The sequence below is a fragment of the Oncorhynchus mykiss genome, chromosome 7 (assembly GCF_057628025.1).
Source record: "Oncorhynchus mykiss isolate SJ-2025 chromosome 7, ASM5762802v1, whole genome shotgun sequence".
NCBI lineage: Eukaryota > Metazoa > Chordata > Actinopteri > Salmoniformes > Salmonidae > Oncorhynchus > Oncorhynchus mykiss.
This window is the reverse complement of record NC_143028.1, coordinates 39,778,135-39,922,313: the sequence shown is the minus strand read 5'-3', so window position 1 is coordinate 39,922,313 and position 144,179 is coordinate 39,778,135. Positions and strand designations below refer to the sequence as shown.

General features: G+C 41.8%; 1 protein-coding gene across 2 annotated transcripts; it reads right to left on the bottom strand.

Moving 5' to 3' along the window:
* Positions 1-34,202: 34,202 nt before the first annotated feature.
* On the bottom strand, positions 34,203-103,655 carry LOC110528956 (contactin-3). Of its 2 annotated transcripts, none has more exons than XR_016497528.1 (23): positions 102,893-103,655; positions 86,043-86,179; positions 75,659-75,794; positions 70,198-70,373; positions 66,448-66,546; positions 64,101-64,304; positions 63,496-63,598; positions 54,443-54,627; positions 53,986-54,122; positions 53,308-53,437; positions 52,551-52,701; positions 51,993-52,120; positions 50,746-50,921; positions 48,396-48,513; positions 44,357-44,515; positions 44,112-44,261; positions 43,546-43,616; positions 42,926-43,179; positions 42,407-42,516; positions 39,391-39,577; positions 39,120-39,232; positions 38,491-38,656; positions 34,203-37,947 (listed from the first exon to the last, which is right to left on the bottom strand). XR_016497528.1 is itself a non-coding variant. In XM_036983344.2 (23 exons), the coding sequence occupies exons 2-23, from the start codon at positions 86,095-86,097 to the stop codon at positions 37,841-37,843; spliced, it is 3,096 nt and encodes a 1,031-aa protein (XP_036839239.1). In that variant the 5' UTR covers positions 86,098-86,179; positions 102,893-103,655; the 3' UTR covers positions 34,203-37,840. The 2 variants fall into 2 exon arrangements, 1 of the variants encoding a protein (XP_036839239.1); XM_036983344.2 differs by having other exon boundaries at positions 42,926-43,160.
* Between the last annotated feature and the right edge of the window lie 40,524 nt (positions 103,656-144,179).

The following is a 144,179-nucleotide window of genomic DNA, read 5'->3' as shown; positions in this document are numbered from 1 at the left end:
ATTGTGATGGCAGTGAGACAACTTTCTCTCTCTCTCTCTCTCTCTCTCTCTCACACACACACACACACACACACACACACACACACACACACACACACACACACACACACACACACACACACAGAAGGATAACATACTGTGTTGCCTGTTCATTTCCCTGCTGGTTGGTGCCTTGGGGGCGCAGCAGCAGCATTTGTGCAGCCTGCTCTAAAGTCATGACCTGGGGCCCAGCTGAGCACTTGGCCAGAGCAGGATTGGGCAGGCTAAACAGCCTCTGCATGCCAAGACAGATACAGTACATCACCATTCTGACTACAGCAGGGAGCCTCATAATAGCAAGTCTGCTGGTCTCCCACCCCCCCCCTCCCCCCCGCGCTCCTCTGTTGACTTTTTCTTGAGCACCTGCTGTCTCTCAGCCTGTAAATTAGGTGGCAAGGCCGTGGTGCCACACCGGAGGAGCCGGGATTATGTGGGAGCACGGCACGCAAGGATTCTTGGACAGGATTGTGATACCGGATCCAACTCTCTCTGTATCCTTTCTGCATGCCATACCAGCAACACTTCACACGTCCCTCCCCCCTGTTCCTGTCCACTCACCATGTGAAAGCAGGCCCTTAAAATAGCTGAGCAGGCACGTGCGACGGCGGTACCAAAGCTCAGGTCTTCATTCTGTCTTCTTTATTTAGTTTATCTATCAATTGGACATCTGCTCACTAATTTCACACAAAGAGCAAAAAGGCTGATGAACTGAGGATGGGATGGCTACAGGGGGATGGAGGAAAGATGGATAAACACATGGATATCTCCTTTGTGAAGACTTGTCATCATCCACTCCTAGGGGGATTGAACAGTCAAGCCTTTGTTTGCTTAAGTTCATCACTCACCAAACCACCAAAACATCAAAATGGTGATTCCTCAGATGCACACACATTATGAATAATTGGGAGATCATTACTGAGGGAAACAAAGAAGAGCAATCTGTAGCTCTGACGTTTCAAGTCGAACAATAGGGTATTCCTATTCAGTCATATTTCTCAGACTGAACTCAACATCACCCCCTAGCCAATCTGTCTTTGTATTTCATTAGACAATCATTCGGTGAAGGGATATCACAATCTTTCAGAGAATTGTCAGTCAAAAGCCTCCCTCTACTCACCTCCCTCGAGCAGGGCCGGGCATCCCTTCTGTTTGTTGCCACTTAATATGAATGGAGTCACTCAGCCTGAAAATGTGTACCAGGACTAATATTTACAAAACACCAGTTATCTGTAACGCATACTGCAGCTAGCAACATAATGCATGAACATTTGGGCTTATGACTTTCTCTGCATTACAAATACTGGATGCCTCTGTGTTTCACATGCGTTTTAGCATACACAGCTGTGCCTACCAGTCTTAATGGAGATACAATGCTTGGGAATGTGCACTCAAGCATGTCTGACAGTAATCAAATAAAGCTGTAATAATTGTGTAATCGAAGCCATTATTTCTACCTATGGGATCCATTCCAATATAACGTCAAATATACCTAACAGGTCATGGCCACCCAATACTAATACTTTGGTGGAATTATTATTTGGCTACAGTTTGCATCAATGTGGTTATGAGCCAGCAATGACTGCACATACATACGTGATCGACCGGCTCAAATCGGTCTTGTGTAGCAAACTTTTAAATTGTATTTTTTACATTGGATAAAAGTAGAGACTCAGAGCTAGAAAATGGTATATCATACACTACAGTTGAGGAACACTGGGAAAGTAATTCTAGAGCCCTTCTTCGTTTAGACCCATTTAGCATCGTTCACCCCCTCTTAAGCTTTAGCTTTAGTATTATTGACTGTATGTTTTGTTTATTCCATGTGTAACTCTGTGTTGTTGTATGTGTCGAATTGCTACGCTTTATCTTGGCCAGGTCGCAGTTGCAAATGAGAACTTGTTCTCAACTAGCCTACCTGGTTAAATAAAGGTGAAATAAATAAATAAATAAAAAGCCCCACCCATCTCTTTAAGGGTTGATCCGAGCGTTCTGTCCTAACAACAACAGCAGTCAAACACCCAAGCTAACTGGCTAACGCTGGCTAGCTTGCTAGCTACTTCCAGACACTAATGAGAGATCAGCTCACTGACCATTTTACTCGGCCTAGCAGAGCTGGTTAGGTTGTTTTTACGTTATCCAGAACGTTTGTGATTGCAACTGTGCTGTAGGCAACAATTTCTGCTTTTCTGCCAACGTTTGTAAATTCATCAGTTAATCGTCAGAGTGAATTTACCAGCTACGTCTATCAACAGCTTTCGCAATGACATCATTAACATTCTGTTGAAATGGTTTCTTGCATAGTGGAGTCTTTTGTTAAGACGTGTAACTAGCTAGATAGCTCGCTAAACAATGAACCATAATCCCAACTCATGATGTTACAGTACTACCCTGCATTAATCCTCAGGTAGCTAATCAACCAGGTTAAATGTTAGCTCGTTAACATTAGGCTATAACTAGCAAAGCATATAGCTCTGAGATATGAATAATATTACTACACAGATCATACACGTCACGTTAGCTAGCGAGCCAGCCAGCTAACGTTAGCTGGCTAGCTAACAGTACACTGTAACTTGAAATGAAAACTACTTTCTGACAAAATTAGAAACGTGTAATATATGAAAATGTGGCTAGCTCGGACGGACGCTTCTTACTCTTTGTCATGATTTCAAAACTCGGTCCTGCAGAAAGTGGAGAGCAACACTTATGCAGTTATACTACATGATATATATTTTTTAAAAACTGTGTTAGACAGGATTACCAACACATACTGACCAACTCATACAGACTCGTGCAACATGGCTGACCAATCCAAACTCATCTCTCGTCATGTCCAGCCCATTCATTATCTCAGCCAATCATGGCTAGCGGGAAGGTTGCTGTCTTTTTCTGTGGCTAAACCAACTAGGCTCATTTTACAGATGGCATACAAGTTTGTTATTAAGTCACATGAAAGTTCACATGTTCCAGAAGGCATTTCTGCCCAAAAAAACACATTTTGATTTAAAAAAGGTTTACGTTCAAATGTCTCTCCTGTGAAGTAGTGACGTGCGATATATGCCTAGTTTCCTAAAATGAGTCACATACTATGTTGTTGCACATCATGTCAAGCGCAAGACTGATATTACTATATCATGTATTTCCAAATAATAAGCAGTAGCAGTTCTTCTGCCATGCAGAAAATGGTCAGGCACGTTTGAGTTCATTGCAACTGAACAAGGACGATAACAAATCATCAGATAATTCAACTTTGCATTTTTCTTTATTATCGTTGCACTTTAATCTGTTGGTGTCCAGAGGACCTTAGTTCCTATACTGTTCAGTAGTACAGTAGCAGTGATTTCTCTGGTGGTAAAGATAGAGACCTGATAGTGACCTGATGCTTATACCATGATGAATTATTTAAAGCCAAAAGCAATCAGGTTTCAAAGGCAGTGGGTGAAATCTATTATCGTTGTCTGCTTTGCTCTTCCAAAAAGTACACTGTCTCCTAATGTTTGTTCAATGTGCTGTGGGAGCCTTTTCAAAGTCATAAATATAAAGGTAGCGATTTGGTGTGGGCTTGTTGACGTGTTTATAGAGATAGATGGCTAGGAACAAAGAGAGGGGTCATGTCTGCAGTGCTTAATTAGAGAGATTTGTCTCCAAACTCCTAACTTTAATTAACCATGAAGAGCAAACGGCTCGGCAATTTGAATGATAACTTATCAGCAAACAGATTTCAGTAGCTAATATCATCAAACCCTCAAGGTGCAATACATACCCCCCAAAAAAATAATTGCGACATGTGTAAAAGAAACTGGCTGTCGCCAATTTATTAATGCGTAATTTGCCTAAATAGGTAATGGAAACACTTCAACTACTACATTTTTATTCAACACTAAGTTTTTGAGAAAAAAGTTTGGTGTGATATCATTATGTACAGCTGTTTTGAACAACAGACAATAACATCGAAAGATTATTGATATACTGACAAGATACTTGTCTCTCTGCCCTAACAACGGGAGTCATTGTCCACAAAGTGGCACAGCGGGCTGTCTAGTTCCTGCCTATCCTTTCCTTAGATTGGTGGATACATCAAATTACTTGAATACTTTTTTGAGTATTTGATGAGGGTTGTTGACGTCAACCTCCTGTATTCAATGGAGAGATGCTATTACATGAATATGCATAGCCATCTTGAGACAATTCAGACATAAAGTGTTTTATTCTCAATGTTTCGTGTGTCCTACTTGTATCACTACACTCGTAACAACCTAAGTAGTATGAAAGTTCTATGCGATAAAATAAACCTCACGTAGAGAATAAGCCATACATTTCTATGGCGACCAAATGTAACACTCTTATTGACCTCCATACAAAAACTCCTTGATTGTTGGGCGAAGTGGGGCCTCTCTCTTTATCTCTTCCTCTCTTTGGAAATGCATCCTGGCAGGAAATTGTTGCATCTATTTTCTGTGGGAACGTTGTAAACATCAACAACAACAAAAATCACTGCACAAGTTAATGGAAACATGGCTACTGTGTCTTGTCTTTATAGTAATACTTTTTCTCTGTAACGTTGGCACATTTTCAATGAGTTGTTCCAAACAAATATCCTCGGTTATAAATGTAGATGAACATGTCATTGATTGTGTCTGCATATGTGTGGGGGAGCCAGGCTCTAATTAATTAACCAAGCTAGTCTCTTAACTCAATGCTTTAATTAGCAGTGAATTACACACTGCAGCCCGATGTGAGTTACATCTAATCAGTGGAATAGATTTCAGCAATTAAAGCGCCCTCCAATCAGGAGGTGAGAGTAAAAGCATGCTTCACATGCCATTATAAATCCTGCTATTGATTTGGAAAGGGGAGCGTGGTGATTCAACAAGGCAGTCCTGGCTCACTCCATTGGCATTGCTTAAACTGAGGACATTTTCAGACTTGGGGGAATTGGGTGGGGGGGAGCATGCCGATGTGTTACTGTTATGTTCAAGAACGTATAAGCCCACACAGAATTAAATGTGCCTAATCTAGCTTTTGTGCTGTATGAGTACAGGGCGATTCCACGCCAGTGGAGCCCAAAAATATTTTCAGTATCTTCGATTGTTCTGGCAATTCTTACATAGTAACTTCAATAGGAGGAAGGATGTTTGACACGCTTTTGACATTTGTATCACAAACAATTCTTTATCAAATCTGGATGAGGTGGCCATTTCAGAACCTTTTTAGACCTACAGTGCATCCAGAAGGCACCCCTTAACCTTTTCCACATTTTGTTGTGATACTGCCAGAATTTAAAATGGTTTAAATTGAGATTTTTGTTTTATGTCACTGGCCTACACACAATGCCCCATAATGTCAAAGTGGAATTATGTTTTTCGATGTCTTGTCTTTTTTGCTTTGTCTCGAGTCAATAAGTATTCAACCCCTTTGTTATGCCAAGCCTAAATAAGTGCAGGAGTAAAGGTGTGCTTAATAAGTCACATAATAAGTTGCATGGATTTACTGTGTGAAATAACAGTGTTTAATATGATTTTTGAATGACTCTGTACACAATTATCTGTAAGGTCCCTCAGTCGAGCAGTGAATTTCAAACGCAGATTCAACCACAAAGAGAATGGAGATTTTCCAATGCCTCGCAAAGAAGGGCACCTATTGGTAGATGGGAGAGGGAAAAAGAAACAGACATTGAATATCCCCTTGAGCATGGTGAAGTTTTTAATTACACTTTGGATGGTGTATCAATACACCCAGTCACTACAAAGATACAGGTGTCCTTGCTAACTCAGATGCTGTAGAGGAAGGAAACCATTCAGATATTCAACAAGAAGGCCCATGGTGACTTTAAAACAGTTACACTGAGGTTGGATCAACAACATTGTATTTGCTCCACAATACGTACCTAAATGAGAGTGAAAAGAAGGAAGCCTGAACAGAATACAAATATTCCAAAACATTAATCCTGTTTGCAACAAGGCACTAAAGTAGTACTGCAAAAAATGTGGCAAAGCAATTAACATTTTGTGCTGAATGCAAAGTGTTATGTTTGAGGCAAATCCAATACAACACATTACTGAGTACTACTCTCCATATTTTCAAGCATAGTGATGGATGCATCATGTAATGGGTATGCTTGTAATTGTTAAGGATTGGGGAGTTTTCCAGGGTAAAAAATAAACTGATTTGAGCTAAGCACAGACAAAATCCTAAAGGAAAACCTGGTTCAATCAGCTTTCCACCAGACACTGAGAGATCAATTCAGCTTTCAGCAGGATAAAAAACCTAAAACACAAGGCCAAATCTACACTGGATTTGTTTACCAAGAAGACAGTGAATGTGGCCAAGTTACAGTTTTGACATAAATCTACTTGAAAATCTATGGCAAGACCTGAAAATGGTTGCCTAGCAATGAACAACAACCAATAGAGCTTGAAGAATGTTGAAAAGAATCATGGGCAAATTTTGCGCAATCCAGGTGTGGAAAGCTCTTAGAGACTTACGCAGAAAGATTCACAGCTGTAATCGCTTCCAAAGGTGATTCTGCAAAGTATTGATCTATTTCATTTTCAATACATTTGAATACAAAGATGTATAAAAACATGTTTTCACTTTGTCATTATGGTATTATGTGTAGATGGGTGAGAAGAAAACTTCAATTTAATAAATGTTGTATTCAGGCTGTAACACAATAAAATGTAGGTTAAGTCAAGGGTTATGACTACTTTTTGAAGGCACTGTAAATGCCTCCTGTAAAGACCCTATGATCTGTGAACTGTACATGATACAGACATAACACATCTTGGTACATTATACTCCTCATAGTGTTCTATCAAATATGGAGTATGTCTACATTCTGAAATACAAATGTTCACATTCATGTATTAAACATAAAACATATTCATATTAATATCTCAAAAGTACTCTTTTTGATTTAGCTTATTTTTAGATACTCTTCAAACACGTCACATTTCCAGCATCGGCTCTCTGGTACCTTAGAGTATATGACCCGTTTTATACATATAAATTGACATTATAGGTAAATAAACAATCACACCCCTCCCATTATTATTATTTTTTTTTAAAGCTATGTTTCTTATGGAGTATTACATATATATATATATTTTGTTTAACAATAGGTATTGGAACAATATGTATTGGACATGGGAGAGGGTGTGGTTTAAAGTGATTCTCTGCTGTCCATTCAGCACCAGTGCTTCGAGGATGTCAGGACCATAGACAGAGTCAATCCAGTCCATTGCTCCGTTAACACTGTGTTGTCTCTATCTGTAGTAACCCTTTTAGTGAGCTGAGCTAAAATAAACCTAGCTCCTTTAAAACGGTGCCAGCTTGCCTGGCCAAATTCCAGACAGTGGGTTGTTAGGGGGATGTGTAACTTTCCACCTGGAAAATTTGCTGGCCACCTCTGTAGCTCACCAGCCACATGCCATTTAATGCATAATTTGCAACATAATTTGACAACCTCCACTTCAGTCTGTTTTGCCTTCAGGGACTCAAACTGGGGAAAAAGCGTTGGATGCATCCCATGCTGTTTTGATCAAAGTGCACATTTCCTGCTGATGGAGAATTTGTTTAATTCGAAGCCTTCCCCTGGAAGCTGACAGAGCCTATTGTTTTAGGCATTGCGTGGGCATTGTCTGATATTAAGATATACTGTATGTAGTATCTCTGTACATGTGATGCTTGCTGGTAGTAGTTGAGTTTAAATTTGAGGTCATTATTGTGTTATTCTTTTAAAATATTGAGAATAGGGTCAAATACGATGGAGTGAAACGACTAAATGTAGGTTGTGCCACAGAATTCTGGAGCTGTAGTTCACTCAAACATTCACTTACATAAAATGGGAAAATGCTAGAATGTTCAGAGTAATCCTTTGTAAGCTGTTCTTACAAAAAAGTCTGTCTCTTGAGAGTAACCTTCCTTGAAGGAAATACTCTTCTATCTTATTTGAAAAAGACTAGTTGTGCTGGCTAAATACTAAACCCTAGAATTAGCATCTAAAAAATAACTTTCTCTTTGCAGTCAACACAATGCTTTCATATCTGCTTCTAATAAAATGAAATTGACTGCCTCGCAGTATTCCTCCTGTTCTTCAGTTATACTGTAGCTAGCACTCAGGAGGTTGACTCTCTGTCCATACCCACCGTGGTGAGCCTTATATCAGCAAACAATGATTCTGTGCTCTGTGGTCTACCACAAGCTGCCCTTCTAACATGTCAAGTGGAGTGATATTAGAGACTGGGGGGTTGGGGAGTGCTTGGGAGAGGGGGAATTGTGCTGACCGAGCCCTTTCGATAGACAGGCCCTGTCTCTGGTCAGACCTCAGGGAGGCTCAGGAACCCCATGTGACAGCAGTAGTGTTGGCCACAGCAAAACAAACACACTGCCTTAATGCCTGACTTACTCCCTTACCATAACAACCTGTGAACAATCCCTGAATGGAGACGACGTACCCTTGATCAAATCTCACATTCTAAGCTCCGTCTGGTGCAAGTGAGGTAAGGTGAAATACGGCTTGGCTGAAGAAAGTATGAAAGTGTATGGGCAATGGACCACACTGAATAATGCTATGTTTCAGGACAACTTTCTCTTTGCCCCATTTGTACTTTCGTTTAATCTGTCTGGTAGGCTGACGCTGTATTATTGACACCAGCGTTTAAGCATGAAATATGAAATAGATTGGAAACCTTTGAAGTCCCTTTCAGACAGACAGACACACATCACATTGCTTACAAAGAGTGCAGTGACATTTGACTTTGGGCATATAGACTCATCTCTGGTGAAAAGTGACATTTTGCCAGGAGACAAAAAAAAGCCCACTCTTCCTCTCTGGCCTATTTCCCGAGAATAACTTGTCGGTGACCTGTCTGACTTTCAATCAAAACCCTCAATACAGCATGTCATCGAACTAAATTTCACAATGCCATATTTCGCCTTTGAATGTGGAAAATAATGAAAATGAGTAGGCTTTCAAATCTCCACCCTCAGAAGACTCAAAGTCAGTCTTGTAACGTCCCTTACAGGAAGTACCCAGACAGCATTATGCACAACTATATATTGTTCATATGTATCTAATCTGCAGGTCATTCGCTGACTGCACTGTACTGCTCCAAAGGAGAGTGTTCACCAAACTTCCTAGATTTGGTCCACGTTTAGACCTACATCTCTCAGAGGAGCGGGACAACAAACCGCTTGAACTTTCAGAGCACCTCCCATAGTGTTTTATGTGTATTCATTAAAGATCTCTGACAGCAGTGTAGCCTCATTGTGTCAGTGCACAGCAGCACACTGAACTGAGAAGTTGCTGAGTGAATCAGACAGTTTTCAGTCCTCATTAGAACAAAACGTTTACATTCATACCTTTGTGCATTTGAGTGTCTCCGACAGAAAAAAAAAAATAATGTTTTCAGAAGACTGTGGATGTGTGTCATCGTATGATACAGGTACCTGGTAGATTTAGACGCTCTGCAACACCAGGTCACTGCTCCTCTTGTCGCGTTGTATTGTCTCAGTGATGGTTGGTATTACCTGGGGAAAGAGCACACCCTCTCGGTGAAACAGCACTTACCAACAGCACTCACACTGTTAGTAGACACTGCCATGGGGAATGTTCCCACTCATAGGGTCAATAGCTATTGTATAGAGTCTGTTGAAACATAGTACACGAAAAATGAACAAATTGTTTTCATGCCTCAAGCATTCCTTGACTACCCAAGTGGAAATGCTTAGCATCTCTTTCTGCCCCTGGAGACCCTAGAGGATTTTGTAAGTTTCTCCACATTATTGTCTCACTAAGCATTTCCAAGGAAATGCTTAGTCACTTACTAAACAACTTTCCATTAGTATGACCAAGTAGGCTACAACATGTATTATGTAGTTGTAGGCTAACTAGGCTAGCTCATTCAAACTAGCATGGGTGATATACAGTAGATAGGGTTCATCACATTGTCTTGTATCAAAACAGATATACAATCGTGGCCAAACGTTTTCACAAAGTCTGCTGCCTCAGTGTCTTTAAATGTTTTTGTCAGATGTTACTATGGAATTCTGAAGTATAATTTCAAGCCTTTCGTAAGTGTCAAAGGCTTTTATTGACAATTACATGAAGTTGATGCAAAGAGTCAATATTTGACTCTTACTTTTGCCTTATGGCAAGGTGCTCCATCATTCTGGAAAAAGGCATTGTTCGTCATCAAACTGTTCCTGGATGGTTGGGAGAAGTTGATCTCGGAGGATGTGTTGGTACCATTCTTTATTCATGGCTGTGTTCTTAGGCCAAATTGTGAGTGAGCACACTCCCTTGGCTGAGAAGCAACCCCACACATGAATGGTCTCAGGATGCTTTACTGTTGGCATGACACAGGACTGATGGTAGAGCTCACCTTGTCTTCTCCAGACAAGCTTTTTCCCGAATGCTCCAAACAATCGGAAAGGGGATTCATCAGAGAAAATGACTTTACCCCAGTCCTCACACCTGCCTGCTGCCATTCCTGAGCAAGCTCTGTACTGGTGGTGCCCCGATCCCGCAGCTGAATCAATTTTAGGAGATGGTCCTGGCGCTTGCTGGACATTCTTGGGCGCCCTGAAGCCTTCGTCACAACAATTGAACCGCTCTCCTTAAAGTTCTTGATGATCTGATAAATGGTTGATTTAGGTGCAATCTTACTGGCAGCAATATCCTTGCCTATGAAGCCCTTTTTGTGCAAAGCAATGATGACGGCACGTGTTTCCTTGCAGGAAACCATGGTTGACAGAGGAAGAACAATGATTCCAAGCACCACCCTCCTTTTGAAGCTTCCAGTCTGATATGCAAACTCAATCAGCATGACAGAGTGATCTCTAGCCTTGTCCTCGTCAACACTCACACCTGTGTTAATGAGAGAATCACTGACATGATGTCAGCTGGTCCTTTTGTGGCAGGGCTGAAATGCAGTGGAAATGTTTTTTTGAGATTCAGATCAGTTGCATGGCAAAGAGGAACTTTGTAATTAATTGCAATTCATCTGATCACTCTTCATAATATTCTGGAGTATATGCAAATTGCCATCATACAAACTGAGGCAGCAGACTTTGTGAAAATTCATATTTGTGTCATTCTCAAAACTTTTGGCCACGACTGTATTTGCCTTCTGCTTTTGTGGTCCGCTTTTAAAAATGGGAGACTTTGGGGTTAATATGTAAGACTAAATAAATGTATGTAACAATTCTTTAAATGTATCATGGCATTTCATATTTTCTCCTTCTTTACACAATGACTATACACAGTAGAGAGAGGTCAGGTGTGTGCGTTTGTGTTGGAGTAGCATCTATTTCTGACCATCTCTGCGCTTGACGTTAATAATTCATTGCAGCTCCATGTTTCCACTCCACAGGCCTCAAACTAAAGCCAAGGTACAAAGATCAGGTTTAGTTCTAGAGCCAGTGAATTCTGTGTCAGTGATTCATATGTGGTGGCTAGGGACTGTTTCATATACAGAATGAATGGCTGTGCTATTCAGGACCACTCCTCCTGAATCCCATGGCCCTCTCTGGCTTGGCAGTAGACTTCAGACTTGACAGACATATTGACAGAGATTGAAAAATGAAAGATATTTATGGGGGAAAGTCAAAGTGGTGTGGGTTAATAAGATTTTATGCTGCTGCTGTGTCAAAACAGAACGCTGGTTAGAGGAATAATGTGACTAACTTAAATGAAGTAGCCTAATCTGGTAGATATTTTATCGATTTACTTTTGTGATGGATATCCATCATAGGGGTGAGTTCATTCAATCCATCAGAGATCAAGTCATGACGGTGTAAAATGAAAACGGATAGACAGTCAGGAGGCTGAAGATCTTGTCCTTACTGGCAGCCAAGCAGGAAAGCTTCCAGAGGACAGAACCACACAATGGCCTGAATAAGCCTATAGCTCAGTATCTATCCTGGACATACGACATGTGCAGGAAGGATACTGTATGTCTGCTTGGAACCAACAACACATTGTTTCCACAGCAGCAAACCATAATCATGACATCTGTAAATGCCATGATTGAAAAATAGTGTAAAGTCTGTAGGTGGGTGGCTGGGAGTTGCCACAATGGAGTGTCTGTAAAAGTACAAGGGAGAGGGTATAGCCTTTTATTGAACATAAGTTCTATCTTTGATCTTTGTTGGCTTCAGACGGCGTAACAGGTAACGGATGATGGTTCAAATAAGGTACAAACAGAAACAAGACACTGTTAGTAGAAAGCAGTTACACAGGCTCAATAACGGTACATTTACCAACTGTTACTAAGTGCTACACAAATAGCAGTCTGCACTGCAACAACAATAGGCTTTGAATATAGCCTTCAATTAGCACTCTAAATCACATAGTATTAATAGTTAATAAACAGGGTGAATACAATGGGCTTTGAATACAGCCTTCAATTAGCAGTAAAACACAGTATTAATAGTTAATTTTCCATGGTGAATATAACCAATGTATACACACTAAAGGGATACAATTTAACTGCCACATACCACATGCAGACAATACTCAGTGTCAGTAACAGGTTCCATCTGAGCATATTCATAGAACCATATTCGTAGAACCATATTCGTAGAACCATATTCGTAGAACCATATACATAACTATATTCCCCGAATTCAAATCAAATCAAATCAAATTGTATTGGTCACATACACATGGTTAGCAGTTGTTAAGGCGAGTGTAGCGAAATGCTTCTGCTTCTAGTTCCAACAGTGCAGCAATATCTAACAACTAATCTAACAATTTCCAGCAACTACCTAATACACACAAATCGAACAAGTAATCTAACAATTCCCTAACAACCACCTAATACACACCAATCTAAAGGGGTGAATGAGAATATGTACATAAATATATGGATGAGGATTGGCCGAGCGGCATAGGCAAGGTGCAATAGATGGTATAAAATACAGTATATCCATGTGATGTGAGTAATGTAAGATATGTAAACATTGTTAAAGTGGCATTATTTAAAGTGGCATTGTTTAAAGTGGCATTGTTTAAAGTGACTAGTGATTCATTTATTAAAGTGTCCAGTGACTGGGTCTCAATACAATATATACATGTGATATGAGCAATGTAAGATATGTAGACATTATTACATTATTATTGGCATTGTTTAAAGTTTAGAATTGGGATAACACCAAAATGTTCAAATTTAATGATAGTTACACTGAGGCACAACTAAAAGGCAATGTGGTATTTCTGTGGTTTTAAAAGTGTCCCACAACTCCTTGTAATGTAGAAAAATCTCAGAACATAAAGCCAACTCTAACCTTTATTGGTGTGCAGAAAAGAACTCTGTGCCACTTTCCCAGTAAATGTAGATCACACTATATTGGATTGGAGACGGATAGGAACAGGCTGTGTGGGAGTGTTTGCCTCAGACAACATGCCAATAGTAAAGACTTGTGTTTCTAACTAATGAGATTATAGCCTATCAGCTATAGGCATGCTTCTCTCACCCCTCTACCTCCACGGGGCTCTTAGAGCAATCCTGATTACGTGCAGTAAGATAGATAGGATTCTCCATACCACACATATTCACATTCTCTCGCTCTCCCTCCTCTCCCTCACTTTACAGATCCGTCCCTTGTGTAATGCACACACACTTACACTCATTTATTTGCAGTCAACCCACAGCATTTACAAAATCCGTCAGCAAAGCAACTCGGCCGAGCTCATCACACAGATAACTACTCTTTCAATTGATGTTCCTACATGAGCACCATATAGTGGGCATATGCCTGGCTGGCCCATTTCCATTTGAACAAATAGGCTTGCATGAACACATGTTGTGGAACTGAATCCAAGAAATGACGACCATGACCTGTTTGGAACCAGTTAATGTTTACTGTAAATGGAAGCATATTAAATGCTTTGAACTTCAATGCTAAACAATAACATCCATCCAGGGCACACTGAAATACATGGAGCAAACAGCAACGGAAAGCGAGGAGCCTACACTATCTATCCATACGGATTTGAGCTGGGTCTGTCAAGGACTGGTGCTTCTTTTATATTTCTACCTTTAGTCCTATGTGTCTGGTATATTGTGTGGGGCTCCGTTGGCAGTAGTTTGGTGTCTGTGTGGGCATGTGAACTTGGCAGGGCAGGGGGTGAGAGAATGCACAGCCTGATACCATTGTTTTTTCACTCCCAAGACTGTGCTCGGCGGTTCAGCTTGGGTGGTATGTGTTTCTAAGCTCTGCTGTGTACTTATCATCCAAAGGCAGGATTAGAGAAGAACATGCAACCGGATTTGGATTTCTTTGAATGGCTCATTTTCCTATCTCTTAGACCAAGACATCAGTCCCAGGGTTCATTACAAGGCACAGAGAACAAATATACACATTGATTCCTGGGGACTTGTCTATCCCACAGGGATTGTTTTTGGAATATATATTTATTTGGCACTGTAGCCTATACTGTAGGCTACTTAAGCTTGACAACAATATTTGTCAAAGAAAAGTGTGTTTTCAAGATGCCGATACAGTATGCCCATTGATTTATGTCCTCCCAGAATCATTGCTCAAATGTATTAGCACTTATAGAAATATGAGAGGGGTATAAAACATGCATAGACTAGGAACAACTCCAAAGAAAACTTGGGTTCATTACTCCCATTGTGGGTTTCTTTCAAACGTGTGTGTCAACCAGCCAGGCTACACAGAGGTACTGTAGCCTACGTACTGCACAACAACTCTGGGATAGATCAGGGGCAAGGGGGATGGGGGGGACGGACTGATGTACACGAGGCTCCTTCAGGTCTCCGTAATTCACATTGTCAGCTGAAGAGCCAGTACCCAGCGCCAACCCCTAGCTGTCTCTCATCATCACACACAGTCAAGGGCCTGGCCTGTCGCTGCAGATGAAGCCACCAGCTCACCACTGTCCAGGAACATTGAGCCCTATTTTACATTCTCGTGTAGAGACAGGGCTCACTAAGTCCAGGCCCTGCCACAAAGCACACACACTGGATCAGGGATCCCACATACAAGCCTAGAGACCCAAATAACTAACTTGATTAGCAATGATCAACTGTATTGGCAGTGTTCAAGTGATAATTCAAATGTATGCTCAGATGTTTTTTTGTTGTGTATTCAGTATGCATACATGCATACATTCTCTCCCATATATCCATTGTACATGCATACATTCTCCCATATCCATTGTACATGCATACATTCTCCCATATATATCCATTGTACATGCATACATTTCACACACAAATCCATTGTACATGCATACATTCTCCCATATATATATATATATATATATATATATATATATATATATATACATTGTACATGCATACATTCTCCCACATATATCCATTGCACATGCATACATTCTCCCGCATATATACATTGAGCGTTCCAGAAATGAAGGCATTTCAGTTCAAATGCATGAGTCCAATGCATAGTCTCACTGTAATAAATGGCAGTGACAAATAATGTCCCTTTTATCTGCTCACGCTCATGCAAACTATCTTTAGAAGTCTTTAGGTCATTAAAACAATACGGAGCGTAACACACTGCAGCATATGCTCTATGGTCTACAGTGGCACAAGGTCATGTGACGTACTGTCGCTGAATCTCAGAAAATGATCTACAGCACCAGCTTGAAAAGCCATCAAAGCCCCAAGCCCTTCATACTACCTGAAGTCCTGTGAGTATATTTTATTCCGAATCCCAGTCCACAGCAGTAGTTACACTACCATTCAAAAGTTTGGGGTCACTTAGAAACGTCCTTGTTTTTGAAAAGAAAAGCTATTTTTTTGTCCATCAAAATAACATCAAATTGATCAGAAATACAGTATTCGAACCCACAAATGCTGATGCTCCAGATACTCAACTAGTCTAAAGATGGCCATTTTTACTGCTTCTTTAATCAGAACAACAGTTTTCAGCTGTGCTAGCATAATTGCAAAAGGGTTTTCTAATGATAAACTTGGATTAGCTAACACAACGTGCCGTTGGAACACAAGAGTGATGGTTGCTGATAACGGGCCTCTGTACGCCTATGTAGATATTCCATAAAAATATATGCAGTTTCCAGCTACAATAGTCATTTACAACATTAACAATGTCTACACTGTATTTCTGATCAATTTGATGTTATTTTAATGGACAATAAAAAAGTGCTTTTCTTTCAAAAACAAGGACATTTCTAAGTGACCCCAAACTTTTGAATGGTAGTGTACATCATAGTGATCAGCATTCACTATCCACATTTGCTTTTAATGGCTTAATGAAGCCACAATGAAAGGCAACATCCAGCCCAGGGAGTCATGGTGCCCAGAGCCACAACTCATTCACACCACCGAGCTCCAGCTCCTCCATATGAATGGCACATCACACTGTGCTGTAAGCACAGCTCATCATTACAAAGGCGTGTGACACCACCACCAGACAAAATAAATATAATCTATGATAAATGTTTTATTTCACTCTGTGACACTATGAGCGGAAGAAGGTCCCTAACTACACAACAACTACCGAAAACACATGGAATGGCCCTCTGTCAGATTATGGTAATGTCACTGGACAACATTTTGTGTTGGACATACGTGACCTTTATAGAACTCTGAATGAAATGGGTTCGTGTGGACGCCGACATTATTCTCCTTGAAATGCTGTGGTTGATGACTCCATGTGGCAGTGGGACATGAATGTTAATAACCTCACAATTCATTGCTTTATTTTCCTCCTAATACACATGTATAATTCAAGTGCAAGTTTAATTTGCTTGAGGGTTATGTGCAGAATAGCAGATTAGAGTGTAGCCAAAGAATATATTAACATATGTCATCCCCTAGGCCACAGGTTTTATGCTATTCATTTAAATGTGGTGGCCTAGTATTCCCTTCAATTCACAACAAACACTAATTGTCCTGCCTGTTTACATCCATTGGACACTTTAAATGCATCTGCAGCATTTAACCATGTTTAGCACCTAGGTCCAAAGAACAGTTGAAGGTGGGAGGTTGATTATTTGATTTTGGAGCACGCCACTTGAGCATTTTTAACAGGAAACTGTTATGGGCAAATTCATGAAATTAGCACATTTCCTGTAACACCCCTTCTACCAATGTCTTGGACGGCACCGAGTTCCTTCTAATTCTTAATTATGTGTCAGTAATGCCATAGGGATGTATGAGAATGACTGCAAACTTTTAAATTAAAAAAAGATTTGCTGAAATGTCATTTGCTGAAAAACCTCTCCCCAGTTGCAAAAGCCTAAAATAGGTTGTTAGGAATGGCAGATTTTTTTATTACCCCACTCATTATTAAAGGGAAGAGAACAGCTGCTGTTGCTAACACCCTGAAGTCCTACATAGAAGAGCTGATACTAACTCCACTGGGACTGAAAGAAAAAGGTGGCTTTTTAACAAAATATTTAAATGCTTGTGCTAAGCAATTGAAAATGCAAGTAGCTAAGCCAAACCTGCTTGCTTTAAAATTGAACGCAAGATATTGGGTTGTGGTGTTTGAATGACACGTGTTTGTACATCTGGGGTCTCCAACCCTGGTCCTGGAGATCTATCCTCCTGTAGGTTTTTTGCTCCAACCCCAGTTGTAACCAACCTGGTTCAGCTTATCAACCAGCTAACTACTAGAATCAGGCGCGCTAGATTAGGGTTGGAGTGGAAACCTACAGGACGTTAGCTCTCCAGGAACAGGGTTGGAGAGCCCTGTTGTAGATGATGTCTATTGGTGGAGATTTTACTGGATCAACTCAACTGTTGTTACGCATGGAAAGGATGGCACACTGCTTGCTTAGCGAGTACCGCTTCCTCTTGATTCCGCTCATACTTGGGCTCAAACCCAGGACCTCTGCCTCGCAAAACACACCTGACGCCCCCCTTGAAGCATCTCACCCAGTCGCACAACCAGAAAGCTAGCTATTCGAAAGCGGAAGTGGAGACACTTCAGGCTGAGATCCCAATCTGCTACACAGATAAGGTCATCAGCTGATGTTCGAAACAAAGCCGGTTGGTTGTTTGACAGGAGCTTACAAAGATACTCTATAAAGTCATGTTTTGGGGTATATTCAAATCAAGCTGCATCTATCAGTCAACAAAAGTTTTCAAGGTGGAATATTGAAAGAGTGCACCCGTTGAATAGGTTGGCCTTTGATGCCTCCCCCATGGCAATATCTTTTGTAACACCACATCATTATGAATTGTGTTCAGTGCCGTTATTATTATTGAATGCTCCCAGACACAACACTTCCACAATCACACTTCAAAGCAGCCAGATAAATAGCAACTTCTGTGAAGAAGGTGATACTACCGTCTACTAAATAAACTTCTTCTAAATTCCCGGCAGAACAGCCATATTATATATTCCTAGCCTGCAGTGATGAATCAATAACCCCCAGCATGATGTTTTCGTATTGCTGCACTAATCATATTGTTTATCCTAAAACCATTGCTAACTGGCAGAAGACGTTTGTAATATCGATGATTCAAGAAGTCCTAATATGAACCCACTCACTGATGAAGACATTTTTTTTTTAATGCAAATCACTACTTGTAAAGCAAATAGACCCATCTCACCTTTGGCTTGACGAAGAGAGGGATATTGCTCTTAGCATCGAGAGGGACAGGTGCATTTTTAATAATTCACTGGCAAAAACAAACAGCAAAAAAAAGGGTTAGCAAACTGCTGAGGGCTCTTGAATATACGAGGCTGATCCAATTTGTGACTTATCGATGTGCATATTCCCTCTCTGGCACAATGCTTTCATTTTTTATCGATCCAAGATTTGGATACGTTCCCTTAAGGTCATAGATATGTCAAATTCTGCCATAATTTGACTCGTAGCCTACGACTCAGTGCCAAGGGCTCAATATTCACTGTCAAAAGCTTCTTTGTTCCACATAACATTTCGCTCTTTATTCAAGTTACCATGACATGCAACACCTATCTGTCTGACCACAATGATTTTGTTGAAGAGAAGCAGTAAAAATGTATTACAATGCTAATGCTAGTATAAAGCCAACAGTTCTTCATACAAGTGTTCTTTATTTGTCTTGTCATAGAGGGTCAGAGAAGTCCTTTGTTGTACTGCACCTCAAATGCAGTGTTCTGTTTTGTCCTATGATACTGTAGCTCACATTATAACACAAGCATAATACTATTAGGTGTAGATGTTAAGTGATCCTTATGTTCTACATGGCCCAAAGGCATTTGAACAGTCATGTGCTCAACATGGGATTATTATTTTAAATTTTTTTTTTACAGTTCTATAAAACACATCATTCATGATGACTGATTCAGTTGGAATACCAACTTCATACAATCATTGTTTGTTGAGAATGCTCGTATTTATCAGTTTTGACATGCCCCTCAAGAGCTGGGTTTACCTCATCACCCATATGGGTTCCGGGGCACCTGAGCAATCAAACACATTCATCTTGAGTCGACTAGAAGACCCACAACCCTACCTTAGAGGTGAATGCTACAGCCAACAGTATACAGTGAGTATCATAAGTATTCACCCCCATTGGATTTCTTCATATTTGATTATTTTACAAAATGGGGTTAAACTGTATTTCATTGTGGGTTTTTGTATACACAAAATACTCTGTAAAAAAAACTCACATACCTTAATTAGATAAGTATTCACCCCCCTGAGTCAATACATGTTAGAAACACCTTTGCCAGCGATTACAGTTGTGAGTCTTCTTGAGTTAGTCAGTAACAGCTTTGCACACCTGAATTGTGCAATATTTTCCCAGTATTCATTTAAAAATTATTCAAGCTCTGTGAAAGTGTTGTGTGTCAAGGTTACACAGCAATTTCTAAGTCTTGCCATAGATTTTCGAGATGATTTAAGTCAAAACTGTACCTCGGCCACTCCGGAACATTCACTGTCTCCTTGGTAAGTAACTCTGGTATAGATTTGGCCTTGTGCTTTTGGTTATGGTCCTTCTGGAAGTTGAATTAATCTCCCAGTGTCTGGTGTAAAGCAGACTGTGAAGCAGGTTTTCCTCTAGGATTTTGCCTGTGCTTAGCTCCATCTCATTTATTTTTATAGTGAAAAACTCCCCAGTCTTTGCTGATGTCAAGCATACCAATACCATGATGCAGCCACCACCAAGCTTGATAATAAAGAGGCAGTTATGCAGTGACGTCTTGTGTTGGATTTGCCATAAGGCTTTACATTCAGGCCAAAAAGTGTATTCCTTCTCCGTGTTGTTTTGCAGTGCCTTGTTGCATACAGGATGCACGTTTTGTAGTATTATTATTCTGTATATTTGCGTTCTTATTTTCACTCTGTCATCTAAATCATTACTGTGGAGTAACTACAATATTGCTGAGCCATGTGCTTGATATTCAATACTTGACTGAGGGACTTTGTAGATGTTGTATGTACAGGGGGACAGAAGAAGGGTAGTCATTAAAATATCATGTCCATCCCTATTATTTTACATGTAAGTTATTTACAGTCCATGTGATTTGATTTGTTAAGCCAAATGTTGCTCCTGATCTAGTTTAGGGTTGCCTCAAGGTGGTGAACACTTTTGCAGACTATATTTGAGTTATTACATTTTGTATTACTTTGAAAACTTTGACATTACGGAGTATTTTGTGTAGATCAATGACAACAAAAAAAATCACAATGAAATCCATTTCAATCCAACTTTGTAACGCAACAAAATTTGAAGAAAGAAAATCAAGAGGGGTGAAAGTGTATTTATACCCACTGGATAGGCATCTGTGAGGGTTCCTGTCAAAATGCCACTCAATCTAGTCACAAGGACAAACAGAGAAAAAGCCTGTGCTTACTAAGATCACCGAGCCACAGTTATTGCAAAGAACTACATAAAATGAGCAGTCTGCTAGAATAATTTGGTTCCATCAGGTCTGCAGAGCAATGAGGTATTGAGTACCTTCCACACTTAATCAGCTGAGACATGTCCTTGGACTGTTTTATTGAGTTAGGTCTTTGCATGGCATTGTTAAGGACAAAAACATGTTGCATGCTGTTTAACTGCCCCATTGGCTGTGCCACCAGTAAGTACAGATAGTAGTATAAATCCCCTGGCACAGTCCCCGCAGCCGGACAACTTTCTCACGGTTTCTGGAAGGAAATGCTGTAGGAACGCTCAACCGGTGTCGCTCATTCAGCCGACAGAAACTTTCAACCGGTTTTCCCCATTAAGCAGCGGGTCGGAGTCAGAGGCCGAGTCTTCTCTGGTCTCTACTCCTCCCGTTACGGGGTCTGAGACGCCGAAGCTTCCCACCATTAGCTCTGACAAATTGAAAACTCTAGTCATTGGCGACTCCATTACCCGCAGTATTAGACTTGAGAATCATCCAGCGATCATACACTGTTTACCGGGGGGCAGGGCTACCGACGTTAAGGCTAATCTGAAGATGGTGCTGGCTAAAGCTAAAACTGGCGAGTGTAGAGAGTATAGAGATATTGTTATCCACGTCGGCACCAACGATGTTAGGATGAAACAGTCAGAGATCACCAAGCGCAACATAGCTTCTGCGTGTAAATCAGCTAGAAAGATGTGTCGGCATCGAGTAATTGTCTCTGGCCCCCTCCCAGTTAGGGGGAGTGATGAGCTCTACAGCAGAGTCTCACAACTCAATCGCTGGTTGAAAACTGTTTTCTGCCCCTCCCAAAAGATAGAATTTGTAGATAATTGGCCCTCTTTCTGGGACTCGCCCACAAACAGGACCAAGCCTGACCTGCTGAGGAGTGACGGACTCCATCCTAGCTGGAGGGGTGCTCTCATTTTATCTACCAACATAGACAGGGCTCTAACTCCTCTAGCTCCACAATGAAATAGGGTGCAGGCCAGGCAGCAGGCTGTTAGCCAGCCTGCCAGCATAGTGGAGTCTGCCACTAGCACAGTCAGTGTAGTCAGCTCAGCTATCACCATTGAGACCGTGTCTGTGCCTCGACCTAGGTTGGGCAAAACTAAACATGGCGGTGTTCGCCTTAGCAATCTCACTAGGATAAAGACCACCTCCATTCCTGTCATTATTGAAAGAGATCATGATACCTCACATCTCAAAATAGGGCTACTTAATGTTAGATCCCTTACTTCAAAGGCAATTATAGTCAATGAACTAATCACTGATCATAATCTTGATGTGATTGGCCTGACTGAATCATGGCTTAAGCCTGATGAATTTACTGTGTTAAATGAGGCCTCACCTCCTGGCTACACTAGTGACCATATCCCCCGTGCATCCCGCAAAGGCGGAGGTGTTGCTAACATTTACGATAGCAAATTTCAATTTACAAAAAAAAAAATGACGTTTTCGTCTTTTGAGCTTCTAGTCATGAAATCTATGCAGCCTACTCAATCACTTTTTATAGCTACTGTTTACAGGCCTCCTGGGCCATATACAGCGTTCCTCACTGAGTTCCCTGAATTCCTATCGGACCTTGTAGTCATAGCGGATAATATTCTAATCTTTGGTGACTTTAATATTCACATGGAAAAGTCCACAGACCCACTCCAAAAGGCTTTCGGAGCCATCATCGACTCAGTGGGTTTTGTCCAACATGTCTCTGGACCCACTCACTGTCACAGTCATACGCTGGACCTAGTTTTGTCCCATGGAATAAATGTTGTGGATCTTAATGTTTTTCCTCATAATCCTGGACTATCGGACCACCATTTTATTACGTTTGCAATTGCAACAAATAATCTGCTCAGACCCCAACCAAGGATCATCAAAAGTCGTGCTATAAATTCACAGACAACACAAAGATTCCTTGATGTCCTTCCAGACTCCTTCTGCCTACCCAAGGACGCCAGAGGACAAAAATCAGTTAACCACCTAACTGAGGAACTCAACTTAACCTTGCGCAATACCCTAGATGCAGTTGCACCCCTAAAAACTAAAAACATTTCTCATAAGAAACTAGCTCCCTGGTACACAGAAAATACCCGAGCTCTGAAGCAAGCTTCCAGAAAATTGGAACGGAAATGGCGCCACACCAAACTGGAAGTCTTCCGACTAGCTTGGAAAGACAGTACTGTGCAGTACCGAAGAGCCCTTACTGCTGCTCGATCATCCTATTTTTCTAACTTAATTGAGGAAAATAAGAACAATCCGAAATTCCTTTTTGATACTGTCGCAAAGCTAACTAAAAAGCAGCATTCCCCAAGAGAGGATGACTTTCACTTTAGCAGTGATAAATTCATGAACTTCTTTGAGGAAAAGATTATGATTATTAGAAAGCAAATTACGGACTCTTCCTTAAATCTGCGTATTCCTTCAAAGCTCAGTTGTCCTGAGTCTGCACAACTCTGCCAGGACCTAGGATCAAGAGAGACACTCAAGTGTTTTAGTACTATATCTCTTGACACAATGATGAAAATAATCATGGCCTCTAAACCTTCAAGCTGCATACTGGACCCTATTCCAACTAAACTACTGAAAGAGCTGCTTCCTGTGCTTGGCCCTACTATGTTGAACATAATAAACGGCTCTCTATCCACCGGATGTGTACCAAACTCACTAAAAGTGGCAGTAATAAAGCCTCTCTCGAAAAAGCCAAACCTTGACCCAGAAAATATAAAAAACTATCGGCCTATATCGAATCTTCCATTCTCAAAAATTTTAGAAAAGGCTGTTGCGCAACAACTCACTGCCTTCCTGAAGACAAACAATGTATACGAAATGCTTCAGTCTGGTTTTAGACCCCATCATAGCACTGAGACGGCACTTGTGAAGGTGGTAAATGACATTTTAATGGCATCGGACCGAGGCTCTGCATCTGTCCTCGTGCTCCTAGACCTTAGTGCTGCTTTTGATACCATCGATCACCACATTCTTTTGGAGAGATTGGAAACCCAAATTGGTCTACACGGACAAGTTCTGGCCTGGTTTAGATCTTATCTGTCGGAAAGATATCAGTTTGTCTCTGTGAATGGTCTGTCCTCTGACAAATCAACTGTAAATTTCGGTGTTCCTCAAGGTTCCGTTTTAGGACCACTATTGTTTTCACTATATATTTTACCTCTTGGGGATGTTATTCGAAAACATAATGTTAACTTTCACTGCTATGCAGATGACACACAGCTGTACATTTCAATTAAACATGGTGAAGCCCCAAAATTGCCCTTGCTAGAAGAATGTGTTTCAGACATAAGGAAGTGGATGGCTGCAAACTTTCTACTTTTAAACTCGGACAAAACAGAGATGCTTGTTCTAGGTCCCAAGAAACAAAGAGATCTTCTGTTGAATCTGACAATTAATCTTAATGGTTGTACAGTCGTCTCAAATAAAACTGTGAAGGACCTCGGCGTTACTCTGGACCCTGATCTCTCTTTTGAAGAACATATCAAGACCATTTCAAGGACAGCTTTTTTCCATCTACGTAACATTGCAAAAATTAGGAACTTTCTGTCCAAAAATGATGCAGAAAAATTAATCCATGCTTTTGTCACTTCCAGGTTAGACTACTGCAATGCTCTACTTTCCGGCTACCCGGATAAAGCACTAAATAAACTTCAGTTAGTGCTAAATACGGCTGCTAGAATCTTGACTAGAACCAAAAAATTTGATCATATTACTCCAGTGCTAGCCTCTCTACACTGGCTTCCTGTCAAAGCAAGGGCTGATTTCAAGGTTTTACTGCTAACCTACAAAGCATTACATGGGCTTGCTCCTATCTATCTCTCTGATTTGGTCCTGCCGTACATACCTACACGTACGCTACGGTCACAAGATGCAGGCCTCCTAATTGTCCCTAGAATTTTTAAGCAAACAGCTGGAGGCAGGGCTTTCTCCTATAGAGCTCCATTTTTATGGAACGGTCTGCCTACCCATGTCAGAGACGCAAACTCGGTCTCAACCTTTAAGTCTCTACTGAAGACTCATCTCTTCAGTGGGTCATATGATTGAGTGTAGTCTGGCCCAGGAGTGGGAGGGTGAACGGAAAGGCTCTGGAGCAACGAACCACCCTTGCTGTCTCTGCCTGGCCGGTTCCCCTCTTTCCACTGGGATTCTCTGCCTCTAACCCTATTACAGGGGCTGAGTCACTGGCTTTACTGGGGCTCTCTCATGCCGTCCCTGGAGGAGGTGCGTCACCTGAGTGGGTTGAGTCACTGATGTGGTCATCCTGTCTGGGTTGGCGCCCCCCCCCCCCCCCCCCCCTTAAGTTGTGCCGTGGCGGAGGTCTTTGTGGGCTATACTCAGCCTTGTCTCAGGATGGTAAGTTGGTGGTTGAAGATATCCCTCTAGTGGTGTGGGGGCTGTGCTTTGGCAAAGTGGGTGGGGTTATATCCTTCCTGTTTGGCCCTGTCCGGGGGTGTCCTCGGAGTGGGCCACAGTGTCTCCTGACCCCTCCTGTCTCAGCCTCCAGTATTTATGCTGCAGTAGTTTATGTGTCGGGGGGCTAGGGTCAGTTTGTTATATCTGGAGTACTTCTCCTGTCCTATTCGGTGTCCTGTGTGAATCTAAGTGTGCGTTCTCTAATTCTCTCCTTCTCTCTTTCTCTCTCTCGGAGGACCTGAGCCCTAGGACCATGCCCCAGGACTACCTGACATGATGACTCCTTGCTGTCCCCAGTCCACCTGGCTGTGCTGCTGCTCCAGTTTCAACTGTTCTGCCTTATTATTATTCGACCATGCTGATCATTTATGAACATTTGAACATCTTGGCCATGTTCTGTTATAATCTCCACCCGGCACAGCCAGAAGAGGACTGGCCATCCCACATATGCTCTCTCTAATTCTCTCTTTCTTTCCCTCTCTCGGAGGACCTGAGCCCTAGGACCATGCCCCAGGAATACCTGACATGATGACTCCTTGCTGTCCCCAGTCCACCTGACTGTGCTGCTGCTCCAGTTTCAACTATTCTGCCTTATTATTATTCGACCATGCTGGTCATTTATGAACATTTGAACATCTTGACCATGTTTTGTTATAATCTCCACCCGGCACAGCCAGAAGAGGACTGGCCACCCCACATAGCCTGGTTCCTCTCTAGGTTTCTTCCTAGGTTTTGGCCTTTCTAGGGAGTTTTTCCTAGCCACCGTGCTTCTTCACCTGCATTGCTTGCTGTTTGGGGTTTTAGGCTGGGTTTCTGTACAGCACTTTGAGATATCAGCTGATGTACGAAGGGCTATATAAAATAAATTTGATTGATTGATTGATTGATTGGCTTTATCCATTGAGTATCACACCTGGAACATCACATTTTCAGAACATGAATTTTAAGGACTGGCATATAGCCACATAAAGACACTGTCACAGTTAGGTCATTAAATAATCATTTGAATATCAAATTTGACCCCTGTTTAGATGTAATCTATTTGGAGATGGGTGACATATTAGAATAGTAGAACAATAAAATAAAATAAAAATTGAAAAAACAAAATAGTAAAATAATTTTTCCAGGATTTGTCGACCTCATCGATAGTTATGAGGTCTAGTTATGGTGTAAATTAAATTCATACAGCACTATATTGATTTATTAGTGCCTGGATGCTGTAAGCGGGAAAGGGAATCAGGAGTCTTGTGGAAGGCAGTCTCAGACAAAATTATCCTGGTAGGAAGTGACATTGTTCTCAGTATGTTAAACTGCCTACACACATCAAGATAAATCACAAGCTTATGCACAGAAAAAGTGTCCACTGAAAGAAGATGGAATTCAACTAGGTACACGTGCTCATTGTGTACATCGGAATCAAACTACTGCTTGTGGAACTGTTTTAATTGTTATAATAGTTCATGTTATTGTTCTTAATATGACTCACAGCCTTAATGAGCTGACCACGTACTGTAGACCTTCCCCCCCTCTTAATTAACATAATTGTATTATGATTACCTGCAAGTGCAGCGTGAAGATTGATACCTTCACTTATAAAATGTATGTCTTTCAAATCGACCTCATTGTCTTTAATTATGTACTGTATGTGTTACGTACATACTTCATTGTACTTTATCTGTACTTTATCTATCTTAGGCACACATTGACTCTGTACCGGTACCCTCCTGTATATCGTCTCACTCTTGTTATTTCACTGCTGCTCTTTAATTACTTGTTACTTTTATTTCTTATTCTTATTCGTATTTTCCCTCTTTTTTTTACTGCATTGTTGGTTATTGGGCTCGTAAGTAAGCATTTCACTCTAAGGTTGTATTCGGCGCATGTGACTAATAACATTTGATTTGATTTTGACCTAGTGGGCTCCCGAGTGGTGTCACTACAGTCTCTGGTTCGAAACCGAGCTGTATCACAACCGGCTGTGATTGGCCCAGTGTCGTCCAGGTTTGGTCGGGGTAGGAAATCACTGTAAATAACATATGTTCTTAACTGACTTGCCCAGTAAAATAAAAATAACTGATGCATACCTATTTGAGATCCATAACTGGGTTCAATATTTATTCCATTCTTCAGCTCCCACAAATAAAGATGGTTTCCAAAAGCCGGGCCCAATTGATGTCTACAGTTTAGCCAATGATTGATGGAGCTAGCCTCTGATAGTTCACGTCTCATATTGTTGTCTGGCGATACGGAGCACATTCCCTATTAATAAACCCGAGTGATTAATTGCAAAACCTCCCTCCTGTCTCCCCTCCCTTGTCATGTGTTGAAAAGGTGCCCTCCTAATTAGTCAAGCCTGATGGAGTGTCCATCCTCCCAGGGTCAAAACCAAGGATTCATATTCAGCCTTTTGTGTCAGGAAAATTGTCTATTCAAACGAGAGGGAAATGCAGGGAACTCAAATAAAATCCAATCAAATTTTAGTTGTCACATACACATGGTTAGCAGATGTTAATTGGAGTGTAGCGAAATGCTTGTGATTCTAGTTCCGACAGTGCGGTAATATCTAACAAGTAATCTAACAAATTCCCAACTACCTTATACACACAAATGTTAAGGGATGGGCGACGGCCGTCTGGCAAAGGAAAGATGCAATAAATGGTATGAAATACAGTATATACAGTGCCTTGCGAAAGTATTCGGCCCCCTTGAACTTTGCGACCTTTTGCCACATTTCAGGCTTCAAACATAAAGATATAAAACTGTATTTTTTTGTGAAGAATCAACAACAAGTGGGACACAATCATGAAGTGGAACGACATTTATTGGATATTTCAAACTTTTTTAACAAATCAAAAACTGAAAAATTACAGCCCCTTTACTTTCAGTGCAGCAAACTCTCTCCAGAAGTTCAGTGAGGATCTCTGAATGATCCAATGTTGACCTAAATGACTAATGATGATAAATACAATCCACCTGTGTGTAATCAAGTCTTCGTATCAATGCACATGCACTGTGATAGTCTCAGAGGTCCGTTAAAAGCGCAGAGAGCATCATGAAGAACAAGGAACACACCAGGCAGGTCCGAGATACTTTTGTGAAGAAGTTTAAAGCCGGATTTGGATACAAAAAGATTTCCCAAGCTTTAAACATCCCAAGGAGCACTGTGCAAGCGATAATATTGAAATGGAAGGAGTATCAGACCACTGCAAATCTACCAAGACCTGGCCGTCCCTCTAAACTTTCAGCTCATACAAGGAGAAGACTGATCAGAGATGCAGCCAAGAGGCCCATGATCACTCTGGATGAACTGCAGAGATCTACAGCTGAGGTGGGAGACTCTGTCCATAGGACAACAATCAGTCGTATATTGCACAAATCTGGCCTTTATGGAAGAGTGGCAAGAAGAAAGCCATTTCTTAAAGATATCCATAAAAAGTGTTGTTTAAAGTTTGCCACAAGCCACCTGGGAGACACACCAAACATGTGGAAGAAGGTGCTCTGGTCAGATGAAACCAAAATTGAACTTTTTGGCAACAATGCAAAACGTTATGTTTGGCGTAAAAGCAACACAGCTGAACACACCATCCCCACTGTCAAACATGGTGGTGGCAGCATCATGGTTTGGGCCTGCTTTTCTTCAGCAGGGACAGGGAAGATGGTTAAAATTGATGGGAAGATGGATGGAGCCAAATACAGGACCATTCTGGAAGAAAACCTGATGGAGTCTGCAAAAGACCTGAGACTGGGACGGAGATTTGTCTTCCAACAAGACAATGATCCAAAACATAAAGCAAAATCTACAATGGAATGGTTCAAAAATAAACATATCCAGGTGTTAGAATGGCCAAGTCAAAGTCCAGACCTGAATCCAATCGAGAATCTGTGGAAAGAACTGAAAACTGCTGTTCGCAAATGCTCTCCATCCAACCTCACTGAGCTCGAGCTGTTTTGCAAGGAGGAATGGGAAAAAATGTCAGTCTCTCGATGTGCAAAACTGATAGAGACATACCCCAAGCGACTTACAGCTGTAATCGCAGCAAAAGGTGGCGCTACAAAGTATTAACTTAAGGGGGCTGAATAATTTTGCACGCCCAATTTTTCAGTTTTTGATTTGTTAAAAAAGTTTGAAATATCCAATAAATGTCGTTCCACTTCATGATTGTGTCCCACTTGTTGTTGATTCTTCACAAAAAAATACAGTTTTATATATTTATGTTTGAAGCCTGAAATGTGGCAAAAGGAATACTTTCGCAAGGCACTGTACATATGAGATGAGTAATGTAGGATATGTAAACATTAATAAAGTGGCATAATTTAAAGTGACTAGTGATACCTTTGTTAAATCCATTTATTAAAGTGGCCAGTGATTTGGGTCTATTTGTTGGCAGCATCCTCTCTATGTTAGTGATGGCTGTTTAGCAGTCTGATTGCCTTGAGATAGCTGTTCTTCAGTCTCTTCGTCCTAGCTTTGATGCACCTGTACTGACCTCGCCTTCTGGATGAAAGTGGGGTGAACAGGCAGTGGCTTGGGTGGTTGTTGTCCTTGATGACCTTTTTGGACTTCCTGTGATATCAGGTGCTGTAGTTTGGAGGGCATGTATTTTGCCCAGGTGATGCATTGTGCAGACCGCACTACCCTCTGGAGAGCCTTGCGGTTGAGGGTGGTGCAGTTGATACAGCCCGACAGGATGCTCTTGATTGTGCATCTGTAAAAGTTTGTGAGGGTTTTAGGTTACAAGCCAAATTTCTTCAGCCCCTTCTTCACCACACTGTCTGTGTGGGTGGACCATTTCAGTTGTCCGTGATGTGTACGTCGAGCAACTTAAAACGTTCCACCTTCTCCACTACTGTCCCATCCTTTGTGGATAGGGGGATGCTCCCTCTGCTGTTTCCTGAAGTCCATGATCATCTCCTTTGTTTTGTTGACGTTGAGTGAGAGGTTGTTTTCCTGACACCACACTCCGAGTGCGCTTACCTCCTTCCTGTAGGCTGTTCATCGTTGCTGGTAATCAAGCCTACTACTGTTTTGATGTCTGCAATCTTGATGATTGAGTTGGAGGCGTGCATGGTCACGCAGTCATGGGTGAACAGGGAGCACACACCCTTGTGGAGCCCCAGTGTTGAGGATCAGTGAAGTGGAGATGTTGTTTCATACCTTCACCACCTGGGGGGGGGCGGCCCGTCAGAAAGTCCAGGACCCAATTGTCCCAGGCGGGGTTGAGACCAAGGGCCTTAAGCTTAATGGTGAGCTTGGAGGGTACTATAATGTTGAATGCTGAGCTGTAGTCAGTGAACAGCATTCTTACATAGGTATTCCTCTTGTCCCGATGGAATAAAGCAGTGTGCAGTGTGATTGAGATTGCATCATCTGTGGACCTGTTGCGGCGGCAGCCTTACGAGGGTTAACATGTTTAAATGTCTTACTCACGTCGGCCAAGGAGAAGGAGAGGAGGAGCCTGCAGTCCTTGATAGTGGGCCGCGTCGGTGGAACTGTGTTGTCCTCAAAGCGGGTGTTTAGCTTGTCTGCAAATCACGGATAAACCAGATTTGTAATTTAACTAGTTTAAGTTATAACTAGTATAATACTGCCTAGCTCGTGTTTTAACAACCTATTTACAGTACATGGCAATATGCTGGGAAAGTCCCGCCTATTTCCTGGATCATGTCCTGTATGGTTTTTGAATGGGCTTCAAGATTAAATAATTAAATTGAAAAAACGGTCATTTGAGATGTACAGTATGTGAAATTCTATTCATATTTGTGGATTAATTGACTTCACCTGATGCCTTTCATAAAGGTTTCTGATCGTGTTGTCTTTTTCGTAATCGAAAACCTTCATAAAGGTATCTATGAATACGAATACAATTTTACATATATCTTTTTGTCACGCCCTGACCTTAGAGAGCCTTTTTTATTCCCTATTTGGTTAGGTCAGGGTGTGACTTGGGTGGGAAAATCTATGTGTTTATTTCTTTGTTGGCCGGGTATGGTTCCCAATCAGGAGCAGCTGTCTATCGTTGTCTCTGATTGGGGATCATACTTAGGCAGCCTGTTTTCCACCTGAGTTTGTGGGATCTTGTTTTTGTTAGTTGCTGTATAGCCTGCAGAACTTTACGGTCGTTTTGTCTTTTGGTGTCCATGCAAATAAAGAAAGATGTACGCTTACCACACTGTGCCTTGGTCTCAATCCAACGACTGACGTGACACTTGTAAAAGGACTTTCCCAGCATATTAGTCTTAGATAATGCAAGCAGACATGATCTATGAGAAAATGTTAGCTAGATGCTGCTAAAAATGCTAGCTAGTTAGCTAAGTTCAGTTAGTCAGCTAGATGTGCCTGTATAACTAAAGTTGCCTGTATAACTGCCAAATCAGGAAAAAAAATGTAGTTTTAGCAAGCCAAAACTACTTTATAGTCACTTTCTCAGACAGCTCTCCAATTCTTAGTTCGTTAGTTGTCAGTTCATCCATTGCACGATCATGTCTGTTGGCAACAAAATCAAAACAACCTTTGAAGTTCGAGCCCGCTCACAGCTCCATCGCTATTGGTCGATAGATCAATCAATCAATCAGAAAATAAATAAGCCAAACAATCAAACATGTGCCCTTACAAAGTACCAATCAGTATGATGAGAGATTCCATGTGTACTTCTGAAGGTACATCATTATGTATACCTTTTACATTTTCATACCCAGGGAACAGTCCTGTGTTGACATTAAATTGAGATAAAATAGAATAATTCTAAATAAATTGCTTATGCCATAAGCAAAAGCTAAAGTTAAAGCCGTGAACATGTCTGTGTGAAGAAATGAGAGGCTCACGTAACTTTACTGACCATGTTTACAAATAGAAGCAGTTGTTGGCATTCAGACTCTACGTTGGCCACTGTCTGACGAGCTTGGCATTTCTACTTAATTAGGAAAATGCACTGTGCCTACCTCTAATTACACAATATTGAGAGGAAGCACAGGCTGCCAATATTAATGACCTGATCCCAAGCCCAGTTCAAAATTGTCTGGAATCTCCCAAAGCCCTCGAAATGTCACAGGGAAAACAATGCACCAAATTCTAATTTGCACAATCAAGTGCAAGCATTTTTTGGAACTGTGGTTAAATGTACCGACAGTATGTCAGAACAGCAATGATCAAATGCCTAAATACGTTTGCAGAATGTCAGATCATTTTCTAACCTTTGTACCTTGATTGCATATCTTAGACCAACTTTTAAGAAGCGTTAATTAAATACAATTGTCATCAATGAATACAAAATTCACTCAACGTAAAGGGTTTTGTTCACAGAATATCAACACGTTGTTCTAATCAGGAGAGGAAATATTGCAAATATGTTCAATGTTTTTGGCAATCAGTAAATACCACTGCACAAAATTGCAAATGGCTTTATCAGGTAGAACATAGAGAAAGATCTAGGCAATGTCTTTTTAAATATTTTTTACATTGCTTAGATGTAGAGAATGAAGTTGAATGACTTCTAAGTAACTTTGGTTACTCCTAAATCATCATCTCCCAAATGTTGACTTTCTATTACAGAGCATTGCTATGGCGTCGACTGAAGCCTATAAAGTATATTCATATCAGTTGTGTTCCTCCACTTTACGTATTCACCTTTCCTTATTTCTATTGGGGATTGTGTTTCTGCTTGCCGATGGAAAGTCTACTGATATCTTAGCAGACCAGCCTTTGTGTTGAATATATGGAATTGCATTGTGATGATACTGATGAACGCATCCTGCACACAATACTCTTATTTCCATTTTCTTTTTGATCAGGAATTATATTTGATTTGATGTGTATAAAATTGTCTGGTGACATTTGCATAAAAGCAGAGTGACTTCGCACAATTCTGCACCTTTGATAGTTGTATTCCGTCATAATTTAGTGACTGCTAAGAAAATATATTGATCTACTGGATACATTTTTTTTTTTTAAAGACTAACTTTCTGTTTTGTCGGCTTAGACTGTATGTTTGTATGAATCTTTTTGCAGTGATCTTTTGATGAATGTATTTAGGACATGTTTTAATACATTAAAACGTTTTAAGGGCAAAGAGATTAAAACGTAATGCATATTGCTAGTTTGTACAGATTACATTCCACTTGCTTGTATCTCCACACTACGTCCATTAGGTTAGGACAATCTAAAAATGAAGATGCATACAGTGTCTGGTGAATTGCATTAGTTCACATTTAAATTCAAAGTAATTAAGTGATTAAGCAATATATTGGGCGTGTGTGTGTGTGTGTGTGTGTGTGTGTGTGTTGAGCTACAGTAGTTAATATGGGCAGAAATGAAAGCTATTGAACACTGTACACACTCCCTGATGGTGAACAGTGATTACATGCAGAAGCACTACTTTGTTCTATAATTTGCTATGGCAAAAGTAATCCTATTTGGATCCCACTGACTAAAAAGCCTAGCTTATCATTGATGTGTGAATCCCTGGAGCACAGCTTCCCCAAGATTTATTGAACTTTGCGATCCCTGAATTAGATTACATGAGGGAACTGCCTTCGACCCAATTAGGCATTCATATGCGTTACCAGTGCATGTAAAAAAAAAACACTGCATAATCCAGCACTTACATATCAGTAATTCTATCACCACTCTGAAATTGTGCCAAGATATCAAATTGATTTACAATGGCTATGTTAACAGCACTGAATGGGGCTGCTGAAGACGATCAAACCTCAAATGGGTGCCAAATAATAAATCCCTGCTGTTTTCATACTAAACGTCCCTTATGATGAATATTAAAAGGTCAAATGGTGCTGGAAAACCATTAACTGTCTAATGTGGAAGTGGAAAAGACCACACTGTCACAGATGCAGTGCTTTAAATAAAGAAGGGGATCTTGAACGCAAACAACTTGCCACCGTAAACATTTTAACAGTTTATTAAGTTACAATTTTAGAAAATTCAACACAAACTCACAAAACAATGATTCACATGCACAATTTTAGTATACAAGACAAAACAGTTAGTTTTCAATATGAAAACGCAGTTCTATAGGTCAGTTATCTCATGGAGATCATGGGTTAAATATCAGTATTAAAATCAAGGGCCACAAGTTGTATAAAATATCAGTAGGTTGTCTTTGTAGGCCAGCTTTAAAAATATATATGCAAGCTATTTACATTAGACCAAGTACATTTGTCAGAACTAAAGCGAATATTTGAGTAACCATAATCAGTGTTTATCATATCAAGTTGAATCCTTTAAAATCAAACTCAGTTGACCTGATGGCTAACATAACGGTCTTAGATTGCATTTAGAATTAATTAACAAAGTACAAGGCCAGAAAAGGTACAGCATTTCCCCCTCTATTTTACAGTCAGCAAGGAACAAGTACTTAGAACTATAGCTACGTAGATTATAGGATAGTCTGGCCAAGTTTGATAAAGGACTCATTTGTAAATCCACATACTCTAGCACTGTGTGAGGGATGTGTACTGGTAAGTATACACTATTCTACTAACCAGCATACAGAAATAATGATCAGGTGATGGGTACAGGAATGAGGATAAGGTCTACGAGTTACACTATTTGTATTATACACTGTGTTACAAGGTTTTATCCTTGAAATGAACTGACATTGCACTGTACTTTTTTTTATAGTAGTATTATTACACAGGCTTAATCCACAGACAGTTTGACACCTAAAAAGCCTATTGTTCATCATTTGGAGAAAAAGCAAAGGCTATCACTGCTATATCAATGCAAATCTTCAGCGTAGGATGGACGTTTTTTTCAAAAAAAGGGCTGAAGAGTCAAAAAGACAAAGGAAAATGACTAGCTCCCTTTCTTAACCAACACATGACCTTTAAACCTGGAATCCGTAATGATGAAACTGCCATGTCCATTTGCGATATAACGACAACAAAGTTACTTCAAACAACGAACACCGTTTTCTCATTGCACCTCATTGCACGCACAATAGAACGGCAGAGTATGTGTTTCGATATTTTTTACTACGATGCTGGATGCTCCTCTCCTCCGTTTCAAAAACAAAACAATAACAAATGTGCCGGGGGCGAACAGGGGTGCTGTTTTCCCTTATGCGGATTTCAGCTTAAAAGAGGAACAAAATGCTGTTCATTTTCATATGAAAGTCAGTAAGATCACTTATGAACGTGGAGCCGTTTGAATCCGTTAAAAGTTCTTAGTAGGGGGATGTTACCTAAAACACCAGTTTCTCATAGCAGCTCTTATTTAAAAAAAAAACATGTACTGTATATTACATTGTGTTCTTATGATTTTAACTTTGAGTGAGGAAGGACATCTGCCAACATCTCCAACTGTACCCAACAAAAACATGCGCAACAGGAAGCCTCGGCATCAGTCAATCAAGCATCTGAATTGTGACAGCTGCAATAACGGGGCAGGAAAATCAATATCCTATTGACTGGGCTGCAGCAGTCTAATCAAAGAGCACAGGCCTTTATGAAACCACTGAAGGAGCAGATAGGCTGATTGTGTCCGCTGCTTGGGCTTTACGGGCCTCTAGGGACTGCACACCTGTTCTGGTGGCTGAGCAGGGACACAGTCACACAGTCACCTTGGATCAGTTCCTTGTGCTTTCATTCGACTTTGGGAAATGAGTGCAAACGCAGACGACGGGGACAGTCTCACAACAATGTAATCATAGCTCAGCCAGCCCTAATCAGTCCCAAGTTCAGTGAAGGCACGGTTCTTTATAGCAGTAGTCGAGTGTTTACTGCAAGTCCAAACTTACACCAGTGGCCCCAGAATGATGACTTATGATGGAGGACCCATCAGACAACAACATGAACAGGAACCAGTTTCTCACTCAACATCAGGCTAATCGAAGTACTTTAGCAGTTACTGTGTCTAGTCTAGCAGCTCAGGATGTACTTCATTGTGTGCAGAGAGGGACATTATGACAGCAGCCAACCTTTTTCCTCTATTTCCAGTCAAAGCTCCTTTAACGTTACATCATTTATTTAGAGGCTTTAATAGCTGCTAAATTGTGCTGCAGATCCAATCATAGATGTATTATTCACAGGATCTCACCAGACCATAAACGTAGACCAAACTTCCACACTACATACAGTCGGATCCATCTCTACTTCTATAAAGTTTTCAACCCATTGTTATATCAGGTGTTCCAGTATATAATTAAAATTGGAATCATCAACCCATTTCCATTAATGGGGTTTCACATTCACCCCACTCAGTTACTTCGTTTCTATCCGTCTGATAATTCATTTCCAAAAAACTGATCCAGAAAGAATGGGTATGTCCCTCAATTTGTAATATGAAAGATATGCATGTGCAGTGAAGGCACTAATATGTCCTGTACTCAAACATGTATACTTTATATATATTTTGCAGACCGGTGATCTGAATTCTGGATAATCGGTAAGACTTATTTAGCATTTAGAGGTCATTTGAATGCAGAATATTACAAGTGGCAACACCACATGATTCTATTCCTTCTGGGACTTTAACATTTCACCGAATTCATTGTGATTTGCATCAATTATTTAGAGGAGCTTGAGATACAGACCAAAATGCCAAGTCCCATCAGCTTGTTGTAGAGAGGGGGTCTAAAGCTCAATAGCCAACAGCTCTATAAGATGCCTAATACTATTTCACTATGCAGAGATGAGTGGGCTAGAGGCACAAGTAATCGATCTAGTATCCAGCCCTGGTCCTGATGAGTTAACAAAGCTCAAAACACAAAACATACAAGGTAAGGTTCTAGCTGCAGTTACAAAAATCACTTGATAGAATATTTTTTGATTCGGTTCACCAAGTAAAACTGGTTTTATATGCTATAGTAGCCAATTTACAATAAGTCTGGGCATGTTGTCAGCTGCACAACTTAGTTAGTATATATTTTTTTACCTTTTGAAGTTCTACTTCTTCAACTTCTTATAATAATAATCCAAAATGCCATCTACAGTTAGCTACTATATCAAAGGCCATCTGACCCATATAAACCAAAACACATCTCTCCATTGAGCAGCTAACCCTACAATTACAAATGTATGTGAACATACTGTACCTCCACCTGGTAAAAACCATTTTTTAAAACCTCAGATTACCTCTGAAAGACCAATAAATGAATGAAATAAAGACAATGAAACCTTTTTTTTTCGTCAACTACTTTGGTATCTACATGGATTTAAGGCATTAGTATTCTTCAAGGATCAGTATCAAACATATAGAATGTAGACATCACTACTCCCAAATTGAAGTATATTCCATTGGCAAAAACAAAATAACACTTCCAAAATGTTTTTACAGCATGACGGCACTTATGACATGAGAGGAAATACTGTAAAATATAATGCACACAAATTCACGTTCTCTATCGGTCCGTTATTGAAATCCTCAATGCATGGCCCTTTTAAAAATCCTGTTCTGTCCAGCACTGCCACAGAGAGTTTTCACCCGTTGCCCCTTCCGACTGAGGGTGAATGCAGGAGCAGCCTCCTAGAGGAGAGGGAGAGAGAGGAGGATCGGTAGGAGGGCTGTGACCAGACATCACCAGGAGGAGCTGAGGAGGATGAGAGCACTGACGAGGACTGCAGAGAGATGAGACGGCGACAGCAGACTAAGCCGAGACGCTCCCGAGCCCTGTGCGCCCATGCCTGAAACCACAAACCACCAGTAAGAGAGAAGCTCTTCAAGAACTTAAGATTCCACAATTTTTTTTTTTTTTTTAAAGCAAAAAGCGGGGCATTTTCTGTCTCTATCTGCAAAATTGGCTGACAAGTCGTCATAAATCAAAGAGTAACTGTGAATTATATAGTGCTTCCATATCTCCATTATTAATGACTTTCAACAGGATAGGCCATTAAAGTATACAGAGATGATAAGGCTTATATCACATTAGAGCAGATCTCTTTAGAGAAAACTGAACCCTGTTTCAATTTTGCACAGCGGGAGGGGCATTCAACTATTTTAGACACAGCCGAGCTGTGCAGTCAACAAGGAATAATAACCCAATGGCAGAGATGGATTGCACCGTACATGCATTTTTAAAAAGGTTGCCTTTCTTGCACCCCAAAAAAAGTATATTACACATGGTCGAAGAGGGGTGCAACGAGGCCAAAATAAATGTTCTGTTCGGCTGGTTGAATCATCGCCAAAACTTGATCAATGGACACAGGAAGAGGAGATGGCAAGCGTACTTAATTTGTGGATGTGGATGGGTTCGCTGCCCACACCTTCACCGCCCTCACTCAGGGCCTTGATCTGGATCAGGTAGTTGTCGTTGGAAGACAGCGTCAGCTCCAACCTGGTTTTGTTCGTCATGATGCTGTTTACCTCATTATCCCGGTGTCTTCTCAACAGCACCTAGAAGCAGCAATGCAAAACCCCCAAAATACAAAAATGTAGCAACACACAGTAACTTTGCAAAAACAGACAACCTCAAAATGAAAGACTGGCTAAAATGAGCGGTGAGGAGTGGGGGAATTCAAACTAGGAGAGTGACTAGATTTTGCTGATTGGATGATAAGATGAATCCTGATGCTTTGTGACAGTACAGCGCGGCTGGCTGATTGAAGCTGTGGATGTTCTGTCCCTGTGGACAACCCTACCAATGTGAGCCACTAATTATCAATATGGCTGAGTTGACCAGAGGCGATGGTATTGAATACACTTCTTTCATTACACCCCCGACCAACTACCTGCTCTTTGCTTCTTCCTTTTTTCAAATCAAACAACCCACACAAAGCAGCACTAATTGAAAGATTGCGTTTGAGATGGTTGTGTTGTATTTGACAAAATAATAGAGTTAGAGTGACATGAGACGTACAAGATATCCGATGACCTCTGCCTCCGTCTCCATGGCTATGACAGGATCCCAGTGCAGAGTGAGCAGAGAGCCAATCATGGTCCACTCTACGTTCAGAGGAGGCTGGCCAGGTGCTGCGAGAGGGTAGTGATGAAGAAAGAGAGAAGAAAAGAGAGATGCTCATATACAGCAATGTGTGTATGCTTGGAAAAAACGAAAGAGTTTCAGTTCTGCTTACATTTTGAAGTTGAATGTACAATAGTCACAAAACCCACTGATGAGATTCACTCACGTGGCTTCTTGGTGGTGGCGTTTATGGGTGTAGACTGTGGCCCTGTCCCAGCAGTGTTAAAGGTACACAAAGCCAAGTAATATTGTGTGTTGGCTTTCAGTCCAGTCACGTTGACTGCTGAGTAGTTAGCAGAGATTCTCACTTTGCCTACTGTGTCAGGCTTGGTGTCATCTTCCCAATACACCACCTGTTTACCAATGGAAAGAAAACAACAAGAGGTTGAGACATCAGACAGGAAAAATTCAATCCTAGCCATGGGGACTTTTATTAACTCACACAAGTGATTAATTTCATCACATTATTAGAACTCACTCCTCCTCATCTAATCTGTAATGCCATTTAGTGTGCAGTAGGGGACTAGCTTCCCACTGAATAATACATTTTTCAATATCTAGGTCCTCAATTGCTGATACACCATCCTCTCTACCCTATGGCCATTCTACAAAGGCACCAATAGTAACCCTGAAAGTAGAATATGACAAAGTGCTTGTGTGACAAAGTATAGGGATATTCTGTCAATACTATGTTTTAGATCTCCTCTTTTTGGTAAAAGAAAATATATTCCCCTCACGGGGAATATGTACTTTCAATGATTAAAATACAGTTTCTGTACTTAGAAATGAACACATCCAGCAACAGCATGGATGAATATTGTATTCTCTCTAACACGAGGCACAGTGCTTAATTAGTTCCCTTGAGGGTATTAACTTTCAATTAACGATGCAGGTGAAGAGATTTTTGATTAAGCAAATGAAATAATCCAATGCTAGTTTAGGGTCATATACAATATTCATGTCTCTGGTATTAAGTGACAGAGTTAAGTCAATACATAATTAGAGAGAAAAAGTGAAGTCTACCCGCACTCCTATATTCCTGGTATTGCTATGAAACTAAATGAATCTATTAGATACTATTTTTCACCCCAAAACAACATACTGTTCTGGAGTTAAAAACTAGCTCCATACTGTAGATGATGGGCCTATTATTGTGCAAATCAGTTTAGACCTATCCTGCCTGTTTGGATACTGAAACAAACAACACTAATGCATCTGTCTATGATGTCTTTCAGAATCTTATGACCTCCACTGTACCCAATGGCTAAGGTTTAAGATGCATAACAACAGCTTTCCTCCGTAAAAGCGCCTCTCTCTCAAATCCTTTTTGGTGACATGATAACACTATTGTATCTACACAATATAGCCGTTGCCATGGCAACCATGGGTTTTGTGCCAAGGGGCAGGGGTGAGAGGGATTGAAAGAGCACTGGGAAAAAAATGTGTTCTTAAATGGATGGATGATAGCTATCCTCATCAGGTTTCAGAAGCCTCTGGTGGGTGGTCTTCAGAGCAGCAGTGTATAAAGCGTAAATCATAGTCCGCAGGAAGCTGAGACGCGATAGTCTGGTGTCCCAATGTGACATAGCTAGGCGGCTCTGAGAACACTATCCGAGCGAGACGCACAGCTGAACGGGCACCTCCCCACAATTCCCAACCAACACGGCTTTGGGACGCATCCTCCATTCATTTGAATGTGTTGACACTAGTTGGAGAAATTGCTTGAGTAGTCGAAAAGTATGAAAGCCAACGGTCCAATATTCTCGAACACTGCTGTGTGTTTTGGACTATGATAAACCCTTAAGCAACACCCACTCTCTGAGGGTGTCTCAGGGGGAGTGGGATATACACAGAAAATAACATTTCCAGTTCACCAAACACTGTACAGATTACACACATGTACATTTGTGAAACAAGACAAATATAAGCACCCTTTTTGACCTTTAATCAATGTGATATATATATATATATATATATATATATATATATATATATATATATATATATATATATCTATGTATATGTACAGGCAATTGCCAAAATAAAGGAAACACCAACATAAAGTGGCTTAATAGTATGTTGGACCACCACCAGCCAGAACAGCTTCAATGCACCTTGGCATAGATTCTACAAGTGTCTGGAACTCTATTGGAGCAGTGTGACACCAGAAATTCCATAATTTGGTGTGTTGTCGATGGTGGTGGAAAACGCTGTCTTAGGCGCCGCTCCAGAATCTCAAATAAGCGTTCTATTTGGTTAACATCTGGTGACTGAGATGGCCATGCCCTATGGTTTACATCGTTTTCATGCGCATAAAACCATTCAGTGACTACTCGTGCCCTGTGGATGGGGGCATTGTCATGAGGCATAGCCATGGCGTGCCCAGCATTTTTGACCTTATGCATGATGTGATGTTAATTTCTTAATTAACTTAGGAACCACATCTGTGTGGAAGCACCTGCTGTCAATATTCTCTGTATCCCTAATTTACTCAAGTGTTTCCATTATTTTTGTAGTTACCTACAGGTACAGGTACAGGAGTGAACATACTATACTATTTACAAGCTGTTGTCAACGTTATAGAAGTTCTCATGATATCTTATTCAGTGAAATGTTACATTTACACAGCACTCCAGGGAATATTTCAAGAATCGTCTTAAAATAGTTTAAATAAAGCTACTGATTTGCATATAAATATTAGAAATGGCATCAGAACGTGTCTGGCCGTGTCCGAAATCTGTCTTGCCTACTACTTACTACAACTACATAATGTGTACTATTCATACCATATACTATTCAGAACATACTGTTTAGTCAAAACGGATGCAGTAAGCAACAAATATCAAGCTACTAGGCTCACCCATCCTGAGAATGCGTCATCTAATGCGCAATTGCATTCATTTACGCCATTTGTTCATTTGGTATAGCGGTACTCATCTTATCTCATTATCGGCTGATTATCAGTTTTTGTCAAACACACGTGAGTCTGGAGAGATGATTCTCTTCCTCAAAAGTGTTCAGCAAATTCTACCCGATGAAAAGCCTAAATGAGTAATAACCTGGCATTTAAAGAATACTTGAAATTTCACATACTATAAACCGTTATATTTTCACATGCCTAAAATGTCTACTATTTAGAATGCAAGTATGGTTATTTATTGAGCAAATTGAGAGAATCCTACCTCATAACCCAGCACTCTTTCAGGGGTGGCAGGGAGGGCTTCCCAGATCACTTCAATTTGAGCTGCAGACACACTCCTGCCCCAAACCCTCTTAGGAGCCTCACTGGGGACTGCAGAAATAGAGAGCTGGTGAGCACCACTCACTCAACACCATCAAACACACTAATAGGAAGCAGAAGCAGGCAGAGAATAGACCTGTAGTTTCACTGGAGAGAGCTATATTGCTTGGGCTTGGTTTTTAATGGGATCTGTGACTGACATTAGGGAAGACTATCTTCACGGCAAATTCAATTAACACAGTACCTCACTGACAGCCCAGTGTAGTAAGTGTCAGCTAGGATTTCCTGTAATCTACCTCTGCAATAACAATAACTAATATCAAGTTGAAACTCCCAGCTTGAGAGGGGGAAAAGTGTCTGAACCAACTTATTTCATCATTACTATTCAAGGTCGTGCCTCCAGAATACAAAAGATTAGGAGCAGTTTGAGCGTGGTTCCACTGGCTGCCATTGCCTTTACCTTCCTCTGCTGAAAACACTGTGGCTATGGAACTGAAAGGCCCCTCCCCGCGGTTGTTGTACGCCCCAACCTTCACATCGAACGGAGAGAAGGCCGGGATGGTGTCGTTGCGGAAGACGTATCGGGCGACCCCAGGCGTGGAGATGACCACTCGCGTCCAAGTGACAGCACCCAGTGGCCGGAAGGCGATGATGTAACCGAAGCCCTCTCCATTCTGCAGTTCCTCAGGCACGGGCTGGGAGCGAAACACAAAACTATAGTGATATTAAAACGCATACAGACAAAGACACTGACACCCCTGCCTTTGTCCTCAAGCACCCGCCAAAGAGGGCTTCAATACGAGCTGCAATGATTAGATGCGGCGTTTTCCCCCCTACACCACAACCCACAGATCCTTTTCTCCCTGCATTGGTACATCATTGTGGATGAAGTGGGCTTCAAAGAAACAATCTCTTTCCCGGAGTTGAATCACGTTGGGGGCTGGCACTCCGAGGCCAGACCCCAGAACGGAGGGGCTGGCTCTAGTGCAGGTCATAAAATTGCTCCATTCAATTCTGCACAATTAAGCAAAACCATTACCAGGCTATGGAGAGAGCAGTAAAACCTGACAGATGACTTACCTCCCAAGTTATCACTAATTCAGATTTTGTGCCGCCTCCACCTCCAACATCAGTGGGAGCTGTATCAGGCACTGTAAGGCAAAGCCCAAAGGAAAGCAATTAGAAGGCAGTTAACATAGCTGAACTACAGGTCTATAAGTCTAGCCCCACGACAGTTTTAAAATGCATCCAGAATATTTTTTCATTTTACAAACCACAACTTCTCCCTTGATACGAACGACCCAACATGTTTTGGAGTATATCCTCCTACTCGAATAGCAAGTCTCACAATGAATAAACAACTTCGTTTTTGATTTAGCTGTTAAGTTTAATAGTCAGAAAATGCCATTTTACTTGACAACTGTTTTGTGGATGGCTCTGCACAAAAGATTTGCGGATCACTCATGTGCATCCTGATGTGTATTTACCCAAAGTAAATGGTCCATCACATTTAATCTGTCACATTAGCAACTGGTTCAACCAGCATTTAAAGTCAGATGTCAGGGTTCTGTGTATATCACTTTGTGTGTGTGTGTGTGTGTGTGTCTACATATGTATTTTAAAGAGAGTAGAGGAGTGACACTCACTGGCATCCTCTGTCCTGGTCTTGGCTGAGGCTGGACTAGGCTCTCCCATGCCCACACTGTTGCGGGCCACCACCCGGAACTCATACTCCACCCAGGCATTCAGACCCACTACAGTGGCTGTCAACGTGTTGCCATTGATTTCCTCGGGAACTGGAAGTGGAAAGGAGAGCGTTCAACATTACCATCTACATAAGCATGGCTAAGGTGTGCTCTGTTCTGTACTGTATGCTAGGTGTATTAGCTACCTGTGTCTACAGCTTGCCAGCCCACAGTGAAGGGTGTCCTGGCCTGGATGATGTAGCCGGTGATAGGGCTGCCATTGTCCCTACCAGGTTTCCAGGAGAGCTGGGCTGTGCTATCTGTGATCTCCTCCACCGCTACAGTGTCCGGGGGCCCGGGGGGACCTGACTCAATCAGACAATTAGCAAAGTGAGCCTCCACACCAGGCTCACAACACCACCACCACCCCTCCCATTCCCAACTCATTATGCTCTTGCCTTTACTGCTGACCCTGTTACATATCAAGGCCATCACACTCCATCTAATTAAGGGCTGTGTCCTTGGTCCGGCTTCACAGGGGCCTTTAATTCAGACGTGTGATATGTGAGGCTGAGAAGTGATTATGAACACAGGATCACTAACACCGAACAGGGACATGGGAGGGGTACATTTGTGAAGAGAGAAAGAGCGAGAGAAAGAGTTAGAGATTGAGAGAGAGACAGTGAGTGAGACAGAGACAGTGAGTTAGAGAGAGACAGTGAGTGAGATAGAGATGCAGCAAGATTGAGAAGTACAGCAAATATGTGACCCGCTTCAGGAAGCTAGGCATTTGTCGCACGTCACTACTTCACAGGAGAGGAATTTTGGGTCACTTAGAAATGTCCTTGTTTTTAAAGAAAATGTTTTAAAAAATTGTCCATTAAAATAACATCAAATTGATCAGAAATACAGTGTAGACATTGTTAATGTTGTAAATGACTATCTATTGTAATTGGAAGCGGCTGATTTTTAAGGGAATACCTACATAGGCGTACAGAGGCCCACTATCAGCAACCATCACTCCTGTGTTCCAACCTCACCTTGTGTTAACTAATCCACGTTTATCATTTTGAAAGGTTAATTGATCATATGAAAACCCTTTTGCAATTATGTTTTCCTGTTTTCCTGTTTAAAGAAGCAATAAAACTGGCCTTCTTTAGACTTGTTGAGTATCTGGAGCATCAGCATTTGTGGATTCGATTACAGGCTCGAAATGGCCAGAAACATAGAGCTTTCTTCTGAAACTCGTCAGACTATTTACATCATTAACAATGTCTACACTGTATTTATGATCAATTTGATGTTATTTTAATGGACACAAAAAATATATATTTCGAGAACAAGTACATTTCTCTCTGTGACCCCAAACATTTGAATGGTAGTGTATATTTTTATCAAAGTGCGCTTTTTGGCAGAAATGCCTTCTGTTGCATGTGAACTTTAATGTGCCTCAATAACAAACTTGTATTCCATCTGTAAATATGAATACAATTGCTAAATTACGAGCCTAGTTGGATTAGCCAAGGAAAAAGTGAGAACTGTCCCGCTATCCATGATTGTCTGAGATAATGGAAGGGCTGGACATGCCGGGAGATGAGTTTGGATTGGTCTGCCATGTAGCATGCCTCTGTCTATAACGTGAGCTGCTCAGTACATGTTGATAGTCCTTTCTATCACAGTGTTTTTTAAAGATATTATGTTAGCCATCGAGAATTACAAAAGTTTTGCTACTTTTCTCAACAACATTGATGCCCTGAATTTACCAGGTGCTATCAACAGATCAGTTGGAAAAAGTTGTGATGGACTACTTTCTGCACACGCCATGGTCAGTGTGAACCGGAGTGACTTGACAACGCTGGCCAAACAAGATGTAGCTACAAACAAAACGTAGTTAAAGTTCCAGTTTGCCATGAAGCGTTCATCCATGTACACTGGTAAGAGTTTAGCTACATTTTCAGATATTATACGTGTCTAATTTTGTCAGAAAGTCATTTTCATTGCAAGTTAAAGAGTACTATTATCTAGCTAGCCAACGTTAGCATGCTGGCTTGGTAGCTAGCTAACAGTACGTGTATCATCTGTGTAGTAATATTATTTGAATCAGAAATCCCTTTGCATTGCAAGTTACTGCCTAATGTTAGCTAGCTAACATTGAACCTGGTTGGCTAGCTTTAGCTACTTGCAGATTCATACTACAGCTATGACAATGTTTGTATTGGTAGTAGTATGAGTTGGGATTATGCCGGTTCATTGTTTAGCTGGCTAGCTATCTAGCTATCTAGCTACATGTCTAAATGAAAGGCTACACTTCACCAGATGATTACATGACCCATCAAGTCAGCCAGGTGTGTCGGGGTGACTGCGGCCATCTATTGTATTTCATGAACATGTGTATATGTCTAGACAATAGTGACCCATTCATTTAGCTAGATGTGGCTGGGGGGTGGTTATAGCATTTCTTTCACATGACAATTAATTTATACAAGTGTGTCTGGGTAAGCGTCATCTAATAATTATAACAAATTGATACAATATCTGTATAAATCTGGACACTTCCTGTTTTTGATATTGCTACTATGCAAGTGACCATTTCACTGTATCGTTTACACCTTCTGTATCCTGTGCATGTCACAAATACATTTGATTTGATAAGGTGTGTTTATACCATTGAAGGCAATGTGAAGAACAACATGACCTGCACCAAAGTCAGATTAGGATGTAGGCCAAGGACTAGATAAAGTGTATTTTTACCTGGAGTTTTTACTTATTGTAGGCTACTACTTTTACCACTTTTAGTATTGAAAACGTTGGATATTTACTACACTACTCACTCTGTTTAGCACATGCCCTCACATGTGAATCCTTAAAGAGATGGGTGGGACTAAGGTTTAAGAGGGTGTGAACGCTGTTGAATGGGTGTAGACAAAGAAGAGCTCTCCATTAGGTGTATAAAACAATTCAAGGGCCATTTTCTTAACAGTGTGGTTACAAGTGTATCCACTTTCAAAGCAGAATTCCTTTCACATTGTTCCTTAACTGCAGTTTATGAGATAACATTTTCTTGAGCTGTGTGTCTTTTATCCAATGTAAAAAAACACCATACATTTTTTTTTGCTTCATAGGACCAAATCTAAAAGTGGTTGGTCACACATATGCTCCAAAGATGTTGTTGTTTGCTCCTCTGTTTCATTATTCAGATGCTTCTATGTTTTTTTGTCAATGTGTAAATGAGCCAATTAAAGCAATTCTCTGTAACAAACAATGGCTTTCCAAAACACCGGGACAGCTATTACAGTGTGTTATGGGCATGCAATGCATGCCAATGTAAATCACTAGAGATAAGTTACAATGATGAGATATGATACACTGCGCTTAACAGATATTAACTACTGCTGTGGAAGCTCACATTATGTGCCATTTTTAAATTTTAGCAATGCCAAATATTGTCTTTCAAAAACATGTCATACAAACGTTCTCATTACACCAACATCACACATTGTCACATTTGTATACCATGTCATGTCATGAAAAAAATTGGTGTAAGATAATTATATTTGTCTGCAGAGTTCTCACCAAACCATGAATATATTTATGGTTAAATTTGACATTTTAGTCTTTCAGCAGATGCTCTTATCCAGAGTAATTTACAGGAGCAATTAGGATTAAGTGCCTTGCTCAAGGGCACATTGGCAGATAGTTGGCTCGGGGATTCGCACTAGCGACCTTTCGGTTACTGGCCCAAAGCTCTTAACCGCTAGGCTACCTGCCGCCCCATAGGTAGCTTGGCAGCAAGTTTAATGAACCAATATTATTCATATAGGCCTATAAAATGATAGTCTGGTTGCCAGTCTGTTTAGATCACATTCCACTCCTTGTACTCCATGGCATGTGCCAAATTTTTAGCACATGACATGGAGAACAATGACTGGAATGTAAGCTAAACAGACTGGTACCCAGACTAATAAAATTAAGTATGTCATCTAGATTGCAATTCCAGCACCAATTTATTGCATGAATCAATTTTAATTGTGTCAAAGTGCTCACAAGATTTTACATTGGAAGCTCTATGATCAAACATTCACAGCCGGATCTATATTGTATTTCGACACTCAAACTTTTCTGAAGAAGCTCAAATGTAAATCACTTCTGAGAAATAAGTCTCTGTACACATGTGAATCTCAGAGCCAGAGTGAACATGAATTCCATAGAGGCAGATTTTACAACCTTGACAGTTGGTTCTTTTACCTTTCACAACCAAGATGGCTGAAGCAGACAAGCTCTCCACGTCGGTGTTGATAACACAGACATACTTTCCCCCGTGATTCAACTGGATGTTACGAATCATCAGATCTCCTGAGATGCTCTACAAGGGAAAACAACAGCACACAAGAAAATCTGATGTAAAATCATGAAATCCAAAGGAAATACACTCTGAACTGTTTTATAATTATTTTTGCGCAACTGCCTGTGTGATCCTACTGTAGGTTGATTAATAAATACATGCATCACATCGGAGCAATATCATATGCTGCTATCTTCTTTTTCTTTCCAAGTGTGACTGTAGCTTTAAAATGGAGAAAGCTCTGTGTATGGAGCTGCATGTGGTCCCCTCAGGTCACAGAGTCTTGTGACACACGGAAACCAGCAAGAACGTGAGCTGTGTTCTAAACAAACAGTCCTGTTGGCTACGCTTCAGGCACTGCATGCTCCCCTACTCAGCCTCGCACAGGACCACCAAAACAAACACACAACGGCTAATTGGCAAGATGATCCTAATTATTCAAGAATTACATAAGCAGGGATGGATGAGAAATTAGAACAACTTACAGACTAAGAGCTAATATTGTTCTAAATAAAACAGTATGCTCTTTGACGCCATGGGGAAACTAAAGCTGATAAACTATTGAAAAACCTAAAGAGGAGTGAGATGTGATGAAATAGCTTCAGTTCATCTTCCCATCTGCCATGGAGCCTTAAGTGGAGCTACAGAAGTCAATGTGGAAGAGCTATCAAATTTAAATGTCTTCATATTTTAAAGTGAGTGAAATGGGATCATCTTTATCTGTAGTTAACTATTAGGTACATAGCAATGGTACCCATCACTCTATCTGGGGAGTGGGACTCACATTCTAAAAATTCAGAGCCAATGTTCACTTAGTAGAGTGGTCTGTCACACAGTGGTCTGTCACACATACACAGCATGTCATCCTTCAGGACTCCTTTTAAAATAGAGTGTGCTTGTCTGGAGAGGATTCACCTGAGGGCTAGCCAGGTTAGACACACTCAAGCCACGCCAAATTTCATCAACTCACTGGGTAGTGACCATGGCTCAGCTATGCTCGGTTGCAATTGGGCATGAACGCCCCGAGGATCCTCACCTCTCGGAGGCAAAGACAAAGCGGAGCAGAGTGGCACTTATGTGTGGCTGAGGGACGGCATGGCACTCCTCTCCTCTGAAAGGCTAACATGCTCATGCCATGTCTGCCTCTGACATGCCAGCCAGCAGCTGCCTGACTGGAGAGCGAGGGGTTAAATTCCATGCCTTGGCAGGCAGGAAGCTATGAGGCAGATCTGGTTTAATTATGTTAATTAATTCATCAGACGCTGTTGAGAGGAGCTGGTAATCTCCCTGGGCATGGGGATACGGAATATGTGAAAACTGTATCTCATTATTTGTGTGTCCACATGTCAATGTCATTTGTAATTGCCATTTGTCTATCCACGCAGGCGTGAACTTAGCATGACCACGACGTGGGAGGGGTTCAACTCTGATATCAACTTCAACTTTGATCCATTAATTATTATTTTTTTCAGCTATAGCCATACAATGAACCTTGGGTGAATAATGAATCCATAAAACAGTGATAAATGATTCTCTAAAACAATTTGGCAGAGACGAGCGCAGAACAAATGACAGTGCTCGTCTATCAAAAGGAACACATATTTTCGCCAAAGAGTAGTCAGTCTCTTATCGTTAATTGAAGGCATGAGGAATTCAGATGAACATTTTACTGGTGCGAAGGCTTGCCCTTGGTTAATGCCAGCCAACTCACTACAAATGATTTCAGGGCACAAGATTCATAAATAGGTATGCAAATTAAATTAACGCAAAGAGAGATTATACATTTTTTTTTATCTCCCTTGGGGTGGAGAAATGAGAAGTTTAAGGGATGAAAAGTAAAAACACTTTTAATTCATCAGGCTTCTTCCACCATTGAAACAGCTCTTCACCTTTATGTTGTCTTACGAATAAGATCACAATTCTTATGGGCTGTCTGATAGACAGGGAGTTAAAAGATAAATGGAAGAGTAAACATAACTTGAAGCAATGGAAGTTAAATACAGCCTACTGAGGCATCGCTTCAATGTTAAAACTGCTGCTAAGATTTGATCCCAACAGTACTCTTCTTGAATACACGTTTAATAAAGTAGCCTACAGTGTGAGGGTAGGGCGTTTAGGAGGTAGCTAACCTACTATACAGAGATTATACAGAGTTTCCAAATGAGGCGTATTATTTTGCAGTCTGACACACTGTGTGAAACAATCAATCCTAGAATAGCCTCACAGCAGTTGTCCACTGCTCTGATGACTCACCCCTCCTACTCTGTCGAAATGGTCGGCATCCCCATGGAAGTCTATGAGCTGCCCGTTGAAGGCCCAGGAGAAAGACACATCCAAGGCTGGATCGCTGGCTATCTGGCAGGGCAGCACGATACTTTCGCCAACAATGATCTCCATGTTAGCAGGCCGCTGGGTGATTCTGGTGGGCTCTGTCCAGACAATGACAGCTTAGTATGCATCTTCATACTCTCTGGGTGGGAACCATTACACTCAAACAACTCTAGTGTAACTATATCATACCATCATTCCGACAAGGATCATCATAGCTACGTGTATCTTGGTTCTAGCACTTAACTTTCAAAAACATTTGCATGGTCAATTTGGGGGGAAATGTTTGAAGTAGGATTATGCAAGCAGAATGCATTTCCAATGCTGGCTGTAGAGAATTGGATGCAGTGGAGTATGGGAGTCTTGTAAGGGAAAGGTCAGGATAATTACATTCCATTAGATTAAAGGGATCAGCTGTTGGAGTAAAACTTTAAATAAGCGAGTGAGAAAAACAAGGGAGGTGGAGACAGACGTTTACAACACACATGTACCAGATATCTGCATCTACACGTTAGGTCTCCGCATCCATAAGTAATGACCGTTACTTAATTGCAGTACAATAAATGATTGCCTATTTAAGCACCATTGCAATTGCTTTAATTAGAAAATAACAACTGTGACTGTGTTAAGTTGTACAGACAAAATTATTAGTACATTAGAATTATTAGTACATTTATCAACACAAAGAAGTACATACAAATATCAGACAGTACACTCTAAAAAATGCTGGGTTGTTGGATGACCCAGCTACTGGGTTGCAGGCAGTGGGCCACTGGGTTGTTTTCTTTAAAAAGTGAAAGGTTGGGTTGTTGATGCTGGGTTAATAATGCTGGGTAATTGAGATATGGGGCAGAAAACAGAAGTTGTGGCTTAGTAGGGGCATGGGTTTCAGATGGTTCTTTTTGCCAACTTGTAAAGGTAAATGTCATTCCTGTTCATCCGTTGTGTTGTACTGTTGTCACGTTAAGGTTAAACACTAACAGTTTTGTAGCTTCACTGAAGCTTATTGAAGTGTGGGCTGCAGGGAGCCTAGTTGTTAGAGCGTTAGGCCAGTATCCGAAAAGTCGCTGGTTTGAATACCCGAGCCTGCAAGGTGAAAAATCCGTCGACGCTCCCTAGTTTTGGGGGCGATGCCTCAGGGATTATTGGGAGAATATGTTATGAGAGCTCACCTGTGATAAACAGCCTTCCAGTGGTGCTTGCAGTTCCAAACGGATTCTTAGCGATGCACGTGTAGCTTCCCGCATCCCTCCTGGTTACATTGGCAATCTTCAGTGTCCCGTTGGGGAGCAGAGTAATCCTGGGGGATGAGTAGCAGAGATTCAGAGCTTGTGCTTGGGTAGAGAACAGAAGTGCCGTGTCTAAATCCAGTGCTAGGATGCATCATCGCCTTCCTTTCAACACCATTTACATGTTTCCTTCTATTCCAGAGGAAAGTCCAACTGTCATTTCAGAAAATGGACTTTGCATTTTTCAATTTCCTATGAAGATTGGTGTCCTAATGCCAATCCTTCCACCCAGGCTTGTCATCCAAGAGACTAAATGACTGAAATGTAAGTCTTCGCATATACTAAGCATTCAACATGCACAGATGCTGCATACTACTTTACCGGGCTTTGTTCTCTTCTCATTAGCCTGTACTCCTATTCATCCACACATCTGAAAATATTCTAATCACACATAACCACACTTTGTGAATGGGTGAGAATTCATGCTGAGTTCCACACTACCTCTCGTTTCTCTGCACGATCTCATTGCCTTTCTTCCACAGGCTAATTGCCCGGGGCGAGGCTTGGGGCTTGCACTCCAAAGCCACATCACTGCCTGAGCGAGCTTTTAGCAGGGCCTTCAGTGGATTCTTGGAGAAACTGGGAGGTGATGCTAGAGAAGATGCAGGGGGTGAAAAAAACGCAAAGAAGACAACTTGAACCAACTCCCAGATCAAATGTGCTGAGCTGAGATTGACTCTCATTCCCTCCCTCCTTCCCCTACCCTCTGGCATAAAAGCCATTATTTCCATAGGAACTGCTCCAGGGGTTGAAGCCCCCCCCCCCCCCCCCCACACACAGTATGAGATTCTCTAAACTTTTGGCTTCATCTGTCATCATCATGTTTTGTCAGCCATCATCTGAGACCCCCAGTGTCATTAAATATCAAGACAGAATTGGATTTCTCATCCAGTAGGTCAGATAGAACTCATCAAAGCTCTCCAAATAAATCGATATGTCATCTACATGAGAAAGCCCTCTGACGCCACTATGCAACGTATCTGTAGCATCAAAATCAATATAATGAAATGATTGAAACTAAAATGAGACACTCCATCAGATTCAGATTTTCTTTTCTGGAGCCGAAGTGGCATTAAATGAGGCAGCAGAGTGATTTTTGAAAAGGGTAATCGCAGGATGCTAGTTGTACCTTTAAGAATATGATCAAACACACAGCAAGATAGACACAGATAAAAAACAGAGAGGAAAGCAATCTTACCTAACACCATTAGCTCAGCGCTGGAATAAATAATGCCATGTTTGTTTTCAGCCACACACTGATACATCCCGGTGTCTGACAGGTTTAATGCTGCTATGGAGAGAGCCCCGTTTTCAATTTGTCTCCGGCCCTGTGGATGAGAAAGCAGACAGATCTGTATACGTATTGCTGGAGCAGTCTAATATGTCCACAGGCGCAAATGCAATTACTTGTACACTATGAAGAGACGAAGAAAGCAAGAGAGAAGAAGACTTTTTTTATTTTATATCCCTCTGTTGCAGTATGTATGCTCAGATTGGGGCTAAAAAATGCTGACCTGCAGCTTCAATGAAAAGGAAAAAAAAAGCAATGTTGACAATACCAGTAGAACACTAATAAGCAATTTATTTTCCATGGCCATCCAGTTGGAAAAGCCACTAAGACAGGTCTGATTTTTTTTGCTGATGTCTTACTCAGACTGAATTTTAACCCCATCAGCTGTTCAGAGAGCCTGAACCACGGCACATTATGGTGGAGATGTTGATGTGATGTGTCTGTGGGACAGGTCCCTCAGATCGGATCCATCACAGTGCTGTAAAGGGGGGGGGGGGGGGGGGGGGGGGGTGAAAGGGGAGGGGGGGGTTGGGGGTGAACGATCTGCATGCTCAGAGCTGGTGGTTGCCAGGGCTCCATACATACCTCTGCCATTAGGTTGTCTCCATTCTTCAGCCAGCTGTAAGAGGGCTTGGGCTTCCCATTAGCCTTACACTCCCAGAACAGATTCTCCTCAATGGACAGGGCCCCGTCGATCATTGTCTGGAGCCAATGGGGCTTCGCTATGAAAAGAGGGAATATGCAAATGCCAGGGACATGGATTCAAAAGACATAATGACGATAAAAAGGACAACTGAGTCAAGACTGAAAATGAATTGTTATCACGGACCACTGAAATAATATAAGCATTGAATGAATATTCCATCATTTCACACAATTACTATGCTGATCTCACTGAGCATTCCAAACAGCCAGGTTTTCTATCAGACGTCCAAGGCCACAGCCAGTATTCCGACTGGAAGCCTCCATAAAAAAATGGGGATATCTATTACAACAGCACGTTGACTCATAAGTCTCTCTGGATTTGAAATGGATCACTTACCATGGAAGGAGATACGACCTCGTGCAGCGTTTTTGCCTCTGCTATTTTCTGCCACACACTCATACGTCCCAGTGTCTTCCTGCTGGAAATTTTGAATTTCAAGGACTGCGTTGGAGTTCTTCATCTTCACCTTACTGGGAAACGGGACGCCACTGGTTCTCCTCCAACTTATTTCTGGGACTGGGCTGCAATATTAGGAATGAAAAAAAAAGCCCTAATGACGACGACTGTCTGAGGTGGAAAAAATGTGATTAACTGTACAGAAGCTTCTACTGTGTAATGGAATTCAATTATTCTCTAAGGATGAGGCTGCCAAAACCTTTACAATTACTGTAACCATACAAATCTGTCTCTCATCCATTTTTCACTGTCTCAAATTTCTACGGCTTTGCCTTCCTGGGAGATGTATGAAAGGACATTTGATTTTCACATCCTTACGAAGTGATATTGCTTTCTGTAGCCCCTTGGGAATCTGTGATATTTGTTTGTTTATCCCCATTAGCTTTTGCAGAGGCAGTAGCTATTCTTCCTGGGGTACAAAAAAATTGCACAAAACATGACAAGTAACAAAGTACTGATAAACTGACAGGCAAGAGCAGTCACACACATTTTAAATACAATGATATGCAAACAATTCAAAAATGCCAAACTAAAAAAGACAAATACCACAAAAATGTGTGTTAGATCGTGTCTGTGTGTGCGTGTGTTTGTGTGTCACCTGACAGTCCCCGCTGTTCCATGAGATGTTGTTTAATATATTTTTTAAAGGTAATTTTTCTGTTTTCTTGAATAATTGGAGATAGAAGGGAGTTCCACGCGATCATGGCTCTGTATAATACTGTGTGTTGCCGTGGATTTGTTTTGGATCCCGGGTGGCACATCTTGTGGGTGTCTGAGCTGAATCTTATTTGATTATGCAGAAAATCTGGAATTTTCATTACAGTAATACATCTCATAAAATCTATGAGAAGCAGTTAATCTCTCGTCAACCCTCAACCAGGAAAGACAGGCATACATGTTGCTGATGTTAGTTCTATGTGTGCAGTTAAGGGAAAGCTCTTTTGCGGCTCAGTTTTGAGCCAGCTGCAGCTTTGCTGGTTCTTTATTTGCTGCACTTGACCATATTACCGGACATTAATCAAAATGGAACAAGACCAGAGCCTGAACAACTAGTACAGTTGATTTTCTTCACAACAGCTGATAATTAACAACGGATTATTAACCATCCAATGTTACACCTAGTTCAGCTTCCTCAACTTGCTCAGTGGTCACACCATTTGTACACAACTCCAGTTGAGGTTAAGGTCTTAGAGAACGCTTTGAACCAAATAAAATTGTTTTAGATGTATTTAAGAACAGTTTATTATTAATCACCCATTCTGATACGGACTGTAAATCCTTATTTGGAATTTCAGTGAGCTCACTGGCTTCGGGTGCTGACATGTAAAGTGTGGAATCATCCGCATACATCGTCATTCTAGCTTTGTGTAAGACCAGTGGCAAATCATTTGTAAAAATAGAGAAGAGTAACAGCCTAAGGCAACTGCCTTGAGGGACTCCGTACTGTACATATCTGATGTTAGAGAAGCTTCCATTGAAGAACTCTCTCTGGGTTCTATTGGATACATAACTCTCCAACCATGTCATGGCAGGTGATGTAAAGCCATAGCAAGTCAGTTTCTTCAATAAAAATGTATAATAAAATCACATCCTGCACTGAAATCCATGTATTTTAAACAATCATCTGTCATTGGAGTCAGTGCAGTACAAGTGCATGCCCTTCTCTACAGTCTCTACAGCATGCTGAAAGTCAGTAGCTAACTTGTTCTCAGAAAAATAGCATTGTATTTGGTCATACAAATGATTTCCATTAGTTTACAAAGAGTAGGCAGCAAACTGATTGGGTGTCTGTTAGAGCTGGCAAGGGTGCTTTACTATTTTTAGGCAGTTGAATGACTTTAGCTTCCTCCCACGGCTATGTACACACACCTCTTTAGGTTTTGGTTAAAGATATAGCAAAAAGGGGAGGCAATACAGTCCACTACCATTCTCAATAGTTTCCAATCAAGGTTGTCTATATCTGGTGGCTTATCATTATTGATGGATACCAATAGTTTTTTCCAGCTCTACCACACTAAGTTGACCAAATTCAAAACAGCACTCCTTCTCTTTCATTATTAGATATTTTATACAAAAATATGATGGTTCACTGTTCAATGTTTTCATTTCACTTAAGTTTTTCCACTTTACTAGCGAAATAGCAATTGAAATGATTGGCAATATCAAAAGTTTAAAAAAATAAATAAATGACCCATCAACTTCAATGAACGATGGAGATTAATTGGTTTTTCTGCCCATGATATCACTTAAAGTACGCCGAAGTTTTTACCCATTGTGTTTTATGTCATTTATCTTGGTTTGGTAATATAGTGTAGTCACAAAATGTCTCAATTTAAAGTATGTCAACTAATCAGCTGAGGAGCCTGACTTGTTTGCTACCTCTTTTGCATCATTTCTTTGAACCATAACATTTTTTTCTATTAATCATCAATCCAGAGGGTTCCAACAGCTCTCACAGTTAATTTATTAACAGGTGCATGAATCATGTTACACGTATTTCCAGTGTTGCATCTGGGTTTACTTCCTCATACACATCAGGCCAACAGACATATTATACATCTTCAACAAAAAGAGTCATGAGAAAACATTTGGTATGATCTCTTGTAAATTACTTTAGGCTCAACCTTTGGCACTTAAGCTTTCCTTCTTATTGCCACGATGTTATGGGAACGGATATTGTTTTCGAGCAAAGCTCTGCAGCATGAGTGAAGATCTGATCAATACAAGTGGATGTCACAGATCCAACACTATTGATATGCACTCTAGTTGTTTGAGTGATAACCTGGGTCATATTGCAGGCGTTAGTCACAGTCAGAAAGATTTCTCTTGAGAGGACAGCTAGTTGCTAACCAGTCAATATTCAGGTCAACCAGAAAATAGACCTCTGTTTAACATCACACACATTATCAAGCATTGCACACATATTATCCAAAATACTGACTGTTACGACTTGGTGGCTTATAGCAGCACCCCAAAAGAAGAGGCTTTAGATGAGGCAGGTGAACTTGCAACCACAAAACTTCAACATTTGACTTGAGCTCTCTAAGCTTTATAGGAATATGGCTCTGAATTTACACTGAGTGTACAAAACATTAGGAACTCTTTCCATGACAAGTTTGACCAGGTGAATCCAGGTGAAAGCTATGATCCCTTATTGATGTCACTTGTTAAATCCACTTCAATCAGTGTAGATGAAGAGGAGGAGACAGGGTAAAGAAGGATTTTTAAGCTTTGAGACAATTGAGACATGGATTAAGTATGTGTGCCATTCAGAGGGTGAATGGGCAAGACAAAATAATGCCTTTGAACAGGTTGTGCCAGGCACACCAGTTTGAGTGTGTCAAGAAATGCAACGCTGCTGGGATTTTCACGCTCAACAGTTTCCTGTGTGTATCAAGAATAGTCCAGGCAACTTGACACAACTGTGGGAAACGTTGGAGTCAACATGGGCCAGCATCCCTGTAGAACGCTTCAGAATTTTAAAACTTTGTTTCCATTGAACATTCCATACAAATAAAATCATTTGAGTTAATTATATGAAGAGTGCCTTGGTCGTCCTTTCTTTTTAATGACCAATTTACCCCTTTTACAAGAGCACCTTCTGCCTACCAAAATCTACTATTATCTTTGCAGTGCATTCCCTTCCTCCTTTTTCTACAAGTTAATCACAGCACTTGTGTAGTGCTTAGAGGAAGCAGCTCCACAGTAATGTTTTCTGTGTTTTGGGGACATTTTACAACTCATACTATGGATTTTACCCAAGAGGCTACAAGATTTTCCTATTCCCATGAAGAGGGTCAAAATATTATTACCACTGCCTCTTTGCTAGATGAGATGACAGCCACAGAGAATACTGGAATGGACTTGAACAAGGCTTACAGAGACTTGCAACACATTATGGAGAAAGACACCAAACTTGACCTCAATTCTATGAGCATGTCTGACTATTGGAGAAAAGGCCTAATCCCCAGAGGCCTCCGTATTATGAAGTTTCCAGCTAATGGAGCACAAGGTAAGACTGAATTTAGAGATAAATGGGAGGCTATTCTCAACATGTGTTCTTTTGACCTAATGCTACTTCTAATAGAGGAAGTGATAAAGGACATGTAGTCCAAACAGAAGTTGAAGAAGTAAAAAGGAAAATTACAGAACACAGTGACAATTCTAACAAAGCACGATGTGATGAGATTTTGAAAGAGGAAATAGACACATTCACTCTGACATTGAAGCAAGACAAGCTAAGGACATTTAGAAGAGATGCAGTAGACTATAGAGATGGCAAGGTCTTTTCCTGGAGAAAACCAACCCACAAGTTTATGTTTAATCTGTTTATTTCAACTTTATGAGCAGTGGCGAAGAGGCTCACCCCAGACACTCAGAGGCCGGCTCCTCCAGGAAGAGTAGCCACACAGGATCCCCAACAAGAGAGGGAGAGGACGCGGAAGAGGTCAACACGGAGGGGGAGGAAGAAATCAAGACTATCCAACCACACGGAGCAGGACCAGAACAAGGCTGTGATCAACACTTCTGGAGAACCCCTTTCTGATGATTGTGTAAGGGTCGTCTAAAGGACTGTCCTTTGCCCCCACATACTCAACAAATGAATTAAATACAAAGATAGACATATTTTGATTCTACAGGAATCTAAATTTGAAGGCCTGGTATAAGCAAAACAACTCTCCAACTACAGACACCAGTGTTTCAGGTCAAGCAGTTTCTGTGCCCTCAAAAACATATTTTAAGCCCAAGTCCACCTTTTGTCCCATTGTCCAGAATGCCACACTAAATACACTTGCCACGAAGATGGATTTTGATGTGGAGAATCCGTTTAAGGGTAAAATTGACTCTAATCAAACGCAACATAATCTAAGACAGAGAGGGATGCAGTTGAATCATTGTCCAACAGTGTATGGATTGTGGTTTAAAAAGCAGAGCAAGGTGGCGCTATAGTAGTGTGGAGTAAAGACAAATGTGACAGAAGCCCACCGTCAATTAGACAATGATGAATTCTACCAATCTCTTACCTTGAACCATAAAGATGACCTAAAAACTGAATTGAAAGGGATCCTCACAGAGGCTTAGGATAATGGCTACATTTCAGACACTGAGTTCAAATGTACTTTCCATGGCAGTCGGCGTATGGATTATTTTTTATCTTCTTCCAAAAATCCACACGAATCTTGAAACCCCCTATGCACCCTTTCTTGAGTACCCGGCCTGAGACTGAGATGCCTCCCACATAATTCATTGTCTCACTGACTGAATGGACTCTTAATCATAACATCTTTATCTTTCAGGACCGTATTCTTAAACAAGTCAAAGGATGTGCCAGTGGAGCTTGCTTACAGCCTTTCCTATGCTGGTTTATACAGTGGGGACGCTATATTGATGATGCTTGCCTGTTCTGGTCTGGCTCAGAAGATGAACTTATTTCCTTCCACCAATACCTTAACAGCATTAACCCTAACATCAAACGAACTATGGGTTACAGCAAGGATAACATACATTTTTTTGGACCTTGACATTAGTAAAAAATGACAAAGGTTGTTTGCACACATCAATCTTTAGGAAACCTTCAGATGGGAAAACCATTCTGAGGGCAGACAGCTTTCAAAAAAAGGCTAAAAGAGAATATTCCAATTCCAAAGAGTCAGAATTTGCCATCAGGAAAAAGATTACAGTGTCAAATCTGCTGAATTCGATAATCGCTTCTTGAATCTGGGCTACAGCGCTCAGGTCCTGTAAGATGCAGGTATAAGGGACGTACGACTTGACAGAAATAACTTGTTGCAAAGGGAGTGCCTCCTGATGCATCAGAGAGAGTGTACTTTGTTACAAAATACAGCACTGAAGCAGAGAACAAATCATTCAAAAATAATTGTGGAATCATCCAAAGTGATACGCTACTGTCCTACCCTAAATGACAAATGAGTCCACATCCATCTTCCTGTTGACTCTCAACAAACTTGGCTAGACCACAAACCTATGGGTTCTTTTAAATACAACCAGTGCAACCATTGCAGAAATATTGCACAGAAAAAATATTTTGTTGGAGTATCAAGTCAAGCATTTCACTAACTGCAAAACCACTCATGTCACCTACAGATTGGAATGTCCAATAGTGCAAGGTGTTCTACATTGGATGGACAACGAGACACCTTCAAGACCGCTTAGCGGAACACAAGTACGCCATACGGGTAGGCAATGAAGTCTACCTCATGGCAAGGCACTACAAGTCCCTACACCATGGCAAGGCACTACAAGTCCTTACCCCATGGCAAGGCACTACAAGTCCTTACCCCATGGCAAGGCACTACAAGTCCTTACCCCATGGCAAGGCACTACAAGTCCCTACACCATGGCAACCCTGCCTCCTTACAAGCTATGGGTATTGAACATGTTCCGACCTCAATTAGATAAGGAGACCATCTTAAACAGCTAAACCAAAGGGAACATTTTTGGATTTACAAACTATAGGCTACTAAGTACCCTGGTTTAAATGAGGATATGGATTTTTCACCTTTCAGTATCTGGGGTGACCACCATTTGCCTCATGAAGCGCAACACATCTCATTCGCATAGCGCTGATCAGGCTGTTGATTGTGGCCTGTGGAATGTTGTCCCACTCCTCTTCAATGGCTGTGCTAAGTTGCTGGTTATTGGCGGGAAATGGAACATAATGTTGTACATGTTGATTCAGAGCATCCCAAACATGCTCAATGGGTGACATGTCTGGTGACAGGCCATGGAACAACAGGGACATTTTCAGCTTCCAGGAATTGTGTACAGATCCCTGCGACATGGGGCTGTGCATTATCTTGCTGAAACTTGAGGTGATGGTGGCAGATTAATGGCACGACAGTGGGTATCAGGATCTCGTCATGGTATCTCTGTGCATTCAAATTGCCATCAGCAAACCTCTCGCCCACACGGTGCCACATGGTCTGCGGTTGTGAGGCCAGTTGGACATACTGCCAAATTCTCTAAAACAACGTTGGAGGCGGCTAATGGTAGAGAAATTAACATTAAATTCTCTGGCAACAGCTCATGTGGACATTCCTGCAGGCAGCATGCCAATAGCACGCTCCCTCAAAACTTGAGACGTCTGTGTTATTGTGATGGCCTTTAATTGTCCTCAGCACAAGGTGCACCTGTGTAATGAGCATGCTGTTTAATCAGCTTCTTGATACGCCACACCTGTCAGGTGGATGGATTACCTTGGCAAAGAGTAAATGCTCACTAACAGGGATGGTAACTAACTTGTGCATTTGAGAGAAATACACTTTTTGTGCATATGGAACATTTCTGGGATCTTTAATTTCAGCTCATGAAACCAACACTTTACATGTTGAGTTTATATTTTCAGTATATATAAAACCTTGTGTTTAGCTAACAGTCAATCAATCAGGCGCTTGTGGGTGTCAGTTGGTGTATGTGTGCCTGTGCATATGTGATGTCGGGCTGAAGCTACTGATCCAGAAGCTTGGCTCTCTAACTCCTCCCAGGCTTTTGGGAGGGTGGACAATGAGCTTATGGTAGCTAATGTAAGCAATGCCCCCACGCTCTCTGGCAGCTGTCATAGCTGGGATAAGTTCTTTCCTCTGGCGAACAGCTTCACAGAAGTCCTCGTTGAGGAAGATGTTGGTTTCTCTCGAGTTCTTGGCTCTCTCCTGAACAGCCATCTTGTCATTGAACCTTAGGAACTTGACCATTATTGGCCTGGGTAGGTCACCTGGGCTCGTAACAGGTTTTTCAGACGGTAGAAACGTAGGCTAACACAGGTACTCCACGCAATTCCAGCCTGCACAGCTCACAGGGCCGATGGAAACAGCAAAAAACAGCAGGGATTTAAACAGCCACAAGCATGGGACTATATGCAGCCCCAGCCACAAGGGCTAACTGCGTCTCGGGCTGTGTTCAAACGTTCAAGGAAACCTGGTTAGTTTGAAAGCTGGGCTAGCTGCTTCACCAATCAGCAGCTCTTCAGCCTTTAGGGTTTAGCAGTATCCCGGGACAGATAGTAGCAGTCCCAGCAACTGAGGCTAACTGCGTCGCGGGATCCAAACTAAACAGGTAAACAAAAACGTTCAAACTTTCAAAAACAACAAACCAAATTCTCTACTGTTCCGCTCTCAGCATGAGTCGCGCTCTGTTGACGTCACTGTGTAATGTGAGTTGGTTGCAGGATAAGGTTGTGGTTTGTGATACTTGACTTCAAGACTATAGGTGATATCACTAATATTCCAGCATCCTAAAAACAGCAACCTCATAATTGTCTCTACTACCGCATTGCAGGTGGTACCGGAATGCCAAGTCTAGGAAAAAAATGCTTCTCAACAGTTTTTACCCCTAAGCCATAAGACTCCTGAACAGGTAATCAAATGGCTACCCGGACTATTTGCATTGTGTGCCCCCCCAACCCCTCTTTTTACGCTGCTGCTACTCTCTGTTTATCATATATGCATAGTCACTTTAACTATGCATTCATGTACATACTACCTCAATTGGGCCAACCAACCAGTGCTCCTGCACATTGGCTAAACGGGCTATCTGCATTGTGTCCCACCCGCCAACCCCTCTTTTACGCTACTGCTACTCTCTGTTCATCATATATGCATAGTCACTTTAACCATATCTACATGTACAGTACATACTACCTCAACCAGCCTGACTAACCGGTATTTAACCTCGCTACTTTTATAGCCTCGCTACTATATATAGCCTGTCTTTTTACTGTTGTTTTTATTTCTTTACTTACCTATTGTTCACCTAATACCTTTTTTTGCACTATTGGTTAGAGCCTGTAAATAAGCATTTCACAGTCAGGTCTACATGGTATGTATTCGGCGTAAGTGACAAATAAACTTTGATTTGAATTGATTACAATGATATGGCTGATATATGCACAAACTTGCACATTCACTCCAACTTACTTTCCCAGAGCGAAACATTCCAGTTTCACCGTGGATCCCTTCGCAGCTGGAACAGTGTCAGGGAAATGAACTTCTATTTTGGGTTCATATTCACCCATTGCTCCTATGAAAGGGAGACAATACACAATCCAAATTTTGGCATCAATGATTAATGGCACACTCGCTTTACGCCCTGGAAAACATGGTACAACAATAACATGGGCCCAGAAACACAAAGGTATTTGTGTGTGGAACAGAAGCGATCACTGAGAGGTTGGTAAGATGGAGAGAAACGGAAAAGGTTTGCAAAAGGTTCAAAGAAGGACACACCTGGGTGAAGGCAGGGATTAATCTCCTTTTCAGACTGAATCTTATATTCAAGCTGCTAGGAGGGCAACAGCTTCACCCTTTGACTTTACCTTTTGAGGGGGTAAGATTACTCTTGCTCTTTGACCACTTATAATCAGCATTACAGAATATCTGGATAGAATGGTCTATTGTAGACTGCATAGACTGCCAATGTTTTATAAATTGGGGCTTAATCTGCGCAGTTTTTTAAAAATCGGGGCAGTTTTTTGTGGTTGTGCTGTCTGATCAGTGTGTCTGTTTAAAGGATGGGATCTTACCATCATTCCTCAGGACCAGTGGTGTAGGAGAGCTGAGGACTTTCCCCTTAGTGATGCTGTTGTTGACCACACAGGTATAGTTTCCCACATCAGAAGGCTCCACTTTAGCAATGTACAGACTTCCTGTCTCCTGGGAGATGAATCGACGACTGTCTTGCTGAACAAAGTAGGGGTACTCATTGAAGATCCATGCAAATGTCAGCTCTAGGAGGGAGAGGAATATGACAGTGTTAAATACAGTACAGTAGTATTAATATATTACAACACAGTAATGTGTTTGTAGGCGTAGGAGTCTACATTGAAAATTCCCTTTTGAAAATATAATTTAGCATGTATGCTAAATAGCTCAAAGTGTCTGTATTGCCCATTGATGAAATACTGTATTAGAAAACAAAAAGAAAAGCACACTGTAAGCAGATCATGTTGGCATTCCACACAATTTCCTTTTCCTTTTTCAGTTTCCTTCCAAGAAGATACCAGGGCAAATATATTAGAACAGCTATTGGTGCACAAAAAAAAAGAGTGTCCAAAGGAAAGAGAGCGAAACAAAACGGATTACAGCGCCTCACTGGCACTCTCATGACACATGCCCTGTCCTCTACCCTGAGTAACTGGGGACAGGGCTTTTTTTCCAGGCTTGACTCATGCATGCCACACTTCTCCTCAGCCAACAGGCCTAGCTAAAGAACACAGAGCGCTGCCACACAGCAATACTGGGTCATCTTGAAAAGAGCCAGTGCACAGATTCATAGGAGCGAGGTACCGTAGCGAAAGCCTATCTACCGTGGCGTGGAGGCGAGAGCGCGTACGGAACTACAAAGGTGTGTATGCAGCGTACTGTCGCTCATCTCCTGTCCCCCTGGGAGGAGAACGCCTCGCAAACCTTGGCTCCTGGGATCACATCTTTGCAGTCGGTTCACTGAAGCCGAAACCAATTCATTCTGACGAAGCAAAGCAAGACCGGGGATCCCTGACTCTGAGCTATGTGGCCGTAATGAACAGTGATAGCATTCGTCAAGAAAATACAAATCAAGAGGAAAATGAAAATATAGTGCAACAACCTCTTTTCTCATTGAACACAATGGCTATTTATGTAACAAGCACAACGCTACAAACATGCAATAGCTATGACACAAAAATAAACATAATTGAGCCCTGGAGAATAAACACATATATATGATGGCTCAGAGCCCTAATGCAGTCACTTTAGCTAGCAACAATATTTATTTTGTGGCCATGTCGATGTAACGTGAGATATAATGTGTCATTTGAGAAGAGCCTCTATTCCAGCAGTTGAAGCCGCTGAGGCAGAGTAAAAAACCTGCAGAGATGTCTTACAGTCAGTGGATAGTGATGGGTCCAACGAGTTCCATGTTTGTGTGTGGCATATTCATGCTTCACAGTGCAATGAGCACAGTGCCACACCTACTTGGTCTTATTCACTTGTTCAAATAGGGAAACAAACAAAAAATACTGTTATGGTGACAACAACATGCCTGGCAGAAGCTCATTTCTGAGTGAGAGGCTGTCGCATTGTGTTTCACACTGGCTACCCCAGGCCATTATCGCCTCCTCCAGCTGTACAAGACTGTATACACACACCTACTGTAGGCACACTTTAGGCCAATACATTAGAGAAGAACTAGCCACTCTACAATGTCATGTTAAAAGTGAGTGGTCCTGCAACAGGGTCAGCCTGTATGTAGGCAAAGTCCGTTATTCAATACTAAGCTAACTGGAATTGAGAAGTGTCGAGATCACACACACTTCAAATAGCCGTCTCGCATGTGCCGAGTCACTTCCTCTGTACAAGTTGAAAACAGTATGGAAGATAAATAAGATATTCCAGAAAGTGATTCTGTTTGTTTTCCCTCTATAGGGTGTAGAGTAAATTAGTTTACAAAATCCCTTTGAATTCTGCATTCCATTTAAGTTAGGATAAGTTACTATTGATTATCTAATACAGGTTTTATTAAAAGCACTTAACTCAGACCGTATTGCCTAATGATCAGGTTAAGACTCCAATTTGAGGAATATTTTTTCAATTGCCACCAAATTTGGCACTAATTGTAAGAAAGTTCAGAATGAAAAAGAAGGCCAGCTAAGCATATCTTTAGTCTGCAAACATCTGTGTGAAATAAGTTCATTTGAGGCTGCTAGCAAGAATCCATGCTTTGAGGCTCTAACAAATAATGTTTTATGAAAAAACTGATTAGGTTAGGAATGTGAGCACACCAAATAGCGCCTGTATATTCACTCATATACCGCATCGAAGATTTTAATTGGATACAGAGGAGAGGCGTCTTCAGGTATTCATCAATATCTCTAATATGGAATAAAAACCTACCTCCAGAATGCATGGGTGGTCCACATAACAAAACCACTCCTTGGCCCTCCCGGACACTGACGGCACTCCGTGTCGTTTGGGTCTTGAAGTTATCTAGGTCTTATCAACACAAAAATCAAGGGTAAGCTTTAGTGTTATTACAGAAGACAGAACGGATAAATATAAAGCACCAACCTTAATATTACTCTATGTCTAAATGCAGCTGATAACTCAATCCGTATCAGCTAATGTGTTTCCCAGTTTGTATCAGTTATCTTGGTTTCTTTAAAGCGTTAAAATCCATGTACTGTAGGAAAACCATTTACAGGTACAGTAATGGATTGCTTTAGAACAACCCCAATGCTATCCAATACTTAGAAAGGCAACTGTAACATGAAATATTACTGATGGACTTATGGTATGTGATGGATACCTCACAACACACAGTCGTTGTGATAGCAGCAGGAGATTCAATTGCAAAGGGATAAAAAAGAGGGGAGGAAGTTGGAGGGACTGCGCAAACACGGAGCACATGACGAATAACAGGAATCAGTGCCAAGAGCAATAACCAACATCATTATTAAATGCAGTGTAATCTCGCCCTTAAAAGCACTAGCTTCCCTGTCGATACTCTGGGAGCAATTCATCCCTGCAAATGAAAGAGGAAAAGCTGCCTGACTGAGCTTGTACCTGGGCTGATGAAATGTTACTCTAGTTTAGTGAGTGATGGGTGAACTACTGTACCCCTGTCCCTACTGACTCTGCACCCTCGGGTTGGGCAGCCCTACAGTCGGGCCCCGAACACAAACGAAATAAAGTCAATGTGACCGATAAAAGGAATTGGGAAAAGAGGAGGATTACAGAGGGGGGTGGGAGAGTGAATGGAAGATTAATGAGCCAGTCTCTGATGACCGTGGTGAAATCCAACACAGCCAAGGCATAGCAGGATTCTGTCCAGGCCACACAGTGAGTCGCCATCTTCTAATAGAGCCATAGAGAACTTCAACTCGCAGACATGGTGCCGAATCTAAAGTGCTGGAGGAGTTAGGCTAGGCTATCTAGACGAGGGAAAGGTGGTGCAGGCTGGTAGGAAAGCATAACCAAAACAGCAGCTGATCATTATGATAATATTCCTTACCTCCTAAGAGGTAGGAATCAGTTCTCTACTCCTCTCTCCCTCACACAGAAATGTTCCGTGTAAGGAGAGACAGTAGGGACTGCTGTCAGTAGGGACTGCAGCACTCTATAAGCTGGCTCTGCCTTGTCTATAGCAGAACGACGGCTTTCTGTGTAATATGTCTCCTCTACACAGACTCCAACTCTGAGAGGCAATAAGAATGTGTCAGGAGGGAAGCCAGGAAAAACATATAAAGGTATCCTATCTAACACCATGCAAGCTCTTCATTCTATTTTTACCACAAAGGAATAGCTACTCAAGTCACAAGTACAGAGGGAATGTCATTTTAAATGCATTTCATTCTCTCTCCCTGGTGTGTATTATACCAGTGTTTGTACATTTGTATAACAGTTGCGTTACAGTTGTTCAGAAATTCAATGCAAATTTGGATGACGTTGATGGCCGTAACATCGCAAAAAAATATATAATTGAAATGACAGTTGAATTGTGTAGACAGGAAATGGGTGCAGTAAGCCATCCCTGTCTATGGAAGAGTCTTTATTACGAAGAAAATCTAGCTGTGTATGCAGCAATCCCCATCTATCTCCAAGACCTCCCCTGAGCATTCAAATAGACAATAAATGTCAAGCAGTTCCCTCCTCACCCAGGCCCCACAAGTGAGATTCATTATCCAGCCCATAAGGGTAATGGCAGTCCATCTCTTAAGAGGAAGGAAATGCTCTCTATCCCTGGGACGTGATCAATGATCAGTGAGAGGTGTCTCTCTACACTGTCTATTGGTCTGCTCTCTATGTGGTAGAGACCCACACCAAAGCTTCATATTCACCAGTGGAGGCTGTTGGGGGGAGGACGGCTCATAATAATGGCTGGAACTGAGATTACGGAATGGCATCAAACCGTTTGTTTGATGCATTTGATACCATTCTACCTATTCCGCTCCAGCCATTACTACAAGCCCGTCCTCCCCAATTAAGGTGCCACCAACCTCCTGTGATATTCAGATCTCCCTCTCTAGAATACCAGACTGGCTGTTCAACCAAGTCTGATCTATCTGCAATGGCAAACAATTCCACTGTAAAAAATGATTGTGTCTGGTTTGCAAAGTTTAAGCTTTATTTGAGTAGGTTTCCTTTCAAGTCCAGATCACAGAGGCTTGCATAGATTGGCAAAGTATCAGTCAGTACCGAGGTTGCACAGACGCTGTCAAAGCTGGAAACACAGAGACTAATGAGAATCAATGGAGTTCAGAGGCAGTCAGAAGCTGCCTCACCCACTGTGGTTGTTGCATCTGACATTTCATTCGATTACCATTTCCCTTTAAAAAAATCTATTTGAAGCATACCGAGCAAGAAATCGGAATGCTAAAGACACAGAGGCCACAGACACACAACACAAGTGCACACACACATACACACACACACACACACACACACACACACACACACACACACACACACACACACACACACACACACACACACACACAAACACACACACACACACACGTGCACAATTGCAAGTGTAATACTCTTGTTAAAACCAAGTATTGAGTTTATTTGTTATAATTAATTGGTATTATATTTAAAAGGTGATTGAATTGCTCCCGAATTGTAATGTTGTTAATGCATTTCTTTTGAATAAATATTTATTTAATGTATAAGTGAATAGGTTGGTAAACTTTTAAGTTTAAGTTTTGACCAATAAGGTCACTTGATAAGCTGTGGCCAATGGGAGAATGGACCTGGTTAGCGGGAGGCCTGGGAAAAAAGAGAGGGAGAGAGACGTTGAGAAAAGGATGAACATTACATTATGACCGTTGGTGAAGAAGAATTATAAAAGAATACGATAAAAATAGAACAAAACCCATACCTACCGAGTTTTGAAGGGAAATACTGATTTTATTTTATAAGAAAGTTGTTATAATTTTGTTAAGAAAGACAGTAAAGACTGAAGCTACGGAGGTATCGTGGAGGTATTTGACAGCCTTGAGGTTAGCCTAGCATCGTGTGAAACCGAGAGAGAATTGCTTGGGAAAGCTTAACAAGTTCATGTTCCCATGGGATATCGGTTACTGCTAAAGAGTACTGTCTGCATTGATAGCTCTGCTTGCTGTGGATCTTGTGAGGAAACCTGAAAGGAACTGCCATACTTCACTGAGGGAATATCTACGAGTAGTGAGTAACCACTGTGGGTTGCTTCGGGCCTTTATGTGTGTCGTCATGTTTTTTGAGCTCCAACGCGCACCAACGGGTTTAAACATGCTTGAAATAATTTGGACATGGGTTGTGCACGACTCATTGGGGTTCATTATTTTTTATTTATTTTGATGTGGTGCTTTGACAATGTAATAATACACATTTTGAACCTTATGTATGTTGCCTTGGTGGAGTCATTGATACAATAACAGAAACCAATTTCATCTGAAGTTATTACCCAAATTGTCATCACCCTAGATACTTTACAATATGGACTCTTATTGGAGATGTCCTTCTCACCCATGCTGTTGAGATATTCTATGTGAGGTAATATCGTGAGAGTCAAATTGGAGCCTGGTGAGAGGGTTACACATGCATGCATGCACACAAACACACACCCCTCCCCTATAACGTGCTAGGGATAGCCCGGTCACTTACATGCAAATTTCAGAGTGGCTCTGCTGCTGAGGATGGTCCCCCATGTGTTGAAGGCAGTGCACTGGTATATCCCCGTGTCTTGGTCCCTGTCCAGACGGTTAACGATCAGGTTGCCCCCAGACATGTGACGCCGGTAGTCACTCCCCAGATCAATGAGTGTTCCGTTAAGCGACCATCTGGAAAGACGTAAACACAATCAGCAGCCGGGCCTCTGGAGATGCACACTCACAAACATTTATCACATGGATCGATTTGATAAAGACAATTGAATCAAATGAAGATATGGGATATAACCACGCTGCAATTGTTGGTATTTTGAGCGTGAAACTTTTTCACTGAGTATTGGGTTAGCTAGTTGCCTTTGAAACACTGTGTAGTCTATTTGTTAATATTGTACATAGATGTGATTTTTTTTTTTTACATAATACAATTATCTCATATTACTGATCTAAAATACGTTGCATGTGAAGTTATGGGTTGAGCATAAGAATTCCTATTTCTAACTTCTTTAAAAACATCCATCAGCAGCTAAGTTAAATTCCCAGATAGCATGAGGTCAAAGAATGCACAACATACAAATGTTTTGGACTATTTACTACTCTAATGATTTGTTGCAATAAACAATTTACAAAATGGGGAAATGATTTTTTGTTTTTCCAAAGTTAACAAAGCTGAGAGGCATGATAAGTATAGATTATTTTCCACTTAAGAATGCAAGAAATTAGGCATGATTAGGATAAGACTTGGAGCCAGCTAGCTTGAGCAATGCAATTTGGGACCGTGAAATGACAATTCAATGATGAGGGGGGGGGAATCAATATTTTTTTATTTTCAGCAAACTAACGAGCAGGGAAAGTGGTGCTCCACACAGCCTTAAAACCAGCCACGACTTTCCCCAGACTCCCGTCTGACAGACTACAAAAGATATAGCTGTCTTTCATGTTGTCGCCTGCATTATTCATCTATCTCAGTGCGGCTTTCACTTAATCAAACTTATTTTGTCACCATTCCAGGTACCAAAATAATTGTATAAATGTTTGAAGTTATGTGATGAAACCTATGTTTCCTGGGCGCACAAATACAAACCTTTCAAACAAGGCAATTTGATGCCATATTCAATCTCAATTGTCTTTAAAAGAGCATCTTGTTTATGCATGTTCCAAATGGCTGATATTATCCATCGTGTTATCGTATGTAAACCAGTGTTTCCCTCTGGATTTTTTTTCTAGCAGAGGTGACACTGCGTATACAGCCTAGCCGAAGGATCTGACGTATAAAATAATAAAGGAGAGCGGGAGAGAGGGGGTTGGGTTGCTGGTTGTATTCGCAGCCACCCCAGCATATCTGAACTTAATGGGAGAGGACGGTAGGCAGGCTGAGCAGATCAGACACCCCTGGAGCAGATGGCTGGGCTCTGCCTCTGCTGGGTGTGAGCGTGTCTACGCACGACACAGCCAGACATCCCATCTAGCAGAAGCAGCAGAAGCAGCCGCAACACCTCGAACAGCAAGCCTCGGCTCCATTTGAACAGTGGGACAAGTTGTCAGAGACACCCCTCACCTGCCAACACTAAGTAGCCACCAGAAAAGGCCTGGTATGAATCCCCGCTGGGGATGAAGGCTAGGTGATAGAGCATCAAATACCACATACATGGTGACATACATAGCACCCATTCCATGCGAGTAGGAGTAAACAACGAGGGCAAACCACAGTGCTGCTGCTGGTGTAAATTCACCCATAAGCAGATGTGGAGTTATTGAACCTGAACCAATATAACTGATATTCCACATTGTCCTCATAATAAATGATCACGCCACCAATTAAGGCCCATGCGGACATAACGATCCTTTACTATCAACTATGCAAACTATAATTATCCATGGGAGCCTAGTCATATTGTATTTGAGTCATCACCATCATCATCACCATCATCGTCATATGCAGTGATGTGTATCCTTCTCTCTAACAGTCAGTAAAATGCTTCTTACCAGCTGTGAGGTTGTGAGCAAAACCTCAAATATGGTGTCAAAAACATGAAATAAGACAGCTGGTGCCAATTATATTGTATTGTGAGAGTATATGATTGTTGCAAACTGCATGCTCTGACCTGTATAGTGTGTATGCAAACTGTATGCTCTGACCTGTCTGTGCCCTCAAACCTGTTGCCAGCACAGGACTAATGAGGAACTGAATGAGCACTCCAACACCATGGAAATCTTTCTGCATTCTAAACAGTAGTGGTCTCATCTCCTTTTCATTGCCCCCTCAGGTCTTAACTCATCCACAGATGAGGACTCCAACTGAAGTGCTTCACAAAAATGGAAAAACAGCACTTCGAAAAAGCACAATTTCTCTGGGGCCATGGCATTAGTGGAGCCTTATAGAGTGAATGGAGGGAATTTAACACACCAGACAGTAGGGTTCCCAAACAACAACAAAGACTAATGGCTCCCTTATTTGCTCTGGCTGTCCTAGCCTGTTACAGCCTCCAGGCCATGGGCTGCTCATGGCATGGTCTGGATGAACTCTGGCCGACCTTGAGGTTCACATCAATGTTGCATGAGGCCTCTTCATCAAATACAGGCAGGGAATGGTGCTGCACTCAGCGCTGTCTCCAGCCACGCACCTCACCTGTTTTCCCCTGAGGACAAACACACACACAGCTAATATTGGCCCTTAAAAAACACATTGCTGACCAGGAGAAAGAGGGCCCTTGGTCTCAACCCGGAAGGTTGGCAGAGAATAAGACTAACAGCTCATCAGATATTACTGAATATCATCATTGAACATGGTTGTATTTGAAATGGAAGAATTAATATTTCAGTAGTCTGAGACTTTGTCAGGGCAGGAGATGCAAAGTTCTCTCCTCAGGCTCCATGCTGTGATAGCTTCCAGACTAAATGAGAAACTCAAATTGCCTAACGTGTCCTCGGAGCGCTATTACATAAATTAAGAGACGTGACAACATCTCCCAGATTTCACATCAGAGGGCAGGGAACATCACAAATAAATGATTGATGTCCATTGGCCACCATGCGCTTGGTTCTACAGTACATTACTGTAAGTTCAGAACACACTGCCCAATGTAGTGTTCATTATGGGTCACTGTCAAGGAAGAAAATCAAATGTGACAACCATATTGAGAAAAACTACCCCTACTGTAACAGATCAAGTACTAATATCTTTACCATGCGCTGTGGTGTGGAGTGATGTCAAATGTGGAGTTGTGTGGGACTGCTTATGAAAGATAAAGAAAAAAGACAGTACTAAAGAGCATTGTTTCAGTGATATGAGATGGTTACTTTGACATGAATTGGAAAATGTGAAGCTCTTGAAAAAAACTCACAAATCTTGTGATTCCAGTATAATTTCACTAGAAACTGACTGATGTTAGTTGATGCCTCCCTGTGGGAGATCAAAGCTTGTCCCTTTGCGGCTCTGAGGGACAGCTCGGGCAGCTCATTGGGGGCATTTGAGGTCCTGAGTTTTTTTGCCGTTTGGGAAATGTAATGCTAAACATTTCTGTTTCACTTTTAATCATCAAGACAAAAGTCCTCTCCTTGCCGGAGGGGACACAAGTCAAGAACAGTCAGTGTCAAACATACACTCTGGTGCAACCCAAATAAATCCACAAATGATCCCTTTACTTGCAGTGAGTCCAAGGACTAAACGATGCAGTGTCTTTAAAAGTATTCCCATAAACGTCAATCCCCTGCCATGGGAGTTTGTTTCAATAAAGTGATTCACTTCAATTCTACTCAGATATGTGCTCTGTATTCATTTGGTTTTAATACACTTATCTTACGTAAAAAAAATGGGTGCTTGAAGTCCAACTTTTCAATTTGATCGACTTGGTTCTATCCATTTCACAACGAAAGCTTGGATTGTCTTTAATTAGTCTTGGATTGGACTTTACAAATAACATTAATCGTGTGAAATAGCTCATTAGACACACTTAACTGGAGTGTTATTAGCCTGCATGAAAACAATCATAATATTTGGAATTGCTTATGATGACTAATGTGTTATCCGTTCCAATACATCCAATATTAATCAAGAGAAAACATATCACTGTTACTTTACTAATGTAGGAAACTTTTGCGCAGCACTTAAAAATCTAAAGAGGCTTCTACTTACAGCATTCGAGGGTTATTCCAATTTGTGGCACAGATGACTAGACCACATTTTATCACACATAATCATAACCCACGATCTATGCTTTCCCTGTGCACTTAAGTAAAAAAAAAAAAAAAAAGAACAATCCTAATTGTTCAGTGTGATGGTGAGAACACGTCCACTCAACTTATTTTTCAGAGTTAGTGCAAGTTGTAATGGTTCAGCTCATCCTTGGATCGCTCAGCTTGCACAACAAGTATAATGATACCCCCTGCTGCTGCTCTAAGACCCATGTTTTCAGCACATACGCATTAGAGGAAATGTAAGCATTTAACGGAATGTCACTCACAAGGTTATTACCTCTCTCGACTGCCTGCTGTGCATTTACATGATGCTGACCAAGCTACGAAACACAATCTACCACCAAACCAACGCGGGCTGCCATTTTTAGGCAGACTTACCACCGGGGAATAACCCTGGGGGATATCAGAGAATCTAGAGTAGAATTAGTAACTGAAATCTCCCTACATTCCTAATGATTTCCTAAGCAGTGCAGCACATTATAAAACATTAGCTTCAATCCTAGAGCAACCTAAATAAAAATCTGTAATAAAGATAACTAGACTCATATCTCTGAAGTATTTATAAGCTAATGGTTGTCTGACTTCCCATCTAAATCTAAATCATAGCTCAAAGCCTGCATTAGTTTACAGCTTTTAGTTTTTTTGGAATGAGCATACCATATGAATCAGTTTCTCTGTTTGGTTAAATGTCTGCGTACCCCTTTCCTGCAGTCAAATGACCCAGTGTCCTCATGGGTGGAATGTTATTAATATGTCATAATTGAATCATTAATAAACATATTATACTTTTTTTAATGCAGAAAATCTGGTGTTTCTATGTCAAACGGTTTGTTATATTTCAGTATTCTGTAATGTATATAAAGTGTAATATTGGGATGCAAACTCAAAATGGAATACATTTTAACTCCATATCTGACATGGAACAGGTGTCTTCTTTTTTTAGGCCCATACCCTGTGAGGTGTGTAATTTTGTTTCAAAGTAGATTTGTTTAAGAAACACTATATGTAACCTTGATTTAGCCAACTGCAGTAAAAGGTGAATCTTGTTTCTTGGATGTTACAGTATCTCTACTGCTACTATGGTAAGCCCAATGTGTATCGCTCTCCACCAAATCAATACCAATCAATGCTCTCAGTATCCTGTTTGATTGCCTTGAGCGAGAGCGACTGAATATTTGGTTAAACATCCATGTTAAATGGTAGCTAATGGCAGTTCCACACTGAATTGTGGAATTATTGTGTAGATTGGTGGAATCCTCTACCTGTACTGTGGGGTGGGGTTCCCCTCTGCCTCACATCTAATGGTAGCTTCCTGCTCAGGGAAGTTGATGGGGAGAATGAGGTCACTGGGCTCTGTCCTCCATCTTGGCCCTTGGAACAGGACATCTTGTGCATGAGCTGGAGAACAAAAGCAACACAGGCTGTAATACTCAGGCCTTTAACAATTGACATTTGTCAATGTGTGACATTTCAGTCATCTAACACGGAATTAATAAATTAGTCTGAACAAACAGGTAGACAGTGAAAACTTGTGAATCCTGACAAAAACTGGTGACAATTTTGCATTTTTTTAAATCATGTCTATGATTGCAACATGGTAATACACGGTACAACTGAGACAGGGCCATTCAAGTATTTGATTTGGAATAGACATAAGGAAACCATTATTTGATTAAATAGTGTGCTACTAACCCAAATAATTATAATAGCTTATCCATGAAAAACTTAAATGTTGGCCTAACTATTCAATGTTGGCACAAATCTGAGCACTGCAAAAATCATGGTGATGTTGAAACGTTAGTCACATGATTGCACCTGTGTGAATCCAGCAAACCAGGAACATTCACAGGACATTAGCTAACATATACCTATTAAGTTCTTGTTAGGGTTTGAGACAACAATTTTTGATCACAAAAAAAAAACATTTTCCAAACGAAAATATTATTGGAATGTTCTGCTAACATTCACAAAAATATTGTTCACAAAATCTGTAAAAACTACCACAGAACATTATCTTAAGGTTAAGGTAATAACACAATGTTCCAGTAATGTTCTTAGAACATACTGCCGCAACAAAATCAATTGACCCTTTGCTATGCCCAGCCCCCCTTGGTTGCTGTTGCAAACCTGGACAACATTTTTCCAGGAAGACCAATTCCCCATTCAACCATTGGCGAAATCCCCTCACAATAACCTCATAACTGTTTCTAATAAAAAATGAAATTGAACACAGATCAATCACCCGTTGCTAAATCAGGAAACTCTTGGGTATGTTGTGGTGGACTGTCATTACAATTGCTTCATGGGAACCTGGTCAAATTATGTTTGTAGTGTAGCTAGCCATTGAATGTCTCTGAATTCATTGTTAGCATGCAGTCAAAGCTATAACCACTTTTGGAACTATTGCACAAAAAACGTATCCTGATGTCGACAGCAGATGGGAGTTGTATTAATAACATTCCTAACTTAGCTAGCTAACATACATTTTGAGAAAACAAACTATAATAAGTGGCTAGCTAGCTACATTTGGTGGTCAGAGGCGGAGAGACAGCTAACCAGCTGAGCTGGCAAACAATGTAACAAAAGTATAATTTCGGAATAAAAAAAAAATGCATCTCAGGAATCACATTAATAATTACTCCTGGTGCATTGTTCAATTATTCATCCATTTAAACATGTATTTTTTAAAGAAAATATTTTTGCCATAGCCCTCATTTGCCTTCAGACGATTTAAAATGAGCTTGTCAGAGCTGTCGGACTCGACGACAATTGCTATCCATTGGAGCACTGCGATTGGTTGCCAAAACTTATGGGTGGGACATCGCGACGGGTCAATTGAAGTGGCTAGGACGAAACATTACAGGAACGTTCTGCTAATGTTGATGGATATGTATGTTATATTCAAAACACTCATAAAAACAAGCAGGGAATATTCCTACAATGGTCTAATAAAGTTCCAGTGTGAAGTTATGACATAATGATGTTCCAAAAATATTCCCTCAATATATTTCAGCAATTATGTCTGGATTCAATTAAATTGGTTCTGAGAAAACAGTACAGGAACGTTATTTTAATGTTCATGGAGACATCATCCAAAACATTCAAAACAACATGCAGGGAACATTTCTGCGTAACTCTCATATGCACTACTGGTCAAAAGTTTTAGAACACCTATTCATTAAAGTTCTTCTTTATTTGTACTATTTTCCACATTGTAGAATAATAGTGAAGATAACAAAACTATGAAATAACAGATATGGAATCATGTAGTAACCAAAAAGGTGTTTATCAAATCAAAATATATTTTATATTTGAGATTCTTTAAATTGCCACCCTTTGCCTTGATGACAGCTTTGCACACTCTTAGCATTCTCTCAACTAGCTTCACGAGGTAGTCACCTGGAATGCATTTCAATTAGCAGGTGTCTTGATAAAAGTTAATTTGTGGAATTTATTTCCTCCTCAATGCATTTGAGTCAATCAGTTGTGTTGTGACAAGGTAGGGGAGGTGTACAGAAGATAGCCCTTTTTGGTAAAATACCACGTCCATATTATGTCAAGAACAGCTCAAATAAGCAAAGAGAAACGACAGTCCATCATTACTTTAAGACATGAAGGTCAGTCAATCTGGAAAAATGTAATAAACATTTTACATTTCTTCAAGTGCAGTCGCAAAAACCATCAAACACTATGATGAAACTGGCTCTCATGAGGACTCCCACAGGAATGCTGCAGGGGATAAGTTCATTAGCATTACCAGCCTCAGAAATTGCAGCCCAAAATAAGTGCTTCACATAGTTCAAGTAACAGACACATCTCAACATCAACTGTTCAGAGGAGACCGTGTGAAGCAATCCTTCTTGGTCGAATTGTTGCAAAGAAACCACTAGTAAAGTACACCAATAATAAGAAGAGACTTGCTAGGGCCAAGAAACATGAGCAATGGACATTAAACTGATGGAAATGTGTCTTTTGGTCTGGAGTCTAAATTGGAAATATTTGGTTCCAACCTCTGTGTCTTTGTGAGATGCGGTGTGGGTGAACGGATGATCTCCGCATGTGTATTTCCCACCGTAAAGCATGGAGGAGGAGGTGTTATGGTATGGGGGTGCTTTGCTGGTGACACTGTGTGTGATTTATTTGGAATTCAAGGCACACTAAACCAGCATGACTACCACAGCATTCTGCAGTGATACGCCATCCCATCTGGTTTGGGCTTAGTGGGACTATCATTTGTTTTTCAACAGGACAATGACCTAATATACCAAGAAGGAGAGTGATGGAGTGCTGCATCAGATGATCCGGCCTCCACAATCCCCTGACCTCAACCAAATTGAGATGGTTTAGGATGAGTCGGACCGCAGAGTGCACGAAAATCAGCCAACAAGTGTTCAGCATATGTGGGAACTCCTTCAAGACTGTTGGAAAAGCATTCCAGGTGAAGCTGGTTGAGAGAATGCCAAGAGTGTGCAAAGCTGTCATCAAGGCAAAGGGGGGCTATTTGAAGAATCTCAAATATAAAATAGATTTTGATTTGTTTAACAGTTATTTGGTTACTACATGATTTCATATGTGTTGTTTCATAGTTTTGATGTCTTCACTATTATTCTACAATGTAGAAAATAGTAAAAATAAATCAAATTCAGCTAATGTTGATACCAATGCACTAATACCTACACTACATGACCAACGTATGTGAACACCTGCTCGTCGAACATCTTATTCCAAAATCATGGGCATGAGTTGGTCCCCCCTTTGCTGCTATAACAGCCTCCACTCTTCTGGCCACTCTTCTGGAAAGGCTTTCCATTAGATTTTGGATCATTGCTGCGGTAACATGCTGCCACAAGAGAATTAATGTTGTCGGGTGCTGATGATGAACGATTAGGCTTGGCTCTCAGTCGGTTTTCCAATTCATCCCAAATGTGTTCAACGGGGTTGAGGTCAGGGCTCTGTGCAGGCCAGTCAAGTTCTTCCCCAACAATCTCAACAAACCATTTCTGTGTGGACCTCGCTTTGTCCACGGGGGCATTGTCATGCTGAAACAGGAAAGAGCCTTCCCCAAACTGTTGCCACAAAGTTGAAAGCACAGAATCGTCTAGAATGTCATTGCTGTAGCGTTAAGATTTCCCTTCACTGAAACTAAGGGGCCTAGCTCAAACCATGCAAAACAGCCCCTGACCATTATTCCTCCTCCACCAAACTTTACAGTGGCACTTTGCATTCGAGCAGGTAGCTTCTCCTGGCATCCGCCCAACCCAAATTTGTTGGTTCGACTGCCAGATGGTGAAGCGTGCTTTTCCAACTGTGGCGAGCTTTACACCCCTCCAGCCGACTCTTGGCATTGCACATGGTGATCTTAAGCTTTTGTGCGGCTGCTCGGCCATGGAAACCCATTTCATGAAGCTCCCGACAAACAGTTATTGTGCTGACGCTGCTTCCAGAGGGAGTTTGGAACTCGGTAGTGAGTGTTGCAACCGACAGATGATTTTTACGCGCTACAGCACTCGGCGGGCCTGTTCTGTGAGCTTGTGTGGTCTACCACTTCGCGGCTGAGCTGTTGTTGCTCCTAGATGTTTCCACTTCATAATAACAGCACTTACAGTCGACCGTGGAAGCTCTAGCAGGGCAGAAATTTCATGAACTGACTTGTTGGAAAGGTAGTATCCTATGATGGTGCCACGTTGAAAGTGACTGAAGACAGTAAGGCCATTCTACTGCCAATGTTTGTCTTTGGAGATTGCATGGCTGTGTGCTTGATTTTATGCACCTGTCAGCAACAGGTGTGGCTGGAAAAGCTAAATCCACTAATTTGAAGGGGTGTCCACATACTTTTGTATATATGGTGTATAGCAAACAACAAACATTTATGTGAGACTCTTATAAAGTTATATTGTAATGTTATGACATGACGTTCCAATAATGTTCTAAAAACATACTTTAACAATAATGGAAGTAGTTCTTAAAACATTGCTGCAACGTTCCACTAATATTAATGTATAGTATTATACAAAGTTGCCAAACTTTGAAACAAATTTCAATCCTCTTAAATCATGATATTTTATTAGGGTATTGTTCAAACATGGTTTTAGATTTGTTTTAATAAAGAAAGGTCATTAAGTAAGTGTTAACCTGCGATCTGCCATCTTCCAATCCAGTAGGCTGTGGATTCCACAAACTATGATTCAAAGTCCTTAAACTTAGATTCAAACTATGGCTTTATGTCTTTGTACATACTGTATGCACATCGATGTACATACATCTCACCACAATCTGTCAGGCAATAATTTGACATGATTTCTGAAATCAAGTTCGTAGTGAAAATAAAAGGTAAAAACATTCCAACTTTACAGTGTGTCAGAAATAGAGAAAACAAATTCCTCAACAGTAAGATAGCACTAACACATAAAATAAATCTCCATGGACTGTTCAAAACTGTTTTGAATACTTGTTGAGCCCCTTAAAAGCATACACCTATTGTATACTGCATTATATGTACATTCAAAGTCTGCTTTGCTGTTTTTGTCTTACGAGAGAGAGAAAGAGAGAGAGAGAGAGAGAGAAGAGAGAGAGAATGGATTTCTGTCCCAATCCCAGGTGACCACAAGGGCATAACGAGCCAGTGTAGCAAGAGGTTTGTTCTAAAATGCAGGCGCAGTTCCACCCCAAGGATCCTGATAATGATCTCTGACATGTCATACACAGGAATAGGAATGGAATCGCAGATGTCCCTGGAGGTGCAAATGCAGTAGGCTGCTCAAGGGATGGCTGAAGGGCAACAGTAGCCTACCGTATATGAAAAACTGCATTTTAATCCATTTAACCTTGTCACTATGAAATATAATACGGTTGCTTGCAAATAATGTGTGGGTGTCTCTATCACTTTCTTATCAACAGCAAAAGAGAATATTAGATCTAGGCTAATGCAATGTAATGCAATACAGATTCTGTAGAATTGTGTAGTCAGTGCACAGTATGGTTCATTTCAGTTCATAACGTCAAGCAGAATCTAGAGAATATCCAAAGCACTTCAAAATGATGTAGGGAACACTCTAAGCATTAGATTTCCTACATTTCCATATGAGACAAAAGAGACAACATAGCGCACACACATCAGTGTAATACTGTCGACTTCAAACTAGTGCTCTATTGAGAGGTATTGCAGTACTGTTGCCTAAAAGGTATACCACCCAGCAAACTGGGAACATTCCCAGAACATTAGCTAAGATTCTCATTAAGTTATAGTTAGGGTTGTATCTAACACTAGGATGACAACATTAAGAGAATGTTTTTCAGAACCAAATATTTGAATTAATATATATATTTTTAAAATTAAATATCCTTGGAATGTTCTCCTAACATTCATTCAACTGTTGTGCAGAACATCTGTAACAACAACCACAGAACATTACCCCAAAGTTCTCATTAGGTTTCCAGGTAATGTAATAACACAATGTACCAGTAATGTTTTCCCAGCTAACCAAAAATGGTTCTGTGAAAGTTCCCGGAACCATCGTTAGCTCACAGCAAATGGTCTCATAACATACCTGTATATAAAAGATTTGTCTGATGTTGCAAGAATGTTCCTAAAACACATTTTTATTAGTTTGTGGGAGCAGTTTTGTAAGATCGTTGTGGGGACAAAAGAAAATGTGAAATTAAGGCTCAGGTATACTCTACTAAAAGAGAGGATGTCTTTCTTTCATCCAGATTTATAAATCTAGAAAGACATGTAGAATTTAGACTAACTGTAAAAAAAATTTGTTAAAACATTGTGTAAAAATTGACTGTTCAAGTTTTTAAAAACGCACCCGATATAATTCCTATTTTGAAGTTCTTGATATGGTCCTCCTGTCTTATTTTTCATGATCTGAAAAGCAAAAGCGAACCTAGATCAGTACTCATAGTCTATATATGGGCCTAGGGGTACGCAGCATATAAAGAGTATGATGGTGAATAACCAAGTTACCAGTATTCCACTGGGTTAGTTATATCTAAGAAAGCAGAAAAGGAAGCATGGAACTCCTGTGCGACCATACTGCCATGGCTATATATTGTCAACATATGAAGTGTAAAAAATATGGTTGTGTTTGGATGATTAAATGCTGTCCAAATGTCCTATGAATGAAATTAAAATGCCATGTGTCTCTACAATATAGTCTTCAAATGCAAATGACCATTAAATCTGTAGAGAAACAGAGAAACATAATGGGGATGTATTCCAATCTGCTTTTTTATGCTTTAATTTGCATGTTGTGGTAATATTAGGTAAAACTTAAACGTAACATTTTCTAAGTGTACTTGTAATATTCTGTGTATATTGCGTGAATATCAATGGAATATTACGTCCCCTCCCCAATTTCATGATATCCAATTGGTAGTTACAGTCTCGTCCGATAGCTGCATCTCCCGTACGGACTCGGAATAGGTGAAGGTCGAAAGCCATGCGTCCTCCGAAATACGACCCCGCCAAGCTGCAATGCTTCTTGACGTAATGCTCGCTTAACCCGGAAGTCAACCGCACCAATGTGTAGGAGGAAACAACGTACACCTGGCGACCGTGTCAGCGTGCATTGCGCACAGCCTGCCACAGGAGATGCTAGAGCGCGAAGGGACATGGACAACCCGGCTGGCCAAACCCTCCCTTAACCCGGAAGACGCTGGGCCAATTGTGCGCAGCCTCAAGGGTCTCCCAGTCGTAGCTGGCTGCGACACAGCCTGGGATCAAACCAGGATCTGGAGTGACGTAGCTAGCCTTAGACCGCTGTGCCACTCGGGAGGCCCTGGAATATTAAGCTAAACCTAAAACAAACATGTTATGAACATCATAAAAATGGTCTTATTGAATGCTTACAAAATTTTCCTGCACAACCTAACTTAAACATTGTATGAGTGTCATCACAACTGAGCATATTTTGTGTTTTGGAAACCTCTCTCTTGTAATGTACCCACACTTTCCCCACAACCTAATTACATGTTCTGGGAACCTTTAAAGACCTCAGGAAGGCTGTTCTGTCAACATTCTTGCAACATTAAAGGAAGGTTTTCTGCACCCTGATACAAACATTATCTGAATGTCAGCACAACCAGACAGTTTTTGTGTTTTGGGAACAAATCTGTTGTTATTGCCCCACAAAGTTACCACAACCTAATGAAACATTCTGTGAGCAGTTAAAGAACATACGAAATGTGTTCTGGGAACGTTTTTGTAATATCGGGTGAATGTTTTGCACCCTAAAATATTATCACTTTTATACAATGGGTTACTAACATATTTATTCATACTATTTCATCCTTCCACAAGATATAGTCCCGACACAAATCTAGGGTTGCAACACAAGCTGGCTGGTCACTCGTTCTTTCTGTTCGGTTGCCAGAGAAGCGACCTAGTCGTTCTGTCTTTTTGTTCTACATCTATGGACTCGACCCAGTCGTTGGTTCTAAATGTTCCATTGCAATACTAGCTGGCAACGTTCTTATCCTTTACTTGCTAGCTAGCCAACTACCGCTAACCTACAGTCACGTCAAACAGTGCAGCCAGAATAACAACAGCAGCGGCATTTGCATTTGTTTAAGGTTTTTTTTCTAGTGACATTTATTTGGACACATCCATAACAATGAGCTAATGAGGCACGATTTCGACCTGGCATAGAAAATGTGCTCTCTCGTCAGGACACTGTTGTTCAGAGGAGCTAGCCAACAACACATCTAACAATCTTTTCAAACAGAAGCTGGAAATACTGCAAACTAGCTGCACTTTGTTTGGTTTTACCTTTTTTCAATTAACATTTATTTGTATATATCCATAGAACTGATGCCAGCTGATTCATGATTTCGACTGGCTGAGAAACGTCGCGTCCCGACTCCTGACACGTTCATTACTATGGGACAGCAGGAGATTGAATTTGAATATTGAAACAATGTTGCAAATGTCGGAGAGACAGACAGCAAGGTTTATACAAATCTCTGCTGTTCACAACTAAATGTTAGTCTAAAAGAAATGTGAGTTAATATCTAGATGCTTTTTATAGTGGAGATCAAGTTTGTAAAGTGCCTGGCTGGGTTTGATGAGATAGTGGATTGTGCAGTCAGATGGAACTGAGTAAATAGGCATTTTACGTCAGATATTTAGCTTGTGGAATAGACACCGCCTGGAATGCAGTTTTAACGAATGAATATTCAGGATTAGACCCACCAGTTGTATAAAAAAATCACCTGTGCAAGTGGACAGTCTGTGTTTTTTTTAAACCTTTATTTAACTAGGCAAGTCAGTTAAGAACAAATTCTTATTTTCAATGACGGCCTAGGAACAGTGGGTTAACTGCCTTGTTCAGGGGCAGAACAACAGATTTTTACTTTGTCAGCTCGGGGATTTGATCTTGCAACCATTCCAGTTGCTAGTCCAACACTCTGACCACTAGGCTAGGCCACCACCCCTGTTTGGGAACATATATTTTGTGATGTCCCCACAATGTTCCCAACAGAAGGTTCCCACAACCTATTGAAACATTCTGTGAACCTTTAATGAACAAACTGTATGTGTTCTGGGAACTTTCTTGTAATATAAGGTAAAAAATGTTTTGCACGCTAAAATAAACATTGTATAATCATCCATGCAACTGGACAGTTTTTGTGTTTTGGGAACATATATTATGTGATGTTCTCACAATTTTCCCACCAGACTGTTCCCACAACCTAATTAGAAATTCTGGGAACCTTTAAAAGAACAGATAATCCGTTTTCTGGGAACATTCTTGTCAGTTGAATGTTTTTGTACACTTAAAAAACATTGTACAATCATCCACGCAACTGGACAGTTTTTGTGTTTTGGGAACATCTTTTGTGATGTCCCTACATTGTTCTCACCAGACTTTACCCACAAACTAATGAAACATTCTGGGAAACTTTAAAGAACAGATTAAATGTGTTTTAGTAACGTTCTTGGAACACCAGGCAAATGTTGTATAGGTCCAAAAGGCTCCTTAGCCGCTTCTACCCCCAAACCTAAGACTGCTGAACAATTAATCAAATGGACACCCGGACTATTTACGTTGACCTCTGCTGCTACTCACTGTTTATTATCTATGCATAGTCCCTTTACACTTACCTACCTGTACATGTTACCTCGACTAACCTGTACCCCCGCACATTGACTCGGTACCAGTACCCCCTGAATATAGCCTTGTTCTTGTTATTTTATTGTGTTACTATTTTTTACTTTAGTTTATTTAGCAAATACTTTCTTAACTCTAGTTCTTGAACTGCATTGTTGGTTAAGGGCTTGTGAGCAAACATTTCACCGTAAGGTCTACTACACCTGTTGTATTCGGCGTGTGACAAATGCAATTTAATTTTGATTTATATTCAAACATTCTACAATCATCTCCACAACTGGACAGTTTTTGAGTTATGAGAACTTTTGCCACGGCCTAACAAATGTTCTGGGAACTTTCACAGAACCAATTTTGGTTTGCTGAGCAGTTTCTCATTTGTAACAAAGAGAGCAATTAGGCCTAGTAACATTGTTACTTGCACAGTGTTAATGTAAACATAAATCATCCTTCGAATGAAAAATCATATTGGAGCTTGTCGAATTATAATAGTAAATACCTCTTCCTGAATAAAATGTGTAGTAAAACATCTTACCTGCAAGGCAACCAATGATTGATAGCAGCACAAGTTGTTTCCATAGTAACATCATCTTCCGTTGCCAAGGGCAAATAAGACTCTCATCCAATTGCTTGTGAATGGAATGTTCTCCCCTGAATACGTGAATCTTTGATCTGAGGGGAAAGTAATTAAACAAATAAGTAAAATAAGATATTTTGAGCCAAATATTACAAGCATTCAACATCAATACATGATTACAGTATTACAAAAGCTTCACTATTCGTGTTCTTTCACAGTTTTAGAAGGCTTGAAGTAAAAATAAATAAAAAGAACTCTGAAAGCAATGTAAATGAAATCCACTCACGAGACAACACATGCATATGATTTCAGCCGTTAGGCAACGGTTGATTAATTATTTTATTAATTATACTGTATGCCTTTTGATGACTGCGTGATGCCTAAATGTAATGGAAAATACAGCTGTTGACACATTGGGGGTAAATAAGGACATAGAGTGCATAAAAAAAATATATATACACTAACTGTTCAAAAGTTTGGAGTCACTTAGAAATGTCCTTGTTTTTGAAAGAAAAGCACATTTTTGGTCCATTAAAATAACATCAAATTGATCAGAAATACAGTGTAGACATTGTTAATACTGTAAATTACTATTGTAGCTGGAACCGGCTGATTTTTTATGGAATATCTACATAAACGTACAGAGGCCCATTAACAGCAACCATCACTCCAATGGCACGTTAAATTAGCTAATCCAAGTTGATCATTTTAAAAGGCTAATTGGTCATTAGAAAACCCTTTTGCAATTATGTTAGCACAGCTGAAAACTGTTGTCCTGATTAAAGAAGTAATACAACTGGCCTTCTTTAGATTAATTGAGTATCTGTAGCATCAGCATTTGTGGGTTCAATTACAGGCTCAAAATGGCCAGAAACAAAGAACTTTCTTCTGAAACTCATCAGTCTATTCTTGTTCTGAGAAATGAAGGCTATTCCATGAGAGAAATTGCCAAGAAACTGAAGATCTCATACAACTCTGTGTACCACTCCCTTCACAGAACAGCGCAAACTCTCTCTAACCAGAATAGAAAGAGGAGTGGGAGGCCCTGGTGCACAACTGAGCAAGAGGACAAGTACATTAGAGTGTCTAGTTTGAGAAACAAGTGCCTCACAAGTCCTCAACTGGCAGCTTCATGAAATAGTACCCGCAAAACACCAGTCTCAAGGTCAACAGTGAAGAGGCGACTCCAGGATGCTGGACTTCTAGGCAGAGTTCCTCTGTCCAGTGTCTGTGTTCTTTTGCTCAACTTAATCTTTTATTTTTATTGGCCAGTCTGAGATATGGCTTTTTCTTTGCAACTCTACCTAGAAGGCCGGCATCCTGGAGTAGCCTCATCACTGTTGACGTTGAGACTGGTGTTTTGCGGTTGCTATTTAATGAAGCTGCCAGTTGAGGACTTGTGAGGCGTCTGTTTCTCAAACTAGACACTCTAATGTACTTGTCCTCTTGCTCAGTTGTACACATTTCAATACCAGGTATAGATGGAAAGCCAGTGATCACTATTCCATCATCTGTGACAATGTCAAATGTTCAAATGTTCATAAAACCTGGTCCAGACAAACTCTTAGGAAGATACTACATATCAAACATGGAAGAAGTTTGAATATTATTCAGCTGCAATGACTCACAGGTTCCCAACAGTACCTATTCTATGGAACTACATATTGGACAATGTTATGGAATAGTGACACAAAGAATTGCTAAGTGAGCTTGTTTTTTCATTACCAAACCATCATAGTAAATTTCCTGTCAACCTGAGCAACAAGCACAAATCTGCTACATCGGAGGAAAGAGGCGGGTTGGAAATAATTGACCTCAAAAGCTACTTTCCTATTAATAGGAACTGGCAGACAACCTAAATACATTTAGCAGTATACTAATATATAGCCTACTGTGCAGCACAACGCCCATACAATGAGAAAAGCTTACAGTGCTTTCAGAAAGTATTCATACCCCTTGACTTATTGCACATTTTGTTGTGTTACAGCCTGAATTCAAAATTGATTCAATGGGTTCTCACCCATCTACACACAGTATCCCATAATGACAAAGCGAAAAAATGATTTTAGAAGTGTTTGCAAATGTATTGAAAAATTAAATACAGAAATATATATTCACACCCCTGAGTCAATACTTTGTAGAAACACCTTTGGAAGTGAACACAGCTGTGAGTTTTTCTGGGTAAGTCTCTTTGAGCTTTCCACACCTGGATGGTGCAATATTTGCCCATTATTCTTTTCAAAATTCTTCAACCTCTGTCAAATTGGTTGTTGATCATTGCTAGACAACCATTTTCAGGTCTTGCTGGAGATTTGCATGTAGATTTAAGTCAAAATTGTAACTCGACCACTCAGGAACATTCACTGTCTTCTTGGTAAGTAACTCCAGTGTAGATTTGGCCTTCTGTTTTAGGTTGTCCTGCTGAAAGGTGGATTTGTCTCCCAGTGTCTGGTGGAAAGCAGACTGAACCAGGTTTTCCTCTAGGATATTGCCCGTACTTAACTCCATTCTGTTTATTTTTTATCCTGAAAAACTCCCCCGTCCTTAACGATTACAAGCATACCCAAAGCTGTACCAATAGCTGCCATTTTTTTGTGAGGCATTGGAAAACATCCCTGGTCTTTGTGCTTGAATCTGTGTTTGAGATTCCTGCCTTGACTAAGGGACCTTACAGATTGTATTTGTGGGGTACATATAGCGCTGGGCGATATGGACCAAATATCATATCACTGTATTTTTGGGGGGAATGGATGCTGTGACAGTATATTACGGTATTTTATGTTTTTTAATAATACAAGTAATACATTTGCTTCATGAGTAGTGTGTGACCCTAGGGTGGGAACACATACATTCTACGTGATTTCAATGAGTCTTTCTCAATTCTGATTGTTTTATACCATTCAATTCAAATTTAACAAAATATTATAATATGTATTTTCATCCATTTCTGCATGTCCTGCACTCATTCGAGCTCATTTCCACACTGCCACGTAGGGCTACATGACATGGGCAAACAAGTTAGGCCTTATTTTTTTTTATCAAATTCTGATTTGACTTGCGATTTAGAGAAAAACACTTGGCTGAAATGTTGGAATCATGCAAATATAATGATAATTCTAATTATTCCATTAGAATATAATAGTGGGCACTTTGAATACAGTGTTGTTTGACATGACAAAGAACACAAATGCCAGGGAGGAGTTATTGTGACAGGGTAAGAACCAAAGTGTTGATAAGAGATTCCTAGGTGACTCTTTCATCTTTGGCTACACTGAATGTAGCTAACACAGTTTTATTTATCTGTTATTTTACCAGGTAAGTTTACTGAGAACACACTCTCATTTACAGCAACAACCTGGAGAATAGTTACAGGGGAGAGGACGGGTGTAACGACGTTCGTCTGTAGGAGGAGAAGCGGACCAAAAAGCAGCGTGGTGGTTATTCATGTTCTTTAATGGAAAACTGAACGATACATGAAATAACTCAAATCTACAAAACAACAAACGGAACGTGAAAACCTATACAGCCTATCCTGTGACAACAAACACCGTGACAGAATCACCCACCAACCAAGGACCAAGCGGCGTGGTAAAAGACAGCGACGACAGCAGCAGCAGCAGCAGCAACAACAGCGGCCGGTATCACAGGACTCCTGGACATGGGAGGAGATACTGAACGGAGAGGGACCCTGGGCACAGGCTGGGGAATATCGCCGCCCCAAAGCAGAGCTGGAGGCAGCGAAAGCTGAGCGGCGGCGATATGAGGAGGCAGCACGGCAGTGCGACAGGTACGAGAGACAGCCCCAAAAATTTTTTGGGGGGGGCACACGAGGGGTGGAGCTAAGCCAGGTAGCAGACCTGCGCTCACTCCTCGTACTTATTATAAGCAGCGAGATACTGGGCAGGCACCGTGTTATGCGGTTAAGCGCACGGTGTCGCCAGTACGTGCCCATAGCCCGGTGCGCTATGGGACAGCCCCCCGAGAGTGTCATGCGAGTGCGGGCATCGAGCCAGGGCGTATGGTGCCTGCTCAGCGGGTCTGGTCGCCGGTACGCAGTTTTGGCCCAGGGTATCCTGCGCCGGCTCTGCGTGCTGTGTCTCCGGGGCGCTGGGAGGGTGCAGTACGTCCTCTGCCCGCGCTCCGCTCGTGCCGGGCGAATGTGGGAATGGAGCCGAAGGGAGAGGTGCGTGTAGTAAGCACTAGATCTCCCGTGCTTACCCACAGCCCGGTTCAACCTGTGCCTGCACTCTGGACGGTCCGGGCTAGAGTGGTTATCCAGCCTGGGGAAGTGGTGCCAAGGTTGCGCACCAGAGCTCCAGTGCTCCCCCACAGCCCGGTCTTTCAGGTGTCTCCTCTTAACCCCAAGCCTCCTGATGGTCTTCCCAGCCTGGTGGTTCCTGTGGCAGCCCCACGCACCAGGCTGTCTCTCTGTCTCCTCCCTGCAGGTGGTCCTGTCTGTCCGGCGCCGCTGCCGGAGTCTCCCGCCTGTCTGGCGCCTCTGCCGGAGTCTCCCGCCTGTCCGGCGCCTCTGCCGGAGCCTCCCGCCTGTCCGGCGCCTCTGCCGGAGCCTCCCGCCTGTCCGGCGCCTCTGCCGGAGCCTCCCGCCTGTCCGGCGCCTCTGCCGGAGCCCCTCTGCCCAGAGCAGCTGTCTCTCTGTCCCGAGCAGCTGTCTCTCTGTCCCGAGCAGCTGTCTCTCTGTCCCGAGCAGCTGTCCCTCTGTCCCGAGCTGCCCCTCTGTCCAGTGGGGTCATTGAGAGGGGTGGTCATGCTGAGAAAGCCACGGAGGCGGACAATAAGGCGGACTAAGACAATGATGAGGTGGGGTCCGCGTCCCGCGCCAGAGCCGCCACCGCGGACAGACGCCCACCCAGACCCTCCCCTATAGGTCAAGGTTTTGCGGCCGGAGTCCGCACCTTTGGGGGGGGGGGGGTACTGTCACGTTCTGACCTTTATTTCCGTTGTTTTGTATTTATTTAGTATGGTCAGGGCGTGAGTTGGGTGGGCAGTCTATGTTTGTTTTTCTATGTTTTGGGGCATTTCTATGTTTTCGGCCTAGTATGGTTCTCAATCAGAGGCAGGTGTCATTAGTTGTCTCTGATTGAGAATCATACTTAGGTAGCCTGGGTTGCACTGTTTGTTTGGGGGTGATTGTCTATGTTGATGGCATGTTTCAGCACAGGTCTCATTTTGTAGCTTCACGGTTGAATTTGGTTTATTGTTTTTTTTACTCGTCTGTATAGTGTTCAGTCTTTCTTGATTAAAGATTTACCATGGACACTTACCACGCCGCGTATTGGTCCTCAGATCCATCTCGTCTCTCCTCATCAGATGAAGAGGAGGACGGCCGTGACAACGGGGGAGCCAATTGGAAGTTGGGGATGATTAGGTGTCCATGATATGAAGGCCAGACTGAGAATTTATGCCAGTTATTGCTGTGAGACTCTTCCACCAAGGCACCTGCAAGTACTCTTTAAATTGTATTTATTTTATTTTGTATTTTTATTGAATATCCGAAACAGACAATATACTTGCAGTGAAGCCGCTCAACAACTACACCACACCAGTCATCCAACAGATTCCCATTCAGAGCGACACACAGAAGCATCCAGGGTCAATGCCCTTCTCAAGGGCACATTGACAGATCTCCCACCAGACTAAAAAACGTGAACCCGAACCCTCCAAGATCCCACCACAGTTCCCCAATAGCTGTCCCTCAACCATCCGAGACCCCTCCAACAGTACCCTCCAAGAAGAAAAAAATATACAATTCCATTCCCCACCCCCAAGAACCCCAAATGCACCAACAACCAAGAAATTTAACTAAAGAGAAAAAATAAAAAGACAAACGAAAAACAGCAAACAACGCAAAAAACAACAAAAACAACAAAAACACAAAGGACATCAAGGACAACTAAAATCATAACAGCAATGCCAACTGTATATGTTTGAGTGCATGTCTGGCACTATTCCATGTGTGTGTCCATGTATGCATGTATTTGAATGAGACTGTGTGTATATATGCACATTTTCAAACATATTTCCCATAAATAAAGGTATTTTATCAACCAGAACATTTGAGTTCATCTATAATATTTGTTATATCTTTTCAGGGGGATGAATGTGAAATTGTAGCCAGCTCTGCAATGGTTGTTTGAAAATGAAAGATACTTTATTCAAACTATCATTCTCCATTAATTGAAAATGAAACATGACAATCTACACAAAGGCAAAAAGGCCAATTTTAAACAAAAGATGAGCTTTTCTTAGCAATCTACTTGAGAACCATTTAGGGATCAAGTAAACGTTTGAATAAGTGAAGCTATTAGAGAGAGGTTTAGTGCTTTTATATTTAATAATCTCAACCCACCCAAGTCATATTCATTATATAAACTCAGCAAAAAAAGAAACGTCTTCTCACTGTCAACTCTGTTTATTTTCAGCAAACTTAACATGGGTAAATATTTGTATGAACATAACAAGATTCAACAACTGAGACATAAACTGAACAAGTTCCACAGACATGTGACTAACAGAAATTGAATAATGTGTCCCTGAACAAAGGGGAGAGTCTAAATCAAAAGTAAAAGTCAGTATCTGGTGTGGCCACCAGCTGCATTAAGTACTGCAGTGCATCTCCTCCTCATGGACTGCACCAGATTTGCCAGTTATTGCTGTGAGACTCTTCCACCAAGGCACCTGCAAGTTCCCAGACATTTCTGTGGGGAATGGCCCTAGCCCGCACCCTCCGATCCAACAGGTCCCAGACGCGCTCAATGGGATTGAGAATCGGGCTCTTCGCTGGCCATGGCAGAACACTGACATTCCTGTCTTGCAGGAAATCACACACAGACCGAGCAGTATGGCTGGATGAGCATGCAGGAAGGGTACCACATGAGGGAGGGGGATGTCTTCCCTGTAACTCACAGCATTGAGATTGCCTGCAATAACACTAAGCTCTGTCGGATGAGGCTGTGACACACCGCCCCAGACCATGACGGACCCTCCACCTCCAAATCGATCCCGCTCCGGAGTACAGGCCTCGGTGTAATGCTAATTCCTTCGACGATAAACGTGAATCCGACCATCACCCCTGGTGAGACAAAACCTTGTCTCGTCAGTGAAGAGCACTTTTTGCCAGTCCTGTCTGGTCCAGCGACGGTGGGTTTGTGCCCATAGACAACCGTTGTTGCCAGTGATGTAAGGCAGGTCCTCACCAGACAACAGGCCTACAAGCCCTCAGTCCAGCCTCTCTCAGCCTATTGCGGACAATCTGAGCACTAATGGAGAGATTGTGCGTTCCTGGTGTAACTCCGGCAATTGTTGTTGCCATCCTGTACCTGTCCTGCAGATGTGATGTTCGGATGTACCAATCCTGTGCAGGTGTTGTTACACATGGTCTGCCACTGCGAGGACGATCAGCTGTCTGGCATGTCTCCCTGTAGCGCTGTCTTAGGCTTCTCACAGTACGGACATTGCAATTTATTGCCCTGGCCACATCTGCAGTCCTCATGCCTCCTTGCAGCATGCCTAAGGCACGTTCAGGCAGATGAGCAGGGACTCTGGGCATCTTCATTTTGGTGTTTTTCCGAGTCAGTAGAAAGGCCTCTTTAGTGTCCTAAGTTCTGAGAACTGTGACCTTAATTCCCTACCGTCTGTAAGCTGTTAGTGTCTTAATGACCGTTCCACAAGTGCATGTCCATTAATTGTTTATGATTCATTGACAAGCATGGGAAACAGTGTTTAAACCCATTACAATTAAGATCTGTGAAGTTATTTGGATTTTTACGAAAATATCTTTGAAAGACAGGGTCCTGAAAAAGGGACTTTTCTTTTTTTTGCGTTTAGATAGGCACGCTATATTTTGTCTGGTTTAGCATCCCAGATAAAGCAAAATATTTTTAGCTCATATAATTTGGAAAATGAATCATCAAAAGTATGCAGCACCATAAGTAAGTGAGTAAACTGAGATATGACTAAGGGGTGAATAAGGGCAATTTTTCCATAAATAGACAGTTATTTACCTCTCCATGGTTGCAGGATCTTTTTTTTACAAGTTTTCTATTGAAATGAATTGTGGAGAGCTTATTTATATATTTTGTGATATGAATACCAAGTATGTCTACTTCACCATCAGCCCATTTAAAGGTAAACTGCAGGGTAATGTAAAAGTTGTATTTTTTAAAGATCCATTATGTAATATTGTACACTTATCATAATTTTGTTTTTTTTCCCAGAAAGTACAGAAGAGTTATCTAGATCTTCAATGAGACATTGCAGGGATCTAGCTTGTGGACTTAATATAAAACTTGTGTCATCGGCATACATGGACACCTTTGTTTTTAAGCCTTGGATTTCTAATCCTCTAATATTGTTATTGGATCTGATTTTAATAGTTTGCATTTCAATGGCCATAACGAATTGATATGGTGACAGCAGACACCCTTGCTTAACTCCTCTTGACAATTGAAAACTTTAGTAGTAACCGTTATTTACTATCTTTCACCTGGGGTTGCTATACATTATTTTTACCCATTTTATAAGAGAATCACCGATATTGAAAAAAAACGCAGGCATTTATAAATAAAATCCAGTCTTACTTCATCAAATGCCTTTTCAAAATCCGCTATAAATACCAGCCCTGGCTTCTTAGATGTTTCATGATGTTCAATTATTTCTAGTAGTTATATTATATCTAATGAATCGTCCATGTAAAAAAATCTGTCTGATCAGGATGAACAATACCTGGTAAAACCCTTTTAATTCTGAGTGTTACGCATTTTGCAGGTATTTTTGCATCACAACATTGTGAGTTTTTTTTAGATAGACTGGATCTTTATATTTGCCATCTGGGTCTTGTTTTAATAATAGTGAAATCAGACCTTCCTGCTGAGTACCCGACAGACTACCATTTCTATAGGAGTAGTTAAAACAATCTAACAATGGAGCTTTTAGTATATCAAAAAGGTTTGATATACCTGCCTAAAATATTTAGCTTCCTCTTTTAAAATATAATTCAGAGAATCATAAATGACTCCGTTTTCAGTAACGAGTTTCTGCAAATTAATTTTGTTAGTGTTCCTGTATTGGAGATTTTTTTTTTTCTCCATATTCCATCCAGTTTGCTTTGTTTTGCAATAGATTACATTAGATCGTTCTTGAATAAGTTCCTCAAGTTCTTTTTCCTCTAACTTATTTTGCATCTACGTAGGATCGTTTTTATTGCTATCTACCTGTACTATTAGTTCATGTATTTTCCCTGTTAGTCTTGTCTCTTTAGCCACGGCTTTTTTTTTTTTATTATTGATGGATATTGAATGACCTCTGAAGGTACATTTAACGGTATCCCAAACAATGAGTGGATTTGCAGAACCTATTTTATACTGGAAAAATTCAGTTATAAATTATTTTGTCCTCCAGTAAACTTTGATTACATTTCCAATATCCCCGACCACGTGGAAATTCTATAAGAGTTATGTGAAGGCCCATTAGATTATGATCCGATCGCATTCTGTCTCCTATTAAAACTTTTTGAACCTTTGATGCAAGAGAGAAAGGGACAAGAAAGTAGTCAAGATGACTAGCTTGATTAAGTTTCCTCCATGTATATCTCACTAGGTCTGGGTTTTTTAGTCTCCAAATATCCACTATTTCTAATGTGTCCATAATATTTGTGATTTCCTTAAGGGCATGGTGATGATAGTTTGAAGAGTGATTTCCTTTACGGTCAATTGAGGTACTTAACACTGTGTTATAGTCTCCTACCATAATGATTTGATCATTTGTTGCCTGTAAGTTCAATAAATTGGTATAAATATTTTCGAAGAAGTATGGATCATCCTGATTTGGACCATATAGATTAATGAGCCAAAACTCTTTTTCGACCACGTTCATATCCAAAATGATTCACCTTACTTGCGAATCATTCCTGACTAATTAATATCACACCTTTTGAGTTCCTTTGTCCATGACGGAAAATTATTTCACCACCCCATTCCTTTTTCCACGCAACTTCATCTAAGGATGTAGAGTTTCCTGTAAACATTATATGTTATATTCCTTTTAGCCACATAGAAACTGATCTTCTTTCATAATCTGTTAAACCGTTACAATTCTAACTGGCTATTCTTATTTCAGCCCTTACCATAACTAGATACTATTCTCAGTCTAAATTGACCATAATTAGTGCTTGTAAAGTTACTGCCATCAGAGGTATTATGAGGGTAAATATTAGAGCTTCAAATGTCTGATATTTAGAATTCAAGAGGGCTTGTAAAGGCCTGTTGTAAGTCAGGTCCTCACCAGACATCACCAGCAACAACGTCACCTATGGGCACTAACCCACTGTCTCTGGACCAGACAGGACTGGCAAAAAAGTGCTCTTCACTGACGAGTCGCGGATTTGTCTCACCAGGGGTGATGGTCGGGATTCGCGTTTATCATCGAAGGAATGAACTTAACACTGGAGCGGGATCGATTTGGAGGTGGAGGGTCCGTCATGGTCTGGGGCGGTGAGTCACAGCATCATCGGACTGAGTTTGCTGTCATTGCAGGCAATCATAACGCTGTGCGTTATAGGGAAGACATCCTCCTCCCTCATGTGGTACCCTTCCTGCAGGCTCATCCTGACATGACCCTCAAGCATGAAAATGCCACCAGCTATACTGCTCGTTCTGTGCGTGATTTCCTGCAAGACAGGAATGTCAGTGTTCTGCCATGGCCAGCAAAGAGCCTGGATCTCAATCCCATTGAGCACGTCTGGGACCTGTCGGATTGGAGGGTGAGTGCTAGGGCCATTCCCCCCAGAAATGTCTGGGAACTTGCAGGTGCCTTGGTGGAAGAGTGGGGTAATATCTCACAGCAATAACTGGCAAATCTGGTGCAGTCCATGAGGAGGAGATATACTGCAGTACTTAATGCAGCTGGTGGCCACACCAGATACTGACTGTTACTTTGATTTTGAGTCCCCCCTTTGTTCAGAGACACATTATTCAATTTCTGTTAGTCACATGTCTGTGGAACTTGTTCAGTTTATGTCTCAGTTGTTGAATCTTGTTATGTTCATACAAATATTTACACGTTAAGTTTGCTGAAAACAAATGCAGTTGACAGTGAGAGGACATTTATTTTTTTGCTGAGTTTATAAACATGTAGACAAATACATAAAAAAAGAGACAAACAAGAATCATATTAAATTATACACAAACAGTTTGACAATAGAGAGAGAGGTGAGAGAGGGAGAGAAGAGAAAAGAGAGAAAGAGAGAGTGAGAGAAGAGCGCGAGATCAGGTGTGTACTGTATGTATAAGTCCGTATGTGTAAGCGAGCATGTAATTGAGTACCTGTGTGTTTATAGCCACTTCATAGTGTTCAGAAATTTTTAGTTCCAATACTTTTTTTTCGTAAGTCCCTGTAGATTTTAGTACATCCATGGTGTTATGGAGCTGTCTTGGAATAGCTGTCCATCTATAAAGAGTTTGTCCACAATGAGAAAGAAACGCTTACCCTTCTCCCTCTGTTGCCTCTGTACCAGATACAGTCTCTTACGATGTTTGTTGATCTCCCTTGGAAATTGGTAATTGAGACTCAATTTGGTCCCTTTAGGCTCACATCCCCTGCTTTTGATCAGCTCTTTTTGTTGGTAGTGCTCAAATTTTGCGATGATCGGTCAGGAGCCTTGGTCTTGTTGCTCCGAGCTCCATGTCTGTGTACTCGGTGGAAAGCCACCTTGTTTACAGTCTCCATAGGAAGTTTCAAGGCGGATTGCATGAATTCTCTGATCACGCCCTCTGGATTATTGGACGAGGTAGCCATTAAAAAATCATGTTAAACACTATCCTTGCACACAGAGTCAGTCCATGCAACTTATTATGACTTGTTACGTACATTTTTACTCCTGAACTTATTTAGGCTTGCCAAAACAACGGGGTTGAATACTTATTGACTCAAGACATTTCAGCTTTTTATTTATAATTCATTTGTAAACATTCTGAAACATAATTCCACTTTGACATTATGGGGTATTGACTGTCAAGATCAATACATTTTCATTTCAGGAACCATTTGACTTCCAGATCCTTTGAAATTATACATTACATGAATGACTTGCTTAGATATGTGTGGTATGAACATCTAAGCAAATTACTACTCAGACTATTTGCATACCCCCTGTATATAGCCTCGCTATTGTTATTTTACTGCTGCTCTTGAATTATTTGTTACTTTTATTTCTTAATTTTCTTTTGGTATTTTTCTTAAAACTGCATTGTTGGTTAAGGGCTTGTAAATAAGCTTTTCACTGTAAGGTCTACACTTGTTATATTCGGCACATGTGACAAATAGCATTTTATTTTATTTGATACGTCTCTAAGGTTTTCAATTGTCAAAGCTTTGAAAGCCTGGTTCCATAGCCAGTAGATTGAGTGACGTTTTTCCATTGAGCCTGTGTCATGCTTGCAAAGTCTGTGAACTGAATTCACAATGCCTGGTACATAATATTGTCTGACAAGTAATGTAATGGGCCTTTAAAAATGTTGGGATCTGGAAGTGGTGCCTATTGTTATATAATTCCAATTCTATCATTATTTCAATGGTAAAAAGCTTTCTTTCCTAATGCTTTGACCTACATCACTGTTACCACTGGTAACTGATATTCCTCTCAGGATTAAGATTCCTAACCCTTCTCCAGTTTCTTAAAACTTTACATTTTTTTGTGGATTAACCCAATAGGCTACTAACTTTGGTATTCTTAATATAGTAGTAAAATGGCATATAAAACTGTTGTTTCATCGTCTTACAAATGTTTACAAAACAAAACATGCAGTCATTTCAATAGCTACAGAACTGTGTATGTTTAGTTTGAAGGGGAGGAATATAGCTGTTATTCCATAACCATTGTTATGAGTCACATTCTGTGAGGAGCCCAAAGCACCAGCCTCCTGCAGCTACCTACTGTCGCCCAGTACACACTCTTCAGGGGAGTGATCTCATTTGGTTATAGATTACATAATCTTCCGGCCAGTGCTGGCTTAGCACCATGCTCCTGGTGCCAGTAATGGTTCCTCATCTGCTGTAATTGTGGGACACAGTGTGTCTCAGAGTGGATTTCCTGGTGTCTTTCAAGTTTTAGGGGGCATTTTGCCACTGTAAATCGTGTCACATTGGATTACATGCTTTGAGATCATACCCGGGTAGAAATGTGTGCAACATTCCCCAGTTTGTCTGGTTTGCTCTGCTCCATCCCAGTCATCCCATCCTATCATTCCCAGTCTAATGCCGGGACCAATAGGTATGCATTATCATTCAAGTCTGTCTTCTATTTGGCCGTGTACTGTAGAGGTAAGGGTGGCTGGTTATCACTATGCACTGGCGGAGGTGAAGTGAAATTATGAACACGAGATTTCTCTGCCAAATGTAATGATGCATCACAGTTTCACCTCCACAATAGCTAAGCCTAATGAAAGTCGTTGGCTAAACGTACCCCTGAGTAAATGACATGACTTCTTGGTTAAAGGGGCTGTTGTTTGGTGCATAATTGATAGAAAAGGTGGTTAAAGGCGTCCGTTTCCCCCTGAAGGGACGCATAATAGCAAAGAATCTAATAAGGGTGGGAGAAAGGAGAGAGGTTCTATCACAACATGAGAGGGAGGCTGAGCTGTTTTCAGATGCAACAAGACCTATGGCAAACAAAGCTGGACCAGCAAGGACTGTAGTGTACATCTCAAAAGGAGACACTGTTACTCAGTTAGTTAGAAAAACAGATAATAGGTAGGCCAGCGTTTCCCCTATATGCTTTGGTGCGTTGCTGCCACTGCACTGTTAGAGTTATAGAAGTATGCCCCAGGAAGAGCCCATCGGCCGCCCCCTGCAGGAAGACCCCAGGAAGACCCCATGCTTCTGAAATAAATCCTAGGGGAAACACTGGGTAGGCTATTCACCATATCACAAGACAGCAGCATCAAAACCTCATTCATATTGAAGATTATCTCTAATTCGAGAAAGGATACATATAATTACTGTAATCACTATTATTGCCCTCCACTAGAAAATCTCTAAGGCCAGTATGAACAAGCGGAATGATTTAAGTTCTAACTTCCAACATGAGCTGTGATTTACCCAAGAAAGATAATGAGCCCATCTCATCTGTGCCTCACTATTTAGTTTATCCAGCGATCCAGCTGCTGAGTAAACTTAATTTCACATGGGCCAACGAGGACGCATAAATGTTAGTATATCAAAGTTAGGTATTAAAGACTTCGAACAAGGGCATTGAAAGAAGTCTTCGAGATTGTTTCACAATTAAGGTCTAAATGCTCCGTGCTGAGAAACTGAATGATGTTTGTCCAAGACCAATTAAGTGTACTGACTTGGAATATTTTTTGTAATCTCTTACTATACTGCCCCCTTTCCTCTCCGTACAGCTTTGTACCATTTTCATCCAATTAAAGAATGGTTTTACATAATCATATGAATACCTCTCCTGAGATGTCTCTGTCAGCCGCTTGAAGTGCGGCTGCCATGGAAGCACATCACATAACGCAGAACACTGAGTCACTCCATGAAGGTGTCTGATTGGCATGTTGTTACATACATGCGTGCATAAGATAAATGTGATTAGGACTGACAAACTGGCTGTGACTAAGACCAAACATACACAGCACGCAACGGTGACTAACATAGACTGAGCTCTTAGACAAGGGAGATGTTATTACGTTTCTCACTTTTGTCACTCAGAGAAACATCATAGTGACATTGAGTCACAATTGTTTTATGCATTATACAGTACATTATAGTATAGCAAATACTGTACAGGATGAATTGAAAACAACAAAAAAATACTTCTTTTTTTTGAGGCCAAACCTCAAAACTGAAAATGATTTGCATTTGAAGACACAATCAATGTCACAAATGTTATCTATTAAACTAAATGGAATGAAGCAAGATACTTTCATGAGGAGATATGAACTGTTTTCACCCAGTGAGTGAGAGAGTTTGTTTAACACCCGAATAGCAGCTGTGCACAAACGGTGAAAGGATTGATAATTATCGGGTCGAAAACATTTCACCCAAAGAGGGAAGGATCTAGTAACTGAGAAAACAGGAGAATTCCTGGAAGGCCTCACTGTTCTAAAGACAACAGGAAGCTCCAGTGATTTCCTCAGATGTTAACCAAGGGGCCAGTGCATCGGTGAACCCCACAGCTACTGCAAACCATGGGGCCAGAAAAGTAAGTGCACTTAACAGAGAGTGAGACAGGGAGCAGTGATCCGTTCCACCACCCTATCATCGTCGTGACATATCCCCAGACCCCCATCCCAATAGCCACAGATACATCACTGGGTTGGAGGTGTGGGATGAAGAGAGGGACAGATGCTTTCTAGATTAGAGCTAGACCTCTGGATCTGTCTCCATTTACAGCACTACAGTATATTCGAACCGCCTAAATATTTTCAAACAGAAATGCACTTTTTGTACCAAGATTGCCACTCTGATGTTCTTCAGAAGGGATCTCAAAACCATTTAAGCTAAAATAGAAGGGCCACAGTCCTTTCCTCTGTAGCAATGTCAGCGGCATATTGCAGTGTTCAGGAATAATTCAGCACCTAGCTGCTTATGATGTTTTCACCTCTCATTTGGCTGTGCTTGTTAGCCACAAAACGAGATGAGCAAAGCATGCTAGAGAAATCTATAAATAAACATGAATAGAGGAGAGAGGGATCAAATTCCCCAATGAATAGCACATACTTTGAAGATGTATATTGGCTGAGCATCTGCAATTCTGCTGCAGCTGGTGTTCTGTCTTTTTTAAGGGGTTCAAAATACTGTCCAACCAGAAGAGTTTTGAGACATTAATATATGTATCTATCTAAAGGAAATAGAACAAAGGAGAGACCGTTTTGGTCACAAAGGTCCCCCAGAGGGCAGCCACCTGGGATGCAGACAATCATTTTACACAGTCAGAGGAGTCAAGGAGAAATACAATAGTGCCAGCAACATAATTAAAAGCATAATTGAATTATGTTGGATGACTAATCACAGCTTAAAATGAAAAAAAGCTAGAGAGCAAAAGATCCATAAGGTGCTCCTGACTGAATTGTATGTAGAGGAAGGGGCTGTATTGCAACCAGCATTAGCCTATCTGCAGTCAGAGCTATGAAGGCTATACCTTCCCTGACTGCATGGCACAAAGCAGGCCCCATGTGGACTTGTGCCCTAGATGAAGAAAATGAGCCTGAGCAGCAAGATAAATCTCAGTAGCCTGGAAAAGCCATTCAAGGCTCCTGGTGGAGTACTATATCAGCATTATGCATGAGATGATCATGCACAACCATTATCTCGATAAATGTCTGCTACACACATCTTTTTTTTTTTTTTTTGCTGTTGTTGAGGAAATAGCTTTTTCTGCAATTCAAAAGATAGAAAGTTGAATAAGTGCTTGAATCAGGGTGTTGTTTAAATGTGTCACCCTCGCCACTTCCCATATTTGGAAATGGGAACAAGCAAGAAAATCCAACTATAACCCTGGCCTAATAGGCTATACTATAGGCACCGTGTGAATTGCACTGTAGTTGCCATAACATGCTCAGTTATCAAATAATTGTTATATTTAACACTGCCTTTTCGATTATTGAAACATAAAGAAAAACTTCTCAGCATGTCGAAAAATACTAGTAGGCTATAGCCTATGACATATTGTGAAATTGATAGACACTCGGACTCGCATGCAACGTAACCACTATTATGAAACATTAAAATAGCGTCTTACTTTATGTGGAAGCTTATCAAATCAACGTAAACTAATAACCACTTACCGAGTTATTAAACAGAATGCTGTTTTTCCTCTTCAAGGAATTGGACGACCAGAGAAAATAGTAGGCTAGTCTATTTAATTGATTCCACTGTCCAAATGACATACATCAGTGGTATTTATCGATTGCCTATATGTATTTTCCTAAAGAATAAACATTTTCATAAGAGCCGTGGCTCTCTTATTCAGGATCCCAACGAGAGTTTGCGGATAAACGCTGGTCCACGGAATCGCAGCACCACACTTCTCGTAAAGAGCCCCGCAAGTCCGTCTCTCCTCTTGGCTTGGAGGAGATGCTCCTCGTTGTAATCCCCGAAGCACCCACGCAATTAGCTCAGGAGTCACAGGGCTCCAGCTCCGACGTCGGGATGCCAACTGTACTCAATCACAGGTGCTTTGGTCTAGTCTTTCAACAACGAAGACACCCCAGGAAATGCTGCCAGTCTGGACGGAGAGTGAGACAGAGAGACCTCTGAGCTGAGATTTACATTCTGCGCATCCCCTTGCTCCAGACCCGTTGTACAGAGGCAGTGAAGCGCCCACTGTTGACACGTGAAAACACGCGCACAAATGAAATGCACCACTGGTCGGGAGCTCAATACTCACCCAGCATGCTCTAATTTCCACGTATTCAAAGCCAAAAAGATGATCTGAAGTATCTTTTTTTATATGGCACACGGTCATTTATAGGCTATACGTTGCCCAATTGGAATTAGTCACAGCCATCCAGATAGAGGGAGTTACAGCAGTAGTTTCCTTTCACGACTGTCACGGTAATTTGAATACCTCGTGGTAATTGCATAGGGAATGTAATGAGCATCACATTGTCACTGATATGATTATGCCATTAAGACCAGTGTTCAAGTCAATAGGCCCAATTCAAATGTATTCCACTGTAGGGCTATTAGACTAGATCTATTTACAAGTAGGTCTATATGCAATAGTCTACTAAAATGTATCACAAATTGTGTTGATCTCTCAACGGTTTACATAACTGTATTTATCTAGGCTACATTCAACAAATACAGTCCTGTCTCGTCAGTGCACAAGCTACCTGTGACAAAACAGCACTCCCTACCGTTGGATCTATCTTTGTTCCTCCAGTATTATCATGCGGGGGTGTCAAGCAAACGTATGTGGGTGGTATCTTACACACCCATTGGTTGATCAATGTCACGGCGCTTTGCTCGATTGCATTTGCCTGGGGTGCGTTCAGTACGACAGAACTGTGTTCAACGTTTAATTAAACGGAAACGGTACTGTACTGATCGACCAGTTGAAATATGGTGTGATTATGGTGGCCCAGAGGGCGATTGTATATGGTGTGCTTTACCAGTACTCTCTGTTATCACCTGCACTCTGGTGAAATTGTTAAGTACTAACCGGTCCACCTCCGTGTTAGTTCCCTTACGAAAAAAGATTGCAGTCAGAGTGCAGTATAACTGCAGTGGTGGAAAAAGTACCCAACTGCAATACTTGAGTAAAATTTATATTAAAGATACCTTAATAGAAAGTGATTCAAGTAAAAGTAAAAGTCAGCCAGTAAAATTCGACTTGAGTAAAAGTCTAAAAGTATTTGGTTTAAAATATACTTAAGTATCAAAAGTAAAAGTATAAATCATTTAAAATTATTTATATTAAGCAGACCAGATGGTACCATTTTTTTGTTTTTATTTATTTATGGAAAGCCAGGGTCACACTCCAACACTCAGACATCATTTACAAACAAAGCATTTGTGTTTAGTGAGTCCGCCAGATCAGAGGCAGTAGGGATGACCAGGGATCTTCTGTTGATAAGTGCATGAATTAGACTATTTTCCTGTCCTGCTAAGCATTCAAAATGTAACGAGTATTTTTAGGTGTCAAGGAAAATGTATGGAGTAAAAAGTACAATATTTTCTTAAAGAATGTAGTGAAGTAAAAGTAGTCAAACATATAAATAGTAAAGTACAGAAACCTAAAAAAAAAAAACGAATTGAGTAGTACTTATTTTTACTTAAGTACTTTACACCACTGCAGTACACTGAAATTACTGCGTCCAAAATTGCACAGTCGACTGCAGTTAGTGGACTTGTACTGTCTGTGAGTATAACAGAACTGATATGGCAGGTGAAAACCAGAGGACAATCCATCCAGAATTACATTTTTTTCAGCTCACCACTGATTAGAATGGCTGTCAATGGGAATATAAAAAGAATACCTCCCAGATTGCAGATCCTATGGCTTCCAATAGATGTCAACAGTCATTAGAAAGAGTTTCAGGCCTGTTTTTTGAAAAATTTGATATAATTTGTAGTGTTTGTAACGCGTTCCGGTGAGGGTGCGCACTTCGTTATTTATCTCCGGTAATGAACATGCTATTCTCCGTCTTAAATGTTATTGTTTATTTACATATTAGGGTACTTGAGGATTGATTAGAAACGTTGTTTGACTTGTTTGGAAGAAGTTTATTGGTAACTTACGTGATTCATTTGTATGCATTTTGAACGAGGGAAACCGGTGGATTACTGAATCAAGCGCGCCAACTAAACTGACATTTTTGGGATGTAAAGAAGGACTTCATCAAACAAAATGACCATTTGTTATGTAGCTGGGACCCTTGTGATTGCAACGAGATGAAGATATTCAAAGGTTAGTGATATATTTTATTGCTATTTCTGACTTCCGTGATGCCTCTGCTTGGTTGGAAAATTAATGTAATGTTTTTGTGTGCGGGGAGCTGTCCTCAGATAATCGCATGGTGTGCTTTCGCATTAAAGCCTTTTTGAAACTTCTAATTAACAATAAATGAAGCTTTTAAATGATGTATGACACTTGTATTTTCATAAATGTTTAATATTACGATTTTTGTAATTTGAATTTTGCGCTCTGCAATTTCACCGGGTGTTGGCCAGGTGGGATGGTAGCGTCCCACCCACCCCAAAGAGGTTCGAACTATAGTTTTGGCAAGTCGGTTACTTCTGCTTCTACTTTGTGCATGACACAAGTAATTTTTCCTACAATTGTTTACAGACATATTATTTCACTTATAATTCACTGTATCACAATTTCAGTGGGTCAGAAGTTTACATACACTAAGTTGACTTTAAACAGTGGCTTTAAACAGCTTGGAAAATTCCAGAAAACGATGTCATGGCTTTAGAAGCTTCTGATAGGCTAATTGACATAATTTGAGTCAATTGGAGGTGTACCTGTGGATGTATTTCAAGGCCTACCTTCAACCTCAGAAAAATAATTGTAGACCTCCACAAGTCTGGTTCATCCTTGGGAGCAATTTCCAAATGCCTGAAGGTACCACGTTCATCTGTACAAACAATAGTACGCAAGTATTAACACCATGAGACCACGCAGCCGTCATACCGCTCAGGAAGGAGACGCGTTCTGTCTCCTAGAGATGAACGTACTTTGGTGCAAAAAGTGAAAATCAATCCCAGAACAACAGCAAAGGACCTTGATGCTGGAGGAAACAGGTATAAAAGTATGTATCCACAGTAAAACGAGTCCTATATCAACATGACCTGAAAGGCCGCTCAGCAAGGAAGAAAGAAGCCACTGCTCCAAAACCACCATAAAAAAAGACCGACTACGGTTTGCAACTGCACATGGGGACAAAGATCGTACTTTTTAGAGAAATGTCCTCTGGTCTGATGAAACAAAATAGAACTGTTTGGCCATGATGACCATAGTGATGTTTGGAGGACAAAGGAGGAGGCTTGCAAGCCGAAGAACACCATCCCAACCGTGAAGCACGAGGGTGGCAGAATCATGTCGTGGGGGTGCTTTGCTGCAGGAGGGACTGGTGCACTTCACAAAATAGATGACTTCATGAGGAAGGAACATTTTGTGGATATATTGAAGCAACATCTCAAGACATCAGTCAGGAAGTTCAAGCTTGGTCGCAAATGGGTCTTCCAAATGGACAATGACACTAAGCATACTTCCAAAGATGTGGCAAAATGGCTTAAGGACAACAAAGTCAAGGTATTGGAGTGGCCATCACTAAGCCCTGACCTCAATCCCATAGAACATTTGTGGGCAGAACTGAAAAAGTGTGTGCGAGCAAGGAGGCCTACCTACCTGACTCAGTTACACCTGCTCTGTCAGGAGGAATGGGACAAAATCCACCCAATTTACTGTGAGAAGCTTGTGGAACGCTACCCGAAACGTTTGACCCAAATTAAACAATTTAAAGTCAATGCTACCAAATACTAATTGAGTGTAAGTAAACTTCTGACCCAGTGGGAATGTGGTGAAGGAATTAAAAGCTGAAATAAATCATTCTCTCTACTATTATTCGGACATTTCACATTCTTAAAATAATGTGGTGATCCTAACTGACCTAAAACAGGTAATTTCTACTTGGATTAAATGTCAGGAATGATGAAAAACCGAGTTGAAATGTATTTGGCTATGTAAACGTCCGACTTGAGCTGAACATTAATTGAACCGTACTTCACCCAAAAGTAATAGAAAAAAAGACCCACCATTACCAGCTCGGGTACGGTAAAGTTCAGCACCCAGGTGGAAAAACCCTTTAATTCTGAAGTAAATCCCCATGTGATGATCATGTACAGACTGTGACTGTAGCGTGTCATTCCCCCTACCTAAAATGTACTATGGTGCTGCAGTCCAAGCATTTTATTTTTACCCCCTCAGCCCTTCCACTAGCCACTTTCCCTCGGGGAATCCCTGTCGAAACCAGATGCAGTTTGATTGCCATCTTAAGTGGAGGTACAATTCACAAACATTTCCCCCTCTGCCTTGAAGAACTTTGGTCACTTGCGGTGTTGTATGACCCACAATTCAATGCAAACTGTCGTCACATGTCAAACTCTGGTGGCCGTGAAGTGTAAAATTAAATCAACAAGGCTGCATGTTCGGCATGTCAGAAATTTTACCTGTTTTCTATTTGGATTTTTTTGTTGCATTTGTCTATAAAAATAATGCTGATCTTGATTTCGCCTCGCTCAAAAAAGCTGTCTATATTGTCCAGACACATTCACTCTCTAGATGATGTTGGAGATCGCGTTTCAAAACTAAAACAACGTCGCAGATGTCAGAAAGACAGACCAGACTGCAAGGTTTATACAAGTCCCTGCTGTTGCAAACCAAATGCTAGGTTAAAAGCAAGGGGAAATATTTTCTAAAGGCCTTTTTACAGTGTAGATCAAGTTTATGCCTGGCTGGGCTGATGGGACAGTGGATGCACAGTGATTTCTCTGATCGAACAGCTGGAACGCAGTTTAAACCAATCAGCATCCAGGAATAGACCCACCCATTGTATAATAAAAGCAATACATGTGACTTGCTCCATCATTATCAGTCGTATTGACCCCAACATACATTTTCAGCTGTTTATATTGTTGAAAAGAGGAGATTCCTAGCTTCAAAATGTTGTTTAATTTAAGGATCCCCTTTTTTTCCAATATTCGCCTAAAATGACATACCCAAATCTAACTGCCTGTAGCTCAGGCCCTGAATACACACAAATCTAAAGTAAAAGAATGTAATTGAGAATATATACATATTTGGACGAGCAATGTAAGAGCGGCATAGACCAAGATACAGTAGAATAGGATAGAATACAGTATATACATATGAGATGAGTAATGCAAAATATGTAAACGTTATTAGTGACTAGTGTTCAATTATTAAAGTGATTTCAAGTAATTTACATAGGGCAGCAGCCTCTAATGTGCTAGTGATGGCTATTTAACAGTCTGATGGCCTTGAGATAGACGCTGTTTTTCAGTCTTTCAGTCCCAGCTTTGATGCAACTGTATTGACCTCGCCTTCTGGATGATTGCGGGGTGAACAGACAGTGGATCGGGTGATTGTTGTCCTTGATGATCTTTTCGGCCTTAATGTGACATCGGGTGGTGTAGGTGTCCTGTAGGGCAGGTAGTTTGCCCCCGGTGATGCGTTGGGCAGACCACACCACCCACTGGAGAGCCCTGCAGTTGCAGGTGGTGCAGTTGTCATACCAGGCGGTGATGCAGCCCAACAGGATGCTCTCGCTTGCTCATCTGTAAAAGTTTGTGAGGGTTTTAGGTACCAAGCTAAATTTCTTCAGGCTTCTGAGGTTTAAGAGGCCATGTTGCGCCTTCTTCATCACACTGTCTGAGTGGGTGGACCATTTCAGTGTGTCAGTGATGTGTATGCTGAGCAACTTGAAGCCTTCCACCTTCTCCATTAAGGTCCCGTCGATGGGGACGGGGGGGACGGGGTTGCTCCCTCTGCTGTTTTCTAAAGTCCACGATCAGATCCTTTGTTTTGTTGATGTTGGGAGAGAGGTTATTTTCCTGGTACCACACTCCCAGGGCCCTCACCTCCTCCCTGTAGGCTGTCTCATCATTGTTGGTAATCAGACCTACTACTGTTGTGTCATCTGCAAACTTGATGATTGAGTTGGAGGCGTGCATGGGAGCGCAGTTATGGGTGAACAGGGAGTACAGGAAGGGGCTGACCACGCATCCTTGTGAGGCCCCAGTGTTGAGGATCAGCGAAGTGGAGGTGTTGTTTCCTACCTTCACTACCTGGGGGTGGCCCGTCAGGAAGTCCAGGACCAAGTTGCACAGAGTGGGGTCAGACCCAGGGCCTCGAGCTTAATGATGAGCTTGTAGGGTACTATGGTGTTGAATGCTGAGCTATAGTCAATGAACAGCATTCTTACATAGGTATTCCTCTTGTCCAGATGGGATAGGGCAGGGTGATTGCGATTGCATCATCTGTGGATCTATTGGGGCTATGGTAAGTAAGCAAATGAAGGTGGATCTAGGGTGTCAGGTAAGGTAGAGGTGATATGATCCTTGACTAGTCTCTCAAAGCACTTCTCGATGACAGAAGTGAGTGCTACGGGGCGATAGTCATTTAGTTCAGTTACCTTTGCTTTCTTGGGATACAAGAACAATGGTGGTCATCTTGAAGCATGTGGGGACAGCAGACTGGGATAGAGAGAGATCAAATATTTCCAAAAACACTCCAGCCAGCTGGTTTTCAGTTTTCAGCCCTGCGCTTTTTTCATTCTGCATGTTGCAATGTAAATATTTGGCATAACCTATGGCTTGTTCGCTACTCATTTGACAGTTTCACAAAATAATGTGTGGTCAATATGTTTAAAAATAAGTTTGTGGGTGTAAGGTTCTGCTTTTCTTTTCTTAGTTAACCTTTGTCTTTGTGTTCTTGAATGTAGCCCTGTTTCTTTTTGTTCTGGAACTTAGCCCTGTCTTTCATTTTTGTTCATTGATTTCACCTGTGTTCATTTCTCACCTGGTCTCATCAGCTCCCTATTTATTTCAGTTCTTTCTGTTTGTATGGTTGTGAGGTATTGTTTGTTTTTTGACTTACTACCGGTGTGTGACCATTGCCTGCGCGACCACGATTCCGGCCTTCTGTGAAGGCCTAATTAACATCTGCCACGCTCTGCGCATGAATCTACACATTTTTCTCCCTGAGTATTCATTACAGAATACCTCACCTAAAAATGGAATGGATTCAGTGGAGCTACAGCAGCACCTAACCCAGCAAGAGGAGCTTATGGAGGAAATTTGCCATCTTCTCCGCCAGCCAGGTATCGTAACCCATAGCCCTCCTTCGTTCACACCCATGCCTGGAAAATATGATGGTTTGCCTGGGAAATGTCATTGATTTTGGATGCAATGTAGCAAATACATTGAGCACAACCCCACTAACTTCACCGCCGACAAGAGCAGGGTGTATTTTGTTGTCTCTACTCACAGGCAAAGCCCTGAATTGGGCCACCACGATATGGACTGCCAACAGCACAGAACTCGGATCCAAGACCCACTTCCACCCCCTCTTCGTAGAGGTATTTGATCACTCCCTCCGGTCGTTCTACAGGAGACCTCCTCATAGAACTTCAACAAGGACACAATTCAGCTTCTGAGTATGCCCTCGAGTTCCGCACCATGGCTGCAGGGAGTGGATGGAGTGAGGCTGCTTTACTTACCGTCTACTGAGGAAGGCTCAACAGGGAACTTCAGGTGGCGCTGGCCTGTAGAGGTGACCTTCAGGCTTTAAATCAATACATTCGTATGTCCATTGACCACCTAATTGCCGACCGCCGAAGAACTCTGCCACCCAGGAACCCGAAACCTTCTTTTCATGATCCCGTCCGAGTCTTCCAGAGCCCATGCAGTTGGGCCATGCTCCTCTCGCGTGTATTGAACGTCAAAAGCAAATCCAAGAAGGGCTCTGCCTATACTGTGGAGGGAAAGATCATCTACTCAGCCATTGCCCCGTTCGCCCCCCACGGAGGGATGAGAAGGGTCCCTCCGCTGCCATGCAGGTAGGTGTGACCTTATTTCTAAATATATCCGAGGCAATTCTCCATCCCAGTATTGATAACTGAAGGGGGTTACTAAGTATGTAGAGGGCTTGATAGATTCGTGAGCAGCAGGTCATTTGATCAATCACTAGCTAGTACAAGCGCTTGACATTGATCTAACACCTGTCACCCCTCCCTTAACTTCTTGGTGACAGGGGGCAGTATTTTCACGTCCGAATGAAATGCATGGCCATATTCAACTGCCTGCTACTCATCCCCAGAAGATAAGATATGCATATTATTAGTAGATTTTGATAGAAAACACACAGTTTTTAAAACTGTTTGAATCATGTCTATGAGTATAGCAGAACTTCTGTAGAAGGCGAAACCCCGAGGATTAACCATTCAGATTCCCAATTAGGTTTCATTGGGAATCCAGATTTCTAAGGGACTTCCTTGCAGTTCCTACTGCTTGAAGTTTTTCCTTTGTGTAATGAAGAAGTAGCCCTGTTCAAAACGAGGGTCACTTCAAGTGTACTGTTAGAGGCGTGTGACCAGAAAGGTAGCGTCAGTTTGTTTTCTTCCTGTATTGAACACAGATCATCCCGTCTTCAATTTTATCGATTATTTACTTTAAAAATACCTAAAGTTGTATTACAAAAGTAGTTTGCAATGTTTTGACAAAGTTTACAGGTAACCTTTGAGATATTATGTAGTCACGTTGCGCATGTTGGAACCAGTGTTTTGCTGGATCAAACGCGCCAAATAAATTGACATTTTGGATATATATCGACGGAATTAATCGAACAGAAGGACCACTTGTGATGTTTATGGGACAGATTGGAGTGCCAACAAATGGAGCTCGTCAAAGGTAAGGCATGCTTTATATTTTTATTTCTGCGTTTTGTGTTGCGCCTGCAGGGCTGAAATATGCTTTCTCTCTTTGTTTACGGGGGTGCTATCCTCAGATACTAGCATCGTTTGCTTTTGAAATCTGACATGTTGGCTGGATTCACAACAAGTGTAGCTTTAATTTGCTGTCTTACATGTGTGATTTAATGAAAGTTTGATTTTATAGTAATTCATTTGAATTTGGCACTCTGCATTTTCACTGGCTTTTGGCCATATCCCAGAGAGGTTAAGGATTAACACCCTGGACGGGCCGCCATTGGGCACGGGCTTCATAACTCACCTGACACAGAGCGTCACCCTCCAGATTCGAATCTTCCACACCGAAACCCTTCAACTCATGGAAATCTCATCCCCCAAACAGCCTCTCATCCTCGGACACCCCTGGCTTTGTGGTCACGACCTTGACATCTCGTGGCAACAAGGTGAACTACTGTCCTGGTCTTCCACCTGCTTCTCCAGTTGTCTCAGCCTACCCAGCAGAGCCACCACCATTGATGCCTCGGCAGTGCCACTCACCATACCATCTGAATAAACCCGGGAACAGCAATATCTTCCGAAAAACCAAGGCCTCCACTCTGCCACCACATCGCCCAGGAGACTGTGCTATGGACTTACTCCCTGGAGTGTCCCCACCGAAGGGCCGTATTTACCCACATCTATCCCGGAAAATTAGGCAATGGAGAACTACAGTACATTGATGAATCACTCGAACGGTTTAATTCGTCCTTCTTCCCCGGCTGCATCTAGCTTCTTTGTTGGAAAAAAGGACGGTGGTCTCCGTCCATGTATTGACTTTCGTTCCCTAAATGACGTCAAGAACCGTTTCCCCTCTTCCTCTGATTGGAGCGACCCTTGAACAAGTGGGCCGCGCCAACATCTATACTAAACTCGACCTGCAAAGTGCATGTAACCTTGTCAGTATACATGAAGGTGATGAATGGAAGACGGCCTTCATCACTGCTTCGAGGGCACTACGAATACCTGGTCATGCCTTACGAACACCCCCGCCGTTTTCCAATCCTTTATGAACAAGGTTGTCCAGGATATGATCAACCGATTTCTCATCGTCTACATTGATGACATCCTGATTTTGTCCTACTCCCTGAAGGAACACATACGTGTACATCATGTTTAAAAGGTTCTTCAACTGCTCCTTGACTTTCATGTGAAGAGTACCTTCCATGTAACCTCGGTAGACTTCCTCGGCTTCATACTGATACCTGGAGGGGTCAGCATGGATGAGAACAAAGTCACCACCGTCAGTAACTGGCCCAAACCCACCACTCTTAAGGAACTCCAACGTTTCATTGGGTTCTGTAACTTCTAGCGCCTGTTCATTCGGAACAACCTTTGTCTTTGTGTTCTGGAACATAGCCCTGTCTTTAAAAAAAATAAAATATTATTATTATTTTGGTTCATTGATTTCACCTGTGTTTCTCACCTGGTCAAATCAGCTCCCAATTTAGTTCAGTTCTTTCTGTTTTTATTGTTTGTTTTTTGACTGCCTACCTGTGGTTGACCATTGCCTGCCTGTGACCATGATTCCTGCCTTCTGCAAAGGCTTAATAAACATCTGCTGCGTACACCTTTTTCTCCCTCAGTATTCAATACAGTGGGAGTGCTAGCAAGCTAAACCGCTAGATAGCTAGCTTTTTAGTTGACTGTTAATGAATGACTCATTTTGAAAGGGGGATCTTGATTAACATCTGAGGCTTTTAAAGTGTACTTACACTATGATTTCTACATTCAAACGAATTGGATTGGCTAGAAAACACGTTCTAGTGAATTCTAATTTTGATCAGAAAACATATCAAGCCAATACTTTATGCTAATGAGCTAGCGTGACTGAAAATGATTGAGCATGTCACAAATATTACACGGAATACCAAAGCATGCCAGAACAGAACTGAACACATAAAGTAAATGGTACAGTGCCCAGGTATAAAACCCAGGTACAAAAACAGTTTGTAGAGAACAGTTTGTAGTGTGTACTCACAGACAACCAATATTGTCATATTCAGTAGGTCAACATTCATTATTTAAAGCTAGAATCCTGAGTTGCCACATCCATTGTTGGACTTATAAATGAATGATATATTGATTCTTGAAGAGTTTAACCTATAAATGCTCCATGAGCTTGGTTCAACTGTCATACCCCATGAGAACCCAAAATAAAAGCTTGTTTTATTTACTCTAATGTTTGTAAACAAACACTATTGTCTCAAAACATGGTTAAAACTAGATTTTTTAAAATATATATCATGGATGGTCCTTGCATCCATAGCTCTGTCTATGAATTTGAGATGGGCTACATTTCTCCAGGGCCCATCCCTCAGCTTTATACCAAAACAGAGGCTGGGTGTCCGGTTTGTTATTGTTTCAATTAAGAATTCTAGCTGTAGCCCTTTCCTGCAGTCAATGACCAAAAGGCCTTTGGCCTCATGGGTGGAATGTTACTATTTTATTACATTTTATTTTTACGACGGAAATCCGGTGTTTCTATGTCAAAGTTTTATATTTCAGTCTTCTGTGATGTACTGTAAATAGCGTGTAATATTGGGATGTAAACTCAATGTAATACATACCTGACGTGGTACAGGTGTCTTTCTTTAAGCCCATAATCATGTGTGTGTGAGGTGTATACTTTTGTTTCAAAGTAGATTTGTTTAAGACTACCAAGAATCACTGTGGCCCTGATTTAGCCAACTGCAGTAAAAGGTTAAACTCTGAAAAAGTGCACAGCAAATGTACACAACACGTCATAAGCCATGACAAAATGTTTATAATTCCATGAAATTAGCTTTACATATCACACCCTGGTCTGTTTCACCTGTCTTTGTGGTTGTCTACCCCCCCCCCCCCTCCAGGTGTTGCCCATCTTCTCCATTATCCCCAGTGTATTTATACCTGTGTTCCCTGTCTGTTGCCAGTTCGTCTTATCTTGTCAAGCCTACTAGCGTGTTTTTCTGTGTTCCTGTTTTTCCTAGTCTCTGTTTTCTAGCCCTCCCGGTTCCGATCTGTTCTGCCTGCCCTGACCTTGAGCCTGCCTGCCCCCCTGTACCTTTCAGACACTGACATGGTTAATGAACTGCTTGTCCTCAACCTGCTTATTGCCTGCCCCTTGTATTTTAATAAATAACAAGGGCTCGAACCATCTGCCTCCTGTGTTTGCATCTGAGTCTCATCCTGAGTGATCACATGAAAACTGCAACATTTTCTCTCTGCCCCATTGCAAAATGATTAGAATTGCAGGAAATTAGCTTTTAAAACATGTAAACATGTGTAAATGGCATGAGATCGTCTATAAAATGACACATTTGTTCTCTGCCCCATGGCAGAATGTGTAGAAATACAGGATGTTATCTGTTTTCCTAAAAAATAAAATGAAAATGTAAGAGCACTGAATTTAAGGGTATAAAGTTCACGCGTATGCTACAGTTAAGAGTGTATTAATGAACTTAGGGCAGCATTGTGGTTTGAGCATACAATTCCATTTCGTTGGACACAGCTTCAATGAGCTTTAAAAGGCCCGAGGGTAGGCTATCCTCTAATCTCATGTCAGAGCAAGAGAGCAGGCTAGATAAGAGATGCGGCATGTTTGTGAAAGGGGGCAGTGGGTTAATAAAAACAGGGTGGTCAATACCACGGCCCTTACACCATGTGCACTCAACAGTATCTGTATGTCCTGGGGTGCTGTCTTGTAATCCAGCAAAGATGTTGCTTTCCAGGTCAACAATAAGTCTGTGAGCACTGCAATGCAATTTCCACCGTGTACATGGTTGCTGCTTTCATATATGATATTACTAAATCTATAAACATTCTAACAGAATTACTGACATACCAACCAGATGCTAACACACTAAAGACAATAGTATGAATGATTAGGATTCATACGTAGCCTACTGTCCCCTCCCCTGTAACTATTCCCCAGGTCGTTGTAAATGAGAAGGTGTTCTCAGTCAACTTACCTGGCAAAATAACGGAGAAAGAAAATAATAATAATGATTCAGGAATAATTGTTATTACCATGTGAACTGGTAACACTAAACTTTTTAAACCAGCCTCATGGATTGTGAGCATTCACATTTTGAAATTGTGACCCATTAAAACAGATGGCTTGATGACATGATTTGAACCTGAATGTGGTGTCATAGTTGCAACTGCAGGTCATAAGCAGGTGCATGTGCGGAGAGGAATACTTCAAGCTTGGTTATGTGCTAGTCAGTGGCCCATCACAAAAACATGTCAGTGCATTGTTTTATGTTGCGATGCAGCGGTAGACAGCATCAAACAGAATTTGATCCCTCATTTGGGGGAATTTCCTGTTGGGATTTCTCACATCAAAGGCAGCAGGTGTGGAAGATCCCATTTGGTTTATCTGCTCCTTCAGGAGACCTTTTTGAAATGAATGGTAATGCCATTTTCTAATTTGCCATAGCGTATCTGTGTCACTCGATTCTTTGTATGTATAATTCCTCATTTGCATTTGATTCACTGTATGCATCGTAAATAACGATTCTCCAAACAGATGAGCAAATGTTGTGTTGAGCATGAATATAAGGTCCTTCACTCCCTTTACTGATTGTCAAGTGCTGAGTTGCTGATTTTTGAACATTGTGAAGACACACAATTGACAATTTTGCCTTTTCTAAACTCCGTTAATCGTCTTCGGAGCCAAGCTTTTGAAAATGACAGATGGCATTGCCTGGAAAACCCAGTGAAGTAGCCTGACACTTCTTCCTCAGTTCTTCTCAAGCATCATTAATGGCTCTTCATTCAGACATTATTGATAGAATATTACTGTGGAAATGTATTCATGCAATTTTAACAGAGCCACTTCGAGAGGAAACGCAGCCTCTAGGAATTTTGACTCAGCCCTCTGATAACAACAGGTACAGGATTCAGCCAGAGGCATCAACAATGTTGGGGTAGTAGATTCACACTTGGAATTGTATTATATTTCACAGGTGCTGTTGATCATTACTTATCTGTGGTAAAAGCTATTGTAAGGTAAAGCCTTTCATTGTGGTCCACTGTCAATGTTCCAATGCACAATTTCATAATCATATCGATAAAGACAACTTTCATCAGCAAGCAAGTAATGTTTAATGTACGTATTAGGTGCGTATGTAGATGCAGCACAATCTGAATGAAATTTGACTTTTAATACCCACATTGAACTGTTTATGAACTCAGTTTTTCCATATTCCCTTAGACGTTCAGTAATTACAGAAGCTACTCTAGGTACATCCCCCAAAGATGCAGAGAAAAAAAATCCAGAAAGCATCTGAGGTTAGAGAGGGAGAAAGACACGAGTTACAGATCTAATAAAAACAAATTAGACTGCCTTGGAAATATTAGCCATCAGACACCTCCAGCAGTGTCTAACAAACAAATTCACTGCAGGTACCCATCAGAGATAGAAGGAGGAAATTGCATGGATGGAAAGCACAGACAAAACTCCCCCTGAAGTCAGGAAATTAGCTTAGATGTTTGCTTAGAGAGGTGTGGAAGATGGCCCACTAGATATCCCCCATAACCTCCATGGGCATCTCAATAAATACTGATGCTTGCAAGGACAACACAGATTGTTTTAAATTAGTACTCTGAACTTTTGCTCATACTGATACATTAAATTAATAATAATTACACTAACAATTCCACAAGATGCAATGAGTTTCTGATCGCCATGACTCCTTGTTTTATCGTAACAATCCTGATGCAGTGAATGACAGCATATGCCATGTTGCATCGACTTTGTCAAAGATGATCTATACAATGACGAGTAATGGGACTGGCAGCACTAACATTGGGAATAAATGACCACATAGGCCGAAGGCAGGCAGGGGGAGGTGGGGATCAGGCGGGGACATTCTAGCCAATGAGAGGACAGTTATGTGTGTGAACAACAGAGACAACTCTGATATAAAATAATTTTTCTCAAAGTTTCCGGAATGGCACCTATATCAGTACATTCGTAAGAACCTAAACATGACAACTTCTATTTGATCAAATAAGCCTCACATCAAATTAGCTATTCAATTTTATGTTGACCGAATTCATCAATTTCTCATTGACCTCCAAACACACAAATCCCCACTTGATTTGCTTCTCATTGTATTTTCCGCACAGACAGAGTTTGGTGCAGATTCAAGCATCTCGTTTCACCCTCTTCATCTCTGAATTCCCTCAACAAATCAAATAATGTATCATATTTCTAGCTAACAGCTTGTAAAATGGATTGCAGCCCTTAAGCCCTCTAAACTTTCTTATAATTTCAGTCAGTAATTTGGAAGTGGTGCCACGAGCCAAAACGTGTCCCTGTTATTTGTGTACTAAGTCATTCAATTGTGTACTACGTCATCCATTTCATGTGATATGATATGAATTTTGCGTATGTTACAAATCCAATTTGTGCTGCTTAAGAACCAGGAGTGCATCTTTAATTAAGAAATTATGTGATAGAATACAAAGCAGTCAGATGTCATCACACATCCAAAATTGAACTCCACCTAGAGAGGTGGAGACTTTTGTGAAAAGCTCAGAGCTTTTTCACAAGAGCACCTCCTCCCAGCTGCCCACTGCACTGAGGCTAGGCGACACGGTCACCACCAATAAATCCATGATAATCAAAAATTTCAATAAGCATTTCTCTACAGCCGGCCATGCTTTCCTACTGGCTACCCCAACCCCGGCCAACAGCTATGCACCCCTCGCAGCTACTTGCCCGAGCCTCCCCAGCTTCTCCTTCACCCAAATCCAGATCGCAGATGTTCTGAAAGAGCTGCAAAACCTGGGCCCGTACAAATCAGATTGTCTAAATCTGGACCCTCTCTTTCTAAAATTATCCGCCGCCATTGTTGTAACCCCTATTACCAGTCTGTTCAACCGCTTTCATTTCGTCCGAGATCCCTAAAGATTGTAAAGCTGCCGCGGTCATCCCCCTCTTCAAAGGGGGTGACACTCTAGACCCAAACTGTTACAGACCTATATCCATCCTGCCCTGCCTTTCTAAAGTCTTTGAAAGCCAAGTTAATCAACAGATCACTGACCATTTCGAATCCCACCGTACCTTCTCCGCTGTGCAATCCGGTTACTGAGCTGGTCATGGGTGCACCTCAGCCACACTCAAGGTACCAAACGATATCATAACCGTCATCGATAAAAGACACTACTGTACAGCCGTCTTCATCGACCTGGCCAAGGCTTTCGACTCTGTCAATCACCATATTCTTATTGGCAGACTTAATAGCCTTGGTTTCTCAAATGACTGCCTCGCCTGGTTCACCAACTACTTTGCAGATAGAGTTCAGTGTGTAAAATCGGAGGGCCTGTTGTCCGGAACTCTTGCAGTCTCTATGGAGGTACCACAGGGTTCAATTCTCGGGCCGACTCTTTTCTCTGTATATATCAACGATGTCGCTCTTGCTGCGGGTGATTCTCTGATCCACCTCTATGCAGATGACACCATTCTGTATACATCCGGCCCTTCTTTGGACACTGTGTTTGCTAACCTCCAAACGAGCTTCAATGCCATACAACACTTCTTCCGTGGCCTCCAATTGCTCTTAAACGCTAGCAAAACCAAATGCATGCTTTTCAACAGTTCGGTGCCCGCACCCGCCCGCCCGACTAGCATCACTACTCTGGACGTTTCTAACCTTGAATACGTGGACAACTACAAATACCTAGGTGTCTGGCTAGACTGTGAACTCTCCTTCCAGACTCATATCAAACATCTCCAATCCAAAATCAAATCTAGAATCTGCTTTCCATTTCGCAACAAAGCCACTCACGCCGCCAAACTTACCCTAGTAAAACTGACTATCTAGTCGATTCTCGACTTCGGCAATGTCATCTACAAAATAGCTTCCAAAACTCTACTCAGCAAATTGGATGCAGTCTATCACAGTGCCATCCGCTTTTTTTACCAAAGCGCCTCATACCACCCACCACCGCGACCTGTATGCTCTAGTCGGCTGGCCCTCGCTACATATTCGTCGCCAGACCCAACGTCTCCATGTCATCTACAAGTCTATGCTAGGTAAAGCTCTTCTTTATCTCAGCTCACTGGTCACAATAACATCACCCACCCGTAGCACGCGCTCCATCAGGTATATCTCACTGGTCATCCTCAAAGCCAACACCTAATTTGGCCGCCTTTCCTTCCAGTTCTCTGCTGCCAGTGACTGGAACGAATTGCAAAAATTGCTGAAGCTGGAGACTTACATTTCCCTCACTAACTTTAAACATCAGCTATCTGAGCAGCTAACCGATCGCTGCAGCTGTACATAGTCCATCTGTAAATAGCACACCCAATCTACCTACCTCATCCCATATTGTTTTTATTTACTTTGCTGCTCTTTTGCACACCAGTATCACTACTTACACACCATCATCTGCTCATCTATCACTCCAATGTTAATCTGCTAAATTGTAATTTCTTTTTTCTATTGTGTTGACTGTACGCTTGTTTATTCCATGTTGTTTCTGTCGCACTGCTTTGCTTTATCTTGGCCAGGTCGCAGTTGTAAATGAGAACAGACAGTGGGGAGAACAAGTATTTGATACACTGCCAATTGCGCAGGTTTTCCTACTTACAAAGCATATAGAGGTCTGTAATTTTTATCATAGGTACACTTCAACTGTGAGAGATGGAATCTAAAACAAAAATCCAGAAAATCACATTGTATGATTTTTTTTCTTTATTTTATTGCATGACATAAGTATTTGATCACCTACCAACCAGTAAGAATTCCGGCTCTCACAGACCTGTTAGTTTTTCTTTAAAAAGCCATCCTGTTCTCCACTCATTGCCTGTATTAACTGCACCTGTTTGAACTCGTTACCTGTATAAAAGACACCTGTCCACACACTCAATCAAACAGACTCCAACCTCTCCACAATGGCCAAGACCAGAGAGCTGTGTAAGGACATCAGGGATAAAATTGTAGACCTGCACGAGGCTGGGATGGGCTACAGGACAATAGGCAAGCAGCTTGGTGAGAAGGCAACAACTGTTGGCACAATTATTAGAAAATGGAAGAAGTTCAAGATGACGGTCAATCACCCTCGGTCTGGGGATCCATGCAAGATCTCACCTCGTGAGGCATCAATGATCATGAGGAAGGTGAGGGATCAGCCCAGAACTACACGGCAGGACCTGGTCAATGACCTGGAGAGAGCTGGGACCACAGTCTCAAAGAAAACCATTAGTAACACACTATGCCGTCATGGATTAAAATCCTGCAGCCCACGCAAGGTCCCCTTGCTCAAGCCAGCGCATGTCCAGGCCCGTCTGAAGTTTGCCAATGACCATCTGGATGATCCAGAGGAGGAATAGGAGAAGGTCATGTGGTCTGATGAGACAAAAAAATAGCTTTTTGGTCTAAACTCCACTCAACGTGTTTGGAGGAAGAAGAAGGATGAGTGCAACCCCAAGAACACCATCCCAACCGTGAAGCATGGAGGTGGAAACATCATTCTTTGGGGATGCTTTTCTGCAAAGGGGACAGGACGACTGCACCGTATTGAGGGGAGGATGGATGGGGCCATGTATTGCGATATCTTGGCCAACAACCTCCTTCCCTCAGTAAGAGCATTGAAGATGGGTCGTGGCTGGGTCTTCCAGCACGAAACACACAGCCAGGGCAACTAAGGAGTGGCTCCATAAGAAGCCTCTCAAGGTCCTGGAGTGGCCTAGCCAGTCTCCAGACCTGAACCCAATAGAAAATCTTTGGAGGGAGCTGAAAGTCCGAATTGCCCAGCGATAGCCCCGAAACCTGAAGGATCTGGAGAAGGTCTGTATGGAGGAGTGGGCCAAAATCCCTGCTGCAGGGATGTGTGTGCAAACCTGGTCAAGAACTACAGGAAACGTATGATCTCTGTAATTGCAAACAAAGGTTTCTGTACCAAATATTACGTTCTGCTTTTCTGATGTATCAAATACTTATGTCATGAAATAAAGTGCAAATTAATTACTTAAAAATCATGCAATGTGATTTTCTGGATTTATGTTTTAGATTCCGTCTCTCACAGTTGAAGTGTACCTATGATAAAAATTACAGACCTCTACATGCTTTGTAAGTAGGAAAACCTGCAAAATCGTCAGTGTATCAAATACTTGTTCTCCACACTGTAGTTCTCAACTAGGTTACCTGGTTAAATAAAGGTGAAATAAAAATGTTTTTTCCGTTTAATCAGATCTGCTGTCATATTTTTGAGTAATGGAATAAAGGTATCTTTATATATTTGTTGTTTCTTCAATTATTAAGCATCCCAAGTATTTAATATTTTTTGTGGTCCACTTAAAGAATTACTGTAAATTATGAGTTATTCATTTTTTTCCTTTTGCCATTATTTCGTTTTTTTCAAAGTTAAATTTAGAACCTAATATTGTTTTAGTATTCTGAGAACATCTTTACTAAAGCGGGCATTGAGTTTTCAATATTGGTCAGGTATATAAAGCGATCATCTGCAAATAAATTGAGTTTATATTAATGTTTACCAATACTGATATCTGCTACATTTGACCGCTGCTCTCTTAGGCACGGCATCTCAGTGCAAGAGGCATCACTACAGTCCCTGATTCGACTCCAGGGCTGTATCACATCTGGCCGTGATTGGGAGTCCCATAGGATGGCTATCACGGCTCAGGAGAAGACCCAGATGCAGACAGTTTGAAGTAACAAAGGTTTATTACCAAAACAGGGGGCAGCCAAATGACAGGTCAAGGACAGGCAGAGGTCAGTTATCCAAAGCAGAGTTAAAAAGGTACAGAACGGCTGGCAGGCTCAGGGTCAAGGCAGGCAGAGGACAGTAATCCAGGGCAGTGTCACAAGGTACAAAACCGCAGGACAGGCAGAATGGTCAAAATCCAGGAAAACTAGAAAACAGGGAAACGGGAGACAAAGGGCTGTGAGACATAGGTTTAGTCCTAGACACATGAAATGTGGAATGTACAGTATACGGTACGGTGCAACACAAGATGAACAGCAGAGAATTCTTGTCAGGCCATTAGACTGAGGATGGAACCCAGAGGACAGGCTGGCCGACGACCCAATGAGTGTGCAGAACGTCTTCCAGAACCGGGACAAGAACTGAGAACCCCGGTAGGAGATCCATGGATCCAGAAGACATGCTATGCCGTCTCTTTGGCAGAGGGTAGCTTGGGGAGAGGAATGACATGGGCAGCTTTGGAAAACAGGTCCACTACTGTCAGGATGATGGTGTTGCCATCAGACGGGGGGAGACCTGTGACAAAGACCAAGGATATGTGAGACCAGGGACGGTGAGGGACAGGAAGTGGTTGAAACAGACCAGCTGGAGCTTGCCGAGGAGTCTTGTTCTGCGCGCAGATCGTGCATGTGGGGACAAACGCGGAGACATCAAGGACCATGGTAAGCCATCAAAAGTGTTGCCAGGGTCCGATGGGAGCCCGGGTGGCAGGCAAGTCTGGAGGAGTGGGCCCACTTCAGGGGCGGGCGGCATCAGGGACGGCTGAGTGCCGTCGCCAGGCTCGAGCTGGGAAGGATGGTCTCAAGGTTTGAGGGTCTAGCCATGGGGCTATAGCGGCGTGACAGCGCAACCGGCTTGACATTCTTGGATCCCGGTCGGTAGGAGAGTGTGAACCAGGTGAAAGGCAGGGGCCACCTAGCTTGCCTGGAATTGAGATGCTTGGTGGTGTGGAGATATTCCAGGTTCCTGTGATCCGTCCACACAATGAAAGGATGTTCAAAACCCATCCAACCAGTGCCTCCACTACTCCAATGGTATCTTCACGGCGAGAAGCTCACAATTACCCACATCATAATTTCTCTCTGTGGCATTAAGACAATGAGAGAAGAACTTGAGGTCCCGGGCAGAACGCTGGGACACTCCAACATCCGAAGTGTCGGCCTCCACCAGGAACTGACGGGACGAGTCAGGATGCACCAATATGGGAGCTGTGGTGAAGTGGTGCTTGATGTCCAGTCAGCAGCTGGGGACCACTTCAACGGGACCTTGGGAGAGGTGATAGCAGACAGGGGGGAAGCCAGGGTGCTGTAACCCTGGATAAAGTGGTGATAACATTTGGAAAATCCAAGCAAATGTTGCAGCTGCACTCTGGACGTAGGCTGGGGCCAATCCACCACCGCTCTCACCTTTCCAGGATCCATCTGTCCATTCCCAGCAGCAATGATGGAACCAAGGAAGGGGATGGTGGAGCGATGGAATTCTCACTTCTCCACGTTCACAAAAAGCTGGTTCTCCAGGAGGCGCAGGAGGACCTGTCGGACATGGAGCACGTGAGTGGGAGAAAACGAGGATGCCATCGAGGTAGACGAAGATGGACCGGTTCAACATTTTGCCGAGAATGTCATTAACCAGGGCCCGGAACACAGCTGGAGCGTTGGTGAGACCAAATCGCACGACCAGATATTCGTAGTGACCGCTGGCCATGTTGAAGGCAGTCTTCCACTTGTCCCCTTCCCGTATCCGCACCAGGTGGTAGGTGTTCTGCAGATCCAACTTGGAGAAAATGGTGGCTCCCTGGAGCAGCTCGAAGGCAGAGGCGATGAGTGGTAGGGGGTAACGTGTCTTGACCGTGATGTCATTGAGGCCCCTGCAGTCAATGCACAGTCGCAGGGTTTTGTCCTTCTTCTCCACAAAGAAGAACCCTTTGCCGATTGGGTAGGGAGAAGGACGCCCTGCATACACCCTGCAGCTAGGGACGCCTCGCTGTAGGTCTCTATAGCCTTGGTCTGGCACCGTCAGAGAGTACAGTTGCCCCCCGGGTGGTGTGGTGCCAGGGAGAAGGTTGACACTCGCAGTCATAGGATCAGTGCGGAGGAAGTAAAGTGGCCCGGGCCTTACTTAATACAGTGCCTTGCGAAAGTATTCGGCCCCCTTGAACTTTGCGACCTTTTGCCACATTTCAGGCTTCAAACATAAAGATATAAAACTGTATTTTTTTGTGAAGAATCAACAACAAGTGGGACACAATCATGAAGTGGAACGACATTTATTGGATATTTCAAACTTTTTTTAACAAATCAAAAACTGAAAAATTGGGCGTGCAAAATTATTCAGCCCCCTTAAGTTAATACTTTGTAGCGCCACCTTTTGCTGCGATTACAGCTGTAAGTCGCTTGGGGTATGTCTCTATCAGTTTTGCACATCGAGAGACTGACATTTTTTCCCATTCCTCCTTGCAAAACAGCTCGAGCTCAGTGAGGTTGGATGGAGAGCATTTGTGAACAGCAGTTTTCAGTTCTTTCCACAGATTCTCGATTGGATTCAGGTCTGGACTTTGACTTGGCCATTCTAACAGCTGGATATGTTTATTTTTGAACCATTCCATTGTAGATTTTGCTTTATGTTTTGGATCATTGTCTTGTTGGAAGACAAATCTCCGTCCCAGTCTCAGGTCTTTTGCAGACTCCATCAGGTTTACTTCCAGAATGGTCCTGTATTTGGCTCCATCCATCTTCCCATCAATTTTAACCATCTTCCCTGTCCCTGCTGAAGAAAAGCAGGCCCAAACCATGATGCTGCCACCACCATGTTTGACAGTGGGTATGGTGTGTTCAGGGTGATGAGCTGTGTTGCTTTTACGCCAAACATAACGTTTTGCATTGTTGCCAAAAAGTTCAATTTTGGTTTCATCTGACCAGAGCACCTTCTTCCACATGTTTGGTGTGTCTCCCAGGTGGCTTGTGGCAAACTTTAAACAACACTTTTTATGGATATCTTTAAGAAATGGCTTTCTTCTTGCCACTCTTCCATAAAGGCCAGATTTGTGCAATATACGACTGATTGTTGTCCTATGGACAGAGTCTCCCACCTCAGCTGTAGATCTCTGCAGTTCATCCAGAGTGATCATGGGCCTCTTGGCTGCATCTCTGATCAGTCTTCTCCTTGTATGAGCTGAAAGTTTAGAGGGACGGCCAGGTCTTGGTAGATTTGCAGTGGTCTGATACTCCTTCCATTTCAATATTAGCGCTTGCACAGTGCTCCTTGGGATGTTTAAAGCTTGGGAAATATTTTTGTATCCAAATCCGGCTTTAAACTTCTTCACAGCAGTATCTCGGACCTGCCTGGTGTGTTCCTTGTTCTTCATGATGCTCTCTGCGCTTTTAACGGACCTCTGAGACTATCACAGTGCAGGTGCATTTATACGGAGACTTGATTACACACAGGTGGATTGTATTTATCATCATTAGTCATTTAGGTCAGCATTGGATCATTCAGAGATCCTCACTGAACTTCTGGAGAGAGTTTGCTGCACTGAAAGTAAAGGGGCTGAATAATTTTGCACGCCCAATTTTTCAGTTTTTGATTTGTTAAAAAAGTTAGAAATATCCAATAAATGTTGTTCCACTTCATGATTGTGTCCCACTTGTTGTCGATTCTACACAAAAAAATACAGTTTTATATCTTCATGTTTGAAGCCTGAAATGTGGCAAAAGGTCGCAAAGTTCAAGGGGGCCGAATACTTTCGCAAGGCACTGTATATATATACTTGTTGTATTTGGCGCATGTGACAAATACAATTTGATTTGATCTGCTGACCATCTCTTTAAGGTTTCGAGAACCATTTTTTCCCCCATCATGGAGCCCGTGCAAATTCCATGTGGTAAATTTGGATTTTGTTGGTCTTTACTTGTATAGAATCTAACTTAACCTTTTCCGTTCTGTCTGTCATTAAAGAACCAAGTAAAACATTTGAACAGACCTGACATATAAGGGTGGTGGGCATTACATATAATGGGAGGATCATAGTATAAATAGTTATTATTTACATTATATACTGTACAATACATGACAAAAAGTATGTGGACACCTGCTTGTAGAACATCTTATTCCAAAATCATGGGCATTAACATGGAGTTGGTCACCCCTTTGCTGCTATAATAGCCTCCACTCTTATGGGAAGGATTTCCACGAGATGTTGGAACATTGCTGCGGGGACTTGCTTCCATTCAGCCACAAGAGCATTAGTAAGGTCAGGCACTGATGATGGGCGTGATTAGGTCTGACTTGGAGTCAGCGTTTCAATTCATCCCAAAGGTGTTCAATGGGGTTGAGGCCAGGGCTCTGTGCAGGCCTGTCAAGTTCTACCACACCAATCTCGAGAAACCATTTCTGTATGGACCTCGCTTGGAAATTGGAATTACAGAATCGTCTAGAATGTCATTGTATGCTGTAGCGTTAAGATTTCCTTTCGCTGGAACTAAGGGGCCTAGCACGAACCATGAAAAACAGCCCCAGACCATTGTTCTTCCTTCACCACCAAACGTTACAGTTGGTACTATGCATTGGGGCAAGTAGCGTTCTCCTGGCATCCGCCAAACCCAGATTTGTCCATCGAACTGACAGATGGTGAAGCGTGATTCATCCCTCCAAAGAATGCTTTTCCACTGCTCCAGAGTCCAATGTCGGTGAGCTTTACACCACTCCAGCCGACACTTGGCAATGTGCATGGTGATCTTAGGCTTGTGTGCGGCTGCCCAGCCATTGAAACCCACTTCATGAAGCTCCAGACGAACAGTTATTTTTTTATTTTTTTTGTATTGTTTTTATTTCACCTTTATTTAACCAGGTAGGCAAGTTGAGAACAAGTTCTCATTTACAATTGCGACCTGGCCAAGATAAAGCAAAGCAGTTCGACACATACAACGACAGAATTACACATAGAGTAAAACAAACATACAGTCAATAATACAGTATAAACAAGTCTATATACGATGTGAGCAAATGAGGTGAGATAAGGGAGGTAAAGGCAAAAAAAGGCCATGGTGGCAAAGTAAATACAATATAGCAAGTAAAACACTGGAATGGTAGATGTGCAGTGGACGAATGTGCAAAGTAGAAATAAAATGAATGGGGTGCAAAATAAATAAATAAATAAATAAATAAAATAAATACAGTAGGGAAAGAGGTAGTTGTTTGGGCTAAATTATAGGTGGGCTATGTACAGGTGCAGTAATCTGTGAGCTGCTCTGACAGTTGGTGCTTAAAGCTAGTGAGGGAGATAAGTGTTTCCAGTTTCAGAGATTTTTGTAGTTCGTTCCAGTCATTGGCAGCAGAGAACTGGAAGGAGAGGCGGCCAAAGAAAGAATTGGTTTTGGGGGTGACCAGAGAGATATACCTGCTGGAGCTTGTGCTACAGGTGGGTGATGCTATTGTGACCAGCGAGCTGAGATAAGGGGGGACTTTACCTAGCAGGGTCTTGTAGATGACATGGAGCCAGTGGGTTTTGCGACAAGTATGAAGCGAGGGCCAGCCAACGAGAGCGTACAGGTCGCAATGGTGGGTAGTATATGGGGCTTTGGTGACAAAACAGATTGCACTGTGATAGACTGCATCCAATTTGTTGAGTAGGGTATTGGAGGCTATTTTGTAAATGACATCGCCGAAGTCGAGGATTGGTAGGATGGTCAGTTTTACAAGGGTATGTTTGGCAGCATGAGTGAATTGTGCTGACATCGCTTCCAGAGGCAGTTTGTAACTCGGTAGTGAGTTGTGTGCTCGATTTTATACACCTGTCAGCAACGGGTGTGGCTGAAATAGCCAAATCCACATACTTTTGTATATATAGTGTGTATAGAACGTGTGGGCATGTGGGCTGAGCAGACATTTAACAAAAAAAACACACAACAAAATATAAAGCAAACAATTCCTCTCCTAATGTACCAAAAATTAGACTGTGGATGCATACATTGTACGCATATTAGAAAAATAGACTTTTGATAATTGTGGTGGATATTATAACATAAGGATTTGCTGGTGTCCAAGTCAAACTAAGATTATTTATTTCTGAGCTCATAGGGAACAGAGTTACACAGCACAGTGTACTGTAGACAGTCAATTCCGAAGCATTGGGTGATAAGCACATAACTTTATAGTTTCTTGTTCTTGGGCAGGACTTTATCTGTACAAGGACGCAGATGCAAGCTACAATGTTAGTCACATACTCAGTTATGTGGACACATACAATCAAAATTTCCCAATACAATAATCTACCCAGAACTTTAAATTATTTTACCATGGGTTTATAAGTCATGAATAACAACAATATATAATCAAAGTCCTATCCCAAACAAAATCTACCCCTCTCCACCACCCCTTCACTGTTTCCCCCTTTATCCCGCCCATGCCAAGCTTATCCCCACCTCCCATCTTTACTCCCCCTTGCGCCCCAAACTAAGCTTGTCCCACCCTACCATCCTTACCCACCCTTGCCCCCCAAGACCACCTCCCCTCCTTACTCTCCTTCATTAACCACCCCTCCCTTCTCCATCTACTTTTTAACCGGTCTCTCCTCTCTGGGGAGGTTTGCATTGCTTGGGAGGAGGCAGTCACGGTTAGTCCTTTATTTAAATGGGGAGATCAAGCTGATCGTAATTGTTATAAGCCTATTTCTATTTTTCCCAGTTTATCAAAAGTGTTGGAAAAACTTGTCAATAATCAATTGACTGGCTTTCTTGATGTCTATAGTGTTCTCTCTGGTACGCTATCTGGTTTATGGATTTGTCACTGCAACTTTAAAAGGTCCTCAATGATGTCACCATTGCCCTTGATTCTAAGCAATGTTGTACTGCTATTTTATTGACTTGGCCAAAGCTTTTGATACGGTAGACCATTCCAATCTTGTTGGCCGGCTAAGGAGTATTGGTGTCTCTGATGGGTCTTTGGCCTGGTTTGCTAACTACCTCTCTCAAAGAGTGCAGTGCATAAAGTCAGAACATCTGCTGTCTCAGCCACTGCCTGTCTCCAAGGGTGTACCCCAAGGCTCGATCCTAGGCCCCACGCTCTTCTCAATTTACATCAACAACATAGCTCAGGCAGTAGGAAGCTCTCTCATCCATTTATATGTAAATGAAACAGGCTTATACTCAATTGGCCCCTCCCTGGATTTTGTGTTAAATGCTCTACAACAAAGCTTTCCTAGTGTCCAACAAGCTTTCTCTGCCCTTAAGCTTGTTCTGAACACCTCCAAAACAGGAGGTAAGAAGAAAGCCCCTCTCCCCACAGGTGTGATTGCTTCCTCTGAGGGTTTAGAGCTTGAGGTAATAACCTCATACAAGTACTTGGGAGTATGGCTAGACGGTACACTGTCCATCTCTCAGCACATATCAAAGCTGCAGGCTAAAGTTCAATCTAGACTTGGTTTCCTCTATCGTAATCGCTCCTCTTTCACCCCAGCTGCCAAACTAACCCTGATTCAGATGACCAACCTACCCATGCTCGATTAGGGAGACGTAATTTATATATCGGCAGGTAAGGGTGCTCTCGAGCGGCTAGATATTCTTTACCATTCGGCCATCAGATTTGCCACCAATGCTCTTTACAGGACACATCAATGCACTCTATACTCTTCTGTAAACTGGACATCTCTGTATACCCGTCAAAAGACCCACTGGTTGTTACTTATTTATAAAACCCTCTTAGGCCTCACTCCCCCCTATCTGTGATATCTACTGCAGCCCTCATCCTCCACATACAACACCCGTTCTGCCTGTCACATTCTGTTAAAGGTCCCTAAAACACACACATCCCTGGGTCGCTCGTCTTTTCAGTTCGCTGCAGCCAGCGACTGGAACGAGCTGCAAACAAACACTCAAACTGGACAGTTCTATCTCAATCTCTTCATTCAAAGACTCAATCATGGACACTCTTACTGACAGTTGTGGCTGCTTTGCGTGATGTATTGTTCTCTACCTTCTTGCCCTTTGTGCTGTTGTCTGTGTCCAGCAATGTTTGTACCTTGTTTTGTGCTGCTACCATGTTGTGCTCCTGCCATGTTATGTTGCTACCATGTTGTCGTCATGTTGTGTTTACTCCATGCTGTGTTGTCATGTGTTGCTGCAATGCTATGTTGTGGTCTTATGTCTCTCTTTATGTAGTGTTGTCTCTCTTATCGTGATGTGTGTTTTGTCCTATATTTTTATTTAATTAAAAAAAGCAAGAGGTCTTTTGCCTTTTGGTAGGCCGTCATTGTAAATAAAAATGCGTTCTTAACTGACATGCCTAGTGAAATAAATGTTAAATATATATATTAAACATCCCTTTATACCTCCACCCACTCATCCATTTACACACAACATAAACCCCCGTCCTCCTTCGCACACAGATCCCCATGCACCCTCCCTAACTCTCCCATTCATATACCCAGACACATACCCACACATACACCCACTCACACAGTAATTTCTTGCATCCTAGCCACATTTCTTCATGCGCTTCATGCGCACCTCCCCTGTATAAAGGTGTTCTGGTACTTCCCTTATGCACTTACCATTTCCATGTGCTTACTTTTACTATACCACAGGTCAGTACAGTCTACCAGTATATTGGTCTATCCTGCCCTCTATCCACCATTCATAGTGACAATAGTGGTAGGTGGATCGTTTGTCCAGATCTGCAATAAGCTAACTAGCAATCATACCACACATAAAAACATTCAAAGCTTCATACATTTTTTATATGAATCGACAAGAATTAATAGGAATAGCTGATAGGTAGCAGAGAGGCCAGGTGCATCACTGAGCATGATGTTGATGTTGTTTAGGGACAATACAATTGTCTTGCCTAGACTAGCCTACAACGCTGCAATCCAATGAATATTGTATTATTATTTTCAAGTGAGTACAACATTTCACTCTAGGATGCAGTGAAAATGTATTTTGAATTATGGCGCAAATGTCCTTTAATTTGAATGGTTCATTTCATTTGGATCAGTTGTGGGTCTACTCTCGACAGTCTATAAGGTCTAGAAAGTTACAGTAGCAGGCCGGTCTGGCTATATTTTTGACTTCTGATGCTGAATGCTGTCTGTTGCAGATCATCATTCTCCCAAGTCGTGCTATGATAACACGGACACATGCTCCCAGCAGGCCCAGTCACTCAGGAAAGCTTAGCACACGCTCTGCCTCCTCTCCAATCTGAGCAACTATTCCTCGCTCACCTCGAACCTAATGCTTCAATATAACCAAAATATTTAACATTGAACTTTTTTGGCATAAACACAACCAGTAACAATGTTTTAATCTGATTAGGCTACTTAAAACATATCCTCTAAGCATGTGCACGTTCATCCAAAATATAATTCCAGCACCCTCAAAAAGGCTTGACATGAACTAGGTCCATCCAACCTTTTTAATGCGAGTAAAGTAGTCTACATGTCTGATAAAATGTCACCGCATTATGGGAAGAGCATGCAGTTCATTAGGCTGCCTAGAGATTAAATTAATTATGATGAACTTCACAGGGTGGTGAAAGTGTACAGGGATGAGGTTGATGCTCCTTTCAATAAATATTGAGGGTCTTATTCTGATGACATGATTATCAATGCTTGGCAAATATAAATAATCTGGCACTTTTGTCCATAATAATCTCAACATGTAGTAGCACTGTATGTGCAAATGGTTGGCTAGAGTGCACGTGCCAATACCAAAGTGGGCACATTTGCTATACCCATGCATCCCTTCACTATCCCTTGACTTTTTTTGCCCTGACAGAGACATGGATCACCCCAGAGAACACTGCTACTCCAGCTGCTCTCTCTTCATCTGACTACATTTTCTCTCGTAGTCCAAGAGCATCTGGTTATCACGGTGGTGGCACAGGGCTACTAATTTTTCCTAATTGGAGAAGTTCTCCCTCACTCACCTGTCCATCTCCTCATTTGAATTCCGTGTTGTCCCTGTCACTTGTCCACTCAAGTTTAACATTGTTGTCATCTATCGCCCACCAGGTGTCCATGGAGAGTTCCTTAATGAGCTTGACACCTTGATAAGCTCATTTCCTGATGATGGCTCATCGCTCTTCGCACTTGGCGATTTCATTTATTTCCAACTCTCCTTTTCCCCTACTTGCATCTTTTGACCTCACCCTTTCCCAATCCCCTCCAGCTCACAAGACAGGCTATACACTTGACCACGTCTTTACTAGAGGCTGTTTGCCTACTAATATCACTGCAAATCCCCTCCAGGTCTCTGATCACTACTTTGTTTCCTTTTCTGTCTCCCTTTCCTCCAACCCTAGCCACTCAGCCCCTGCCCAGATGGTCATGCGATGTCGCAATCTTCGCTTTCTCTCTCCTACTACTCTTTCCTATTGTATCTTATCATCTCTCCCTTCTGCTAAATCCTTCTCCCTCTTGTCGCCTGATTTTGCCTCTTCAACCTTATTCTCCTCCCTTTCCGCATCCTTTGACTCATGTTGTCCTCTTTCCTTGGCCCTCCCTTCCTGCTCCGTGGCTGAGTGACTCATTGTGAGCTTACAGAACAGGGCTGCAGGCAGCTGAGCCAAAATGGAGGAAAACTAAACTTCCAGAGGCCCTATCATCTTTTCACTCCCTCCTCTCTACCTTCTCCTCCTCTGTATCTGCTGCTAAAGCCACTTTCTATCATTCTAAATGTCAAGCTTCTGCCTATAACCATAAGAAACTCTTATCCACCTTCTCCTCCCTCCTTAATCCTCCACCCCCCCTTCCTCCCACCTTTCTGCGGACGACTTTGTCAACCACTTTGAAAAGAAGGTTGATGACATCCGCTCCTCATTCACTCATTCTATTGAGTCCACTCATCCCACTCAGACAGAACTACCCAACACCTTGACCTCTTTCTTTCCTCTCTCCAGATGAAATCCTACGACTAGTGAGGTCTGGCCGCCCGACAACCTGCCTGCTCAGCCCATCCCCTCATCTCTTCTCCAGACCATCTCTGGAGACCTTCTCCCATTCCTCACTTCCCTCATCCGGACCACTGGCTGTGTCCCCTCTGACTTCAAAATGGCCCGAGTTGCTCCCCCTCCTCAAGAAACCAACACTTGACTCATCTGACGTCAAACTATAGACCTGTATCCCTTCTTTCTTTTCATTCCAAAACACTTCAATGTGCTATCTCTGATCAACTCTCGTTATATCTCTCAGAACGATCCTCTTGACCAAAACCAATCAGGCTTCAAGATGGGTCACTCAACCGAGACTGCTCTTCTCTGTGCTATGGAGGCTCTCCGCACTGCCAAAGTTGACTCTCTCCTCTGTTCTTATCCTCCTAGATCTATTCGCTGCCTTCGACACTATGAACGCGCAGATCCTCCTCTCTACCCCGTCAAGACTGGGGCTCCTCTGCACACTCAGCTGGTTTCCAGTCGAAGCTCGCATCCACTACAAGACCATGGTATTTACCTACGGAGCAGCAAGAGTAATTGCCACTCCCTACCTTCAGGCTATGGTCAAACCTTACACCCCATTCTGCCACCTCTGGTCTCTCGGCCTTCATACCACTACTGGAGGGCAGCTCCTGCTCAGCCCAGTCCAAGCGCTTCTATGTCCTGGTCCCCCAGTGGTAGAACCAGATTCCCCCTGAAGCTAGGACAGCGAAGTCCCTGCCTATCTTACGACAGCATCTGAAACCCTACTTCAAAGAGTATCTTAAATAATCCCCCACCTCACCTTGAGCCCCCTCCTCCACAAAACCAACACTTGCTCTTGACCCCTGTCACCCCCCTTCCTAGCTCTGACTTTTCTGATAGCCACATTGAGGGAAAGCATGCTTACTATGCCTGTGATAGGTGGTTGTCCCACCTTGCTATCTTAAAATGAATGCACTAACTAAGTCGCTCTGCTAAATGACTTAGATGTAAAATGATAACCTAACCTGGTAGTAGCACTGTATCTGCAAGCTGTTGGCTAGAGTGTACATGCCAATACCAGAGTGGGAACATTTTCTATACCTTTTTCTATTTTTCTATTTTTTTGTAACAAAATTGTCAGTAGGCCTGGAGTTGAAAATGTGATGGAAACTCATTTAACTTGTATTTATATTCGGTACATGGGAATTTAAGTGTAACGGAGACGCTGTGAGTCGTGAAGCAAGTGCAGGTGAAACGTTTAATAAAACAACATGAAACAAGACAACATCACAGTGGCGTTTACGCATGAACACAAGAACAATATTGAGGAAGGAACCCAAGGGAGTAACAGATATAGGGGAGATAATCAGGAAGGTAATGGAGTCCAGGTGGGTATCATAATGATCTGCAGGTGCGGGTAATGATGGATGCCAGGTGTGCGTAATGATGGATCCCAGGACCAGTGTTTAATATACCGGCAACATCAAAAAGCCGGATGGGAGGAGCGGGAGTAGACATGACAGTACCCCCCCTGATGCATGGCTCCCGCCGCAGGATAACTCCAACCAGATGGACAACCCCGAGGATGAGGGGTTGTCCACCAGGTACTGGAGACGACCCCCATGACATCAGGAGTCCAGTAGGGATCTGATGGCATATGCCAGACTCCCCTCAATATCCGGGGGGTGGGGGGGCAACATCAGCTAGGGGACCAGGAACCACCGGCCTGAGAATGGAGACATGAAAAGAAAATCTAATCAAATTATATTGGTCACATACATGGTTAGCAGATGTTAACTGTTAGGGATGATGCGAATTTTTGCAGCTTTTTGTTAAAAATCGTGCAACATTTCAAAGTCCTGCTACTCATGCCAGGAATATAGTATATGCATATGATAAGTATGTGTGTATAGAAAACACTCTGAAGTCTCTAAAACTGGTTAAATTGGATCTGTGGCTATAACAGAACGTGTTTAGGAGTAAAAATCCCTGGTAAAACTGTTTACCAAAAATATTCATCCGCTATTCAATGAATTGTCTAAGGAGACAGTAAATAAATGAGAATCCCCTGTAAACGTCTACAGCACTGTCAATTCATGTCTGATTTATCCTTGGTTAGATCACGAATAGGCCCTTCCTGTCTTGAGGCGCACCACAGGATGTTGTGAAATTGAAAACATGGACGATGATTTCCAGACTTGCTGCTATTGAATACAGATCGCCCCGTGATCAATTTTATAGATTATTAACGTTTATTAATACCTAAAGTTGGTTTAGAAAAGTAGTTTGAAGTGATTTGTAAAAGTTTATAGGCAACTTTTGTAATTTTAAAAAGTGACGTTGCGTCTTGTAAAGGGGCATTTTCCAGGATCAGACTGGCCTTCAGCAAATGACATTTTGGGTATACAATGACGGATTTAATCTGGAAAAAGACCCAATTGTGATGTTTATGGGACATATAGGAGTGCCAACAAAGAAGCTCGTCAAAGGTAATGAATGTTTTATATTTTATTTCTGCGTTTTGGGTAGCGCCGGCTACCGCAAAATCTGTTGTTTAGGTGACGGTCTGCTATTCTGGGGGTGCATGCTATCAGATAATAGCTTCTCATGCTTTCGCCGAAAAGCATTTTACAAATCTGACTTGGTGGCTAGATTCACAATGAGTGTAGCTTTAATTCAGTACCTTGCATGTGTGTTTTAATTAAAGTTTGAGTTTTAGCAAAAACTATAGGTGGCACTCTAAATTTCCGCTGCTCAAATCCCGCCACAGGAACACTCCTCCATAAGAAGTTAATGCAATTGTAGCGAAATGCTTGTGCTTCTAGTTCCAACAGTGCAGTAATATCTAACAATTCCCCAACGACTACCTATTACACTCAAATCTAAAGGGATGGAATAAGAATATGTACATATAAATTAGGTGAGATACGGTAGTCACTGGGAAGCTGTAACCTATATGTCACCTCGTTGACCCTCTGGAGGACCTTGAATGGCCCCGCAAACCGGGGGCTCAGTTTCTTGCAGGGCAGGCAGAGTGGGAAGTTCCTGGTGGGGATCCAGATGCGATCACCAGGATGGTGACGGACGGCACGCTAGAGCATGAGCATGAGCATTACACCAAACCTCCTCTGTGTGCCAGAACTATTCGTCCACTGCAGGGGCCTCTGTCTGGCTTGGAGTCCATGGAGCCAAGGCCGGTTGATAACCCAGGACACACTGGAAGGGAGTAAGCCCAGTGGAGGAGTGACATAATGAATTCTGGGCGTATTCCACCCAGCGAAGGAATTGGGCCCGCTCCCCCTTTCGGTCCTGCCAGTGACTCAGGCACCTCCCCAGCCCCAGGTTCATCCTCTCCACCTGCATGTTGGACTGAGGCCGGTACCCGGAAGTGATGCTGACCGTGATGCCTGGTTTCTCCATGAAAGCCCTCCATACCGTGACATGAATTGAGAGCCACGGTCATAGACGATGTCCTCTGGAAGGCCATAGTGCCGGAAGACCTGCTGGAACAGTGCCTCAGCGACCTGGAGAGAGGTAGGGAGACCAGAGAAGAATAAACCGACATGATTTTGAAAATCTGTCCACAATGGACAGATGAGACCAGGGACGCTGATGCACGGGAAGGAGTTTCCCTGCCGGAGCATGCAGGGGAGACTTAGACTTAGTTTGGGCACACACATAACAGGATTTGAAGTAGCGACTTACATCCTGCACCAAGATGGGCCACCAATACCTTTCGGAGAGTGATTGTATAGTACGGATGATCCAAGGATTTCCAGCGATGACAGCTGTGCGTGCCCAGGTCAACAGTTGCGCCCTTATTCCTGTGGGAATGTAGATGCGCTCAGGGGGACAGGTAGTGGGAGCGGGTTACCGCTCCAGACCTTTACGAATGTCCAAATCCACATCCCAGAACACAGGGGCTACGACACAAGAGGGAGCAGGAAAACAGGTCCTCCGGCATTTGGGTGACCAGTCTGTGATTCTCATCCTCCATGAGATGCTAAGGTTATGGCGTTGGAACCATGGGAGCCCCAGGATGATCTTGTGAGCTGGTGCACTAGTGATGTAGGGGATGTTTTCCTGGTGAATGGACTCCATGGTGAGGGTGAGTGGTGTGGTGATGTGTGTGATGGTTCTGGATCCTAGTGGCCGATTATCAATGGCTTGAACCAGAAAGGAGAACGGGTATGAGGGGGATGTTCTGAGAGAAGGCAAGGGTAATAAAGCACCGGAATACACTAGCGCTTTAGAAACAGTACATAAGGGACAGCCAGCTAATGTGATCGACACTAAAAAGGGTTTGGCCATCGCGATGTGTGCTTTCAAGAAGAGGTTGATGTCATGACTTGCCAGTTCCGTTTGGACCTCCTTGCGCAGTCCTCTTCGGAATAACGTACGGAGCACTGGCTCATTCCATCTGCTGGATGCTGCTACTGTCCGGAAGGTGAAGCGTACTCTGCAGTGGTCTGGTCATCCTGTCGTAGTTGTAATAGGCACTCACCCCCCCTCTCTGCCCTTTGGTGGATGATCAAAAATAGAGCCATGAACCCCTCATACGAAGCCAGCTCCTCCTCTCCTCTCTCCCAGACGGCAGTAGCCCACTACAACGCCTGCCCAATCAGCAGAGAAATAACCGTGGCAAACTTGGACCTCTCGGTGGTTATGGCTCCTATTTGTTGCACAAAATAGAGGGAGCACTGGAGTAGGAAGCCATGGTATTTAGATGGGGTTCCATCATATTTATCCAGGAGGGACAAACGAGCATCGCTGACCTGGGCGGACTGCTGAATGGACTGATGTTCTGGCTCGGCTGGTGGCAGAGTATCCTTTGCTAGTGAAAGACAACGCCTCTCGGGCATGTTCGAGACATTGAAGTCTGCGAAGAACCTCTTTCATAGCCATCCCCAGTTGCGCCAGCTGGTCGTGGTGCTTATGAAGTAGTAATCTTTGTTCGTCGACCGTCTGGGAGATTTTCTGATTTCCTGCTGCTTCCATTTTGTGAGGCAGTATTCTGTAATGTGGACGCTGGGAGTTGGGAAGCAAGTGCAGGTGGTGAGTGGAATCATAAACGGCACATGGACTAAAACAAGAAACACAAGAAGCTACAATTCACATACCCTGGCCACCATATGTGAATTGATTGCCCACCATCTATCTTCAGAGTTTGTACTGTTAGGTGACATAAACTGGGATATTCTTAACACCCCGGCAGTCCTACAATCTAAGCTAGATGACTTCAATCTCACACATATTATCAAGTAACCTACCAGGTACAACCCCAAATCCAGAAAACATAGGCACCCTCATAGATATCATCCTGACCATCTTGCCATCTAAATACACCTGCGCTGTTTTCAACCAGGATCTCAGTGATCATTGCCTCATTGCCTGCATCCATTAGGGGTCCGCGGTTAAATTACCACCCCTCATCACTTTCTAATCGACCTGGCCCGGGTATCCAGGAAGGATATTAACATTATCCCATCAGTCGAGGATGTCTGGTTGTTCTTTAAAAGTGATTTCCTCACCATCTTAAATAAGCATGCCCCTTTAAAAAAAAATTGAACTAAGAACAGATATAGCTCTTGGTTCACTCTAGACTTGACTGCCCTTGACCAGCACAAAAACATCCTGTGGCATACTGCACTAGCATCGAATAGTCCCCGCGATATGCAACTGTTCAGGGAAGTCAGGAACCAAAACACACATTCAGTTAGGAAAGCTTTTAAGTCACCCGCTTTTTCAAACAGAAATTTGCATCCTGTAGCACTAATTCCAAAATGTAAATCCCACCGTACCTTCTCCGATAGGCAATCCGGTTTCCGAGCTGGTCACGGGTGCACCTCAGCCACGCTCAAGGTCCTAAGCAACATCATATCCGCCATCGATAAAAGACAGTACTGGGCAGCCGTCTTCATTGACCTGGCCAAGGCTTTCGACTGTCAATCACCATATTTTTATCAGCAGACTCAACAGCCTTGGTTTCTCTAATGACTGCCTCGCCTGGTTCACTAACTACTTCTCAGATAGAGTTCCGTGTGTCAAATCGGAGGGCCTGTTGTCCGGACCTCTGGCAGTCTATGGGAATGCCACTGGGTTAAATTCTCAGGCCGACTCTTTTCTCTGTATATGTAAATTATGTCGCTCTTGGACAATCAGAGCCTTACAAGTGTGCCGCCAGAAATGCCCAAACAACTTTCCAAGGTGGCCCGGTTCCGAGAGATACAACCTTTCACGTAAATACATTGATATATAATAATATATATAATAATAATACATTCTTACTCCAAGCAAGCGGCGGTTTGTGTGCAAAGTATAAGTGAGTAGTTTCTAAATATATCAATGTTAATATATCAATGTTAAATATGTCTGTCCCTCTCTCTCTCTCTCTCCCTCTCTCCATGTATTTTGTAACACACATATATATGTTGTCAGTCCGCTAGGGACCTGTTTTTAATGTATTACGTGTGTATGTTTATCCTGTGTTACCACTTAGTTAGCTAGTAAATAAATAATTGTACCAATTTGTGTAGTACTGAATCATAAGTAAGGCTCAGGTTTTTGCAGATGCAAGGAGGTTATGACTGTTCAGAAGGATGATATGGTATAAGGTTATGATTAATAAGTTGACTGTTTTGGATGTAATAGGTAAAGACCTTTAGAGTTTAATTCGGGAGACCTCTTTAACTTCTTTGGAATATTGGGCGGTATTCTGACATCCGGATGAAAAGCGTGCCCAAAGTAAATTGCCTGCTACTCAGGCCAGAAGCTAAGATATGCATATAATTGGTAGATTTTGATAGAAAACTCTAAAACTGTTCAAATAATGTCTGTGAGTATAACAGAACTGAAATGGCAGGCGAAACCCCGAGGACAAACCATCCCCCCCCAAAAATGTCATCATCCTACCACTGATTTCAATGACTGCCACTTTTATAATAGGGTGAAATCGTGCCCGATTGCAGTTCCTAGGGCTTCCACTAGATGTCAACAGTCTTTAGAAAGAGTTTCAGGCTGGTTTTTGGAAAATTGAGCCAGAAATTGTAGTTTTTCTAGGTGGCTTCCATTTTGGCTGTAGTGTTTCCAAGCACGTGAATGAGAGCGCGTTCTTTGGTATTTTTCTCTAGTAAAGACAATAATGATTCTCCGTCTTAAATTGTATCATTTGTGTATTAGGGTACCTAAGGTTTGATTATAAACGTTGATTGACTTGATTGGTAACATTTGGGATTCAATATGTATGCATTTTGAAGGAGGGATTATTGATTATGGATTATTGACTGAAGTGCGCCAGCTAAACTGAGTTTTTATGGATGTAAAGAAGGAGTTTATCGAACAAAAGGACCATTTGTAATGTAACTGGGACCTTTTGGAGTGCCAACAGAAGAAGATCTTCAAAGGTAAGGCATATATTATATCACTATTTCTGACTTTCGTGTCACAACTCCCTGGTTGAAAATGATTTGTTATGCATTTGTGTCCTGGGCGCCATCCTCAATTAATGGCATGATTTGCTTTCACCGTAAAGCCTTTTTGAAATCTGACATGGCGGCTGGATTAACAAGTTAAGCATTATTTTGATATATTGCACTTGTGATTTCATGAAAGTTTAACATTTATAGTAATTTGAATTTGGCACTTTCAATTTCACCGGAAGTTGTCAAAATGGGACGCTAGCTTCCCACTGATCCGCAAGAGGTTTAAAGAACTGCTCTCAAAGTTAATTGTTGCATTATTAATTTAATTGGGTAACAATTAAACATAGTTAGTTGCTTAGATAAATAACAGTGTTCAGATTAACCCCTCTAGGGTATGTGGGACGCTAGCGTCCCATCTGGCCAACATCCAATGAGGTTGCAGAGCTCCAAATTCAATTACAGAAATGCTCATTCTAAAAATTCTGAAAACAAAACATATTTTACATAGTCTTTAAACCTAACTTCTTGTTAAACCAACCACAGTATCATATTTATAAAATGCTTTTCGGCGAAAGCATACCTAGCCCAGAACATAGCCCAGTCGACAAATTATTACAAACAGTAACCAGCCAAGCAGAGGCGTTACAAAACTTAGAAATAGAGATAAAATTAATCCCTTACCTTTGATGATCTTCATATGGTGGCAATCAGAAGGCATTCATTTACTCAATAAATGTTCCTTTTGTTTGATGAAGTCTCTTTATATCCAAAACACTCAGTTTTGTTAGCGCGTTTTCTTCAGTAATCCACAGGCTCAAACTCAGTCAAAACAAATCAGACAAAAAAATCAAAATTGTAACCGTAAAGTTCATAGAAACATGTCAAACAATGTTTATATTCAATCCACAGGTTGTTTTTTAGCCTAAATGATCTATAATATTTCAACCGGACATTAACGTTGTCAATGTAAAAGGTAAACAAGAAATGCACTTGCACCTGAAAAAAACTCTGTGTCACGTTAGGGTCCAGTCGTTCAGACTGGTCTTACTCCATCATTTATAAGAATACAAGCAATGATTTCTAAAGACTGTTGGCATCTAGTGGGAGGCATAGAAATTGCAAATGGAGTCCTAAGTCAATGGATACCGTAATGGCATTGAAAATGAAAACTAAAAAAACAACAAAAAAAACAACTTCCTGAATGGATTTCTCAGGTTTTCACCTGCTAAATCAGTTCTATTATACGCACAGACACTATTTTAACAGTTTTGGAAACTTTAGAGTGTTTTCTATCCAAATCTACCTAGTTATATCTAGTTATATACATATCATATCTTCTCGGCCCAAATTGCAGGCCGTGTGATTTGGGCATGCTTTTCATCCAAAATTCCGAATGCTGACCCCTACCCTAGAGAGATTCATGTTAAAAGTCAAATCACGACATATGAAAATCAGATTTCCCCCTTGTTGATCATTGGCAGCAACCGGCTCTGATCATGAAACAGGCATGGAGAATGAGCTCCTCCTCTGATCGTCAGACCCCTCGAGCTTCTGGCTAGTTGCCTGTATGGCATTGACTGTGCCATAAAAGGGAAGTAGATATCCATGTTTATAAACACCTTGAGTTGGACCACCATTAACATAATATACCCAAGAGAATACAAGTCTTAATGCGTTGCAGTTGTGCATCCTGATGTATTAGGCTGACTCCTCCCATATGTATTATTTTTATAAATATACAATGCCTTCAGGAAGTATTCAGACCCCTTGACTTTTTCCATGTTATGTTCGCCTTATTCTAAAATGGATTAAAAATAAATAAATCTGTAATCTACGCATAATACCCCAAAATGTTTTTTAGAATTGCAAGTGTATTCAAAATAATTAACACCTTATTTACATAAGTATTCAGACCCTTTGCTATGAGACTCGAAATTGAGCTCATGTGCATTCTGTTTCCATTGATCATCCTTGAGATGTTTTTACAACTTGATTGGAGTCCACCTGTGGTAAATTCAATTGATTGGACATGATTTGGAAAGGCACACACCTGTCTATATAAGGTCCCACACTTTCCAGTTCATGTCAGAGCAAAAATGAAGCCATGAGGTTGAAGGAATTGTCTGTAGAGCTCCGAGACAGGATTGTGTCGAGTCACAGATCTGGGGAAGTGTACCAAAACATTTCTGCAGCATTGACAGTCCAAGAACACAGTGGCCATCATTCTTAAATGGAATAAATTTGGAATCACCAAGACTGTTCCTAGAGCTGTCCGCCTGGCCAAACTGAGCAATCGGGGGAGAAGGGCCTTGGTCAGGGTGGCGACCGCCCTGACCAAGCTCCAGAGTTCCTCTTATAAGGGCGCAAGGCGAGACCCAGATGCAGACACAGGAGGCAGATGGTTAGAGTCCAATATGTTTATTAACAATCCAAAAGGGGTAGGCAAGAGAATGGTCGCAGACAGGCAAAAAGTCAAAACCAGTTCAGAGTTCCAGAGGTATAGAATGGCAGGCAGGCTCGTGGTCAGGGCAGGCAGAATGGTCAGGTAGGTGGGAATGGAGGTGGGAAGGTCAAAACCGGGAGGACAAGTAAAAGAGAATAGAAAAGCAGGAGCACTTTGAAAACACGCTGGTTGACTTGAAACACACAAGACGAACTGGCACAGAGAGACAGGAAACACAGGGATAAATACACCAGGGAAAATAAGCAACACCTGGAGGGGGTGGAGACAATCACAAGGACAGGTGAAACAGATCAGGACGTGACACCTTTGTGGAGATGGTTGTCCTTCTGGAAGGTTCTCCCATCTCTGCAGCGCTCCACTAATCGGGCCTTTATGGTAGAGTGGCCAGACAGAAGCCACTCCTCAGTAAAATGCACATGACAGTCCACTTGGAGTTTGCCAAAAGCCACCTAAAGACTCTCAGACCAAGAGATACAAGATTTGTTGGTCTAATGAAAACAAGATTGAATTCTTTGGCCTGAATGCCAAGTGTTAAGTCTGGAGGAAGCCTGCTACCATCCCTACGGTGATGCATGGTGGTGGC

What these genes read in the sequence shown, in the direction of transcription:
- LOC110528956 (XM_036983344.2), bottom strand. Translation starts at nt 86,097, where the DNA reads ATGATGTTACTATGGAAACAACTTGTGCTGCTATCAATCATTGGTTGC. An exon ending in AGGTCGTATCTCCTTCCATG is followed by an intron (nt 54,123 to 54,442) that starts GTAAGTGATCCA and finishes CTCTTTTCATAG; the next exon opens with CGAAGCCCCATTGGCTCCAG. An exon ending in TGGAAGGCTGTTTATCACAG is followed by an intron (nt 50,922 to 51,992) that starts GTGAGCTCTCAT and finishes TTGTCTGGACAG; the next exon opens with AGCCCACCAGAATCACCCAG.